We start from the raw sequence: 137,029 nt of genomic DNA on the forward strand, positions 1-137,029 counted from the left end.
TCATCTCATTTCCTTAGAAGTACATGCTCAACCATGTTTATTGCTGCTCAATTTATAATAACTGGGAAATGGAACCAGCCTAGATGTTCCTCAACTGATGAGTGGATAATGAAGTTGTGGCACATTTATACAATGGAGTTCTACTCAGTGGTAAAGAAAAATGAAGTTATGAAATTTGCAGAAAAATGGATGGATCTGGAAAGTGTTATACTAAGTGATGTAACCCAGGCCCAGAAAGCCAAGCACCACATGTCTCTGTCATATATGGATCCTAGCTACAGATGATTGGGCTTCTGCCTGAGAAGGAAAATGCTTAGTAGTAGAGGCCAGTAAGTTAAAAAGGAGATGTAAAGGGAAGGGAAAGGAAGGGAGGAGGGTACTTAATAGGTTGGTATTGTGTATATATAAGTACAATGTTTGAGATGGGGAGGTAATATGATGAAGAATGGAATTTCAAAGGGGAAAGTCTGGTGGGGGGGGAGGTATTACCATGGAATATTTTTTATAATTATGGAAAATGTTAATAAAAATTGTGAAAATAAAAAATAAATAAATAAATAACAATAAATAAATAAAAATTTTGAAAATTGAAAAAAGTTGATAAAAAGATATTCTGATTTAAATTGGTATATCATCTAGAAAATTCTGTCATTAAATTAAGATAGTTGGAACTTTGTCTTTGTGTTGTTTTCGAGGTAGGGTCTCACACTAGCCCAGGCTGACCTGGAATTCCGTCTATAGTCCTAGGCTAGCCTCAAACTCAGCAATCCTACTACCTCTACCTCCCAAGTGCTGCAACTAAAGGAACTTTGTCATTTTTAATGCAAGACACAGCTCTCACTTTAAAGGGAGTAAGAAATAGCTTGTTTTGAACCAAGTATGAGTGACCATGTTCTGGAAACACAGATTCAGTTTGCCCTGGATAATATTTTCTAATATGGAAACGGGTTCATGAAATTTTTATAGTTACAGAAAAAAAGAAAGCCACAAATCAAGGCATTTTCACATATGTTGGTGGGACAGCAGGGAGGTGGGCTACAGCAAAGCAGGGAAGTCCATACTTTGGTCTCAGATGCCATCTGATACCAACCTTAGCTTTGGGGTTGGTGGAAACTAGTGTTCCGTTAATACACATTACAAAATGTCTTATCTTGTAATTGCAAAGATGTTAGGTCAGATTCAGAGGGGACTAAAGATAACTTTGTCTCTTGATGTGTAAAATTCTAACTCTGAGTGATCATGAAGTTCTAATCAGTCAGTCAATCTTGTAGAATCTTTAACATAGATGTGGCTTTTTTCTAGGAACTTCAGCCACATAATTACTTATGTTATAAATTTGGTCAAATTGTTCATGACTTAAAGTAAAAAACTTATTAGAAATTATTCTCAATAACAGTTATATTCCATGATGTACACAGTAGTCATTTGTGTAATAATAATTATTCAGGATTAATTATAATAATAATGAACCAATTGGTCAATCTCTTTATCACTAAACCTGGAAGAACTCAGCCAACCCCTGTCTAGTAAATTCCTCCTTACTAGTTTCCTCTTCTTTCCTTGGATGTTCTCCAGAGTTGTCTGGGTAGGTGGTTTGGGGAAGGATGACTGGAAGTTAAAGGGAGAAAAAACTGAATGGCTAGCATTTTCTTCCTTGTTCACCTGGATAAAGAGCTGCACACACACTTCAGAGACTTGTTTTGTAAGAACCACATGTAGCCATAGGGTAGAGAATAGGTAGTGGCCCTACCTCTAGCTTTCTGGGCGACTCAGCCAGTATTCTGTAGCACCAAGACTACGTACAACCACTCTTCATCAGTATTCAACATTTGTAGGTGATCACAAAAATTAAGCATGTCACTGACTGTTCTCCTGAATATAAAGAAAAGATGAGGCTAGAGAAGCAGCCCAGCAGTTAAGACGCTTGCCTGCAAAGTCTAATGACCCAAGTTCAACTCTCCAGGGCCCATGTAAAGCCAGATGCACAAAGTAGCACATGCACCTGGAGTTGGCTTGCAGCAGCTGGAGGCCCTGGTGCACCAATTCTCTCCCTCCCTCCCCCCCCCCCCATCTCTCTCTCTCATTAAAAAAAAAAAAAAAAAAAAAGGTCAATCTGTTGGGCTTGCCTCAAAAGCCAAAATGATGACAATATTCTTTACCATGGTAGGAGGGAAAAAGTATAGGGCATATAAGATATATAAGTATATATATGTGTATGTGTATGTATTTTGACTCATTTTGTGATTTGAGATGCTATACTTTTTCACATAAAAATCTACTTTTTTTTCAAAATATTTTCCTTTGCACACAATGCTCAGAGATATATACAGATAACAATAACCACCACTAGGTATACCTAAATTAGTTCATTAGAAAGTCAGAGTGTTTTAATAAGCATTTAGAATTTTCATCACAATTAAATGTTTTAAATGCAACTAGTCCATATAATTACATACATGTAGTTATGTTGTGTTTGCTCATGTCACTGATGAGGACTTTGTTATTATTTGATCCTTAATAATTGGACCCACTATAAAGGCAACTAAGGATTTAAAGTGTTCTTTTCATGCCCAAAAAAATACAATGGTTGAAAAATACCCAAGGTAAAACCTTGCTGGTCACAGCAAGAACCTAAAGGTCTATTCCATCTGTCTCTTTACATGAATTTCACCTTACACGCACACATACAGAAGTCTACTTCAAACAAACCACTATCATTAACTCAAACCTGGTCAATAAAGCCAGCAGAAGGCAGCCTTTCTCCACACCATTATAAAGAAAACACACCATCATTATTTAGGCAACCTGGGGAGAGAGAATCTAATTTTTTCTCTTGAAAACAACAAGAAAAGCAGATAGAAATATTTTAGATCCTGTGAATGTGGCAATGTGGTTAGAATTTATTATACAAGATCTTCATAAAACCATTGTGCTACTTTAAATTTAATTTTAGAGCTTTTTAATCTGATGGTAGAAATAATTAAATGCATACAATATGAAACAGTAAATTTGCCTCTGCTGGCTGATAGACTTCAATGTTGAAATCACAGGACCATTTCCCTTCTCATCCAGAGAATCAGTGGTTATTTCCCCAGGATCTGGAACAAGAGTGGGTGGTTTTTATATGAAGGAATCAGGGTGGACGTCAACCATCATCCTTTGGTGCAGCTGAAACTCCTTGAATCAAGGTTCGCAGGGCCAGGTTCCTGCCCTGGCTTCCTACTGAAATGTGTGCTGGGGCCAAAGGAACAGACTACACAGTGAGGAACACCATCCCTTGGCATTCTTTCCTTAATGAATTGTGTATTAAGTGTCTTCTTAGAGAGGAAAGTTTAGATATACATCCTAAACAGTCCCAATCTTAGGTGCCTGTTATTTAAGGGAAGTCTGTCTCAGATGTCACAGCTTCCAGAACTTGAAAATTTTGGAAGCCCTTGGACGTATGGGACCCTGAATCTGAGACTTGTTTCTGCCAGGCCACCTAGAGAGAGGCTTCAGAATTGAGTCGTACACTAGGTAACTGTGTATGATCCCACAACATATAGCACTATAGTCATGTTACTGTAGTGGGGAATTGGGGTTCTGGGGTGCTTAATGAAACCCCAAGCCCTGAGTTCATATCTGCAAACTAACCAAAGAATTGGCAATTCCAGATTCAAGAGAATGAATTTTTAAATACCACATTTTATTCAGATTTTACAAAGGAGTGGGGAAAAAAGGAAGTTTGACAGGTAAGGAGAAATAAAGTGGGGAAAGGACAAATCCATGTGGGCTACATATAGCTCAGGAGTCCATGTGATCAGAAACAGATCTTAGAAAAAAAATGTGAGAGGAAATTTTAAAAATAATGTTCACTTTCTAGAAGGATCAAAAGTGAAGATAGTAATAAAAGAAAAAACATGTTTCTTCTTTCCCCTTCCCCTCCCATTCCCCTGTATGCCAGGGTGGGAAAGAACACTTACCCATCCAAAGATGGGGAAAATGTTGCTGCCAGCTCTGGAGAGAGAGGAAAAAATGGGCCCCTCTCTCTGTGGATCTAGGGGGATATAGGATTTGTGTCATTCCCACCTGGGCACATCTACACCAGGTGTCCCAACCAATCCATCTGGGCTTAGAGTAGAAGTCCACCCATACCTGGATAGGGTGCACACTTAAGAGGGATCTAATTGGGTGGAATGGATAAACACTAAATCCCAGGATTGGTGCAGGTGGGGCAAGCTGAGATAGGTGTGGCATCCTAAGGCCCCTCCCTTTAAGTGCCACCCTGATCCTGCCTAATTAATCTAACTGCCTATTCTGGCACCCCACATTACATATACAAGTATATGCTGTGTGATTTCATCATTTAAATTTAATCAAATTTGTTTGTACATGCTTTTTCAGGTATACTAATAACTATGGCCTAAAATATGTGAGTGAAAACTATTAATATGCTTTTCAAAAATTTCATACAGAAATTGAAAACATTGGTCCCACCAAACATTTAAGAGAGGTAATCAGGGGCTGGAGGGATGGCTTAGCAGTTAAGGTATTTGCCTGCAAAGCCAAAGGACCCAGGTTTGATTCCTCAGGACCCAAGTTAACCAGATACACAAGAGGACGCATGGGTCTGGAGTTCATTTGCAGTGGCTGGAGGCCCTGGTGTTCCCATTCTCTCTCTCTCTCTCTCTCTCTCTCTCTCTCTCTCTCTCTCTCTCTCTTCCTCTCTCTCTCCCTCTTTCTCTGTCAAATAAATAAATGAAAAAATATAAAATATTTTTTTAAAAAAAGAGGTAATCAGAAGTTCTAATCACAGTCTTGCTTGCCAACAAAACTGTTAAGATGAAAAATTCATTCATGACCACTGGGGCACTTCCTAGTGTGGAACTGCTCAAAACAACTTGAGTGCTTTGGTGGTCTTCCTCCTCCTCCTCTTCTTCCTCCTCCTTTTTTTATTTTTATTTTTTGAGATAAAGTCTAATAGTCTTGCTATATAGTTCAACATTGGCTTTGAACTCACGGTCCTCCTGCCTCAGCCTCAGTGCTGAGATTACCAGTGTACCACCACACCCAGCTTTCCTTAATTTTATAGCTTTGCCATCACTGTAGCTGGAAATCACACAGTGGTCCTGGCTTTCCCCTTCAGCCATTACCCCATCAATCACCAAATGCTTCTTAGTCTCCATTCACTTCCTCTCCAGCCCCTGCGGCTGCCTTTGTTCATACCCATTTCCCTACCTGGGCTATCTTGTAGGCTGCCCTGGGGTGGAGGAGGTTCCCCTGGGGCTCACCTGTTTCCCATGGTCATCAGCATCATCTTTCACTTACTTACCAAATACTCTTGATTTCTTTTGAAGAGTAAATTGATGAGTGACTTAATGAAGACACAAAATGAATAAGATAACTAGACACTTCCTCCACTCCCACAGATAACACAATCGAAAACGAATACTCCATTTTGTCAGTCACCTACCTGAAATTGTTCAGTAGTTGCCCCTAGCCTGTAGGATGAAATCTAAACTTATGGACATAGAACAACTTGCTGTTTTCATACTAATGGGGTCTGACCCCATCCAAATCACTCTGATTCATCGCCATTCTACCACATATGCCCAGATGGCAGCCATTCCAGCTACCTGTTCCCCCTTCCAAGACTCGTGCAAACCATGTCCTGACCTAGAACATCCTCTCTATAGTAAATGCTTAGCAAACAGCAGCTTAAGCAAGTGCACAGAATCTAATGTGGACGTGCTAACTGCCAGGCCAGCAATTTCCATCAGCATAACAAATGTGTGTACAACATCTGCCACATGCCAGTGCTGAGAGCTCTTACATGATCTAATTCATTATTTCTCACAAGAATGAGGCAGGTATCCCCATTTTGCAGATGAATGAACTGGGCCTCAGTAAAGTCAAGTTAACTTGCTCAGGCTGCCATCAAAGAAATGGTAGAGCCAAGAGGCTCCAGGACCCACTTTAGCCAGATGCACAAGGGGGCGCACACGTCTGGAGTTCGTCTGCAGTGGCTGGAAGCCCTGGTGCGCCTATTCTTTCTATTTCTCTCTGCTTCTCTCCCTCTCCCTCTCTCTCTCTCTCTCTCTCTCTCTCTCTCTCTCTCTCTCTTTCTCTCTCTCTCTCAAATAAATTTTTTTAAATAAATTTATTTCTGCAAATGAACTCCAGAGCATGCGTCTGGAATAGAATAGTCTTAACTGCCTACACTTTTAGTGATGTTTTGGCCACTGCTAGCTCATTTTGCCATGAAGTTGTGCCAGCTCCCCACCCAGTGCCATCCCTTGACAACCCCAACTCTACACTGCAAGGGAAAGCTTTTGTTTAGATGTATAGCCAGCCTGGGCCACTCTGCCTTGCAGAGCCAGAGTTTGAACCTAGCTGTAAAGTTAGTATTTTATCACCACTGTATTACTATTTTACTAAAGAATGATTTCAGGAAAATATCAAATTTTATCCTAAGGTGAAGAATGCATAGAAGCCAAAGAAAAAGGAAACAAAGCTGGAATACTACAATAAAATCTTACCACAGATACCTTAATCACTCTACTTGTTAGCTACATGAGTAAAGATTCTGAACTTCTGGGTATCTATGAAGCACCAAACACTTCACTAGCTGTCTTACGTATAAGGGAGAAAACTACTGAATTATTTTCAAGGTCATTTTTCTAGCTGGGAATTTCTATAGCATTAAATAATATTTAAGCTTGAAGTTCAGGCACTAATAAAAAAATGCATGTAGGGCTGGAGAGATGGCTCTGCAGTTTAGGTGCTTGCCAGATTCAATTCCCCAGGACTCAAGTAAGCCAGATGCACAAGGTGGAGCATGCGTCTGGAGTTCATTTGCAGCAGTTCAAAGCCCTGGCACACCCATTCTCTTTCTCTCTTTCGTGCACATACATGCTTGCAAATAAATTTGAAAAAAGAAAAATGAGCCAGGCATGGTGGCACATGACTTTAGTCCCAGCACTCAGGAGGCTCTCCATAGGAGCATCATGAGGACCATGAGTTCAAGACCACCCTGAGAATAGATAGTGAATTCCAAGTCAGCCTGGATCAACGAGACCCTAATTTGAAAAAACAAAAAAAGAAAGAAAGAAAAAGGAAAATGCATGTTCATGGATACATAGTGTGCACACACACCTACTTTGCTTTTTCCCATCTGTAATTTTTTTTTTTTTTTCTTTTTGAGGTAGGGTTTCACTCTAACCCAGGCTGACCTGGAATTCACTACGAAGTCTCAGGGTGGCCTTGAACTCACAGCGATCCTCATACCTCTGCCTCCCAAGTGCTGGGATTAAAGGTGTGTGCCACCACACCCAGCTCCATCTGTAAATTTTTCACATCAACTATCATTACGCATAAAGTGAAGCAGTAAAAGAAAAAAATGAAGTAACAGAATAAAAAATTCTTTCTGAAATCAAGACAGCTTCTACACCCCCAGATCTGCTCCGTCACGTGACATACCTAAGACCCCCATAAAAGCAGCACCTAGCCCAGGTATAGAGGAGGCACCAATACACCAATAGTAGCCCAATCTGGTTGGCCAGGGGAGGACCTATAGCCCTCTGGTGGGAAAAGATGGCATTACTACCTTCTTTGCGTCCAGAAGCCTCTAAGCTCTACCCGTTACCCTCAAACATTAAAAACCAGTCCACACTTGTGGATTGTGGATTAACCCTATAAGACAGGCTTGTCTGTGCCTCAGAAATGGTGCTTTTCTCGGGTGTGTGTGTGTGTGTGTGTACATGCGCATGTTCATGTGTTTGAGTGCAGGCATAAATGTGGAGGTCAGAGGACAACCTTTTACCTTATTTGAGGCTGTGTCCCTTGCTCACCTCTGTGTTGGCTAGGCTAGCTGACCCACGCGCTTCCACATGATTCTCCTATCTCCACCTCCCTTCTCACTGTAGGCATGTGGGATTTCACATGCTCAGGCCACAGTGTGGCTCTTTCTACAGGTTCTGGGGATCTGAACTTGTGTACTCCTACTGGTGCACCAAGGCCTTTATCCACTGAGAAATCTCCCCAACTCGGAAATGGTACCTTGACATTTTTGAGGACTATTATTCCTGCAAATTTTAAATCTGAAGCTTCAAAAAACTAAGCTGGATTCCAAACAGAATAGTCTTAACTGCCTACACTTTTAGTGGTGTTTTGGCCACTGCTAGCTCATTTTGCCATGAAGTTGTGCCAGCTCCCCACCCAGTGCCATCCCTTGGCAACCCCAACTCTACACTGCAAGGGAAAGCTTTTGTTTAGATGTATAGCCAGCCTGGGCCACTCTGCCTTGCAGAGTATGGAATGAGAGAGAGAATAAATGCCGGGCTCCTGCCCGGGCAGGTAGGTAGTGCCGAGGGAAGGACCAGGCCTGCTGGTTCCTCCCTAGGGGTTGAGGGGATGATGAGCATCAGAGGACCCAGACCTCTCCTGGCCACCGGAGAAAAACCACACTGAGTCGGGAGTCTTTTCGATGCAGGAAGTCGCAGAAACAACTCACTTTATTACTCTGAGCAGTTGCCTATATCATGTTGGGAACGAAGGTGGGGATTTTAGGATGGGGGAAGAGGTAAGGGCCAATAGTAAACTGTAAGTATTGAAATGGTGATTACAATTGCCACACGGAGGTGGCAGGCCAGAAGCCATTAGGAGTCTTGCTGAGTCCTAGCTGGCCAGAGACAGGTCGCCAAACTTTAGCTAGGCTCAGTGTCGCGAGCACTCTCAAAGATGATTGGTTGAGAGGATTCCGCCCACAAAGGTCAATGATACTCAGACACTGGTATACTTGCAAAGGAGTTTACTGGGATGAAAGTCACACACAAGCAAGTCCAAACTATCACAACTAATATTATAGCTAATATAATATATAACCAAATTATATTCATCACTACTAACACAAGAATATTTCTAACGAGTCTAACATGTATACGACCTGATAATGCGAGACTTGAGTTGCAACGTTTCTGACGCTTTACGACCTGGTAACGTGAGACTTGGGTTGCGACGTCTCTGACGCTTTACGACCTGGCAACGTGGGGTCCGTGCTGCGACTTTTTCTCTCGGTTCACGGTGTTTTCTCGGTTCGCGGTGTTTCAAGCCGAGTCTTGATCGTTCGGACAGCGTGTCGGGCAGATGAATTCGGATCGGTGATGCGTCTCGCGGAGGTCTCGGTCCGGACTGCTGAGCAACCTTTCAGTCAGTCATAGTGTCGGGAAGACTGAGACAATGGTTGCTGAGCAGCTGGGGTTTTTATACCTTCCACTACTTATCTAGAGTTACACACACACACCTGCTAATCTCTACTATGTCACCGCACACAGCTTAGTCTTAGTTTTGCTTACAAGGTTTGACTTTGCATTTTTACTCTCACAAAAAAAAAAAAACTTATTTATCTAAACTGGCCCTGGACCATATGCTGGTCCTTACATGCTCATAACAGCTCAGGAAGTTCCACTAGGCCTCACGCCTGGGCCTTTCAGAGCCCAACAAATAAAGCTTGAGAGTCTTCTCCCAATTCCAAGTTCATTTCCTATTCCAGATTAATGCTAGACCTGAGTATGTCTAAAAACATAACTGAGCATACTATACCCCCACATGGCGCCTTGTCTCTCTTTTTGAACACTAGTTACACTTGGTTTAAATTGTCAAGGTCATAATTCAAGAAACCATTGTAAATCATACTTAGCCAACCAACAAAAGGAAAGAGCTCAGGTGTTTCTTGAGACTTCAGAACTTCTGAACCTGGATCGCATGCACCTTAATATCCAAAGGCATCTATTATATATTATGAATTAATTTATGTACTCTTTGGCAGGTGGAATGGTGCTGGCTATGAAACATCCTTGGGAGAACGGAAAAAAGCACCATATCAGTAATATTACATAGATCTTAATTCTTTTCTAGAAACCCTACTTGAAAAAAGGCTGAAAGGGCGGGGGTTCTGGAGAGACGGCTCAGTAGTTAAGGCGCTTGCCTGCAAAGTCTAACAACCTGGTTACATTTCACAGCACCCATATAAAGCCACATACACAGAGTGGAACATACATCTGGATCCTTTGCAGAAGCTGGAGGCCCTGATGCACCCATTCTCTCTATCTGTCTGTCTCCTATCTATCTCTGCTTGCAAAAAAGTAAAATTTTAAACAAAGGCTAGCCCAAGCAGAGGCTAGACAAACCTGTCTAGATTTTTTTTAGAAATCACATAGATTATTACATTCACATAAGCATTACCAAAAAGTAGTGAGGTGGGCTTGAGAGATGACCTAGTGGTTAAGGATCTTGCCTACAAAACCAAAGGACCCAAGTTCAATTCCCCAGAACCCACATAAGCCAGATACACAAGATGGTGCATGCATCTGGAGCTCATTTGAAGTGGCTGAAGGATCTGGTGTGTCCATTCTCTCCCTCTCTTTATCTCTCCTCCTCTCTCACCACTTCTTTCTCTCTCTCAAATAAATAAATAATAAAAACATGGCTTTAAAAAATAGTGAGGTGGGGGCTGGAGAGATGGATTAGCAGTTAAACACTTGCCTGTGAAGCCTAAGGACCCCAGTTCGAGGCTCAATTCCCCAAGACCCACTTTAGCCAGATGCACAAGGGGATACACGCATCTGGAATTCATCTGTAGTGACTGGAGGCCCTAGCACACCCATTCTCTCCCTCTCTCTCTCTCTCTCTCTCTCTCTCAATCTCTCTCTCCCTCCCTCCCAATCTCTCTCTCTCTCTCTCTCTCTCTCTCTCTCTTTCTCTCTGTCTGTCACTCTCAAATAAATAAATTTTAAAATAAAAATTTTTAAGTAGTGAGGTGGAGCCAGGCGTGGTGGCACATGCCTTTAATCCCAGCACTCAGGAGGCAGAGGTAAAAGGATCACCATAAGGTCGAGGCCACCCTGAGACTACATAGTGAGTTCCAGGTCAGCCTGAGCTAGCATGAAACCCTACCTTGAAAAACCAAAAAAAAAGTAGCGAGGTGGGGCGGGAGAGATGGTTCAGTGGTTAAGCTGAAGCCTAACCACCTGGATTCCATTACCCAGTTCCCACATAAAGCCAGATTCACAAAGTGGTGCATGCATCTGGAGTTCATTTGCAACAGCTGGAGGTCCTGGCACACTCATTCCGCCCTTCCCCTGGGCTTGCAATTTTTTTTTGTTGTTTTGTTTTTGTTTTTGTTTTTGTTTTTGTTTTTGTTTTTCAAGGTAGGGTCTCACTCTAGTCCAGGCTGACCTGGAATTCACTATGTAGTTTCAGGGTGGCCTCAAACTCCCAGTGATCCTCCTACTTCTGCCAACTGAGTACTGGGATTAAAGGTGTGCGCCACCACCCCCAGCTAAATAATTTTTTTTTAATGTAGTGAGGGGCTGGAGGAATAGTTTAGCAGTTAAGGCACTTACGTGCAAAGCCAAAGGACCCAGGTTCAATTCCCCAGGACACACATTAGCCAGATGCACAAGGGGGTGCACACATCTGGAGTTCATTTGCAGTGGCTGAAGGCCCTGGCATGCCCATTTTCTCTCTCTCTCTCAACCTCTTTCTCTGTCAAATAAATAGATAAATATTTTTAATTTTTTTTAAATGTAGTGAGGTGGGCTGGAGAGATGGCTTAGTGATTAATATTAATAGTTATTAAGGCTCTGTCTCTCTCCATTCTCTCACTTTTTCTCTCTTCCTGCTTCTTTTCCCCTCTCTCAAATAAATAAATAGAACTAAAATATTAAAAATAAAAATAGAGACGTCCAGTCAAGATGGCGACCACCTAGCTGCACTTCAGACAACAAGGAAAAAAAAAGCAAGTACTCAAGGGAATTTAGAAACTTTTTGCAAGAGGGAGGGCACAGATTGGGGTTAAAGAGGAAAACACACACCCCCGCCACCCACCGGGACCCACTGCATTGGGCGCAGCCCGGCGCCCCACGCCTGGGCGCCCCGGCGTCCCCGCGCGCCCCAAAACAACCATGCCCCACACCTGCACACCACCCCCATCCCACCCCACGCGCCCCTCCAACCCCCTGAGCGTCCCACGCTCCCTATCCACACGCAGCAGGCGTGCCCCGAGCGCCCCGTGGCGTCCCGCACCCCGGGCGCCCAGGCGTGCCCCACGCCCCCGCGCCCCACCCCCGCGCACCTCGAGCCCCCCCCCCCCGCGCCGCGCCCCCCCCCCCCCCCCCCGCGCGCCACACGCTCCCTAACCACACGTGGCAGGCGCGCCCTGCAGCATCCTGCACCCCGGGAGCCCAGGCGTGGTCCGCACCCCCGCGCCCCACCCCCACACGCCTCAAGCCCCCACCCCCGCACGCCAGGCCCCCCCCCCACGCATCCAGAGCGCCCGCGCCCTGTCTTACCTCAGCGTGCTCCACACACCCCCCCCCGCGACCCGCAAGCCCCTCCCCCGCGTGACCCGCCCCTGCCCCCCCCCCCCCCCCCCCGCGAGTCCAGACCACCCCGTGGTGTCCGCAGTGCCCCACGCCCCCCCCCCGCGCCCACCCAAGCGCCCCGCCCCCCCCCCGCGCACCCCGTGCTCCTAGCCGCCCAATGGCACGCCGCCCAACCATGCGCCCCGTGCCCCCACCCCACGGGCCCCAAACTCCGTGGGCCCCGCAGCACCCCCTGCGCCCCCGTGCCCCACCCTGGCGCATCCTGCCCCCCCCACTCTGCACGCCCCTCGTCCCCTGCCGCACATGGCCTGCGCCCCCCCCCCCGCGTGCCCCACGACACACGCCACACCCCTGCGCGCCTCGCGCCCCCCCCGCATCCAGCGCCCCAGCTTGCCTCAGCGTGCCCCGCCCCCCTCCACACCCCACACCCCCCACACGACCCCCGCGACCCCCCCCCGTGCGCCCCACCTCCCCCCCCCGTGCGTCTAGAGCACCCCGTAGCATCCTGTGGCCTCCTGCACCCTGGTGTGCCCCACGCCCCCTCCCCCCGCACACCCCGCGCCCCCCGCGCCCCTAGCCCCCGCGCACCACGGCATTCCATGCGTCCCACACCTCTCGCACACTCCCCCGCGCCCCCCTGCACGCCCCGTGCCTCCCCCGCGTGCCCCATGACCAGCCCGCACCCCCCAGGCACCTGGCGCACACCCGCGCCCCGCACAACCCCCTGAGCACGCGCCCCCCGCGCCTACGGCGCACCCCTCGCTCCCCCAGACCGACCAGAGCGCCCCACACCCCCTGCCCCTCCAGGACACCCCAACCCGCGCCCCCTGAGCCCTGCTGCCTCCCGCACGCCCCACCCAGATTGCCCGGTGCCCAGGCGCATCCCGCGTCTCCTCCCCCACCGCGTGCCCCACTCACTCCATACACCCCGTCACATCCCACGCCCCCCGTCAACCCACCCGCCCACGCACCCTCTGCACGTCCTGCATGGCTGTGCTCTGATCGGGCACCCACCAGTCACACCTGCCAGCCTGCTGCACTGAAGCTGAGACCTCCTACCTCGCCCTTGTTTTCTGATCCTGCGAGTAGACCAGCCACGTGTTGCTCAGTTTGCAGGCCTGTGGGGGCCACCCTGCCGTGAATAGGTGGCTGCCAGATCCCTTGCTGCTGTGCTCACATCACTTGCCGCTGGTCAGCCTCTGCTGTGTCTGATTCCGTACCCGCATCATCTGCCTCTGCACTACAATTGCACGTGCAGCAGGCCCACTCCCATAGCAAGAGACACACAAGTCCACACTGAGTCACTAGTGTCAGCGCAGGTGCCATCCCCTACCTGTACATCGCCACCCATCCCCCACTCCCCTGAGGCGGGAGAGCACAGACTGTTTACAGACCCCAGTGTACCCAGCCAGTCTGGGCACCTTCAGGGCTTGCTACCTCAGTCCCCTTTCAAGCTCAAAGGCAGGCAGCTTAGGTGCATTACTGGGTGAGAATTTAGGCAACTTTGGTGCCCCTGTCAGGCTATAGATAGGCGGCTTTGGCAAGAGTGAGCAAAAACGCAGGCTGCTTACAAGTGCCAGGCTGCCTTGGATTCGCATTAAGCTAGATCCCAGGCTGCTCCACCCACCTACCTGCCCATACACTGACATGGGTAGACCACAGCACAAAAGAAATAACACGAAAAACAAAATGGAAGAAAATCCAGACAGATCACCCAGTCCAACAAGGATCACAACTAACCAAAACATAGAAGAGTGTTTAGGATCAGAACATCAAGTGGAAGCAATGAACAATGCAACCCTGACCAAACTACTGCTAGAACTGATAGGAAAGCTACAAAGGATAGATAATCGTATGGATGCTACCATCACGAAGCTAGAGCAATATGATAAGACACTGGAAGGAATTCAAAGAGAGCTAAGAGAGTTGAGAGAGAGTGAAAAAAAAAAAGGACCTTAAAAATCAGCTGGCCACACTAAATGAAAATATAAAGAAATGCAAGGATGATTTCCAAGAATCATCAAGAAAATCAGAAAATGAGACAAAAAGGGAGCTGGACAAAGTGATGGAAGTGATACATAGGAAAGTAGTAGAAAATGCAAACTTGGGCTGGAGAGATGGCTTAGTGGTTAAGCACTTGCCTGTGAAGCCTAAGGACCCCGGTTCGAGGCTCAGTTCCCCAGGTCCCGCGTTAGCCAGATGCACAAGGGGGGCGCACGCGTCTGGAGTTCGTTTGCAGAGGCTGGAAGCCCTGGCGCGCCCACTCTCTCTCTCCCCCTCTATCTGTCTTTCTCTCTGTGTCTGTTGCTCTCAAATAAATAAAAATATTTAAAAAAAAAAAAAAAAAAAAGAAAATGCAAACTTAATTGAACAAGTCCAAAACTCACTAGAGGCTCTCAAGAATAGAGTCAGTGAAGTGGAAGATAGAAATTCTGATCTGGAAGACAGGATGGAAGAAACAGTTCGAGAGTACAAAAATTTCAGTAAGTTCAAAAGTTCCTGTGAACAGAACATGAGAGAACTGTGGGATACACTTAAACGTCCTAATATCAGAATCATTGGAATACCAGAAGGAGAAAAATTTCAGACCAAAGGCATGAAGAACTTATTTAACACAATAATTGAAGAAAACTTCCCCCATCTCTTAAAAGAAAGGCCCATCAAGATTCAAGAAGCAAACAGAACTCCTAACCGACTAGACCAAAGGAGAAACTCCCCAAGACATATTATCATTAAGACTCTAAACATTGACACCAAGGAAAAAATCCTAAAAGCAGCTAGGGAAAAACAGCACACCACTTTCAAAGGAAACCCCATCAGAATTACTTCAGACTTCTCAATGGAAACCCTGAAAGCTAGAAGGGCCTGGAATGAAACTCTCCAAAGTCTAAGAAACTATGGCTTCCAACCCAAACTACTTTACCCAGCAAAAGTCTCCCTGATAATAGATGGTGAAAGGAAAACTTTCCATGACAAAAGTCAGCTTTACAACTATATGAACACAAAACCAAACATACAGAAAGTACTCCAGGATATTCTCCATAGAGAAGAAACAAATAACCAAACACAAAGGCCTACAAGAAGCAGATCACAGCAACCAAACCCAGAGTAGATAGAAAAAAAAAAAATTAAATTCCATGGAAATGCCAACACACCTCTACCACCACACATAACAGGGATCAAATCAAATCTCACAGTCCTCACCCTAAACATTAATGGCCTTAATTCACCCATCAAGAGACACAGGCTAACAGGGTGGATCAAAAAATTAGACCCCTCAATCTGCTGCCTTCAAGAAACCCACCGTACCACTAAAGACAGAAACCTCCTCAGGGTGAAAGGGTGGAAAACAATATTCCAGGCAAATGGGAATAATAAACAAGCAGGTGTAGCTATATTAATATCAAATAAAGTTGACTTCAAACCAAAACAATCAAAAAAGACAAAGAAGGCTACTTCCTACTTATAAAGGGAACAATCAATCAAGAGGATATTACAATCATAAATCTGTATGCACCAAACACAGGGGCACCACAGTTCATAAAACAAAACCTACTTGACAATAAAATAGAAATAACCACCAACACCATCATAGCTGGGGACTTTAAAACATATTATCAGTAATAGACAGATCATCCAAACAGAAGCTCAACAGGGAAGTAAGAGAGCTCAACAAAACCATAGAGCACTTAGACCTAACAGACATCTACAGAACTTTCCATCCCAAGTCCACAGACTACACATTCTTCTCAGCAGCCCATGGAACATTCTCTAAAATAGACCATATACTGGGTCACAAAGATAGCCTCCATATATTTAGGAAAATCGACATAATTCCGTGCATGATATCAGATCATAAAGCTATATTCCTAGAAATCAACAACAAAAAAACCAACAAGAACCCCAACAGCAACTGGAAACTGAATAGCACACTCTTAAACAATAAATGGATAGTGGATGAAATAAAAAAGGAAATTGCAAAATTCCTGGAATTGAATGACAATGAGAACACATCATACCAAAACTTATGGGACACAATGAAGGCAGTCCTCAGGGGAAAATTCATAGCACTCAATGCCTTCATAAAAAAGACAGAAAGATCCCAAATCAATAGCCTAACCATCCACCTAAAGGCATTGGAAAAGCAAGAAAAATTCAACCCAAAGAGCTCCAGAAGGAAAGAAATAATTAAAATCAGAGCAGAAATTAATGAATTGGAAACCAAGGAAACAATTAAGGCAATTGACAAAACAAAGATCTGGTTCTTTGAAAAAATAAACAAGATTGACAAACCTCTGGCCAATTTGATCAAGCAAAAAAAAAGAGAGACTCCAAAGTAACAAAATTCAAAATGAAAAAGGAGAGATCACAACAGACATCAGTGAAATCGGTAGAATCATCAGGACTTATTTCAAAAACCTCTACTCCACAAAACTGGAAAATGTGGAGGAGATGGATAAATTCCTGGATGCATATCATCTACCAAAGCTAAACTCAGAGCAGATCAACCACCTCAATGAACCCATCACACTCATGGAGATAGAAAAAGTAATAAAAAACCTCCCAAAAAAGAAGAGTCCAGGACCAGATGGATTCCCAGCCGAATTTTATCAAACCTTCATGGAAGAACTCAAACCAATGTTCCTAAAACTGTGCCACACAATTGAAGAACAGGGAAAACTACCCAACGCCTTCTATGAAGCTAGTATCACCCTAATCCCAAAACCAGGCAGAGATGCCACAAGAAAAGAAAACTATCGGCCTATTTCCCTAATGAACATAGACGCAAAGATCCTCAACAAAATTCTCGCAAACCGAATCCAACAACACATCAAAAGCATTATCCACCTTGACCAAGTGGGATTTATCCCAGGAACACAAGGGTGGTTCAACATACGAAAATCTGTCAATGTAATACACCACATAAACAAGCTTAAACATAAAAATCACATGATCATTTCGATAGATGCAGAAAAGGCCTTTGACAAGATACAACATCACTTCATGATCAAAACATTGGAGAGAATCGGCATGGCCGGTTCACATCTTACCATAATAAAGGCAATATACAAAGCTCCAAAGGCCCAAATAATACTTAATGGAGAGAGACTGGAGGAATTCCCATTGAGATCAGGAACAAGACAGGGATGTCCTCTCTCACCTCTGCTTTTCAATATAGTTCTGGAAGTCCTAGCCCAAGCAATAAGGCAGGAGAAGGAAATAAAAGGGATACAATTTGGAAAGGAAGAAGTTAAGTTAGCTCTATTCGCTGATGACATGATTGTATATGTAAGAGACCTGAGAGACTCCATCCCAAAACTCCTGAAGGTGATTAACTCCTATAGCAAAGTAGCAGGATACAAAATCAATGCACAAAAATCAGTAGCATTTCTGTATGCAAATGTCAAAGACACAGAAAAAGAAATAAAGGACATAGTCCCATTTTCAATAGCAACAAAAAAAAATAAAATACCTTGGAATAACGTTAACCAAGGAAGTAAAAGATCTATACAATGAAAATATAAAAACTCTCAAAAAAGAAATTGAGGAGGACTTGAAAAGATGGAAAGACCTCCCATGCTCCTGGATAGGCAGAATTAACATTGTGAAGATGGCAATCCTACCAAAGGCAATATATAGATTTAACGCAATTCCAATTAAAATCCCTACAGTGTTCTTCACAGAGATAGAAAAAATGATCTCAAATTTCATATGGAAAGGCAGAAGGCCTTGTATATCCAAACATATACTCAGCAAAAGAAATACCTCTGGTGGTATCACCATACCCGATATAAAGCTATATTACAAAGCCATAGTAATAAAAACAGCATGGTACTGCATTAAAACAGGAGGATAGACCAATGGAATAGACTTGAGGACCCAGATTTTGGGCCAAGCAACTATAGCTACTTGATATTCGACAAAGGCCCAAACAATATAGACTGGAAAAAAGATAGCATCTTCAACAAATGGTGCTGGACAAACTGGATAACCACATGCAGGAAACTAAAACTTGATCCACACATTTCACCATGCACAACACTCAAATCCAAATGGATCAAAGACCTCAACATAAGACCAGAAACTCGAAAACTACTGGAAGAAAATTTAGGAAGTACTTTCCATGATATAGAAATGGAAAAAGACTTCCTGAATAAAACCCCAATGGCTGAAGTTCTTAAACAGTCACTCAACCATTGGGATCATATGTAGCTGAAGAGTTTCTTTACAGACAAGCATATAATAAGTAAAGCCAATAGAATACCCACAGAATGGGAGAAAATATTTGCAGGTTATCCAACTGATAGAGGCCTTATCTCTAGAATTTACAAAGAACTCAAAAGTCTAAACAATAAGAAGACAAATACCCCACTCACAAAATGGGGCACAGAGTTAAACAGGCAATTCACAGAGGAAGAGATACAAATGGCAAACACACACCTAAGAAAATGTTCATCATCCCTAATCATCAGAGAAATGCAAATTAAAACAACTATGAGATTCCACCTTACCCCAATAAGGATAGCCAACATCAAAAGGTCAAATGAAAATAAATGCTGCTGAGGATGTGGAGAAGCAGGGACACTCATTCACTGTTGGTGGGAGTGCAGGATGATACAACCACTTTAGAAAGCAATATGGAGACTCCTGAAAAAGCTGACTATAGAAATACCAACAGACCCAGTTATACCATTACTGGGCATCTACCCTAAATCCTTCAAACCAAAAGCCAGAGAGATTTGCTCAGCCATGTTTGTAGCAGCTCAATTCGTAATAGCTAAAAGCTGGAATCAACCCAGATGTCCATCATTAGAAGAAAGGATAACAAAGATGTGGTATATCTACACAATGGAATTCTATACAGCAGTAAGAAAACAACGACATAAAGAAATTTGAGGAAAAATGGTTGAACCTGGAACAGATCATTCTCAGCAAACTTACCCAATCACAGAAAAAAAATCGACACATAGTCTCACACATCTGCAACACCTAACCTGAATCTGCCCAAGATGCCTTACATACCCAGCAAGCACCTCATGGACTAGACAATAAGATGGATGGGAGGGCGGGGAGGGAATCAAAGGGTGGAAAACAGTAATCCGGACCCAAACGGCAATGGTACCATAAAATTCTACTTCCTAAAAGACAGACCAAATGGCTGAACCTTCACTAGACCCTTACAGGAAACACCTGAACCACAAGACACTGGAGAGGGTAGGATCAAAACTGACCTAAATCTCCTACATCTTCCCTCCCTCCCTCTCCCCCTCTCCCCTCTATCTCTCTCCTCTCAAACTCTTGTATATTAGTTATCTTTTTCCTCAAGTTCTTAGTGGACACTGACCTGTAACCCCCACTTCCAGCTTGGGCCTACCATCCACAATGAGCTTTTGATCAGAGAAACCTGCAAGGTTTCCCAAAACAATGACAGACTTCTGTCAGAGTACTTGATGACCCACCAAAGGCAAGTGGTAAGACCCTATTGCTGAAGACTCCATACACAGCTGACGCGTAAAATGGAATGACATGGCTGGAACCCAGGAGAGAGTCAGTCCCCAGACAGTCAGCGTGTCTAGTGCCAGAAGGCGCTACATAGGCAACTGGGGGAAATGACCAAGATCAGTCCAAGCAACACATTGTTTAATCTAATTAGCAACAAATAACCGGATGTGATGCCCACACAAGTGCAATAGTGGTACACAGCCATGGTGAGGAATCAATTGCTCTTGATTTGGCTAACTGATCCACTCAGTGGTACTAGACCCATAGCTGGAACTGGGAAACAAGTCAGAACCATACCCAAACACAAGCCCACTCTACAATATCAAGCTACCATCAATCACGGGGTATAAGAGGGCCTAAACCTACCATACTGTCTATCAAAAAAGTAAATGTTATCTCAATTTTCCGGGTGCTAACTTACTCTCCATTGGAGAATCTGCTTCTCTTTTCCAGATAGATGCAGATCCTAAGAAGAGAGCTGCCCCAACATACCTCAAAAGGGGCCCAACTGAAACTAAGGACAACTGGCGAAATAAGCAAGGGTGATGTTTTCCTGTGAACCGGATACCAGCATAAAGGGGAAGGAGATCAACGCAGAGAAAAATCAACTCCTACCAAATCAGAGAGCCAGAGCCTCAGAGGCCCCCAACACCTCAGCACTGAAGCAGACCAAAAATGAACCCAACATGGCTCAGGGAAATTTTGTGGAAGAGGGGGTGGAAAGAATGTCAGAGTCACATGTTGGGTCATGATATGCAGAGACATTTATCATACCAATAACTGGGGGCTAACTCGACAATGCACGACCCATTTTCATTAACAAGGAGGGTCTAATGTGAGGGGGTAGATCACAGATGAGCCTAAATAATGGTACCAAACTGCCTGTATTTACTGAAAAGAAAACTAATAAATTAAATTTAAAAATAATAATAATAAAAATAAATAAAAATAAAAATAAACCAGAGCATGGTAAAACATGCCTTTAATCCCAGACTTGAAAATCCAAAAAATAAAAATAAATAAATATGTAGTGAGGTGTTTATTTAAGGATGTGAGCTTTTTTGTTGTTGTTGTTTGGTTTGGTTGTTTGTTTGTTTGTTTGTTTGTTTGTTTGTTTGTTTGTTTTTTTGAGGTAGGGTCTTGCTTTAGGCCAGGCTGACCTGGAATTCACTATGAACTCTCAAAATGGCCTCAAACTCACATGATCCTCCTACCTCAGCCTCCCAAGTGCTGGGATTAAAGATGTGTACCACAACACCGAGCAGGATATGAGTTTTAAAACTTGTAAATGCTACTAGGCAGCTAGATGAGCTCCAAGAAGTCCATACCAACATCTTCAGATGGCCTCCAACCTTCTTTGTATATATGACAGACCCAGGAGATACTTAGTTTTTAATAAGGTAACCTTGACCCATTTAACTAACCAAATCCATAAAAAAAAATTTTTTGAGATAGGGTCTCACTCTGCCCAGGCTGACCTAGAATTAACTATGTAGTCTCAGGGTTGCCTCGAACTCACGGTGATCCTCCTTCCTCTGCCTCCTGAGTGCTGGGATTAAAGCCATGCGCTGCCACCACGCCTGGCTTTAAAAAAATCCATTAAATTTTAACCAAAGAAATTAAACCTATTTGATGTGAGGATGCCTGCCTTTTCAGGATACATTTTTTCCAACACATCTCCACATGAAAGCATCTCTTCCTTCTTCCACCCTCACAGACCCCCTACCCAGCCCACTGCAGGCAGGGAGGTGAGACATACGGGGGTGCAGAGAAACTGTTTATCAGAAGTGACTAACTTCCACGGGATTAGGAACAACAGAAGCACTGAGGGAAAATTCCTATTGTGTGCTCAGGGGCCCCAAAATCCTGCCAATGCAGCAAGGTTGAGCATCCTTGTGACAGAAAAGCAATGAAAGAGTAGAAAAGAGGTGTGGATGAATCTCACTTACTTTAGCACTTTTTTGGCAGTTGTTTTCTAGATGTTTCATTGATGTGTCCTGCTTCCTTAACTGGATTGTAAATTTGCCAAGTGCAAGAACAAAGTTTATGCTGTAAATCTCCTATGGTATTTAGCATAGGGCTTCTCCTACAAATGCTTAATCAGCATACTGTTGATTAATTAGAGTCTGCTTTGGAGGAAAGCACAAAGACTTGAAAACAATTACACTGTAAAGTATAGTCTGTATAGTGTAAAATTTTAAAAAATTAATATTGTACACCACAGGCCAAGAATGTTCCTCATGTCACCTCACTCACTGTATGTCATGGGGGCTGCCTAACCTGAGAGCTGGTCAGTGATAGGATTCTGAGCAAGGAGACTCCTCATCCTGGAATAAAGTCTGCTTCTCCTGAAGATCCCAGTCTCTTATCTAAATCTCCAGGAATAGTAGGCAAGCCAGAAATTGTGAGTAAAATGGGTCTCCCATCTCCCTTCCACTCTTCCTCCCCAAAATCTAAGGCTTCTCTCATGTGCCCTGACTGCTGAGCTCTAGTATTAACTCAGTGCAGCTACTCTTGGTTAACAGTCAGCTTGCACCGCCAAGCCCCGGAATTTGTACCTCAGCCTGAAGAGCATGTCTAGCAGGGTCCTGCTTCTCTGTGGTCTTGGAGCCTGGGAGAGCTGACTGCTGGTTTCAGGTTTGGCCTCATACAGTCAGATCCCTGACAGGACTCAGTCAGCCAGCAGTTAGTCACTATCTTGGGGAGAGTTTGGTACTGGAAACTGGCTCTGACAACCCAAACTCACACAAAAATGACTTAATCTCAAAAACCAAGGAATTGAGTTTCCATGGGAATATGCCCCTCCAATGACAAAAAAAGTTGCTGTCCATATGCCTGGAGTAATAATAATTTTTTTTTTAAGTACACAGTAAGTCAGGCGTGGTGGCGCATGCCTTTAATTCCAGCACTTGGGAGGCAGAGGTAGGAGAACCACAGTGAGTTCAAGGCCACCCTGAGAATACAGAATGAATTCCAGGTCAGCCTGGGCTAGAGTGAGACCCTACTTCAGAAAAAATAAAGCACACAGTAAATGTGGAATCAGAAGACAGGGTAGTGACTGTTTCTAAAGGAACCTCAGCTGGTTAGGAGGGCAAGACCCTGAGCACTCTTGGCCAGCCCACCCTCACTTGTTCTGACAGAATTTATAAGGCAGAATGCACCCAACCTCCTAAGAAGACATGGAAATGCAAACCAGTTGAGCTCACCCTTTTCCCTCCTAGAATAGGACAGTCATACAATGCTTGACTCAGAAATCTGAGTGTCCCCCAGGGTATAAAACCCAAAATCGGGCTGGAGAGATGGCTTAGCGGTTAAGCGCTTGCCTGTGAAGCCTATGGACCCGGTTCAAGGCTCGGTTCCCCAGGTCCCACGTTAGCCAGATGCACAAGGGGGCGCATGTGTCTGGAGTTCGTTTGCAGAGGCTGGAAGCCCTGGCACGCCCATTCTCTCTCTCCCTCTATCTGTCTTTCTCTCTGTGTCTGTCGCTCTCAAATAAATAAATAAATAAATAAAATTAAAAACCCAAAATCTAGTGCTTTGGGGGTCTCTCAGCTATATCACAAAGTGAGGTTCACATAGGCAAGACTCCATAGGCTGAGTTGAGCAGTTCCTGAGCCTTGGGCCACCAGTTCACCATGAATCCTAGATTGCTAATTCCTCTCTCTCTCCCTCTCTCTCCCTCTCTCTCCCTCTCCCTTTTTCCCTCCCTCCCTCTCTCTCTCTCTCTCATGTGTGTGCATGTGTTCGTGTGTGTTGCAGGCAGGTTTGCATTGCTGGTAGAAGTCACACTACCAAGAGCACCTTGTGGGAAAAAGAGGTTTATTTTGGCTTACAGGCTCAAGGAGAAGCTCCACAATGGCAGGGGGAAATGATGGCATGAGCAGAGGGTAGACATCACCTCCTGGCCAACATAAGATGGACAATAGCAACAGGAGAGTGTGCCAAACACTGGCAGTGGGAAACTGGCTATAACACCCATAAGTGCTCCCAACAATACACTGCCTCCAGGAGACGTTAATTCCCAAATCTCCATCAGCTGGGAACCTAGCATTCAGAACACCTATGTTTATGGGGGACACCTGAATCAAACCACCACTCTGTGTGTGTGTGTGTGTGTGTGTGTGTGTGTGGTCATGTATGGGTGTACATGTGCCATGGTACACATGTGGAGGCCAGAGGATAACTATCGGGGTCAGTCCTAGTCTTCCATATTTCAGGCAGGGTCTCTCACTGTTCCATTGTTCACCATTCCATTTAGGAGGCCCATGAGCTTTGAGGAAATTCTCCTCTCTCCACCTCCCATCTTGCTGTATGATGCTGGGTTACAGAAGCCAGCCATAGCTCAAAGCTTTTACATGTTGTCCAGGGATCCAAACTCGGGTACTCAAGCTTGTACTGCAAGTACTTTGTTGAGCCATCTCCCCAGCCCCTGCTACTGATTCTTGCGGGCTGACTATGAATAAGACAGTTGCTTTGCCCCACTTTCTATCAGTATTGTCTCACCAAGCTCATACTCTGGCAGGCAGGTGTGTGCCTAGGAATCTTGGTGAAAACTGGCACCATGTTTAGCATTGTCCCCTAAATAATAGTTAGACAGAGTTCCTGTCCAGGGTTGAAATCCATACACGGTATTCTGCTTAACAAAAAATAGTGCTGGGCTGAAGAGATGGCTTATCAGGTAAGGTGCTTGCCTGCAAAGCCTAAGAACCCATCTTCAACTCTCCAGGTCCCACATAAGCCAGCTGCACAAGGTGATGCAAGAGTGTAAGATCGCACATGTACACAAAGTGGTGCACATATCAGGAGTTCGATTGCAGTGGCTGGAGGTTTATGTCTCTCTTTATCTCTCTCTCTCTCTCAAAAAAATTACAAAATAATATATATGCAATCAGTTCTTCTCTCTTTTGTTGTTTTGGTTTTTTGAGGTAGGGTCTCACTCTAGCCCAGGCTGACCTGGAATTCACTATGAGGTCTCAGGGTGGCCTTGAACTCACAGTGATCCTCCTATCTCTGCCTCCCAAGTGCTGGGATTAAAGGCATGTGCCACCATGCCCAGCTTCACCAAATATATATATAGTTGGTGCTAATGAATGTCCAGTCCCCACCTTGCAACACCCAGGGCCATCAGGGTCTATCATGTCTGTAAGAGACCATACTCTTCCTGAAGACAGTAACAGAAACCCTCTAGATTCCTAAATCAGCTAACTTTAGTTCAATTACATGAGCTTAGGATTCCTTCCTTTTTTCTAAACTTTTTCATCAGATTTTCAGCATATTTTTGTTCTTTTCTATTATGAAAACAATGTCATGTCATGTGCTGACAAATAAGGACTTTCAGTTGACACTCATGATAACAGAGCTCTCAAGGCCTTCCTGAGAAGATGGGAAAATGGATGTCCTGCCTTTCCCTGTGTCTTGCCTCCCAGATGTCACCTCCACGCTTGGCCTCCAGTGGATTCTGGCAGCCATCCTGCTCCAGGATCTGCACAGAGATGATTGGGAAGGACTTGCTAGTCTCTTTACTTGGTCTCATTGGTTGCTAGTCAATCTTCAGCATGTCATCATCCCTCCTCTTAGCTACACAGCATTTAGGGCAAAATGCAGAGCAGTTATGAACACTTGGCTCTCCACCAAAGTCAAGCCAAGGGCCCAGGCTCTCAGGTCTATATATCCTGCCTGTAGCCAGTCATTCCTTTGGCTCTGCTGGTAGGCAAACCTCGTCTTCCTGTTTCTGCTAATCTGAAAAAAAAGGGGGGGCAATCAACTATTATCAAGACCTTTGTACCACATTTACCAACTCTGGCAAAGAGAAACCTGGACTTTGAAAGCTATTTGAAAGGTTGACTGCCCAAAGAAGTTCAAAGACCAACCTATCTAATTATGTCAAAGGTAATGGTGTTCTTTAAACTCTTGGCTAACACATTGTGTTCAATATATTTTAAGTCACTATACTCAAATAGGCAATGAGACCTGGAATTTGATCTGTAGTTCCTTTTCCAGAAAACTTTCCAGTTCAATGAACTATATGCAAATTGAAAGACAGTTTAAGGTGGCATAGGGATTGCAATTCTATTCTAACATTTGAAAGTAGCTTTTTGAAAGAAATATTTTAGCTTCACAATAAGAAATTCAAATTAAATGACAGCCCAACACACACAGCTGAAACAAAAGAATTTTAAAACAACATTGTCTTAATACATGTGAAAGTGACTTATTAGGAAATACTCCCAGAATAAAAGGCTGGAGTGAAGAAATAGGAACAAAGGGGGTTCAATGCAGAGCATAATATCAAGCCAATTCCCATAGAAGGTAATTTGACTACAGGTATGAGTAGCCTTATCTCATACCTCAAGGTCAACCCAAGCAGAAAGCACAGAGAGCTGGATATAGGTACCCCACTCCCAGCAGTCAAGGGAGGGCTGAGGAGATAGGAAATACATAATCCCCAGGTTCCTCTGGCTCTTCTGCACCTATCAAAAGCATGCTGGATTTAAGGGAAACAACTGGTATGCCAGAGACATAAGCAGAACATGGGCAGTTCCTGCCACAAGCACCAACCCATGGATGATGTTTCCTATTCTGACCTTTTTACACTGCTGGCCATGAATTCTAATGTCAGCCCAGGCACTTAGAGCTGTCATGTAACCTGCTTGAGACTTTTTCTTCATTTCTAAAGTGGAATAAAGGTATCAATTTTGCTCATTGTGATGAAAATTAGAAATGACATAGATATTTCTGGAGTAGTTGCTTACTTTGTAGCTATGTGATATTAATAAAAAGTACTCTCAAACATCACAGTGGGCTGGAGAGATGGCTAAGCAGTTTAGGCATTTGCCTGCACAGCCAAAGGACCCAGGTTTGATTCCCCAGGACCCATGTAAGCCAGATGCACAAGGTAGCACATGCATCTGGAGTTCATTTGAAGTGGCTGAAGGCCCTGGAATACCCATTCTCTCTCTCTCTCCCTCCCTCTCTCTCTCCCTCTCTCTCTTTCTCTCTCTCTCTCTCTCTGTCCCATAAATAAAGAAAAAATTTTAACAAGAACATCACACTAAGCCAGGTGTGGTGACATACACCTTTAATCCTAGCATTTGGGAGGCAGAGATAAGAAGATCACTGTGAGTCTGAGGCCAGCATGGGACTACAAAATAAGTGCCAGGTCAGCTTGGGCTAGAGTGAGACCCTGCCTTGAAAAAAATCACAGCAGAGGGGATGCAGCTCAATTGGTAGGGTTCTTCTATAACATTCATAGGCCCTGGGTTCAAGTCCCAGCATTGCATAAACTTAGCATGGTGGCATATATCTATGATTCCATCTCTCAGGAAGTTAGAGGCAGGAGAATACCCACTTCATGATCATCCTTGCATATGCATTCAAGTCCAGCCAGGGCTACATAAGACCTAACCTTGTCTCAAAAAAAGTAATGCAAAGACATATGTTTCCTCTTAACTGTGCTCACAACATGGCCACACAAACCTAAGAGCTGGAGTATAGTATCATCATCAGAAATGAAACATAATCTACACAGTGCTCACCTCTGCCTCCCTGTCTTGGCTTTTGGTCCCCTTTGCCTAAGACTGTTCATATTAAATGCCTTTTTTCTATGAAGCTTTTCCACACTACCCTAGGTTAAAAAAAAAAAAAAAAACACTCTCAGCTCTGAATTGCTGTGCCCTTTTATCTTTCTTTATGGCAATTCTACCAGTTTCTTATTTCCTCTTAACAATCTTTATTGAAATATGGACTTGGAAACATACAGGCAAGGCAATGGAATGAAAGATCTTCCAGAAATAGACTCAAATATATCTGGAAAGCAGGGATGGTGGAGTGCTCAAACAATGCCCAGAAAACTGGCTAACCATTTGGGGGAAACCAAACTATATGTTTATTTCCACATGAGAACAAATAAATATCATACAGGCCAAAGTTAGGAGAGGTGTGTGTGTGTGTAATAGTCTTGCTCTGTAGCCCAGGTTGGCCTCAAACTCTTCCAACTAAGGGCTGGAATTACAAGTGTGTGCTACACATTAACAAGTTTTAAACACAGTGTTTACACACACACATATGGGATAACTATAGGAAAATCTTAGAGTAAGAAAGGCCTTCAAAAAAATGACACAAAACTCAGAAGACATAAAAAAGTAATAAAACAGTCTGGAGAGATGGCTTAGTGGTTAAGGCACTTGCCTGCAAAGCCAAAGGACCTTGGTTCAACCCCCCAGCACCTACGTAAGTCAGATGAACAAGGTGGCGCCCGCATCTGGAGTTTATTTGCAGTGGCTGGATGCCCTGGTGCACCCATTCTCTCTCTCTCTCAAGTAAATAAATAAGTAAGATATATTTTTTAAAAGTAATAAAAAAATTGTACATGTCATAAAAAGGACATAAATTCAAAAGTCAAATTGAAAAACATTTGCAACACATGATAATTAAATGGTCAATTTTCTTTATAAAGACTGTATAAGAATAAATAACAGGGCTGGAGATGGTTAAGATGCTTCCCTGCAGAGCCAAAGGACCCAGGTTTGATTGCTTAGGACCCAAATAAGCCCAATACACAAGGTGGCATATGCATCTGGAGTTTGTTTGCAGCAGCTGAAGGCCCTGGCATGACCATTCTCTCTCCCTCTCTCTCTCTCTTTCTCTCTCTCTCTTAAATAAATAAATAAATATTTTTTAAAAGGGAAATAGCAAATAAGCCAGGCATAGAAGGTCACACTTACAGTCCCCACTACTTGGAAAGATAAGGCAGAGGATGGCTTATAGTTTGATGTCTACCTGGACAATATAATGAGATCTTGTGTGAAAAAGAGAACAGACAACAACTAAATGAAAATGGACAAAGAACATGAATAGACAGTTTGTTAATAAAATAGTCAGGGGCTGGAAAGATGGCTTTGCTATTAAGGTGCTTGCCTGCAAAGCTGAAGGACCCAAGTTCAATTCCCCAAGACCCACCTAAGCCAGATGCACAAGGGGCACACACATCTGGAGTTCCTTTGCAGTGGCTGGAGGCACTGATGTGCCCATTCTCTCCCTCCCTCTCTCTCTCTCTCTCTCTCTCTCTCTCTCTCTCTCTCTCTCTTTCTCTCCCTCTCTCTCTCTCTCTCATAACTAAGAATAAAAAAATTTTGATTGAGCTAGAGAGATATCTCAGTTGTTAAGGAGCTTGCTTGCACAGCCAAGTGACCTGAGTTCAGTCCCCCATATCCACATAAAGCCAGATACACAAAGTGGCACATACATCTGGAATTTGTTTGCAGTGGCTAGATGCCCTGGCACACCCATTCTTTCTATGTGTGTCTGTCTCTGCCTTTTTCTGCTTGTAAATAAATAAAGTTTTAAAAATAAATTAAATGATAAAAGAAATAGCTAGCCATGGTGCACACACCTTTAATCCCAGCACTGGAGAGGCAGAGGTAGGAGAATTCCCATGAGTTCAAGGCCAGCCTGAGACTACATAGTGAATTCCAGGTCAGCCTAGGCCAGAGTGAAACCCTACCTTTAAAAAAGTATGAATCAAAATTTTTTTCTACACAAATTGTTAAAAATCAAAATGCTTGATGAAATTATGTGTCATGAGGGGGTAAAGAAGCAGACACCATCATTGAATTGTCCTCCAGAAAGGTTTCCTGGGTCTGGAGACATGGACAGCTTTTATGGAAGGCAGGTGGCAGTTTGTGAGAAAGTGTCAAAGACATATGCCTTTTGCCCTTGCTTTTCAACTGCTTATCTGAGCTAAAGCCTAGTTCCCCTAGATAAGTGCACAAGAATGGTGTTACAACATCACAAGTATTAGAGAATACAACTAAAGTGGATTTCAATAGGGCACTGAAAAGTAATTGGTCATCCAGCACATTAAAAAAGGAAGTAATTGTATATGACAGGATAGTCAGAGATGTCAAAGACACACCAACAAAAAGCACATACACACTGACACAAACAAGTATAGATAAAAGTGAAAAGTAAGGACTTCTGGTTAAGATGGCAGAATAGGGACCACACAAAAGCAGCCTAGAGGAGAAATGCCAAAAATAAACCCAGCAAAATATGCTCTTCTACCAAAAAGTGAGGAGTATAAGAAATTATCAACTGCATCAGAGAAGTCAGAAGCAGAGGGAACATCTAGAGTCCTCAGAAGCAGGCAGAAGCAGCTCCAGCAGCAGAGGAACCAGTTCAGCATGGCCACAGCCACGAGGCTGGCCTGACCTGCAGGAAAAGCCAGGTGAGAGGATTCTCCACTCACACCGGAGCTCATCACAAATTCAAGAAACATGAAGGAAGGACAGCAGGGACCAAAGGAGGAGCACCTCATGAGGAACTGTATGTGAGGACCAACAGGTGAACTCCAGCCACCATGCACAGCCCTCCCTTCCCCACTGCCAGCATAAGCACCAGAAAGCTGGGGAAGGGAGCTCACCTACACAACATGCAGCACAGGCGATCAGGGCAGCGGTCCAGCGACCCCGCCAGCCTCCCTGAGCCCACAGCGCAGCAAAGAGGGACCCAGGCAGGAGTGCAGCATAACTGAGACCAAAACCACCCCAAAAGGGAACTGGAATAACACCAGGTCAGTACCCACCAAATAAGCCAGGTATATAGGCTTGAATTGGAAGTGCTAATTGCACTTTCTATGTCAGGATAAATTACATGTTAAATCTGATGGATGGTCAGATTTGCCATTCTTAAATAAGCTATATTTTGGGCTTGTCATTTGTTGCTTCCTGGTTTATAGTGCCTTTGTTTCCTCTTCTGTCATTCATTAGGGAAGGGTCTCACTTGATCACAAGATGACTGGGAACCCTCAACAGACCAGAAATCGTAGCCTCCTAGTTGACAGGTTAAGGATGTTGGGTGGGACTTCTGGCTAAGATGGCAGTGTAGGAACCACACCAAAGAAGCCTAGGGGAGAAAAAGCCAAAGAAAAACCAGCAAAATACACACCTTTACTAAAAAGTGAGGTGCATAAGAAATTAAAACAGCAGCAGAGAAGTAGGAGAGATCCAGAGCCCACACAGGCAGGCCAAAGCAGCCCCGGCAGAGGCGGCTCCAGCTCTGGCAGCAGCAGCAACAGTGGAAGCAGCGGCTCCGGCTCCATCTCCGGCAGTGGTAGCACCGGCAGCGACAGCAGTGGTTCCAGCAGTGGCGGATCCAGCAGCAGCGGTGCCAGGTCTGTGGGGCCACAGCTGCCAGGCTTGGTTTGCCCCACAGGAAAAACCAGTGCCCAGCTCCAGAAAACATAACAGCTGTCCGGCAACCCAGCCAGTCTACTTGAATCCACAGGGCACCAAAGAGGGATGCATAACTGAGACCAAAATCATCCAGAAAGGTAACTGGGATTGCACCAGGGAAGGATCTCACTTGGTCACAAGCTGACTTGGAACCCTCAGCAAACCAGAAATCTTAACCTCTTTGTTGATAGAGGATCTGGTTGTTATAATACCTACTCTTGCATAAATACTCGGTACTGTTTTTCATTGAATGTGTACATTGTTTAGTTAAATTTTAGAATCTATCTGTATTTTGTTCCACTCAGCCTACTTGAATACTCCCATAGCAGGCAAACCCAACCCTTAGAAACACCTTTGTAGATACTCTGAGAGTGTTGAGCCACACCTAACATCTTAATCTCCTACACTGAAGATATAAAACACCAGATCGGTTGATACTGCTAAGAATACCCAGCTAACTAGAAAATCCAAGCATTAACTTAATCCAAGATACAAAAATATATACATTATAACACAAGGATGTGGGGCAACACACATCCTAAGGGACTGTGACTTTGTTAGAGGATACGGTTGTCATAATACCTACAATTGCATAAATACTCTGTGCTGTTTTTCATTGAATGTGTGCATTTTTTAGTTTAATTTTAGAATCTGCTTGTATTTTGTTCCACTCAGTCTACTTGAATACTCTCATAACAGGCAAACCCAACATCTAGGGTCACTTTTGTAGTTACTGTAAGAGTCATAAGTGCCATACCTAGCACCTTCAGCTCCTATCCTGAATATATATAATAACAGATTAATTGATATATCTAATAATACTGCAGATAATTAGAAAATATAAGCATTAAATTAATCCAAGATGCAAAAATATGTACATTAAACACAAGAAACACAAAACAAAAATCAAGACAATATAAATCCACCAAAACCTATTAATGCATCAGAAATGACCTCCAGTGAGACTGATTTAGAGGAAATGCCTGAGAAAGATTTCAAAAGAATAATTATAAAGAAATCAAAGAGGAAATCAAAGGATTGAAAGAGGAAATCAGAGGAATCAAGGAAGACACAGGAAACCAATTCAATGAAATAAGGAGGTCAATAAAATACATAACTCAGGAAATAGAAACAATAAAGACAAACCAGCCAGAATTACTAACAATGAAGAACACAGTCAATGAAATAAAGAACTGTAGAAAATCTCACCAGTAGAATGGATGAAGGAGAGGACAGAATATCTAAACTAGAAGACCAGGTGGCTGATCTAATACAATCCAACAAAGAGAAAGACAAACTAGCCGGGAGTGGTGGCGCACGCCTTTAATCCCAGCACTCGGGAGGCAGAGGTAGGAGGACTGCCATGAGTTCGAGGCCACCCTGAGACTCCATAGTGAATTCCAGGTCAACCTGGGCTACAGTGAGACCCTACCTCAAAAAAACAAAAAAAAAAAAAAGAGAAAGACAAACTAATAGAAAAGTAAGAATGGGAATTTCAAGATATTCAGGACAGTATGAAAAGATCAAACATAAGAATCCAGGGTATAACCAAATAAAAGAGAGACTGATTGAGATGGGGAAGGGATATGATAGAGAATGGAGTTTCAAAGGGGAAAGTAGGGGGAAGTAGGGTATTACCATGGGATATATTTTATAATCATGGAAGTTATTAATAAAAAAAAATGGAACAAAAAGAATTCAGGGTATAGTAGAAGGAGAAGAATTTCACTCCAAAGGCATAGTAGGCATTTTCAACAAAATCATAGAATAACATTTCCCCCAAATTGGGAAAGAGGTGCCAATACAGATACAGGACTCCTTTAGAACACCAGACAACCTGGAAAGAACCTCTCCACACCATATTATAATTAAACTACCAAACACCCATACCAAAGAAAATATATTGAAGGCAGTTAGACAGAAAAATCAAGTCACATACAAAGGCAGGCCCTTCAGGATCACAGCAGATTGCTCAGCACAAACTTTAAAAGCCATAAGAGGGCTGAAGAGATGGCTTAGTGGTTAAGCACTTGCCTATGAAGTCTAAGGACCCTGGTTCAAGGCTTGATTCCCCAGGACCCACATTAGCCAGATGCATGAGGGGGCACACTTGTCTGGAATTAGTTTGCAGTGGCTGGAGGCCCTGGCATGCCCATTCTCTCTCTCTCTCCCCCATCGCTCTCAAGTAAATAAATAAAAGTAACAAAAAAAATTTTTTTTAAGCCAGAAGGACTTGGAATGATGTATTCCAAGTTCTGAATGATAACAACTGTCAACCAAGGTTATATTATAGACAGTACACACACACACACACACACACACACACACACACACACACACACACGGCAGGTTAAAGGAATATTTGAAGACAAAACCAGCTCTATAGAAAATACAGGACAGGATCCTCCATGCTGAAGAGAAAGGAAAACACATATATAAGGAGCCTGGGGGGTGGGGGGGAACATACTCAAATGCTAGTTAATACAAGAAAGCAAAGGTAAAACTAGAAGAATTACAAAACAAGAAAAATGGCAAAAATTAATACACACCTTTCAATAATAACTCTTAATATCAATGGCCTCAATGCCCCAACCAAAAGACATAGGTTTGCAGACTGGGTTAAAAAGAAAGATCCTTCAATTCATTGCCTCTAAGAAACTCACCTTTCTACAAGGTATGGAAACTATCTTAGCATGAAAGGTTGGAAAATAGTATTTCAAGTAAATGGGCCTAGAAAACAAGCAGGGATTATTATCCTAATATCTGACAAGGTAGACTTCAGTCCAACATTAGTTAGGAATGATAATGAAAGTCATTGTATATTGATTAAAGGCACATTCGATCAGGAGGACATTATAATCTTAAACATATATGCACCTAACATGGGGGCTCTCAACTTCATCAAGGAAATGCTATTAGAACTAAGGTCACAGGTAACACCAAACACAGTTGTAGTGGGTGACTTCAATGTCGCACTCTCATCAATTGACAGGTCATCCCAGAAAAAAAAATAAACAGAGATGTGTCTGGATTAAATGAGGCCATAGAACAAATGAACCTAACAGATATCTATAGAATATTTCATACAAATGCTGAAGGATACACTTTCTTTTCAGCAGCACATGGAACATTCTCTAAAATAGACCATATATTAGAACATAAAAACTGAGCAACAAAAATAGGGCTGGTGGTAACACCATACCTGATTTTAACCTATACTACAGAGCCATAGTAACAAAAACAGCATGGTACTGGCGCAAAAGCAGACATGTAGATCAATGGAACAGAATAGAGGACCCAGATGTAAGTCCAGGTAGCTATAGCCACCTGATATTCAACAAAAATGCCAAAAATAGTCATTGGAGAAAAGACAGCCTCTTCAGCAAATGGTGCTAGAAAAACTAGATATGTATCCGTAGAAGGATGAATTAAGTCCAAATGGATCAAAGACCTTAACATCAGACCTGAAACTCAAACTGCTAGAGGAAAATGTAGGGGAAACCCTTCAACATATTGGTCTTGGCAAAGACTTTCTGAATATAACCCCAATTGCTCAGGCAATAAAACCACAGATTAACCCCTGGGACCTACAAAATTACAAAGCTTTTGTACAGCAGAAGACACTATGAATAGCGCAAAGAACCAACCTACAAAATGGGCAAGTGCAAGGTATCACATGTCAATTAGGTGGTGCAAGCATCTGGAGTTCAATTTCAGTAACTGAGGCCCTGGGCTACCAATTCTCTCTCTGTGTGTCTGTCTGTCTGTTTCTCTCTCTCTCTAAAAAAAAATGAAAAACAATAAATAAGGTCAATAATATGTTAAGTTTCAGAGCTCTGTACCCTTTAACCTCTCCTACCTCCCAATTAATCATAACTGAGACTTCAAAGGCCTCACTTCCTACAGAAGGGGAAGTATTGCAGTCACCTTCTCATTGCTGGGACAAAGTACCCAACCAAAAGCAGCTGATGGGAGGAAAGTTTTAATTTTGGCTTACAGTTTCAAGGGGAAGCTTCATGGTGGCAGGGGAAAACATGATATGAGCAGAGGCTGGACATCATCTCTGCCACAGTAGGAGGAAACCAGCAGCATGAGAGTAAACCAAAATAATATTGTCAAGCTAGGGCTAATAAGCCTCAAGGTCCACCCCACCAACACACCTCCCCCAGCAAAGCTTCACCTCCCAAATTGCTACAAGCTAGGGACAAAACCTCCAGAACACATGAGTTTGTAGGGACATTTGATTCAAACCACCACATTCTGCACCTGGCCCCCATAAACTCAAAACCATCCATGATGTAAAATGCAATGCAGTCAATCCAACTTTAAAAGTTCCCATAGTTTTTCAATCCTAGTATTATTCAAATACCCCAATAGTCCAAGATCTCTTAACTGTGATCATGTAAAACCAAAAACACATAATGGCACAGAGTAAACATTCAACTGCAAACGATGGCATTGGACATAGCAAGGAAAGATTGAAACAATGCAAGATCTGAAATAGACCAAACATCAAGTTCCATAGCTTCACATCTGATATCTATAACCACTGACAAAGTCTCTGGGGTTCCAATTCTGCTCCTCTAACTGGGATACCCACAGGACAGGGAAAATTCCATCCTGAGCCAGCAGCTCTCCTTGACAGCCATCTCATAGTCCTGACATCTCAACAATCTTTGGGTCTCCACTGCAGCCCACAGTTTATCCTCATGACTCCATGAGGTCTCAATGCAGGGACTCCAACAACCTTGCTTCACACTGACCAGTGAGCATCACCAACCAAACCACATTGCACATCCAGTGACCTCTTCTTTCCTGCATTTGTTATGCTTCCAAAGTACCAGGTTAATCCGGGAATAAAGCTAACTTTGATGAGCAGAAAAACTCCTTCAGCATTTTGGACCCCTACTTTCAAGTGTCAAAATTCTTCTTGCTGTCTCAATGCAGAACAGCTGGGGCCAATCTCAATGGTGGTAAACTCTCAAACAATTGCAGCTGAACTGAGTCTCTATCCCAAAAATGTCATTTCTTTCTGTGCCATATCCATCTGCTCACACCAATAAGTCTCTTCTCAAGTTCCCATGGCATGGGCAGAACACAGCGAGCCTCTCACACAAACTACCTCCACCCCAGTCTAGACAAAGCTTTTTCTTATCCTCATAAGTCAGACCTTCACAGTCCATAGTTCCTACATTGACTACATTACCACTCTCAAACTCAGAATGGTCCATCAAACTCTGCTTACAGTGCTGCAAGGCATCTCTCAGTCCAAAGTTTCAATGTATTTCCACATTCTTCCCACAAATCAGTTCCAAATGATCAAAGCCACACAGTACAGTTTCTAGCAGCATAATGCTCCCACTCCACTGGTACCAATTTTTTGGTTGTAGTTACCTTCTCATTGCTGGGAAAACACCCAATCAGAAGTAGCTCATGGGAGGAAAGATTTTTTTTCAGGCTTAGTTTCCAGGGGAAGTTTCATCACATTGGAAGAAGCTGGTTCACTTCATCACACATCTACAGCACCGAGAGAAAACAGCGGATACCAGCAAGCACAAGTGGACTCTGAATACACTGGGCTGGACTCCACCCCAAGGTCCATCCCTGGTGATACACTTTCTCCAGCAGGGCTCCACCTTCCAAATGTTCTACTAGGTGGGAACTAAGTAGAAGACTTAATTACAAACATCAGAAGCTATGAGGACATTATTTTCAAAATCACAAGGGCAGGGCAGCTGGAGAAATGGCTTAGCAGTTAAGGCACTTGCCTACAAAGCTAAAGGACCTAGATTCAATTCCCCCAGGACCCATATAAGCTAGATGCACAAAGGGGCACATGCAACTGGAATTTGCCTGCAGCAGCTAGAGGCCCTGATGCACCCATTCTTTCTATCTACCTATCTGCATCTTTGTATCCCTCCCAAATAAATAAATAAAAATAAAATTCTAGATGCATTAAAACACACACACACACACACACACAAGGGGAAGTTAGCTAGACCTCACCTGAATACCAGCCCATACTTCCACAAATCTCCCAAGACCCTTCCCTTGCAAGGTTGTTCCCTCTCCCCAAAAGGAGGCATATAGAAGACTTCCTGGGGTGCCCCTCCCTCTTTTTCCTCTGCCTATTCTCCATCTAAAGTACATGTCCCGCCAGGCATTGTGGTGCATGCCTTTAATCCCAGCACTTGGGAGGCAGAGGTAGGAGAATCACCATGAGTTCAAGGCCACCCTGAGACTACATAGTGAGTGCCAGGTCAGCCTGGGCTACAGTGAGACCCTACCTCAAAAAATAAATAAATAAATAAAGTGCATATCCCATCCCTCTCTGCCACTCCCTCTGTCTGTCTCTGCTTTCAACTACATAATTTTTCAATATTTTATCTATTTACTTATTTATTTATTTGAGAGAGGAAAAGAGGCACATAGAGAAAGATAGAGAGAGAGAATGGGCATGCCATGGCCTCTAGACACTACAAATGAACTAAAGACACATGCACCACCATGTGCATCTGGCTTATGTGGGTTCTGGGAAGTCAAATTTGGGTCCTTAGGCTTTGCAGGCAAGCACCTTAGCTTCTAATCCATCTCTCCAGCCCATCAAATAAATGTTTTAACTAGACAATAAGACGCAAGAATTTGACTTGCCCAACAGAGACTGCAGAAGCAGGCAGCTTTGTCCTCTGGAAAGGCTTATGTCTGCCTTATTTACTTATACCATGGGCTTCTTTTCTTGTTCCAAAAACAAAAGATGGGAACTGAACATTCTTTGCATAATAATGTCAAATATGGACTTTACCCTCTTCTGCCTTCTTATGGACAGGAACTCTTTATATCTTCTTTTTCCTTCTCTTAATCTAATAAAATATCTCTAAACTTAAATAATAATACTATCAAATGACCTCAAGAGACGCTAAGCTGGCCACCTCTAGGGAAATAGTTCTTTAAAAAAAATACAATGGGCTGAAGAGATGACTTAATGGTTAAGGTGCTTGCCTGCAAAGCTTAAGGACCTAGGCTTAATTCCTTAGTACCCACATAAGCCAGATGCACAAGGTGGCGCATGTATCTGGAGTTTGTTTGCAGCAGCCAAAGGCCCTGGCATTCCCATTCTCAATCTCTCTCTCCCTCTCTCTCTCTCTCTCTCTCTCTCTCTCTCTCCCTCTCCCTCTTTCTCTCTCAAATAAATAAATAAAATACTTTTAAAAATGTTTATTTCTTTGAAATGGGAACCAGGGAGAGAGAGGGAGAGGGAGTAGGGAATGGACATGCCAGGACCAGGGCCTCCTGCCACTACAAACAAACTCCAGATGTATGTGCCACTTTGTACATTTGGCTTTATGTGGCTTCTGGGGAATCAAATTCAGGCTTGCAGCTTTGAAAGCAAGCACTTTTAGCTGCTGAGCTATCTCCTCAGCCTGATTTTCATTTTTAAAAACATTCTTACTTCTTTATTTTACATAAAGAGAGAGAGAACACCTGGGCCTCTTGCCATTGCAAATTAACTCCATACACATGTACCACTTTGTGCATCTGGCTTTAAGTGGCCACTGGGGAACTGAACAAGACCAGATTTTGGAAGACAGCACCTTTAACAGATGAACCATCTCCCTAGCCCCTGCTTTATTTTAACATGAATTTAGATGGTATTGTCCCTGAAAGTTGCTGTTAGTTCTTGAAAGGGTGAGGTGCATTGGGCCTAGAAACTCTTTGCAGGACAAATGGACTGTCTCTGAAAAAGTGAAGGGAACATCTTCTCACTTCATACCTGAAGAGAGATCTGAAAACACCCATGGCACTCCAGAACCAGACTTGCACTGTGCCAGCCACAGACTGCCAAAGCCCACCCCCCCACTCTCCACTGAATTCTCTCCCTGAAGACCCCCGCATTCAGGAGCTATAGTAACAGGATTCTTGCTTCAGAGTGCCCTTAAGCTCTGATTCAGGGATAGCACAGCTCCCCTGGGGCCCCCACCCTGTGGTGTTAGGCCTGGGACTCTGCACTGTAAAACTTGTGAAGAAGACATGAATGCCCAGCAGATCAGACACCTGGATCCAAAGTGTTTATTTAACCCTGGTGAGAGGAAAAGGGAAGACCGGGTTGGAGAAGTGTTAGGCACACTATGTACATCTAATGTCAGGCCCCCAGGGGCCTCCAAAGTAAATGGTGGCCTTTAGAAGAGCCAGTGTTAGGTAAAAATTCAAGGTCTCTGTAACACCACCCTGTATAGTGACTTATGAGGGCCACCAGAGAAGAGTGTGACCTCTCTTCAAAAGTTGAAGTGACAATGATTGAGATGAGGAGGGGATATGATGGAGAATGGAATTTCAAAGGAGAAAGTGCGGGGGGGAGGGTATTACCATGGGATGTTTTTTTTTCAACTGCTTGGAACCATGGGATATTTTTTATAATCATGGAAAATGTTAATAAAAATTGAGAATAAATAAATAAATAAATAAATAAAATCTAAAAAAAAAAAGTTGAAGTGGCCAGGCATGATGTTGCACGCCTTTAATCCCAGCACTTGAGAGGTAGAAGGATTGCCTTGAGTTTGAAGCCACCCTGAAACTACATAGTGACTTCCAGGTCAGCCTGAGCTAGAGTGAAACTCTACATCAAAAAAAAGAAAAAAGGTACCATAGTGCTGAGAAGTGACAGAGGAGTACTCAACACTAAAACATCTCCTATCACACCTCCCATGGTTCATGGTCCATTGTGGAAGACATGGCAGAAAGAATGTAAAAGCCCAAGGAAGGGTAGAAGTCCTTACAACGTGCTCTTCCAGACACAAAATGGTCTGGAGATCCATGATTTTCAGTGCCTGACACTACCTACACCAGACCATCATAATAGGAGGAAAAGATCATGATATCAAAATAAAAGACAGACTGATTGAGAGGGGGAGGGTATATGATGGAGAGTGAAGTTTTAAAGAGGAAAGTGGGAGAGGGAGGGAACTACCATAGGATATTTTTTATAATTATGGAAGTTGTCAATAAAAATATTTTTAGAAATAAATTAATTTTTAAAAGAGAGACTTATGGAGAGAGGGAGGGGTTATGATGGAGTAGAGTTGTGAAGGGGAAAGTGAGGGGAGGGAATTATTATGGTTTACTATCTATAATTATGGAAGTTGTCAATAAGAATTTTTAAATAAACAAATAAAAATGAAAAGTCCATGTGATCCACCAGTCCCCATGGGCACTGAGACCTGGAACATGTTGCTATTTATCACTGAACTTAAGCCATCAGCCAAAGCATAAAAATGAGTAGGACAATAGGTAAATTCACCTTAGAAAAGTAAGTGCAAAGCTAGGCGTGGTGATGCACACTTTAATCCCAGCACTTGAAAACTGAGGTAAGAGGATTGCCATGAGTTTGAGGCCACCCTGTGCTACACAGTAAGACCCTGCTTCAAAAACAGAAAAAGGAAGGGAGGGCTGGAGAGATGGTTCAGCAGTTAAGATGCTTGCCTGCAAAGCCCAAAGGACCCAGGTTCAATTCCCCAGGACCCACATAAACCAGATGAACAAAGTGGTGAACATGCCTGGAGTTTGTTTGCAAGTGACTGGAAACCCTGGTGCACCCATTCTCTCTCTATCTCTCTACCTGCCTCTCTCTCTCTCTCTCTCTCTCTCTCTCTCTCTCTCTTCCTCAAATAAATAAAAATAAATTTAAAAAAAAAAGAGCCGGTGAAAAAAGCAAAGAGGCAACCTACAGAATGGGAAAAAATCTTCGCCAGATATATATCTGATAAAGGATTAATATCTAGGATATACAAAGAACTCAAAAAGTTAAATAATAAGGAATCAAACAAGCCAATCAAAAAATGGGCTATGGAGCTAAATAGAGCATTCTCAAAGGAAGAAATACAAATGGCATATAAGCATCTAAAAAAATGTTCTACGTCACTAGTCATCAGGGAAATGCAGATTAAAACTACATTGAGATTCCATCTCACTCCTGTCAGATTGGCCACCATCATGAAAACAAAGGATCATAAATGTTGGCGGGGATGTGGAAAAAAAGGAACCCTTCTACACTGCTGGTGGGAATGCAATCTGGTCCAGCCATTATGGAAAACAGTGTGGAGGTTCCTAAAACAGCTAAAGATTGATCTACCATATGACCCAGCTATAACACTCCTAGGCGTATATCCAAAGGACTCATCTCATTTCCTTAGAAGTACGTGCTCAACCATGTTTATTGCTGCTCAATTTATAATAGCTGGGAAATGGAACCAGCCTAGATGTCCCTCAACTGATGAGTGGATAATAAAGATGTGGCACATTTATACAATGGAGTTCTACTCAGTGGTAAAGAAAAATGAAGTTATGAAATTTGCAGAAAAGTGGATGGACCTGGAAAGGATAATACTAAGTGAGGTAACCCAGGCCCAGAAAGCCAAGCGCCACATGTTCTCTCTCATATGTGGATCCTAGCTACAGATGATTGGGCTTCTACATGAGAAGGAAAATACTTAGTAGCAGAGGCCAGTAAGTTAAAAAGGAGACATAAAGGGAAGAGAAAGGAAGGGAGGAGGATACTTAATAGGTTGATCTTGTATATATGTAATTACAATGATTGTAATGGGGAGGTAATATGATGGAGAATGGAATTTCAAATGGGAAAGTGTGGGGGTAGGGAGGGAGGGAATTACCATGGGATATATTTTATAATCATGGAAAATGTTAATAAAAATTTAAAAAATAAATTAATTTTAAAAAAAAAAAGAGCCGGGCATGGTGGCACATGCCTTTAATCCCAGCACTCGAGAGGCAGAGGTAAGAGGATCTCTGTGAGTTCAAGGCCACCCTGAGACTACAGAGTGATTCCAGGTCAGCCTAGGCTAGAGTGAAACCCTACCTCAAAAAACCAAAAAAGAAAGAAAGAAAAGAAAAAGAAGTCCATCAAAACTGGTTGAATCTTTTTGAAGGTATTTTGACTTCTGACCATAGCTATAGCTTTAAAACATCTGCCCCATGTTGCCAGACTGAGAGACTGGGCTCTAGATGAGCTTAGAACTTCCCAAGCCAGTCTCAATTTCTGAAAGAACTGAAATAAGCAGACATAAATAAGGGTAAGTTATGAATGATTTATTTTTTTAATAATTGTTAAAATAGGGCTGGAGAGACGGCTTAGCAGTTAAGGCATTTGCCTACAAAGCCAGAGGATCCCAGTTTGACTCTCCAGGACCCACATAAGCCAGATGCACAAGGGGGCACATACATCTGGAGCTCGTTTGTAGTGGCTGGAGGCCCTGGCATGCCCATTCTCTCTCTCTCTCTCTCTCTCTTTCTCTCTCTCTCTCTCCCCCTCCTTCTCTCTCTCTCAAATAAATAAATATTTTTAAAATATTTATTAAAATATTTTTATATATTCATGTGCAAGCAGAGAGAGAGAGAGATGCAAGTAGAAAGAATGGGTCCACCAGAGCCTCTAGCCACTGCAAACAAACTCAAGGTGCATGCACCACTTTGTCCATCTGGCTTTACATGAGTACTGGGAAATTGAATTTGGGTCCTTAGACTTTGCAGGCAAGTGCCTTAACCTCTGAGCCAGCCCCCATGAAATATTTATTTTGAGAGAGAGTAATACAGGAAAGAAGAAAAGCTCCCAAGCTAAGAGGGGATCACCCTTCCAGCAAGGAAGAGTCCCAACAGGAAAAGACCCAGATGCAAATTCACATGGCAACTTGGAACAGGTCTTTTTATAAATTATGCGTCCAATGGGAATGAGTCTCATTGCCAAGTTCAAGTGTATATGAAGGACCTTGATTGGTTTATGGGCAGAGGAGGACAGCACAGACTCAGAAAGGGCCAGCCCTGGGCTGGAGGGATGGCTTGGCCGTTAAGGTATTTGTCTGTAAAGCCAAAAAGACCCAGGTTCGATTCCCAGGACTCACATTAGCCAAATGCACAAGGGGGCACACGCACCTGGAGTTCATTTGCATTGGCTGGAGGCCCTGGTGCTCCCATTCTCTCTCCCCCTCAAAAAAAGAAAAAGGAGGGAAGGAAGGAAGGGCCAGTCCTGGGGGCAGGAGGGCAGGGTAAGGAGCATGCCAAACAAAAAGTAAGGACAAGACTCAGTAACCTTCTATTTATTATCATCTTGAGTCACACTGAAAGAGACTGGAGCACTAGTCTCTTCAGGGCAGGGAAGCATCCAGATTCTTTTAGGCCTGAGTCCTTAGCTATCTACATGCCAAAGAAAGCTATCTTATTTCTAACCCACATCACTAGGGCACAAATGTATTTTCACAGAACAGAAAATGAATGTATATCTAAGGTTGTTCACTGTAGCATTGTTTGAAATAGAAAAACACTGAAAGCCACAGAAATGTTCCTCGGTAGGAGATTGGCTAAATATTCCATTGTACAAAAGATACACTCAATGGGAGGCTGTACAGATGCTTTTAAAGGATACAGAATAAGGTAGGTCTGTTATATTCCACTCACATCATTCCCCAAGAATGTATGTGAAGAAGCAAAAGAAACAAAAGGAGAAGAAAAGAAAAGAAGCCGGACATGGTGGCGCATGCCTTTAATCCCAGCACTCGGGGAGCAGAGGTAGGAGGATCGCTGTGAGTTCGAGACCACCCTGAGAATACATAGTTAATTCCAGGTCAGCCTGGACCAGAGTGAGACCCTACCTTGAAAAACCAAAGAAGAAAAGAAAAGAGAAGAAGCAAGCAATTTGAAGGACAGTATTGTAGTGTCATCCCACTTGTAAGAGATATTTTTAATATTTTTGTTTTGTTTTATGAGGTAGGGTCTCACTCTATCCCAGGCTGACCTGGAATTCACTATGTAGTCTCAGGGTGGCCTCAAACTCACAGTGATCCTCCTACCTCTGCCTCCCAAGTGCTGGGATTAAAGGCATGTACCACCATGCCCAGCTTAATTTTTAATCTTTTTAATTTATTTATTTGCAAGCAGAGAGAGACAGAGAATGGGCACGCCAGGGCCTCCAGCCTCTACAAATGAACTCCCGACACATGTGCCACTATGTGCATCTGGGTAAGAATGATTTTTTTTTTTTTTTGGTTTTTCGATTTTTAAGGAAAAACAAGATGCATATAAATATGCAGGAAATTTCTAGGACATACAAGCCCAAAACCAATATGGGAAGCAATTAAAACAATCATAGGAGGGAGCAACTTTTCACACAATTTTCTTAAAGCATGAATATTTTAATTATTAAAACAAAAACATGGACCTGGAGAGATTGCTTAGTGGTTAAGGCACTTGCCTGTGAAGCCTGGGAACCTGGGTTTGATTCCCCAGGACCCATATAAACCAATGTGGCTCATGCACCTGGAGTTCATTTGGAGTGGCTGAAGGCCCTAGCATGCCCATTCTCTCTCTATCTGCCTCTTTCTCTCTTTCAAATAAATGAATGCATTAGATATTTTAAAAAAAATGTTCTATAAATGTAGCTCAGTTGTAACCAGGCATGGTGGCGCATGCCTTTGATCCCAGCACTCAGGAGGCAGAGGTAGGAGGATCACCATGAGTTCAAGGCTACCCTAAGACTTCATAGTGAATTCCAGGTCAGCCTGGGCTAGAGTGAGACCCTACCTCGAAAAAATATATATATAGCTCAGTTGTAGTGTGCTTGCCTAGTATGCACAAGACTCTGGCTTTGATCCTGAACCCCACAAGAAAAAATAATAATAAAACACAATAGTTCTAAAATAAAATTCCAATTCAAAAAATTAATTTTATCTGGAACCCAGCAATTCTGAAAATGTGAGATGTACAACATTGACAGGGGGCAGGATGTCATAACTAACAGGCTGTTTCACATATGAGAATATAAATGCCTGCCTTATTACATTAGAAATATTCAGTAAAAATTTATTAAATGCACCCAAAACATATGCATTTAGTAAGTCCTCAATAAGTAGTGATGTTAACATTCTTATTACCTTCCTTGCTTAGTAGTTGTCCCAATCCTACACCAGCCCTTCCCCATAGCCTAGTCCTGAGTGGGTCGATTAGGCATGACTCAACAGTCAATCTAAGGTGCCTACTGTAAAATGCAAGCCCATCCCATGTGCAATCTCTTCTGTACCCCAATCTGTCTTTGAAAATGATGGGAGTGTAGGCCTCAATCACAGAGGCACTTCCTCAAAATAGACAGATGGGAAAACCTCCCTACAACAACCCCATTACCTGTTAAAGTTCCCATTTCAAAGAGATACCACTATACATGCATGTATTTCTCCTGAAGATGTCCTACTCCATCTGCCACAAACCAGCTTGATGAGAAGCAGAGGCTAGAGACCCCACACCTCTTGCCTTCCTTCTATCCTTTCCTGTTCACAGATCTCCTCCCTAACATCCCCTGGCCTCTTCCAAAATAAATGGTCCTAGCTGGGCGTGGTGGCTCACGCCTTTAATCCCAGCACTCGGGAGGCAGAGGTAGGAGGATTGCCATGAGTTCAAGGCCACCCTGAGATGACAGAGTTAATTCCAGGTCAGCCTGGACCAGAGTGAGACCCTACCTCGAAAAACCAAACCAAAAGAAACAAACAAAATAAATGGTCCTGACATACAAATTTTGACCCTGCCCATATAGGCCTTTGATGTTCACTGAGTTCCTAAGATATGACTCTCTTTTCCCAACATCTTTTGCTCTTTGAAGTGTCTTCCTCATCCACCCACCCATTGCTCACCATCATCCTCAGGCCAGATATGTCCTGTGGGCCTAAGCCTCTAAGCCAAGCTTTTAGAACCCCTGCCACAGTCCTCTTCACATCCTAGCCCAGCCCCACACCCAGATAGGGAGCTAGAAAGGGTTCCCACAATGTATTAGTTCCAGTGAAGGAAGAAAAAGAGTGTGGTCCTCGTCAGCCTTTATCAATAATTCATGAGGCTCAGACTGAGGGGCACCAGGCAGGGTCATGTTTCTTTCCACAACCCAAGCAAAATTGGACTCAAGCTATCTCATCTCATCAAGATGTGCTGAGTATCACAGCTGCAACTTCCTAGTTAAGAAATAAGCCATAAATCCAGTGCCTGCCTGTTATGCCACTTGCTATCTACACACCCCACTTGAATACTGAAATCCTGCTTTAGCTGCTCCTCTAACCTACACAAAGGACCTTTAGTGACTATGAATGCTATTAAACAGTGAACCAGAACTGTTTTCCACCAACAAGGTTTTCTCTCCCTTGCTTAAGGTTAACAAACTGGTGATTTCATCAACTAACAGGAATTTTTCTAAACCTACCTACCCATCTGATTTCATCATCTTTTCTGAAAGAAAAGACTAACATCAAAAAAAAAAAAAAAAAAAACAGTGGCTCTTGTACAGATCCACTGCATTGGTGAAGTCAAGAGACCGAGCTTAAGCCCAAATTAAAAGCTCCTTGCCCTTGCATACATGTTTGGTTCTCCTTGGTGGTCACTGGGGGTGCCCAGAACTGGGCATGACATTTGGGGGCTCTCCAGGATCTCCTCAATGACTGCTGAGGACCACCAACACATGGAGCTCAGGTTGCTGACTGATAAGTGTGCTTCTGTGTTGTGCTTCTGTGTTTTGTCTTTCCTGAAAACCTGTCCTTCGTTCTTCCGTTCATTAGAAAATTGTGGTTGGGCCAGATGCGCCCCTGGAGGCCACTCTGTTTGGAAGGCAGGTCCTGGGTGCCCCAGGCCTTCCAGGAGGGGATTCCATCCCCCTGTCTGTAGACACAACGTGGGTCGCTACTGCGGAATGGCGAGATGCCGTGGTCTCATTCAGTTTTGTAGTAGCTGGCCACTCTGTTCAAATGGGTCCTGAGTGCCCCAGGCCCGCTCTGAGGGGATTTCATTCCCCTATCTGTAGAGATAACGGGAGAGGCTGTTGTCTCAGTTTGTAGTCGCTGGCCAGCTGAACTTTTTTTGCTGTCTCTTTCCTTTTCTTTGTTGGAATTACTATTTGTGTGCTTGGACAGATGGGACAGGCGCAGACTACCCCACTTTCTTTACTGACGGACAACTTTCAGGACGTTAAAATTAGGGCCCCTCGGAGTCATAGTATTCCCTCCTCGGGTTATGGGGCCCCAGACCAAGTTGGTAATCAACTTGGGATTGTCAACAATTGCTACAGATTCTCTTCACTACAGAGGAAAGAGAGAAGCCAGACTAAAGCCCGGAAATTGATTCCAGGCACTGATGGGAATCCCACCAATAATCAGACTATCACTGATATGTTCTCCCCTTTGACTAGAGCAGACTGGGATTTCAACAAGGCAGCAGGTAAGGAGGGAGGCGTTCCACTTTCTCCCGGGACTGTCTTTCTCTCTGCACACGCTCACCCACCCCAGTTGCCTGGACGCCTTCAGGGTGAACCACGGCCCCCGAGCAAAAATCCAAAAACCCACAGCTGGAGCCTGAACAGGGACCTTATGAGAGGGACAGGGTGGGTGAGTGCTCTCTCAGAGGGACTGGGAGACACCGGCCCATGTGGCCTTGCCTCCATGTTTTGAGGGCTGGCAGGTTTCTCTTTCTCCTCCTTTATTTTCAGTTCACGCCATCGCGTGGGACCAGACACGACGAACTGGCAACTGATGTCTCTTGGCCAAGGCCACTCTTCAGTATTGACTGTCCTCTGCCTGGACCCCAGCAGCCCATTGGGTGTTGGCAAAAACCCTCTATTTCTCTCTGACAAAAAAAATACCAATAACACAATGACCTCTTAAAAGCCTGTAGGGCAGGTCGCTGGCCTCTTAAATTTGTGGTCAGGCTCATGCCCGGTGCTTTGGGGAATCCTCCATGTGCTAATCAGCCCTCTGGAACGTTGCTCTCTGGTCTTGGCATTTCTAATCTTTCTCTGTCGTGGGTAACATTGCCTCCTGCCAATATATAGGTAGGTAGGTAGGTAGGTAGGTAGATACATACATACATACATACATACATACATACATACATACATACATACATAGATATCTCAGATCCATGGAATAAGAACTCTTCTGAAAGTTAAGGGAATTAGCTCTCCCAGAGGGAGGTAGGCTCCAGGTCATTTCTGGATTTCTGGGCATCCACATGGACCTGCACAGCTCATCTGGCTAGGAAATAAAAAGCTCAGGAAGGAAATTTCCCCTCACTTCCTTTAAGCAGCAAAACTACAAGCCAGCTTTGCAAGTGCTCCAAAGCGGCTTGGGTCAGAGTTGGGTGGCAGACAGACAATGGCGCCTCTGCCCACGCAGGAGTCATGTCTCTGCCTCCTCTCCCGGTGGCCTCTGAGCAGACCCACTCCTTCTTCAGCAGCCTCCCAGTGGGCCACCTTCTTCAGAGGCCTCCTGGCAGTCCTGTCCCCCCTTTCCCCTTCAGGTAGTCAGAATCCTTGGCCTCCCGGCAGTCTTCTTGACCATTACCTCCACGTGTACTAGATGGACCCCCGGGGAATGCCAGGAGTAAGGCAGGGCTGATCTAAGGTGATACAAGCCCTGCCCAGCTGCAACAGCGCACCAAAAAGCAGCAAGAAAGAAAAAAAAAAGGTCACATTTAACTACAACCTATAAAGAACTAGTTTTACATAAAAAATGTGTCAACTTTGTTACATGATCTCATAACTATAATTACTGAATGCATGTTCTAGGTCAACTTTAACTTTCATAGAGGATTATTAAAACCAACAGAATTCTAGAATTCAAGAGTCTATCACCTTGTGTTTTACAAATGGGTAAATTTTCTATGTAAAAGCAAATAACCTCAGAATAGGATAAGGAATGTCAGGATGCTTATCTCCCTGCTCTGTAATTTCATTTTGCTCTTGCTTTCCAAAATATGCTATTTAAATTCATGGAAAGCTGGACTCTGTAAAAATGGATGGAGTCAAGGTATTTGATCAGGTTACAAACTCCTTACATAAGATAAGCATCAGACTTACCTAATGTGTATATCAGGGAAAGGGCCCCTTCACTGAAACATTTAATTGGATTAAATCTAATGTTTACCTGATGCCAAGGTTTTAATCAGTAGAGAAATTGAGTCTTATAATAAGGCTTCACTCATTAACAGGTCACTGATGCTAATTTGTTATGATTTAAGGGTTATAAAACTGGCTTTAAGACTCTTTCAGTAAACTAAATTAGGTTCCTCTTTCCATCAAGGTTTTAACTATTCTTAAGATAAAGGCTTATATAGAAATGGTTAATTTCCAAAGGTAAAGTACTCATACCTAAAGATATTGTGACTTTAAAGATAGCTTCTGTCTTATTTATGCTAATTCTATTGAATGGTCATAACTAGGTTTAATCACTCAGGTTTAAGTGATTTAATTCCAGTAATGATAACTTTCATCTTCCTGGGATTTGTTGGGATAGCTTGCTTAAGCTTTATCAAATTTAAGTCATGGGTAAAACATAAAATTGTTTTATGTTAATAAAAATTTCTGTGGTACATAAAATCAATAGCTACCAAGTTTAAGCCAAAATCATTGGTTGTCAAATGTTTTTTTTTTTCTTTCAAAAAGATTTATCAAGGGTTATATTAAAATTTAGTTAGCTGTTTTTGTTTAAAAAAAAATTCAAGCTCTGTAGTTCTGTTTCCAATGTTCTCTGGGTAGTTTGTACCCACACAGGTATCAGAACTAATCAAAGATGTTTTCAAACAGATACTAAGACTTTATACTGTCTTTCTTGTCCTTTTCTGACCATTTCTAGGTTAAATTAGTTAGTCTGTAAATCAATTGGTACTGTTTTCAAGACTGGTAGCAGGTTCTGCCTATATTTACAAATGTCAGATATTTAAAATATGAGATGTGCCTACTTTCTATGCCTCATATATAAGGCTTATGCTGCCACAGTACAACTAAAATTTTAAAGATAGGACAAAATGATTTTAGAAGCCTTGTGCCATTCTTTAACTAAGTCTATTTCAGTAATCAAATGTGCTCTATATGTACATACATCCAGGCTGGTGTAACTTCCTTTCTAAGTGTGTTAATTACCTATGTAGAAGCCAAAGCCAATTGGAAATTCAGAGCAAGAGGCGCCAATATTTTGGCCTGTGCTCCCAGGTCATGAGGCCACTGGAGATGATGGGACACTTCTACACTGACCCCCCTGCTAAGTCACCTGTCTTCCTGGATATGGAGACCCAAACAAAATTGGTATACAGTCTGAAACAGGAGAGTCACAATTGAGGAGCAATCAGTCCTCCTGACTTCCCAAAGAAGGAAAAACTACTTGGCTAGCATGGCCCTGACTCATCCTAACAGGCAAAAGACACCAGTAAGCTATGGGGCTACTCCTGTGTCCCTAAAGTCTCTTTGGAGAGCCATTAGTGACCTCCAAAACTAATCCTTAATTAAATGTGGCTATCTGCATGTTCTAAACACTCAGAAAGAAATGTATAACCAAAGATAAAAAATACCTTACAGGGCTGGAGAGATGGCTTAGCAGTTAAGCACTTGCTGTGAAGCCTAAGGACCCCGGTTCGAGGCTCGGTTCCCCAGGTCCCACGTTAGCCAGATGCACAAGGGGGCACACGCGGCTGGAGTTCGTTTGCAGAGGCTGGAAGCCCTGGCGCGCCCATTCTCTCTCTCCCTCTATCTGTCTTTCTCTCTGTGTCTGTCGCTCTCAAATAAATAAATAAATTTTAAAAAAATACCTTACATATATTAATGGCCTATTAAGTAACACAAGAGCTTTCCAAGAGGGGAAATAAACATTAAGACATCTTTTCCCCATAGTTTTAATTCTATAATAAAGAAAAACAAATAGAGATGTTCAAAGGGTTATTTTCAAATCCAAAATATGTAAAATATGTAAATAATCTGGGAGATTGGATGTCTCCATCACTGCGAGACACTGGAACCCCACTAGAAGGGACCCTACGTCATCATCCTGACCACACCTACCGCTGTGAAGGTGGACGGAATTGCCATTTGGATTCATCACACCCACATCCAACCAGTAGATCCACTGGCTGAACCTGAGGACTATCAGCCACAATGGAAATGCAGCACTCCACTCAAGCTTCAACTCAAACACTCCTGATCCTGACTGTGCTCCTAACTGTACATGTTGTATAAATTATAAATTACAGTATTGTAATTTATAATCTAACCTGGATAATAACCAACGTTACCACAGGAGAAATTCTTGCCCCATGGGGAACCTAGTTTCCTGACTTGATCTTCAAACTCCATCCACTAGAGGGTGACTCATGGGACTCTGTGGAATCAGGAAATTTCTTATTTCTATGTATGCCCTGGGCACTTAGGGAAAGCAAGAATCAAAGGGGGTGGGGGGGACCAGAAGCCTTCTACTGTGCTGGCTGGCAATGTGTGCCTACCAGAAGGGTATATTGGAACCCACCTACTAAGGGGGACCTTATCACCATGACACGGAACCAGACCAGGGACCAAAATGGACCATGTTACCACCCTCCCTTGAAAGGAAATGAGACCTGTAATTTTGTTTCTCTCAAGTTTACAGAAAAAAAAGGAGATAGGTGTCCTGGGATAATGGAAAGACCTGGGGAATAAGACTGGATGTTACTGGGTATGATCCCGGTGCCTTATTTACTGTCCAGTCGATGACAACATTTCCCAATGCAGGCCTGGCAGGGGTAAGAACAGGCATTGCAGCACTCACCCTTCCAGGAAAACATCAAGTATAGGCTTAGACATTCAGAGGCTGGAAGCGTCCATTACTCACTTAGAGAAAAATGTAGATTCCCTAGCTGAGGTTGTATTACAGAATAGACGGGGATTGAACTTATTATTCCTCCAGCAAGGGGGACTATGTGTGGCCTTAAGGGAAGAATGTTATTTTTATGTCAACCATTCAGGTATAATTAGAGACTCAATGGTGAAGGTACAAGAGAATTTAGAAAAAGGAAAGAAAGAAAGAAAAGCTGATAGAGGATGGTTTGAGTTATGGTTCAGTCGTTCCCCATGGTTAACAACTCTGCTGTCTGCTTTAGCAGAGCCATTACTTTTATTTTTGTTACTAATCACAATAGGACCTTGCATTATTAATAGATTATTTGCTTTTGTTAGGGAATGCATTAATACAGTACAGCTTATGGTTTTAAGATCATAGTATATACCACTAGACTCCACTCAGTAATTCAATTGAGATCCAAAATTGGCTCCTCATGGTATAAAGAGACAGGGGAATGAAGGACTCAGGAACCAGATGGACGCCATGACAGGCTTCAGAGTCCTCAGTAGGCCTGAGTTTCTCAGATGGACGCCATGACAGGCTTCAGAGTCCTCAGTAGGCCTAAGTTTCTCAGATGGACGCCATGACAGGCTTCAGAGTCCTCAGTAGGTCTGAGTTTCTCAGATGGATGCCATGACAGGCTTCAGAGTCCTCAATAGGCCTGAGTTTCTCAGATGGACGCCATGACAGGCTTCAGAGTCCTCAGTAGGCCTAAGTTTCTCAGATAGACATCATGACAGGCTTCAGAGTCCTCAGTAGGCCTAAGTTTCTCAGATGGACGCCATGACAGGCTTCAGAGTCCTCAATAGGCCTAAGTTTCTCAGATGGACATCATGACAGGCTTCAGAGTCCTCAGTAGGCCTGAGTTTCTCAGATGGATGCCATGACAGGCTTCAGAGTCCTCAATAGGCCTAAGTTTCTCAGATGGACGCCATGACAGGCTTCAGAGTCCTCAGTAGGCCTAAGTTTCTCAGATGGACGCCATGACAGGCTTCAGAGTCCTCAATAGGCCTAAGTTTCTCAGATGGCTGCCATGACAGGCTTCAGAGTCCTCAGTAGGCCTGAGTTTCTCAGATGGATGCCATAACAGGCTTCAGAGTCCTTAGTAGGCCTGAGTTTCTCAGATGGACATCATGACAGGCTTCAGAGTCCTTAGTAGGCCTAAGTTTCTCAGATGGACACCATGACAGGCTTCAGAGTCCTTAGTAGGCCTGACTTTCTCAGATGGATGCCATAACAGGCTTCAGAGTCCTCAGTAGGCCTAAGTTTCTGTTTCCCGTCAAGATCTAAGGGTGGGTTTAACAGTTACTGGAAACTGATTATGCCATAAGATAAGTTCAATTCCCCTAGCTCCAGCCCACCGACCTTGCCATAAGGGTAGGCTTAACAGTTAAACTGATTATCCCATACATTCCTGAAGTCATGAGACATTCCCGTAGTCATAGATGAGCTCAATTCCCCTAGCTCCAGCCAGCCAACTTTGCCCGCCAAAATCCTAAACCAACCAGAAGAGTAGACTGTTTAAATCAACCAATCATGTACCCATCCCTTTTTTCTATGTTCAAATCCCTATAAAGACCCTACTCTCCCACTACTCGGGGCTCTTATATGGACCCACCGCATTGGTGAAGTCAAGAGACCGAGCTTAAACCTGAATTAAAAGCTCCTTGCCCTTGAAATAATAAAAGAAAGAAAGAAAAGAACAATGGAGCACTGGAGAGATGGCTTAGCTGTGAAGGTGTTTGCCTGCAAAGCCAAAGGATCCCAGTTCAACTTGGACCTGCGTAAGCCAGATGCACAAGGGGTCGCATGCATCTGGAATTCGTTTGCAATGGCTAGAGGCCCTAGCATGCCCCTTCTCTCCCACTCTCCCCTCTCTCCAATAAATCAATCAAAAATAAAATATTTTCTTTTAAAAAGGTCAAGGGGCTGGGGAGATGGCTCAGCTATTAAAAGTGTTTGCTTGTAAAGATTGCCAGCTGGAGTTTGATTCCCCTGTGCCCATGTAAAGCCAGATGCATAAAGTGACACATTTGTTGGAAGTTTGTCTGCAGCTGCAAGAAGCTCTGGTGTACCCATACTTTCCAATTCTCCCTCCCCTCTTTGCACACACATACCTATTTCTATTTAAGTATTTAAAATATCTAAATATTTTAAAAAGAAAAGGCACAGTTCAGAATAACTATGTTACTTATTTATTCTAAATATTTCAGCAACTATTTGTTAAGTTAGCGTTACAAAACTTGCCATATTTTTTTTTTCTCATTTTGTTTCAAAGTATTGAAAGTGTTGCCAAGGGCCAGCACTGCTTCTCTGCCTGGCATTTGGAGTCCACTGGATTAAACCGATTCAGACACTTGCACATGGATCTACTGTGGCCTTTTTATAGTATACTACAAGCCATCCGGATTTATTGATTCTTCCAGAAACCCGGGGGGGGGGGCGATCATTTCAGCCCACTTGGCAGAAATGGAGGCTGAAATCTTGGACTCAGAATTTATAGTTGGTGAGGATTTTATTCATCATCTACTCCACACTCTGGGTTCATAGCTGCAGAGACTGGCCTGTAGCAGCAATAATAATTACTATGTGGTACAAGAATTACTGTGTGTTTAGTAGCTTACAGTTCACCAGGACCTGAAGGAAATATTTATTTATGAAGGGTAGGACCTGGGGACATAGTGATTAGGGAGAAATTGAACACTCTACAGTTCTTCCTATTTCCACCTCTGACTGGGGGACCCTTACCACTGGGTACCACAGTGATCATCACCCTTCAGAAGCTGGGAAGATGGGGCAGACCTTGAGTCAGAAGGAAGCGCATTAGCTTGGCTTAGACGTTTGTCTCCTGGGTTCCTCTTCCCTCAAGAGACAGACTTTGTAAAGACCTTAGCTCTCACCTCCATAAGCAGTCAAAACATTTACGCCCTTGTGGACTCCAAATGCCAGACTTTCTTGAAGATAGAATTGCGTTCCAAGTTCGCGCCCCCTGGACAACGCGCCCGCCGCAGGGCGCCAGCAGGGGGCGGCGCAGCCACAGCGGCTCCAAGTTGCTCCGGGCCCTCGCGGAGCCTGCCCTGGAAGGGAGGAACGGCGAGCCGTGGGGGCGGCTCCCGGCTCGTCCGGCCCCTCGTCCTTCAGGGCAGTCTCCTCCCCTAGCAGAGTTGAACCCAGCACCGCAGGCCCAAGCCATGCAGAAGGCGAGACCGCTGCTAGGCCGCTGTGCGCTCGCGTGGAAGTCGGTGAGGATGGCCAGCTCCGGGGTAACCCGCCAGAGCCCCCTAGCCAACAAGGTGGCCCTGGTGACGGCCTCGACCGACGGGTGAGTGTCGGGACCAAAGCCTCTAAGGCCCTAGCTGTCTGAGAACAGGAATTCTTTCCTGCTGGTTCTCTGTCCTCAAGGCCTCACATGCGGCCAAAGTCGTGCTCCCCGGGAGGAGGGGAGAGGGGGACCCACGTGGTCCGCCTGAAATTCCCCGATCCAGCCCCTCCACCGCCAGTCCGTTTATCGCCGCCTCCTCTGGCAGTGTGACACCTAGGTGCCGACCAGTAGACCCAGGCCCCCAATGCTCCGGGCCGCCCCAATCAACAGCTCCACCTAGAGTCTGGGAAGACCAGAGTCCAAAGTTCAAAGCTCATTTTCTACTCTATCCTCTAGGAAACACACTCCATATTGCAGACGTCCCATCTCAGTACCTGGCAAGTCTTCCAGACTTACACCTCACTTGCCCCTTTCCTAGAAGAGACACAAGATCCTTGTGTCTAGATTTTTGTTTCTGTCAACACAGTTTGGCCCAGACTGTGTCCCACCCACCACTCATTTATCCTGCTTCTCCTCCCACAGGACTTGGCTAGATACCAGCTCCTCACAAATCTAAAATGCAGATGTCTGTGAAATGCTAATTGCTGGCAGTTGTACAGTTGTATTCAGAGCCTTACATGGACTTTTGGTGGTGATAGTGGTAGTTGGACTGGTCTGGGTGATATATATGTGTGTGTGTGTGTGTGTGTGTGTGTGTGTATAATTTACTTAAGAGAGAGAATGAGCATACCAGGGCCTCTAGCCACTGCAAATGAACTCCAGATGCATGCGCCACCTTGTGCAGCTGGCTTATGTGTATACTGGGGAATCAAACCTGGGTCCTTAGGCTTTGCAGGCAAATGCCTTAACTGCTAAGCCATCTCTCCAGCCCTGATCTGGATTTGTGATGCAAGGTGTCACTCTGTAGCCCAGACCGGTCTTGAACTTGTGATGACTTCCCTGTTTCAGCCTCCTGAGTGCTAGGATTACAGGTGTGAGACCACACCCAGCTAGGTTGTCTCTGAATCTGACAACACCCCAAGCAAGGCAAGGTTTGTTCTCCCTGTTTATAGAGGCCTTTTGCATTTTTAACCATTCTTCCTGTACATCCCCCAAGTGAAGCAAGGATAGGATTTTGAGAATGGTGTAGTCTGGTAATAACGATATTTAGGAATATGGGCTTGGTCCAAGGATACTCAAGCCACTGACACGGTTGCTGCTGCACACCTATGGGGCCTGTCATCAGGAAGTTGGCCTGTAGGAGGTCCAGAGAACTGAGGCTCTGGGACAAGATCATAATATATTTTCTGAGCATGTAATATGCATAGTTATATCTGTATCATTGGGCCTACTTTATATACCTAATAGAGACATATGGAAGTCAGAGAGGGACAGAAGAAGAGCTAGAATCCAAGGCCAACACTGTGACTCCAGAGACCAGGCCTTCAGTCTCCCCCTACCCCCACCACGCCCCACACCGCCCCTCTACAGGCCTTGACAGTCTGTCTTTCTCTGCACTGGCAGGATTGGCTTTGCCATAGCCCGACGTCTGGCTGAGGATGGGGCCCATGTGGTCATCAGCAGCCGGAAGCAGCAGAACGTGGACCGTGCTGTGGCCACTCTGAAGGGGGAGGGTCTGAGTGTGACAGGCACTGTGTGTCACGTGGGTAAAGCCGAGGATCGGGAACGGCTGGTGACCATGGTGAGTAGCAGGGATTTGGGCACTGGGCCAGGAGCTGGCAGAAGGGAGCCATTTGAGTATCTCTGATTTTCCTAGACCGCTCTGATGAGGTCCAACCAAGCACTGTCACATAGCAGTGACTTCCCATACCCACACCAGCACCAGACTGCTGGCACCTACTTATTGTGCACCTTTTTCTATAACATCCACATCCTCAAGTTGGAGCCTCCATCTCATCCTATTGAATCAAAAACCACTCTAATGCTTTAACTGTACATGATACCTGAGGGGTGATGTCCTGGTTCTATAGTAGCTCCCTTTGTGATCAGGCAGATAAGAAGGGTAAAACACAAAATAGAAAAAAATAGATACTCCCACCCATGAGGTAATAAAGGATATCCTCTTCTTCAGCTTATAAAGTACCCAGGAGCTATAGTATAGGAGGGAGTCCACCATGGTTCAGTCACCCAGTATTTTCATTTTTTGTGTGCAGAGCCTTACATGGGATTTTTTGTTGGTGTTGGTGGTAGTTGTGTGGGTGGGTTTTTGAGTCAGTGCCTCACTCTGTAGACTGGCCTTGAAGTTGTGATGATTTCCCTGTTTTAGCCTCCTGAGAGCTAGGATTATAGGTGAGAGCTGCCATACCCAGATAGGTTGTCTCTAAATGTGACAGCACCCCAAGAAAAGCAAGGTTTATTTTCCCTGTGTATAGACTGGTTCAGATCACTACGGCTACTTCCCAAGACACAGCCAGTACGGAAAGAACTGTGGTTCGACCCCAACCTATCAGGCTCCCTTCCTGTTTTGAATGTCTGTAAGGCTACCAGACACTTCCCTATTAGCATAGGACTAGGCTTTAGGTGCCAAATGAACTTTAGTCTCAGTATGTCTAAGCCAGTCTCACCAGCCATCCAGCTACACAAGACAATATGAACTGTCTGGCTGAGGATACCCCTCTCCCTCAAGACTCAGGGTACACACTGTTCCCCAGTGTGCCTGGGCACACAAATAAAGCACAGAGCTGTGCTAACACAACAGAGGGTTGGCACAAACACTTTGGGTGATCTTAGAAGTTAAGGACTTTAAACAGAGCAGACAGAGGTGTAGGTGGACAGAATAAGATAATCTGATTTTTAAGGAATCACTGACAAATGCTCAAATGTGCATTGCAAAGAGCCATGTGTGAATCCAAGAAGGTCACGTTGCCTGGCATAGGCTGCTGGACAGAGCCTGGGATTGGGGCCTTGATCGTAAGGATGGAGTGGGCACTTTAGGAGCATGGGCCAATTAGTGCTAGTTATTCGAAATGAACAGTGCAATCTGTTGAGGGGGTCGGTTCCCCAGGGCCTCACGTTATTTAATGTCAAAATCCTACTAGGAAAACATCCTCTAGCCCCCTGCAGGTCCACTTAGTAGACCTGTAGCTTTAGCCTAGAAATGGGGTTTGAGGTAGACCTTGAGCAAGGAGTGGGAATGGAGAAATACAGTGACTATGAGGCTCTAGTGACCCTGAAAAAAGACCAAACAACCTAGGAGGAACTGAAAAGAAGAGGGGACCTCTGTCAGTCCACAGCAGGGAGCACAGACACACTGTAGGAGGTGTGCTGCATGGGAAGAGCAGGCATAGGGACTCCCACAGCTCCCAAAGGAGTTTCGATGACTGTGGAGGAAACAAGAAGTCATGTGAGGCTTTGAGCAAGATGAAAATGGTTTTAAGAAAGGCTAATCTGGCCATGGGAAGAAGGATGAATGTAGAAGACCCTGAGCCATAAACATCAGGGAGGACACCGCTGCTGTCATCCAGGTTGGGCAAATGGCCTGGGACCACGATGGATTGCCCAAGAGACAGTTAGTGGGAACCAATGAAGAGGCTTTCAACTACGTGTTAAAAAATGAGAAATAGGCTGGGTATGGTGGTGCACACCTTTAATCCCAGCACTCAAGAGGCAGAAGTAGGAGGATCGCCATGAGTTCAAGGTTACCCTGAGACTACATAGTGGATTCCAGGTCAGCCTGAGCTAGAGTGAAACCCTACTTCAAACAAACAAACAAAAAACCCTCTCAGGGAGAGAATGTAAAGGAACAAAGTCAGGGTGAGGAATGTTTAAGTTGTTGTGCCTTCTGGCAGCTGTTAGCCTGCAGTGAGAAAAGCTGTTGCCCTGAGGGTGGTCACTGCTCTTGGCCTCTGAATCTATACCACTGCAAAGCTTCTTGAGAATGGTTCACTGAGAGGAAACCAAGTTAAGCACTTCCTCACTTGATTATACTTTTTCTAAAATAAATGTCAGTATACAGCCAAGTCCCAAACACTTGTAGTGCTCATACAATTTAGAGCAAGATTTAGAAGACACCAGGGTAGTCCTGGGTACCTTTCTCATGTTCCTTTTAAATATTTTTTTTATTATTTATTGATTGTTTTAATAAAATGGTTGTACTCTTAAACCTCCTTAACCCCACCCCACTTCTGCTTAGGGCTTTCATTGGTGGGTTATTGGTATTCATTGTGGGGACCAAGAGGCCTCAGTCTCTGCAGGAGGGAGGGGGAATAGCCTTAAGCTATTCCCATCCACCCTGAAGCTCTTACAGTCTTTTTGTCCCTCTTCCACAATATTACCTGAGCCTTGGTGGGCAAGATAGAGGTCTGATTTAGTGTTGCTTTCTCTGTAGCCTCTGGATCTCTGTTTTGATGAGGTTTGAGTGACCACAGTGTCTGTTGCCATCTCCCTGGAACTGATTTTCAGGCTAGCTGTGACCAGCTTCCTCTAAAGTGACTTCTAGGCCTGGGAAAATGAGGTGGAGGTGACCCATCTCATGGTAGACAGTTGGCTCTCTCTTCTTGTATTGATGTATCCTGGTTCTCTCCAGTATTTTTTTTTTAATTTTTATGTATTTATTTGAGAGAGTGTGTGAGAGAAAGCAGCATATAGAGAGAAAGAGAGAAAATGGGTACACCAGGGCCTCTAACCATGCAAACAAACTCCAGACACACATGCCACCTTCTGTATCTGGCTTTATGTGGGCCCTAGGGAATCAAACTTGGGTCCTTTGGCTTTGCTGGCAAGCAGCTTAACCACTGAGTCATCTCTCCAGCTCCTCCCATGTGTGCTGGGTGGAAATTGGCATCTACCCACCCCACATACCTTTTTTCTTTTTTGGAGACAGTTATGCTATGTAGCCCAGACCAATTTAAACCCTGTGATCCTCCTTCTTTAGCCTCCCCAGTGCTGAGATTGCAAACATTGGCCACCATGCCCCATTTCTCATTCATATGGCTTTGTGTTGCTCAATCCAACCCCAAGCCTTCTGTACTGGCAGGCTTGGAAGGAGAGGGAGATGGGTGGCCCAGAAGACAGCAAACACACTCTCTTTCTTCCAGGTACTTCCGGTGCAGTCCACCACCCTCTCCCCACCCCAAACACACACAGAGCATGACAAACACCACTTACCAATTTAACCTGTTCTTGACAGTCACAAGTCATCAGGGTGCTTGCATAGAGCCAAGGCAAGTGACTGGGACCTTGTGCCACACTATCAAAATTTAAAAAGCACAAGAAAGGATTGACACTGGTTGTAAAAGACTGTGTGACTTTAAGCTTTGTTAAATGAACATGTTGACAGACCAGGCATTTCTTTAGCAATGGAGAAACAACTGAGCTTAGCCCCTAGTTAGCAAGAATAATTAGTTAAAAGGAGAAGCAAGCAGATGGTGTGCATTGTTAATAGCACCCTTTGTGTGCCAAATCAGAGGCAAAAAAGTAGATTGAGGGCCCATTACATGGTACTTGCCCAAGGCATCAAAATTGCCATTGCAAGCAAGTACAAAGCCAGGGTTTAGAGTGGCTTGCTAGTGAAAACAACTGTTGGCATGTTCTCCTTGGCCACTGTTACTTCAGCCCAGAGCTTTATTACCTCCTTCACTAAGGAGGTGAGGTATCTCTTTTCTTGGCTTTCCCAGCTTAAGCCTTAGTTTCTGCCTTACAGCTTCCATGCTTCTGAGACAAAAAAGAGAGAGAGAGAGAGAGAGAGAGAGAGAGAGAATGCCATCGAAGCTGAGTTTGGAACTGCTTCAAAGCCAGGCTTGTGTCTTCACCACCATAGTTCTCCTGAGCACCAGTTTTATAATGATCCCAACTCACTTTCAGGGGGTTCACAGGAACCATCTTTATGCTGCAAAGTAGGAGAGTCATCTCAGTTCTATCACCACTAACTAGTTTTGTACTCGAGAAAAATTTCTTTACCTCACCCCAACACAGATAGAACAGGCCTTTCTGTGTTAGCCAAACTTAATGTTATTGCTGAGTTATATGTGCCTGAAAGATAAACTTCCTAGACCTTAATGTCATCACCTCCACCATAAGGATATTGGGTTAGGTGATCAAGGCCCATCCCAGTGGTAACTTTCCAGTCCATTCAGGTAAGTGTGGGCAGGTTGACTTAGAGGTCGTGGTAAGTCATTCAAGGAGAATGGACATAAGCACTTGAGAAAATGGGACTGGAACTCGGAGTGAACCGGGGAGGGAGTTAGAAATAGACTTTGAAGTGAAAGCTGAAGGCATGAGAATGAAGGAACTCTTTAAAGAGAAAGTGGAAAGAAAAGAACGAAAAGTCAGAGGCAAGTTGGCAAGATTACAAAAGAAGTAAGAACCTCAAATGGTTGAAAACAGAGCACAGGGTAACTTGAGAGAGACAATGTTAAAAGGAAGACATCCAGACAACTACCCCTAAGAAGAAACTCCTTCCCTCCCCTGCAGTCCTGATCCAGGCCCTCTTCCCTGCAGGCTGTGAACCTTCATGGAGGTATTGACATCCTGGTCTCCAATGCTGCTGTCAACCCTTTCTTTGGAAACTTAATGGATGTCACTGAGGAGGTATGGGACAAGGTAAGTGGTGTTTAAAGCGTGCCTCAAGAAACATTCAGCAAAACTTGGGCTGCTTCATCACATGTGTGCAAATGCCATAAGCCATGCCTGTTGTGGACCTGGTATGGTGCAGGCGGGGTGGCTTCCTCTGTCCTGCTCTTCCCAGTCATCACTGCCTCTCCCTGGTTCTGTCTTCTGCCACTTGCACTGTGCCAGCCACCTCTGGATCCTTTCCCCAGGCTGCTCACCCACACTCTTTGTTTATTTCTAGCAGCGACATGACAGCTAATAGGCCAACAAATGGTACATTTAAATTTACACAACTATCCATCCCTTTTTCCGCTGCCAAAAATGAATGCTTTTTCATTAGTTCGGAAACATTAATAGCAGCTGGTTAAGTGAAATACCAATTTTGGTGAAATTACAAAAGGTGCTGCTTTATAACATCCAGCCTTTGGACAACCTGTCCTCTTTTTTTTTTTTTTTTTTTTTTTTTCTTTTTTCGTTTTTCGAGGTAGGGTCTCACTCTAGCCCAGGCTGACCTGGAATTCACTATGTAGTCTCAGGGTGGCCTCGAACTCATGTGAGTGCTGGGATTAAAGGCATGTGCCACCATGCCCGGCCAGTCCTCTTTTCTTAATGGCAGTATTAAGAGAATCTGAGATCCAGATGCCAACATCTAGTGCTAGGATATTGATTTTTATATGAATTTACCTATTACATCATATTCAAATATAGTTTACCCATCTACACCCTTTAATTATAAAGCTTTAATTAAAGTATTTGTTTTCTAATATTAATATTCCCACATGATTTGGAAATGTTAGATTTCTTATAATCTCCCATGGATTTGTCAGCACTAAAAAGTTTAAAGATAGTAAAATACTGTCATTTTTTTTTTCATCAGTGTCTTACACACATAATGACCAAAGTGTTCTTCAGTGATCCAGTTCTGGATTTTGATATTCCTTCAAGTAAAGAAACATCTTCATCTGGGTGTGGTGGTGCACACCTTTAATCCCAGCACTTGGGAGGCAGAGATAGGAAGATTGCTGTGAGTTCGAGGCCACCCTGAGACTACATAGTTAATTCCAGGTCAGGCTGAGCGAGAGTGAGACCCTACCTAGAAAAAAAAAGAAAAAGAAAAGAAAGAAAGAAACATTTTAATGCACGTGTGGTGGTGCACACTCAGGAGGCAGAGGTAGGAGGATCTCCATGAGTTTCAAGACCACCTGAGATTACATAATGAGTTCCAGGTTAGCCTGGGCTAGTGTGAGACCCTACCTCAAAAAACCAAACAAGGGGAGGAAAAAAAAAAAGAAACATCTTTCAGGAATGGCCTAAAGACCATGGGAAAATCAGTTCTTAGGCAAGTAATTTTTCTTTTTATTCTGTATTTTCTTTAATGTCACAGTACATCAAACCTAAATGCAATATATGATCCTTGATTGTACACTGGATTTTTTTTTTAAGCAGGAACAAGCTGAGTAGCCCTTGAACTTGCTGGTCTTGAACTAGTAATCCTTCTGCCTTGACCTCCTGAGTGCTAGAATTATTGTTATATGCCATCAAACCTAGCTCTGGAATTTTTAAGGCTAACCAGGTATGATAGCACATGCTTATAATCCCAACACTTTAGGAAGTTGAGGCAGGAGGATTGTTGTAAGTTTGAAGCCAGCCAGGCTACATAGTGATTCAAGGCTAATGTGAGCTACATAGTAAAACCCTGGCTCAACAAAACATCAAGGAAATAGAAAGAGGAACAGAGAAAGGAAGGAAGGAAGGAAGAATGGAGAGAGGGAAGAAGAGAGAATGAGTTGCAATTGTGAAAGGGAATATTCTTATTCTTTGAAAATGTATATTAACATATTTAGGAATAAAACATTGTCAGTGCCTGCAATGGTCCATTAAAACAGAAAGCTAAAGCTGAGCATTGTGGTGCATGCCTGTTATCCCAGCACTAGAAAGGTTGAGGCAGGAGAATTTCCATGAGTTCCAAGGTTAGCCTGGGACATATACTGAGTTCCACGTTAGCCTGGGCTATAGAGTAAGACCCTGTCTCTCAACTCCTTCACCATCTCAAAAAAATAAACAAATAAAGGGCTGGAGAGATGACTTAGTGGTTAAGTGCTGGCCTGTGAAGCCTAAGGATCCCGATTCGAGGCTTGATTCCCCAGGACCCATGTTAGCCAGATGCACAAGGAGGTACATGTGTCTGGAGTTTGTTTGCAGTGGCTGGAGGCCCTGGCCCACCCATTCTCTCTCTCTCTCTCTCTCTCTCTCTCTTTCTCTCTCTCTCTCTCTCGCCCCCTCCCTCTTTCTCTCTCTGTCGCTCTCAAATAAATAAATAAAAATAAACCAAAAATAAAATAAAATAAAACAGAACCCTATACAGATATATGGAGAAAGTTAATGGGGAAAAAAAAAATGAACCACTTGAATTTAGCCAAGGGATGTGAATGTTCATTATACTTATCAAAATTTTGTAAGATTTAAACTTTTTTAAGAATAAAGCCAAATGTGGTGGCTCAAACTCATACTCCCAACACTCAGGAGGCTGAAGTAGGCAGACGTCCATTAGTTCAAGTCCAGCCTGGTCTACATATTGAGTTTATGACAGCCTGGACTATAAAGTGAAACTATCTCAAAAAAATATTAGAATAAAAAGTTGGCATGTGGACATAAAAGGGCAATATTGCAGCAATATTCAGAACACTGTAACAAAGCCATACGTTTGTTTTAAATTTAGGACATGGAGAATTTGATTATAGCCTACACCCCAGAAAGTACCTTCACCAGAAAGTACCTGCTCATGAGTCCACTTTTGATAAATGTCCAGCCAGACAGTCCTTCCTGGATGGCCAAACGCATCTCACTCCATAAGCTCAGAAGCCAGAGAAGTAACAGATGCCCAGGTCAGGTTACATCTTCCTGTGAAGCTCAGCCCTCCAAGTGGTGACCCTATCCCAGGCTCCCCTATTTGTGAGAAATACATAAAATTCAGCTCAAACCCAAAGCATTCTGCACAGAGAGATAAACTGGCCTCCATTCTCTCACCTAAACCAGATGTGTCTTCATCTAGCTGAATAAGCTGGTGAGAGGTACCCACCCTCCATGATCCCTGGGTCCTCCCACCCCTCCATGATCCCCTGATTGTTCCCTTGCTGGGTCCAGGTAAGTTATCTCCAAAGTCTCTGTCAGCTCTAACAGATCCTGGAAACCTACTATAATTCCTTGTCACTGCGTCGACCCAATGCCCTTCTCATGCTGTTTCCCTTCTCTCTCGGCTTCAGGTTCTGCACATTAATGTGAAAGCCACAGCCATGCTGACAAAGGCAGTGGTGCCCGAGATGGAGAAACGAGGGTACTGAGACCAAAAGGGAGCCTGGGTGGGATGGGACCCAAATTGGGTAGTGGTCTCTATGAGGAAGAAGATCAGCTCTCTTTCCTTTGCAGAGGCGGCTCAGTGGTGATTGTGGCCTCCATAGGAGCCTTCACTCCACTTCCAGTAAGAAGCCCTAAGTCTGCCACTTCCATCCCATCCTCCATCCAATATCAGCCACCCCTCCATTACCTAGAGCTGTATGTGCCCCTTTAGCATCCCTCATTCCACCAAGTCCCTTCCCACAAAAGAGATGCCTTAGCCTCTATCAACCCTAATCTAGGAAAGAAAATAAGACAATGTCATGACAGTGCCTTTCCCTTATAGGCCATGCCTTGTTGGCCCCTGTCCCTCGTGTCCAATAAGACCAAAATTGAGCTGGGAGTGTTGGCGCACGCCTTTTATCCTAGCACTTGGGAGGCAGAAGTAGCAGGATCACTGTGAGTTCAAGGCCACCCTGGAACTACACAGTGAATTCCAGGTCAGCCTGGGCTAGTGCAAAACCCTACGTCAAAAAAGAGAAAGAAACCAGGCATAGTGGCCCACGCCTTTAATCCCAGCACGTGAGAGGCAGAGGTAGGAGAATTGCCATGAGTTCAAAGCCACCCGGAGACTACATAGTGAATTCCAGGTCAGCCTGGGCTAGAGCAAGATCTTACCTTGAAAAGCAAAAAAGAAAAGAAAGGAAGGAAGACAAATGGAAGGAAGGGAAGGAGGGAGGGAAGAAGAAAGAGAGGTAAGAAGGAAGAAAGGGAAGGAGGGAGGGAGGAAGAGTGAGCTGGAGAGATGGCTTAGCAGTTAAGACATTTGCCTGCAAAGCCAAAGGACCTGAGTTCGATTCCCCAGGGCCCACGTAAGCCAGATGCACAAGGTGGCACATGCATCTGGAGTTTATTTGCAGTGGTTGGAGGCCCTGGTATGCACATTATCTCTCTGTGTCTGCCTCTTTCTCTCACTCTCTCAAGTTAATAAATAAATTAATTTAAAAAAGGAAAAAATTAAAAAGAAAAAAAACAAAAATAAATAAAGATAAACTGACCCAGAAACTAAGAGATGAACTAATTCTCTTCTTTCTCCAGGGTCTGGGCCCTTACAATGTCAGTAAAACAGCTTTATTGGGCCTTACCAAGAACTTGGCCTTAGAACTGGCCTCAAAAAACATTAGAGTAAACTGTTTGGCACCTGGACTCATCCGGACTCGTTTCAGCAGTATGGTGAGGAGGGGTGTCCTGCATCCCCTGGGGGCCCCTTAAAGGGATCCATCTTTTGGGATAGGGAAGCCCAGTACCTGAGTCCTAAGCTCCCATCCACTCCCATCCCCATTGCATGAGTTTTTCCACATGCCCTTTCCAAACCAGCTGCCCTTCCCAGACCAGATTGCCATATACTCCTTTTCTGAGGTGTAGGGTAGAGCCAGGAATTCATACTATTCTCACTGTGTTATGTCTCCTGAAATGAGTGAAACTTGGGGAGGCCCAGCAAGATGAAATAAGGAATGAATGAATGAATGAAGAATGAAATAAGGAAATGGATGAATGGGAAGCCAGTAGAGAGAGTAGGGCATCCAGAAGCAACAGAAAGGGGTGGTCTCTCCATCCTTCCTCTCAGTTGATGGAGGACAGATTCCCATGGCTTTCTCTTCTTACACTAAAAGAGATTCCCTCCTCTCTGTAGCTGTGGATGGACAAAGCACGAGAGGACAGCATAAAAGAAATGATGCACATTAGAAGGTAAGTGGTTGCAGGAAGAATCAGGATGGATAAAGATAAAAAGGTCTCAGCATACCCCCACAGCTGGCTGGGTGTCCCACAGATGAACACAATCATGCTCCCCTCTGCCACCCAGACTTCACAGGTTCATAAACACTGTCAGTGAAGTAACCTTTCCAAGGATTAAGAGACCAAGGACACGGCAAAATCAGGTGTCAAGGTTGAAGCAGAGCTCCTCTTTGCTCTCTGCCTCTACCTCTGACTCTTGGGTACCAGGACCCAAACCCCCTTTAATGAGTAGTCATGTTTCCAAAGCTCAGGTTGGTGTTCTTACAATCCAAACAAAAAGAATGAACAGTTTTCTGAAGCCCCAAACTCCTTTGGAAGAAAAAAATTGCTCTTTTCCTCAACGGCTGGTTGAGCTACTCTTATAACTTTGCCAGGTCCCCTTTCCTTGAAGTTGGTTGGCTCTCCTACCTTCTGGTTTCTGGGCACTATCATCTTCAGTTTTTCCATCTTGAGCCCTCAAGGATAAATAACTATGTCTTTACTGGTCCAAGCATCCTACACTTCCTCAAGTTCTCCCACAGTCATGCTGACGCAAGAATGAGCTGCAAGCCTAGTTCACAACTCGTTCATAAGTCAGGATGTTGCCTTCCTAGGTGAATGACCAAACCCAATCTAGGGGAGCTTTGTAAACTGCAGTTGCTTGGGCCCTGTTCCCAAAAGCTATTCTTTAATTGGCCCATGATGAAACCTGCCTTTTCATTTTTCCTTCTTTGTTTGATTTTTTTTCCCCTTTTTGTTAACCTCCCAGATAACTGCAGTGTTCAGCTAGGTTGGAAAACCTCTAACCCAGGCCTTCTAGTTAGTTACTCTGTCACCTCTAGAGCCTTATATAGCAGTTTAAGTGTTCCCTAACTGCAGAATCATAATACAATGAGATGTAGCACATTGAAACTTGATTAGGCTGGGCATGGTGGTGCATGCTTTTAATCTCAGCACTGAGGAGACTGAGGTAGGAGGATCACTGTTCAAAGCCAGCCTGAATTATGGAGTAAGTTCCAGGTCAGCCTGGGTTACAGACCCTGCTTCAAAAATATATATATAAACTTGGGACTTCTGGAACAAAAATAGATTCCTGAAAAGGTTATCTGTTGACTGAACCTGTTTAGATGGAATAACATGTCATTTAGTACCGCACAGATTCCCTGGCACTTGAATTGTATGGATATATGTTCAAATTCTTTTCTGTTGTTGTTGGTGGTGGTGGTTTTGGTTTTTCAAGGTAGGGTCTCGCTCTGGTCCAGGCTGACCTGGAATTCACTATGTAGTCTCAGGCTGGCCTCAAACTCATGGCAATCCTCCTTCCTCTGCCTCCTGAGTGCTGGTATTAAAGGCGTGCACCACCACACCTGGCTTACAAATTCTTCTGAAGCACGAAATAATTGCTTACCATTTTACCCTTCTAACTTTGCATTCTGGTATCCTGAGCTCTCTGTCTATATTTGAATACAATGTTGTATTGTTGATTTTATCTTCTCAGAATTTATGCTTATACAAGTTACAAGTACTTATTATCATCATGGTCCACCTATTTAATAACATGTACGCTGGCCCTGAAAAATCAACTGATGATTTTTTTTGTTTTTTTTTGTTTTGCTTTGTTTTTGTTTTCGAGGTAGGGTTTCACTGTAATCCAGGCTGACCTGGAATTCACTATGTAGACTCAGGGTGGCCTTGAACTCAACGGTGACCCTCCTACCTCTGCCTCCCAAGTGCTAGAATTAAAGGCGTGCGCCACCATGCCCGGCTCAACTGATGATTCTTGATTAAACAAATTTTATTCCCTGTGGGCTAGATGAGAGGACCTCACCCGTTTGACTTTTATTCCCTTCCTTGTTTCCCCTGTTCCCTAGGATAGGCAAACCAGAGGAGTGTGCCGGTATCGTTTCTTTCATGTGTTCTGAAGATGCCAGCTACATCACTGGAGAGACAGTAGTGGTGGGGGGAGGAACCCCTTCGCGCCTGTGACGACCTGAAGACAGCCCACAGTCCAGACAGTCCAGCTGTCCTCTACTTCTTTTCCTACGTACCTATCATGTTTGTTCACCCCCACAAAATCAGTTCTACCCTGTAAGTTCCAGCCTTCCCTATGGTCAAGGTGTGGTCTGATGAACATTCCCGCCATTCATTGCTATGGCCTGCAGAAAAGCTTCCGGGGGAGATGGGTTAAGCCTGCTGAGAAGGCTGCCTCTAACCTTGGCAAAGACCAACAAGTATTTTTCCCCCGGGTCTCTCTGGAGAATTTGAGGGCGGGGTGGCAGAGACGGAACCTGTGTGGAAGGAACAGGGATGGCAACTAACAAATGAGGTGTAAATAAAATGAAGACGATTGGTTGGTTGCTTTGAGTCAGCATGTTCATTTCCCGGGTAGGGTGTTTAGGAATGGTATCTGAGCAGAAGTGTGGATCTCTGGGTCCTCCCAGCCCTCCCGGTTTCCAGGACCTGAGCGTGATGCTCAAGGGTGGAGGTGTCCGCAGAGCTGCCAGCTAGGAAGAGGTGGCTGGGGAACTCCTAGGTGCTACTCTTAGCTTCACACCCTCAGGGATGGTGCCAAGGACGCCAGGGGGATCCCCGAGGCGGGGCTGGCGAGTAAGAAAGAACTAACTCCAGCACCGCCGGCCAGGTCCCCGGGCGCCATCGCCCTTGGTGCGGAGTTCCGTCCGCGGTCAGCAAGGACGAGCTGGCTCGGTCCAGAGCGGGCGGGGTGGGGAAGCGAGGGAGCGTGGAAGGAGGGCGGGGAGGGGTACCTAGGCCCATAAACAAAAAATTGGAAGTCGCGTTTATGGGTGGCCGAGGGGTGGGCTGCACCGAAAGCAGACCGCTGCACCCCTCCCCGCTGCCCCCTCCCGTTTGCCCGGATACCCGGCGACGCGCCCAGGGCTTCTCCACGGGCAGGGTCGGCGCGAGAGCGCGCGGGGTCTCACGCGGCGCGGCCGCGCAGCGCGCATGCTCCGTCGGTCACCTCTCCGGGCGGGGCGGGAGACCCGGCGCTCGGAGGCGAGGTGCGGGCGGGGGAGGAGCGCTCGCGCAGCCGCCCCTGACGGGAGCGGGCTCCGCCGCTACTGCAGCGCTCAGCGCCCGGGCCCTGCCGGAGCCGGGACTAGCATGTGCCGCGGCTCTCCAGCGGCGGCGGCGGCAGCTTCGCAGCAGCAGCAGCAGCAGCAGCGGCGGCCGCCATGGCCAAGGCCGGCGTGGAGCTCACCCGCGAGCTGCAAGGTAGGAGGTTGCCTCGATGCCGGGACGCCCAGTCCCGGAGCATCCTCATCCAGTGCTTTCCTGCGGTACACTCCCAGCCCAGCGCCCCTCGACCCCTCATGCATCTTCGCTCCAGGGCAGACCCTTCCCTGGCATCTCAGCTCCGGCATCTCTGTCCGTGGAGAACCCTCCTCTGCCAGACTCTCGTCACCCTATCAGGACCTGCCTGTCCCGGAGCCGCTCGGCTCTTCGGTGACAGATGCAACCCTTTGCGCTCCATGGGGCTGACTCTCTGTTCCTGACCCACCCCACCGCGAGGCGTCCGGTCTTCCCTCCAAAGGGAAGGGACCGGGCGGGGCCAGGTCCGCCCAGCCAGGAGCTGCCCCTGGTCCTGACTGCTGCTTATCTAAACACCCTTCCTCCTCTGGGCCCCGCCCCGGAACTAGTCCTGGAATGGCCCTGTAGGAGCCAGGCAGCGCCCTGGCCAGTGGGGCAGGAAACGTACTCAGGAGTCCTGGACTGAAGCTAAAACCAAGAGCAGTCCCTGCGGCTCACCTCCCAGACACCTTGTCCCAGCCTGCCCCTTCCTCCCTACCCACCTTACACACCTCAAGGACTCTCGATACCCGATTCTCAGATTCAGTCAGCTCCCTCCCCAACACCACCACAACCCAGACCACCCGAGGCAGGAGCACAGGTTAGCCCACGCAGAGAACAGGCTGCTCAAGGATACTCACGGCGGTGCTGCACTCTTTGGATCTCCCACGCCTACATACGCACGGGAGCACAATGATGAGATGTGTACACACATCTTTACAGAAACTGCACCCACCACACACAGCCACACACGCGCACTCTGGTATAACTGGGTGGTTCTGTCAGCATATGGGTATGGGTCTCATTGAAACACTAAATCCTACCCTTGAGGCCCCCTCCACAGAAGAACTGTCTGGCACTGTGCCTCTTTCACAGCTGCAAGCCAGCATTCATTCACACTTCTGTGTCTCCACAAATGCCATACTCAGGTTCCCTGGCATCAGAAGGCATGCACACACCAGTTGTAAAGGCAGACTCACACCCAGACCACCTAGGATACAGTCAAGGGGCACCCACACGCCCACACACACTGACTCACTGTGTATGTGTTGATAGCTGCTGTAGTACATGGGTTGGAAAAATTCTCCACACCCTCAGAATTGTAAGACACATGCTCCCACAGACAGTGTCGTTCTGTAACTGTCCCCTAACTTGGGGACATGAGGAGCTGGCGTTTTCTCTGACGGTCCTCTAATAGGAAAGTCACCACGAAGGAAAAGTCTGTGCCCCAAACCTGTTTGTCCCTGTTTCTACCCTCTCATCTGACCCTTCCTCTGTCTGGAGAACTCCTGGTGGGGGCGGGGGCAGGCTAAGGAGAGCTCTGAGCTGACCCTACCCACCTGCAGACAGTATCCGGAGGTGCCTGAGCCAAGGGGCTGTGTTCCAACAACATCGTGTGAAGCTGGAAACAAAACCCAAGAAGTTTGAGGACAGAGTGCTGGTGAGGGCATTGGTCTTGGGAGAAGGGAGGAGGAGCAAGGGCAGCTGTAAGAAGGGAGGCAGGGGAGAAATGGAGAAGGACTGGGAGGACAGAGTCTAGGGGAAGGGGCAGAGCTGGGCTGCGTTGATGACCCAGCTGAGAGCAGAGCAGAGCAGGAGAGAGGAACTCTCAGAGCAAAGCTTAGGTAGCTCAAGGAAGACAAGGGCACCATGGCCCAGGAGGCTGCCATGAGCTGCTGATACTCTTCTCTGTAGGCCCTGACCTCCTGGCGCCTACATCTCTTCCCCCTTAAAGTTCCTGCCAAGGTGAGTTGGTCTAAGTAGTGGGAGAATAAATGGTGTGTTTCTTTCAAGCCTACCACTAGGCCCTTACCAGGAGCTGAGACTCCCTTTCCTTCCAGGTGGAGAGTTCCTTTAATGTCCTTGAGATCCGTGCCTTTAACACTCTCAGCCAGAACCAGGTGAGCACCCGGACTCTGGCCACTATTGGGCCAACGGGAAGAGGGAGTCTGTATCAGAGATTTTGTCTCTCCCTTCCCCCTAGATCCTGGTAGAGACTGAGCGTGGCATGGTGAGCATGCGGCTGCCCTCGGCTGAGAGTGTGGACCAGGTGACACGACATGTGAGCTCTGCCCTCTCCAAGGTCTGCCCTGGCCCTGGGTGAGTAGCAAATAAGAGGTCTCCCAAAGGACTGGACAACAGGGAGACCTCTCCTTCCCATGGACTTGGGCTCCCAGAATGCTCAAAGAGTGCTCATGTCCCCCTTCTGCCCTTTTTAGGAGACCCATAAGCTGTAATAGGGGAGAAATGAGAGGCTCTTTCCACTCCTCTCTGGGATGATTTGTTCATTTTCTAGGTGTTTGATCCGGCGTGGAAATGCAGACACCCCAGAGGGTCCTCGAGACACATCTCCCAACTCTGAAACTTCTACATCTACCACTCACAGTGTGTGTGGTAAGCAGGGCAAACACGAGGAATGTGGGATTGAAGCATCCTGTTCCATGTCCAGAACTCTTTGTGCATGGGGTTTTGCCTAAGGGACCATTGCTAAAGACTCCAGGCTCCTGGACCTCAGGAGGTTCATGGTATAACAGGAACTTCATATAATACCACATACAGTGACCTTGACCATTTCTTGAAGCCCAAACCTATTCCCATCCCCTTTACCCACTATGAACCAACCTATCCTGCCCTACAGGTGGCTTCTCTGAGACCTATGCTGCCCTGTGTGACTACAATGGGCTACACTGCCGTGAGGAGGTGCAATGGGTGCGTTGGGCAGGGATTCAGCAGGGAGCAGGTGGGATCCATAGGGAGGGGGCAGAAAAGGGGGTTTGGAGTAGGTGTGAGCCATTCCACCTCTCCAAGGATGTGGATACCATCTATCATGCTGAGGATAACCGCGAGTTCAATCTTTTGGATTTCAGCCACTTGGAGAGCCGGTAAGCAAAAATCAACTTTCCAATTCCCAGACTCAGCCCAACCTTTGCCCTTCTCTGGGGTCCCCCTTCTGGAACAGTCCCTCCATTATCTCTCGAACTCACCCACCTCGCTGACATCATCGAACTTTCCCCAGCCCAACAACCTAATCCCTGGCCTCCTCTTTCTACTTCAGTCACTTCTTATCCCCTTCAATATCCCTACAGAGATTTGGCTCTAATGGTGGCAGCCCTGGCCTATAACCAGTGGTTCACCAAACTCTACTGCAAAGACTTGAGACTGGTAAGAACTAGGAGGGGCAAGGGAGGACAAGGTAGTGTCCTTCTTGCATCCTGATTGCATGACCCATCTGTCTTCAGGGCTCAGAAGTACTAGAACAGGTGCTACATACCCTCAGCAAGTCGGGGAGCCTTGAAGAGCTGGTTCTGGACAATGCTGGACTTAAGACGTGAGGCCAGTCTCCTCTGCAGGCATTGGTGCTCCTTTCATGCAGTCTTAGAGTCCTAGAACCTTGGAGCATGTTGAGGGTTCCTGGACTACCTCAGCCATCTCCTCCCTTTACAAAAGAGCCAGGGATTCAGACAGGCACAAAGCAACCAGTGTTCAACTGGAACTCTGACCTCAGCCCCTGATGCTCCAGCTCCTGGCCTTTCCTCAGTGCATTTCATGTCCCATCTTCTCTTCATCCACTACCAAGCAGGGTGGGCTGTTCCAGTCTGGGCTTTGTCTCAACACATCTTCCTAAGGTGTGGAACACCCTAGATATTCACAAGAGGTGACAAGCTCCCTAATAGGACCAAGCTGCTTCCCATGGGGGTCTCTAACCATTACAACCCAGCCAGCCAGGTAGAGGAGTAGGGGAATCCAGGGGCTGGGATCTCAGGCTCAGCTGAGGAAAATCCTTCCTTCCCTTCCCTGAAGGGACTTTGTCCAGAAGCTGGCTGGAGTGTTCGGGGAGAATGGGAGCTGTGTACTGCATGCCCTCACTCTGTCCCACAACCCCATCGAGGACAAGGGTGAGCCCTGGCCTTCAATTCTATCCCAACTGTAATGCACATGCATGTCCAAGCCCAGAGCTCAACCAGGTCTGAGGAGGGGCTTTCCAGCCTGAGGGCAGCCACAGCCCAAGCACCTCCGTCCTTGACCCTAAGCCTATACCTCTCTCGAGCCCCACCTGACTGCACCACTTGCACACATTTGCAGCCTCTCACCAGGCCCCTCTCTCTCCATTCCCAGGTTTTCTCAGTCTAAGCCAGCAGCTCCTCTGCTTCCCCACTGGCCTCACCAAGCTGTGCCTGGCCAAAACTGCCATTTCCCCTCGAGGTACACACCAGGACCCCTGACTTCTGAACCTCCCTCCATTCTGTCTGTGATGTTGAGTTCCAGAGGTGTATCCACACACTCATGCATCATGCTAGGGATCTGGGGGAGGAAAAGAAACCATATTTGGGGTATAGGGAAGTGAGAGGATTGGGGTATAGGGAAGTGAGAGGAAGAGGTGGGTATGGGAGCCAACCCAGCCCAGTGCCCGCTGTGCTCAGGGCTCCAGGCACTGGGCCAGACCTTTGGGGCCAACCCAGCCTTTGCCAGCTCCCTTCGATACCTGGACCTGAGCAAGAACCCTGGACTGCTTGCCACAGACGACGCCAATGTGAGTCCATGGAACATAACCTCGTGCTCATGGTCTAGGGCCTGTGAGTCTTCTGCCCTGTGACCCCTAAATGTGGACAGATGTCACTCCTTCCCCTTCCTCTGTCATTTCTCCCTCAGGTCCTCTATAGTTTCCTGGCCCAGCCCAATGCCCTGGTACACCTGGATCTGTCAGGGACTGACTGCACCATCGACTTGGTGAGGGCTTGCTGATGATGGGAGTCAGACAGAGGTGACTTGAAGAGGCCAGAGGGGGCTTCTGTCTCACTTTTCCTCCTTGAGTACAGAGGTGGACAGAGCTGGCAGATTTAGCAGTAGCACATACCTGTGTGTACTTTATCCAGATCATAAGTCCATGCTGGCTTTGCCTAAAATCAGGCCTTGTCTCCATTCCCCAGCTGTGCACCCTCTAGCTTGAGTAAAGGCATCTTTGGATGCCAGCAGTTGCCCTGCTTTATACATCCACTGCCTGTAAGCCTCCACACCCCTTCAGCCAGGCAGGACATAGCCCGACCTTCCACTGAGGAGCCAACCAAGGCCTTAAGAGGCTGAGGGGGCATCTACAGTGGACTCTCAGAGAGGGAAGTGCCAGGACCTTAATGGATAGGGGGAGGGAGTCTGTACTCCCAGTCTCTCTGAGACCCACCCTGTCTCTCCCACAGCTTCTGGGAGCCCTGCTTCATGGCTGCTGCTCCCATCTCACCTACCTCAACCTGGCTCGCAACAGCTGCTCCCACAGGTGGGACAGGACGGGCAGGGAAGAATGGGCAAGCTATAGCCATCACCCTCCCTGCTGACCCTGGGGGTCTCCACAGGAAGGGCCGAGAAGCACCACCAGCCTTCAAGCAGTTCTTCAGCAGCGCCTACACCTTGAGCCATGTCAGCCTGTCAACCACAAGGCTGCCACTGGAGGCCCTCAGGTCGGGTGGGTGAAGGGTTGGGGTTGGGAGTGCTGAAGGGTGTCACAAGGGAAGGGTAAAGGTGGGCCTACTGCCCTTTCTACTACAGGGCACTGCTTCAGGGCCTCTCCCTCAACAGTCACCTCAGTGATCTGCACCTGGACCTCAGCAGCTGTGAGGTGAGCCCCAACCCCATCCCTGACCCTCAGCCACCATCCCAGTATTCACTTCTCCTTTGGACAAGACCTATCTTCCCCCCAGCTCTGTGCCACCCTGTTCCCCCACCACACACACACACACACACACACACACACACACACACACACACAGCAAGCCCACTGGACTTGACCACATCTCTCCTTCCCTCTCAGACTATGGCATTCACGTTCAGACTCTATCTCTGGGTGGTAGATACCAGACTTTCCCCACAGAGGGCAGGAGCAAGCTGTCTGAGAAGTAGCAGCCTTTTACTGATGAAGGGAAGAGAGCCCTGGGGAAGGACGCAATGTGAGGAGAGGGCCTCCCTGATTTTATGTCCAAGACATGATATGACCTTGAATTCTTGAGTGACTACTCCTATCTAAGGATTAAAGGTGCCTATTCCCTACCCCATCCTTCCACCCCCACCATGCCTTCCACCTCCCTCCCAATTTTCCCTGCAGCTCCGCTCAGCAGGAGCCCAGGCTTTGCAGGAGCAGCTGGGGGCTGTCACTTGTATAGGCAGCCTAGATCTCTCAGACAATGGTAAGTAGGGTCACTCATTGAGCATGGAGAAGGCCTGAGGAGACTCCTGTAAGACTCAGGCCTCAGGGCCAGTATTCTCCCATCTACTGACCAGGGTTTGACTCGGATCTCCTGACACTGGTGCCTGCACTTGGCAAGAACAAGTCCCTCAAGCACTTGTTCCTGGGCAAGAACTTCAATGTCAAGGCCAAGTGAGGCCCCTTCCCACACCCACAGACCCTTGTCCCATCATCCACCCACACTCTTGGCTCAGTGTGTCACCTCTGGCCACCTCACTCCTCCTGTAGTATCATCCCAGCCCTCTCCCTTCCTACTATGAGCCCCACTTCCCGCAGGACTCTGGAGGAGATCCTTCACAAGCTGGTGCAACTGATCCAGGAAGAGGACTGTGTGAGTGACCAGGCTCAGTAGGGGACTTCAAGGGTAGGTGGCTGCAGAGACCAGACCCAAGCCCCATCTGTCCACGCAGTCCCTGCAGTCACTGTCAGTGGCGGACTCCCGGCTGAAGCTTCGCACCAGCATCCTCATCAATGCGCTGGGCAGCAACACTTGCCTGGCCAAGGTGGACCTCAGCGGCAATGGCATGGAGGACATCGGGGCCAAGATGCTGTCCAAGGCCCTGCAGATCAATTCCTCCCTTAGGTGAAGCCCACCCTCAGCCCTCTGAACTGATCTCAGCCCCCCCCCCCCATACACACACACATACACTCCCTCTGGCCTCCATACTTGTACCCCAGCTTTTGGAAAATCTTCAGTTCCAGAGCTATCTGTGAGTCAGCCTCATTACCCAGAAAGGAGGGAGGTCCCCAGGAAAATTATACCTCTGACCCTTAATGGGGATCCACAGAGAATGGTGAAAGTGGTGTGCACCCTTCCCACAGAACTATCCTATGGGATCGAAACAATACATCGGCCCTGGGCTTCCTGGACATCGCAAGGGCCCTGGAGAGGTGAGATACCAAGGCCCGGGCCCCCTAACCTCCCTCTGCCAGTACCAGACCTGAACTATCCCAGTCCTACCCCAGTGCCTTAGAAGGGCTATGACCGAGGGAAATGATGAGCAAGGGGTAGATGGATGGCAGGGAACAAAGGTCTCCCTTCTGTACTTGTCCCTCACCTAGCTCTGCTACATCCCACAGCAACCACACACTGCGCTTCATGTCCTTCCCTGTGAGTGACATCTCTCAAGCCTACCGCAGCGCCCCTGAGCGCACAGAGGATGTTTGGCAGAAGGTGAAGGACACTCTGTTCTAAGCAGGGTGAGACAACAAGGGGCATGGGGAAACCCACAGCCCAACCTGACCCATCTACTCCATCACCTCTAGATCCAGTGGTGCCTAGTGAGGAACAACCACTCCCAGACATGTCCACAGGAGCAGGCCTTCAGACTACAGCAGGGCCTGGTGACCAGCAGCGCCGAGCAAGTAAACATTTCCCTCTGGGACACATGGGGCATGCAGGGTACAGGTGTGATATGGTGAAGGCCATAGAATGGCATAAAGGGGCATCATAAGGTGCTTATAACTGGACTGAGCTAAAAGCCATTGCAACTATGGGCCCCAACATATGCAAGCAAATAGCAGGTGGCCCCAGAAAAGGGATTCCCAGGACTCTGGTCGCTTGACTGGGAATTCAGAAAGGGCATCCCAAGGCAAGAGCCCAGACCTTCTAGATATATCACCACCACCACTGTCAATGTTGGCAGCATGGCCCAAAGGGACTGACCCAGGACCCCTGATACTCCTGTGCTCCAGATGCTGCAGCGACTGTGTGGACGAGTGCAAGAGGAAGTACGGGCCCTGAGGCTGTGTCCCTTGGAGCCTGTGCAAGATGAGCTGCTCTATGCTCGGGACCTCATCAAGGATGCCAAGAACTCCCGGGCGGTAAGCCCTCTGCAGCCCCGCCTTTCTCTGGCAGTCTGGAAAGCCAAGAAGGCTATCCTTGCTAAACCAGGAGTACCCAGGCTGTTCTATGCACCTGTCCTCCTAGACCAAGGACCCAAGAGGGCCTGATTCTGGCTTCTGAAGATAGCTCCTTCTTTCCTCAGCTATTTCCCAGTCTATATGAGCTGGGCCATGTCCTGGCCAATGATGGGCCTGTGCGGCAAAGGCTGGAGTCGGTAGCCAGTGAGGTCTCCAAGGCTGTGGACAAGGAGCTGCAGGTAAGTCCTAGTAGAAGGAGAAGGCTATTGATGGAAGCCCAAAGGTGAAGTCAGGGAGGAAGATTGGAGGGCAAGAAGGAGATCCTGAGTTGAGGTCCCTCACAGTCCCCACATCCAAGGCTGGGACAATACAGATGGAAATTGGTTTTCTTTCTGCTAGTTTCAACCTGGATCCTGACCTCCAAACCCTCCCTCACCCAGACCCCTGATCCTTGGGTTGACTCCCCTATGTGTATGGTAGGGTAGGAGGGGCACTGACCAGGAAGTAAGACAGTCTGAACCTAAGGCCTTAACACTTCACAGCCATGTGACCTTGGACAAGTCCCTCCATGGAGCTAGATAGACAGGCTAAAGACTCTTCCACTGTGGTGTCGGCCCTGACCCTGCACCCTCTCTGGGGACTCTGGCCCTCTCCTCATGCTAGGTGATCTTGGAATCCATGGTCAGCTTAACCCAGGAGTTATGCCCCGTGGCCATGAGGGTGGCAGAGGGGCACAACAAGATGCTGAGCAATGTGGCGGAGCGTGTCACTGTGCCCCGAAACTTCATCCGAGGAGCGCTGCTGGAGCAGGCGGGACAGGACATTCAGAACAAGCTGGAGTGAGAGGCAGAGGACGTGGCTGGGGCAAAACCGGATTTGGCCCAGAGCACTTGGGGAGTTGGGAGCTATCAGCAGTGAATAATGAATGGATAATCTCCATTATGAGGGATAAATCTTTAACCATTGCAGCCCTGCTATTTAGGGTCGGACTGATCTTTGCTCTAGAAACTTGAATGCTAAACTGAGGTAGAGGGGCCAGGGTGGGATACAGATGGGTACACATACACATGCTCCGAGAAGCAAAACAGTCTCTTAGAGACATGGGTGAGGAGGAGCTGTACAAGTGAGGTGCATGAGTATGCTCTCTTCTTCCCAATCTTCATGGCCCCAGAGTGCTTTCATCCTGGGGATAGATACCACCACTTACCAAAGTGAAGGAACAGCCAGGCCACGGCTTACTCAATGTCTCAGTTTGCTTAGTTCTGTTCCACTGGGGCGCCTAGCCTGGAGCCTCCCTAAGCCTCCTCTTCCTTCAGTTCCTCGTTGCCCATACATACCTGGGCTGGGGAGATCAGTGGCTGGGACTGGACATGTGTTTATGGAGACATTAGTGTACTGGACCTTAGGTGGCCTCTACAGCAGCTTTGCTTCTCATGGACAGCCAGGCCAGCTGGCTCATTCTCGGGAATCTGGGGAAGAAAGGGGTGGAGGACCAAGGGCTAGGCAGGGGGTGGCTGAGCAACCCCACCTATGCCCACAGTGAGGTGAAGCTCTCGGTTGTCACCTACTTGACGAATTCCATAGTGGATGAGATTCTGCAAGAGCTGTACCACTCCCACAAGAGCCTGGTAAGGCTTCTAAATGCAGACAGGCTCAGGTATGCCCTCCACCCTGCATCTTCCTAGGCCCTGGGAGGTGGGTAGGTTCTCAGTGTCCTACTTGCACCTGTCCTTCCTAGGCCCGACACCTGACTCAGCTAAGGACACTATCAGATCCACAAGGGGGCACAGGCCAGGGGCACGATCTGTCGTCCCGAGGCCGAGGCCGGAACCATGACCATGATGAGACTACGGATGATGAACTTGGGACCAACATTGTGAGCCACCCTCCTACCCCATTTCCTTCTTTATCCTGGGTCCTTCCATCAAACCTGCCCAACTCTGTCCCCTCCCATTTCTCTGAACTGCACTCTACCTCACCAAACCTGGCCTCTCCCAAGCTTCATCTCAATTCTTCAGTTCCATGAGGAGAGGAAGGCAGGATGGACTCCTCTAAAGGAAAGACATTGTGTGGGGCAGGAGGGCCCAGGTAAGGGTTTATCCCCAACCTCTATTTCCATTTCTGTAGGACACAATGGCCATCAAAAAGCAGAAACGCTGCCGCAAGATCCGGCCAGTGTCTGCCTTCATCAGTGAGTCTGAAGCCTCAGTTTTAATGTTCCCCAGACTCCCACCCTTTCCCTAAGGCCCTTGTTCCCTTTCTTTTCTCTGTCTCTCCATCCTGATTTGTCCTGTTCTTCCTGCTAGTCCCTCTCATACTACTGTGCACACAGGTGGCAGCCCTCAGGACATGGAAAGCCAACTGGGGAGCTTGGGGATTCCCCCTGGCTGGTTTTCAGGACTTGGGAGCAACCAGCCCACAGCGAGTGGCTCCTGGGAAGGTCTATCCGATCTGCCTACTCATGGCTATAAACTAAGGCATCAAACACAAGGGAGGCCCCGGCCCCCCAGGACCACCCCACCAGGACCTGGTCGGCCCAGTGTGAGTCCCAAGGACCTTACAAGAGGACCAATTTTCCTTAGCAACGCTAGAACCAGGGCTCCTAGCTTTAAGACCCATATAACAGAGACAGTAGCTTTGGGGGACTGGCAACAGCCATCAGATACTTGATCAGAAATCTTTGTCCAATGAGGTGTGATGTTTCATACCTACAGTCTCGGGTATGTGGGAGGCTGAGGGAGGAGGATCCCTTGAGCCCACAAATCCAAGACCAGCCAAGGAAACATAATAGACATCCCTCTCCATCCAAAAGAGAAAGGATAGAAGGGGAGGGGAGAGGAGGAGATAGGAGACAAGGATGACTGCCCAACAGTGGCAATGGCATTCTTATTTTACTAGATAAAGCCAAGAACCTCTAAGCTTTAAAAATGCCCTGCTGAACTGAAGTCTAAATTTTCACGGGGCCAGGTCCAAAATGGAAAGCTCTGAGAAGATCTCAGAGAATGGGGGTGGGGGTTTTGAGCCAGATTAAATACCCATAGAACTTTCCTCCCAGCAGGTATCAGTCCCCGGGACTCGTCAGGAGAACGGCATGGCTACCCGCCTGGACGAGGGACTAGAAGACTTCTTCAGTCGAAGGGTCATGGATGAGAGCTCCAGGTGTGAAGCCTAAACCCTCCCATCTTCAGCAGCCCTGTGTCCTCCAAGCTTCTGGGGAAGTATCTCCAACAAGTGTCCCCAGCCAATCTCTCTGAGACATTGCCCCATATTCTCATCCTTCCTTACTCATCCTTCAGCTCACATGGCCTCTGAATCTCCTCAGAGTAGCTGGAAAAGATGAAGTCAGCATGAACCATCAGAGGGATGCTGGGAACAGGACAAGGGTGACAGGACCTGGGATTGGATGTCCTTTGGTGGTACCAGACCCTGAGTGGTGTCTGTCACTGTCTTGCAGACTCCCCAAAGTCTATCCAGGAGAAGCCAGGTCACTTAGAGAAGCTGAGAAAAGTAGCTGGATGAAGGAGTCCTGTGGGGATAGAGTTGATTTAGGGGAAAGAGGTCACTGGAGGTTTGTGACAGGTCCCCCAACCCCCATGAGAACCAAGTGAAACAGGCCACAGTGAGACAAGAGAAACTAGATGTGAGGTGAGAGACTACTAGATGAGAGATGAGAAACTAGATGAGAGAGGGAAATGGGATGCTTGTTATACTCAGAATGAACCAGCAGTAGCATAACAAACCCTGCATCTGGCTCTTGTCACTAACCCACCCCAACTCTGCCTAGCTACCCCCGGACTCTGAGGACCATGCGGCCAGGCCTCTCAGAGCCACCATTGCCTCCACTCCAGAAGAAAAGGCGCCGAGGCCTGTTTCACTTCCGCCGGCCCCGGAGCTTCAAAGGGGACAGAGGTCCCGGGTCCCCCACTGCTGGACTCCTCCTCCCTCCACCCCCACCCCCACCTCCAACTCAGGAGAGCCCTCCCAGCCCAGACCCCCCAAGCCTTGGCAATAACTCCTCTCCCTGTTGGAGCCCAGAGGAAGACAACAGCCTCCTTCCTGGATTTGGGGGGGGCCGGGGGCCTTCCTTCCACAGGAAGATGGTAAGTGGGGTTATGCTGCATCCTCCCCTTCCCCTGTCCCACACATGGGAGAATGCTAAGGCCCAGAGTTCTGAGGAGCACTGATCATTCCAATTCCCCTCTCCTTGAGCATGGACTAAGACCTAGTGGTCCAAAGCATGCTGTAAATACTGTATGCATATGAGGACATTGGAATGATTTCTGGGGTCTGGTTAGGATGTCCCCAAGGCTGGTGTCTCATTAGGCCCCACTGTGAAGTCACTTTTCCATCCAGAATTGTCTGTACACAAGAGACCTTGTTCCAGGGCACTGAGGGGTCAGAGCCAGGGGAAGGAGGCCCAGCCCCTGGGACAGCACAGCAGCCAAGAGTACATGGTGTTGCTCTTCCTGGCTTGGGAAAAGCCAAAGGTTGGAGTTTCGATGGTAAACGAGAGGTAAGTGGAGTCTGGGGTGACAATCTAGGGTCTTGTGCATTCCGATCCAGCATCCACTTCATGCTTCCTTTGGATAAGAAAGCAGATGCTTTGGCATCTGAAGATGTTAGCTGCAGTTCTGCCCCATCACATGGTTGCTATGGAGCCCATGACTCATAACTTACCGTATTGGAGCTTTTAAAATATGAGTAGAGCGGTCATAAAAATACTTTATTGCTGTCTCCCAAACTTTGGCGACTTAATTACAGCCTTAATGATTGATTTTTTACCTTATCCATGTACCACCTTAATTATATAATTTCCATATTTTTATTTAAATCAAGTCATCTTTTAAAAATTAGTCTGGACCTAAGTATTGCCATCTTGAAAAAAACAGGCTTTTTTTTTTTTTTTTTTTTTTTGGTTTTTCAAGATAGGGTCTCGGGCTGGAGAGATGGCTTAGCGGTTAAGCGCTTGCCTGTGAAGCCTAAGGACCCCGGTTTGAGGCTCGGTTCCCCAGGTCCCACATTAGCCAGATGCACAAGGGGGCGCACGCGTCTGGAGTTTGTTTGCAGAGGCTGGAAGCCCTGGCGCGCCCATTCTCTCTCTCTCTCCCTCTATCTGTCTTTCTCTCTGTGTCTATTGCTCTCAAATAAATTAATTAATTAATTTTTTAAAAAAAGAGATAATTTTCTAAAAAAAAAGATAGGGTCTCACTCTCTAGTTCAGGCTGACCTGGAATTCACTAAGTAGTCTCTAACTCTCAGAGATCCTTCTACCTCTGCCTCCCAAGTGCTGGAATTAAAGGCGTGGCCACCATGCCTAGCTCAATAACAGGCTTTTTGTAAGTCATTTTTTTCTACAGCACCTAAAATTAATGCATAACTGTTAGGATAGTAAGGTGTTCATTTGGAAAACTGTCTCTTATGCTCCCAGAGTGATACAGATACAACCCTTTGGAAACATGGTGCCAGGATCTAGGAACCAGTAGCATGTGAATGGCATGAGGTGCTAGAGCAGAAACTCTTTGTCAGCTCTAGTCCCCAATGGAGGGGACTCTTCTTAACAGTCTGACTCAGCTGTTCTTTCAGGGAACAGGCCCAGACCTGGAGGACAGCACCCAGGCTTGGCAAAAACGGCGCTCTTCAGACGATGCAGGTGAGATTGGTCGTGTCCACTCCCTATTTTAGAACTTCTCTCAGGGAACCCTTGAATTTGCCTGTTTCTTCCCCCTTCACGGCACATCTCCTCCTTCCACTCCAGGGCCTGGAGCCTGGAAGCCCCCACCACCACCTCAAAGCACCAAGCCAAGCTTTAGCGCCATGCGCCGAGCAGAGGCCACCTGGCATATAGGTATGGGAGCCCTTTCAGTCAGCAGCATTGAAGGCTCAAGATGTGTCCAAAGAGACAGAAGCCATGGCCCCTACATTGAGAAATTTACAGCCAAGGTCAAAGGGCAGGGGTAGTGAGAAATCAACACTGAAAATGTCCAACGATTTTCACAAAAGTGCATCCAAAACAAGATAAGCAACTTAACCCAAAGAAAGGCTCTGCAGAGCAAAAGTGGCTTTATTGAGGCTGGCACACATGAGTAATGGTTCGTAGATGGTTCCATGTAATTCTCTAAGGCAGCTGTCACCTCTGGCCACTGTCAGCATGCTGACATCTCTGTGGAGGGGACCTCATTCCACACCTTAGCTGAAGAAAGGGCCGGGCATATCCAACTGCCAGAAAGTACCAGCTGTGACAGGCCACTTCAAACATTCCAGTCTCCTGCTAGTCAGCCTCTCATCAGGTTTCCCAAAAAAAAAGTGCCCCAAAGAAGCAAGAGCTCTGCGTTGGAGGTCAGAGCCCTGGGTTTTAGTCCCACTCAGCCATACGTGACCTCAAGCAGATCACTTACCTTCTGGCTTCATGACGAGAGTGTGGAAAGGGAGGGAGGCTATCCCAGGTATGACACTTCTCTCCTGGGTTCAGGGGTCCTTCATCTAAAGGAACCATGAAAGAAAAGCCAGACAGCTGAGCATCAACTTAAGTTCCAGAAGGCCTACAATATGACCCCTGGCAGTAATACCACAGACAAAATCTTCCTAGAGTCACAGACACCCCTTACACTCCTTCATTTCTACCTCTTGGATAGAGCATAGGACCAGAACGAGCTAAGAGATGAGCAGAAATGTTTGACTTGAGCCATCTACTCCCCTCCATTCTACCTGTATCCCTCACTCCCCTGAGGTGCTGGCCTGAGGCTTGTAAGTACCTGTGTGCCTCCCCACCTTCCAAGACGAAGCGTCGTTGGGGCCAGCTTTACTGGCTTCACCCTTCATTTAGGAAATCACAAGAGCCAGGCACACTGCGCACACAAAAGACAAACACAGTTACCACCTCATAGGTGTTCTGCCCTCATGTTCGTGTAACATAAAGCCACAGGGGCAGGGTGTGGGGCATGATACAGCACCTCTCCTAGATGTTCCCACTGTCTAAATCAGATCTGCAGACAGTGCTAGTAATGCCAGGCTGCAGCTTTGGCAGGGCCCTGGGGCACTGCAGCCCTGGATGGGCAGCCATGCCTGCAAACTCATGAGACCTTGCATCCTGGCTTCACCCCAGAAGGAAAGGGCCTGGGCCCTGCTCTGTAAGAAGGATGACCAGGACAGAGGCATCTGCAGAGATGATGGCCTCCAAGAGATCCTGGGAGCCAAGGCCAGAACGTGTGAGAGTAGAAGAGGATGTGAAAGGCAGAAGAAATGGTGCCGATGGGCTTGGGAGAGGGGTGCAATTCCTGGCCTGCAGGGCTTCATAGAAGTTTATCTTGTAGCATCTCCTGTTTCCCATTCCCCAGCTGAGGAGAGTGCCCCCAACCACCGCTGCCAGAGCCCTAGCCCAGCCTCCCAAGATGAAGAGGAAGAAAAGAAAGGGGCCTTATTCCCAGAGAGGACAGTTCCAGCTAGGAATGCCAAGGTGAAGGCTAGTAAGGTGAGTGGGGAGGGTATTTTGAAGGGGAAAAGAGACTAACCCATCATGTTCCTTCCTCTGTCAGCTGCAGGATCCTCCTTTAGCTCCACGGCCCCCCAAGCCAGTGGCCGTGCCCAGGGGCCGCCTGCCCCCACAGGTTCCAGGAGGCCGAGAAGAAGAGGCAGGAGGTGCAGCTCCAGCTGTCAACAAGCCCCGGCTGAGGCTGGCCTCACAGCAAAACCAAGATGAGCTAGAAGTCCAAGGTCTGCCATCCTGGATGAATGGGGAGCTGAGGGAACCTCTGGGACCTTAGTGCCCATATCAGGTCTCTTCCAAGGCATGGGATAAGCAACAACTAGGAGTCACAGCCTGGATGAGAACCCAGGCCATGAGCCTCTCACTTGCCAGGCTTGTTATGACTCATTTCAGGACCTGCTGATGGCGGCCGCCGGACAGCGCCCCTGAAGCCCAAGAGAACACGGCGAGCTCAGTCCTGTGACAAACTGGAGCCTGATAGAAGACGGCCCCCGGACCCCACAGGTGCTGGTGGTGAGAAGGCGGGTCCCCTTTCCGACTGACCTGTTGAAAAGGCATCCTCTCAAGGCCCAACACTGGTTGGCTGGCATTCCCTACCAACCCAGGAAACAGGGTTCCCTGCATTTGTCCTCAACAGGAACCAGTGAGCCAGGAACAGACTGACAGCTACTGAACACCCTCCCCAGCCTTCCTCGACATGTGCCTCAAAAAGGACTCAGACCCCATCCACCCTTGCTCGCCTAACCCCTGCCAGCCCCTGCCCTGTGTCCTATGGAGCAGCAGGGCAGGACTAGGCATAGGAGAGCAGGAGCAGGACTGGGAGGGAGGGGAAAACCTGAAGAGAGGGAGGCCTTCAAGCCTACCTCTAGCAGCCTCTGCCTCTGGCAGAAAGCTTCGGGCAGAGGCTGTCAACTCCTCTGGGAGGGAGGATCTCTGCCTCTCTAAACCCAGGGGCTCTCTCCCCACTTGTATAAAATAAAATTTTAAAAAAATTCACTGTTTGTCTCAAGTCTCTGCTGGCTAACCTACACAGTATTCCCACCCCACCCCCTTCCCACAGCCACCAGGGCTCAGCCACCATTGGAAAAAATGAGCACCGCACCACAGGGATGGGGTGGGGACTTCAAAGGGGAAGGCAAAGAAGAGAGAACTGACAGAAGCAGACTAACAAGTCTCCAAGTTAGGGTGGAGGTTATGTGCAAAGCTAGGGCTGCAGACAGGACCAAAGTGATAGAACCAACAGTGTGTGTCTGGCTTTGGGGGCAGTGATGGGATTGGAAGAGCCCAATTGGTATATCAGGGAGATACTGGGAAGTGTATGTGGTGGGGGGATGTGGTGTGCCTGTGCTCACACACATGCTCAGTAACAGTATTACATGTGTCAACTTGTGGGTACTCTCAGTGATCAAAATTCTCAACGTATAGTGGCTTCTAGGTGAACAGGTCTCTGCAACGTGAAAAGAAAATGCTTAAATAAATCATCTCCAGTGGTGACCTAGCAAATACTACGTTGGCATTCAAGAACCACTGCTAACCCCCACATACAGAGCCCTTTCCTCTGTGACATCCTTCCTTATACCTTTCCCACTCATTCAGATTGAATTTTTCCTGATTGTTCCTTCAGTGCAACCTGAGTATCATTTCGTATGTCATACTAAATTGCATTTCATATTGGCTTACCATCTCCGCCTGTGGACCTCTCTATTCCACATGTACCTGCTCCCACAGGGCAGGGGCTGTATTTTAGTCATCTGAGTAGGCACCAGTGCCTGGTACAGAGTCTGGCACCCAGGAAATGTATAATGACTTGTTTCTTCCTTAATAAATGACTATCCTAAGGGGTGAGGGTGAAGGTGTCCTGATGAATGTTCTTGTGTACTCATCCCAGGCCACCCCGTGCCAAATGTCTTCCAGGATGGCTTGTAGTCCCCAAGACATTGCTCATTTCTCTTGACCTCGCTAAGAATGACGAATGTCTGTTTTCTTAAGATCTGTGCCTTGCCCAGCCCCTCCCACAAGGTTGTGGCCATATGGCTTGAATCTGGGGAGGGGGTGTTGGGTCCATTGTGGCACCAGGAAGATGATTTAGGAGTTAGTCCTTCAACACATGGCCCTACTGTACAAACATGTCCTCCAGGATTCTGTGAGTAGGATGCAAGTCTGTATGTACATATCCTATATTCCCCTACCAAAAGGGCAGTTAGGAAACTGAACGTCATTTCCAAAGCCATGACATTCAGTGTGCTATGTGATGATTTTTAAGGAGTTTGTGGAAATCAGTATTCTGTTATATTCCCAGTTGGTGAGAGTGGGTGTATGTGTGTATGTGCAAGTACAGCCCAGTGTTCTTTTATATGTGGCTGCAAATATCCTTAAGCGTAATGCTGTTTAAAGTGCTGTGAGACTGAGTGTGTTTCCCACTGTTATCAGTGAGGCTGTAACTGTCATGGTGTCATGGTGAGTTTAAGCACTAGTATGTGTGTGTGTGTAAAGATATGTGTGAGTCTGTGAGTCGTGGGTGCATGTGTCACTATCATTCCTCTGTGTGGATGTGTGTGTGCATGCACCATCGCGATGTGTGCATCTCTGTGAGGCTGGTGTAGGTATGGTGTGAGGGAGAAGATGTATGTCACTATGTCTGTAAGGTCCTGCCTTGGATCTACCCCCAGCCCACCCTCCTCCCCCAGTTCTGTGGCTCCCTCCTAGGCAGTGGCCCTGCCTCTCCCCTCTTCTCCCTCCCAACCAGTCTGTGCGGGGGGAGCTGGTGCTGCAGGCCCCCCCCCCTCCTCACCCAGGCCCCATAAATAGCAGCAGAGCCGGAGCCGGAGCCAGAGCTGGCGCCAGCGGCTGGAGCAGCAAAGGAGTCAGGGCTGGAGAGCGGAAAAGAGGATCCCCCCACCACAACTAAAGGCAAAGGTGAGCCTACCCTTTCTCCTTAACCCAGCCCCAGTCCTGCCCACCCTGGCCCAGTCTCCATAACAACATATCCTCTAGCCCCCAAAGAAGTTCTTATCCCTGCCTGATCCCCTCACGATTTCATGCCCCCTGCCTACATCAGGGGACTCACGGAAACTGAGAAATTTGTGGCTGGAAGGCACAGAGCCCTAGCTCAGACCCTCCCTCATATATCCAGAAAGATATACATCATCGGGAAGCCAATACCCAGCCAGGGAATGGTTCCAATCTGACTGAGGTACCAGAGCTGTCACACCCTCCTGAAGATGGACACAGGACAGAGGGGGACAACAGAGGGTGGGGCACTCAGACACACCAGTGGACATTCACTCAGAAAGCATGGTATAGGATCAGATAGCCTCACCCTAAGAGCTGGACAAACATAGGTAGATGAACTGACCAGCCATGAATTCAGACCAGCTTGCTGCTGCCCGAAGCTTGGTACCTCAGCTGAGGGAGGGTGGCACGCATGCATCCCACAAGCAGCATGGAGGGGGCCATGGCTCCTCCAAAACCCTGTCGCTAAGAGACAATGCCAGTGTTGCCAAGAAGAGTGAGAACAAGGGAGGTAGGGAGGAAGGCAGGCTTGCCATAGTGGGAGCCCCTGCCAGGTGCCTGGTGGAGCTTGCAGCAGAACCCTGGTCCTGACTCTCACTCCCCAAGCCCACCACTCCTCCTTTACCATCAGAAAGCTTGAAAGTGAGTGGGGGTAGGGAAAGAATAGAGACAGCCCAGCAAGGTATTTTCCAACCTGCCTCCTCCTGCCCACTTCAGACTCTTTTCCTAAAGCCTGACTTCTTCAGACCTCCAGGGGCCTCTCTACCCTCTTGCCCCAGCCCTTTGCCCCAGTTTAGTTTCCTTCCCTAGCGCCAAAACTGAGTGCAGTGCTGGCTCAAACACCAGTCGGGAAATAGCAGAAGATGCTGAGACAGCAGAAAGCATGGATCAATTGATGGTCTAGGAGCCAAGACTGCCAAGAATCCCAACCCTCCGGCTTTGTCCGGCCCCATCCATGAATGCCTAGGCAGGAAGGGGTTATAGAAGCCCAGGGTTCATGCACAGAGTGTGGGGCTCATGACCCCTGTCCTCTCCTTCTCAGAGTTCTAAAGAAGCCAAGAAGAGATCAGAGGAAGCAGTTTATCCATGGGATCCCAAGACCTCAGGACGGAGGGCAAGGGGTGGGGCCAGGGTCCCCCAAAGACACATCCCTCCTCTCTTTCCAGTGTCCAGGACGTCTGCTCTGTTCCCACAGTGACATGTCAGACCCTGAAATGGGATGGATGCCTGAGCCCCCAGCCATGACGCTGGGGGCCTCCCGGGTGGAGCTGCGCGTGTCCTGCCATGGCCTCTTGGACCGAGACACACTTGCAAAGCCCCATCCTTGCGTGCTGCTCAAGCTGTATTCTGATGAGCAGTGGGTGGAGGTAAGGGCAGCTCAGTGGAGGCGGGGGTCCCTTAACTAACCTGAGAAGGAAGGAAGGACTGCAAGTGAGGGGACAGGAGCCTCATAGGGGAATGTGAGGACTCCAGGGGGTCATTTCTAGGCCATGTGGGTAACTCTGAAGACAATACAGCATCATTACATACCCAAACTATGCTACAATTGAAAGCTCACAGGATTCCAAGAAGAGCCCCAAGGGGCTGGTGGCCCAGGGTCCAGCAAACATGGAGATCAGCCTAGAAAGAACATAATTAGTTTTGAGTGTGGAAGTGCCCAAGGGAAGCACTTAGCAGGCACTCCAACACTGAGCTACACCCCCACACCCTGCCTCTCCCTTGAGTTCAACCCTAGCCCAGTCAAAAGCCAGCCCTATGGATACTCTGAGTGACAAGGGCAGTCTAGGGCAGGGGAAAGTAGCCCCAATTCCAAGCCCTCACCTCTCCTGCCACAGGTGGCGCGTACAGAGGTACTTCGTTCCTCCTCTAACCCTGTCTTCTCCCGAGTGCTGGCTCTCGAGTACTTTTTTGAGGAGAAGCAGCCTTTGCAATTCCATGTGTTTGATGCTGAAGATGGAGCTACCAGCCCCAGTAATGACACCTTCCTTGGCTCTACGGAGTGCACCTTGGGCCAGGTCTGCATTCCCACTTGCTTCCCACATCCCCTGTCCCCACCCTAGTCAGTTTCTGCCTCTGGAAGCCAAGATCAGAGAGCATGAGCTCTGAAGCTCCTCCATTCTGGATTCGGATCCCATCTCCGCCGTTCCTGAGCTGTATGGCCTTGAACAAGACACTTATTTTTCCCAACTGAAATATGGGGTCGGGTGCCTATAGTGCCCCATTTATTTATTTTGCACTTGGGCTTGATACTAGGGATTGGCCTCTGACACTTTTAATTCTGGACATCCCCAGTGAGCAAGTCCTGATGGTCTCCCAAAGAGTCTCCAAGATGGCTGTACCACAGGGACATCCTCTCTATACTGTAGATGTGCTCAGCAGGCACTCTAACACTGAGCCACACCCCCGCCCCTTTGTACCTCCCTCTTACAGCAGCTACAGAATTGAGTCCAACCCTAGCCCAGTCAAAAGACCAACCTGTGGACAAATAAACATTTATCTACCCCTTCATGCCTCAACAAAAGCAAGTGAGTGTTACTGCAGGGTCTCCCTCCACTTCTTTCTCTAGATCGTATCTCAGACCAAGGTCACTAAGTCCTTACTGCTAAAGAACGGGAAGACTGCAGGCAAGTCTACAATTACGGTAAGCAAGGTCACTGGACTCACCCTTGTGCCAGGCACTCAATGTATCTGCATGGACATCCATAATGACATCATACATAAGACCACCTCCACCTATGGGAGGCATATAATAGGGCCCTTCTGGTGGTTGTCCTTCCACTGTGTCTCATTTGCAGATCGTAGCTGAGGAGGTATCAGGTACCAACGACTATGTGCAGCTTACCTTCAGAGCCCACAAGCTGGACAACAAGGTTGGAATCCCAGAGTCCAGATCCATGTGTTTCCAGTTACAGTGCCATAAGCCTGCTATTGGAGACAGACCCAGAGGCCCAAGCCAATTCCCTTCAGTGTTAACCAACCCTCCCCCGCCCTCCTTGTAAAGGTCACCAGACTCATGAGCACTTTCTCCTGAATCTCCAGGATCTGTTCAGCAAGTCTGACCCTTTCATGGAGATCTACAAGACCAATGGGGACCAGAATGACCAGTTGGTTTGGAGGACTGAGGTTGGTGACTGAGGCTATGGAATGGAGGTACAGGTGAAATACAGTAGGGGAATCTAGACAGGAGTTAACCAGGTCCCTTGTGCCTCTCCAAGGTAGTAAAAAACAACTTGAACCCCAGCTGGGAACCATTCCGCCTGTCTCTGCACTCTCTATGCAGCTGTGATGTCCACCGACCTCTCAAGGTAAAGCCCCTGCCAAGCAAGTGCAGCCCCCTCTGGAGCATCAGGCCTGCTGTCTGAGCCCTTCCCCACTGAGCGTGGCAGTCCTCCTCCCTCTCCCTTGTGTGATAAGCATTTGTCACTGTGGGATAAATAACAGCTCACAGCTCAATGTTAAGCTTCCCACGTGTGTGCCTTTCATTAGAGCTCAAAGTCCCTGCCAGATTGAGCTAAAGAATAAGTTCAGCATGTGGCTTCTCTGGGCAGGTTAAGGATCTCTATTTGGGCCCAGTTGTGAGGTCCCTACCATGGTAAGTGGGTCACCCACCCTAATCCTGGCACCACCTCTTCCCTGCCTTCCTAGTTCCTAGTGTATGACTACGACTCCAGTGGGAAGCATGACTTCATCGGCGAGTTCACCAGCACATTCCAGGAGATGCAGGAAGGGACAGCAGACCCTGGGCAGGAGGTGCCACAGAGCCCCACCCTACCTTACCAGATCGCTGGGAAAACCCTGAGGGTGGGGCTCAAGACACAACTGTAGGCGACAGGAGGTGAAGAGGATAGAAAAGACACAGGCCAGGCAAAGGACGGGGCCATGGAAGTCTTACTCTGGGAAGATCTACAGGAAGGGGCAAGAGGGGTCACCTGATGGACTTGTGACCCTGTATTGTTGGGTGGGTCTAGATGCAGTGGGACTGTATCAACCCCAAGTATCGGGACAAGAAGAAGAATTACAAGAGCTCAGGGACAGTAGTGCTGGCCCAGTGCACGGTAACTAAATCTCAATTCTCAACTCAAGCCTCTCTTGCCCTTGCCTCTACCACAGTCTCAGATTTAAAAAGATTCTTTGTTCCTGGGAACTGAGGACCCTTTCTCCTATCCCATCCCCATCTGTAGCCTCAAAAATTCTAACCCCTCTACTTTGCCCAGTATTCCTCCTGAAAGACCCATCTTATTCCTTTTTCCCCATTACTTCTACCTCTGTCAGGTGGAAAAAGTGCACACCTTCCTGGATTACATCATGGGTGGCTGCCAAATCAGCTTCACGGTAAAGGCCCCTGGGGTGAGGGCACACACAGAGGGAGGGGCTAAATCCATGGTGAATGGAAAGAGGCTAGAATCCCACTGTCCTTACTTAAGATTTTCATATGCACGGTCAGCTTGCACCCAACACTCTGGGGATGCTTGTGGGCTCCCCCAGACACATCTTAGTCCTCCTTATATACCTTAGCTCTGACCCAGACTGTCATTGATTCCCATGGCACCAGAACTTCCTTTCCCTACTCTCACCCATATCAGGTAGCCATCGATTTTACTGCCTCCAATGGGGACCCAAGAAGCAGCCAGTCCCTTCACTGCCTCAGCCCCCGGCAGCCCAACCACTACCTGCAGGCCCTGCGCACAGTGGGAGGCATCTGCCAGGACTATGATAGGTAGGTGGGGACCGGGTGATAGGTCAGGAAGGGAGGTCTTGCTTCCTGATCCCTACTGCAGCCTTTTCTTCTCTCCAGTGATAAGCGGTTCCCAGCTTTTGGCTTTGGAGCTCGAATCCCCCCCAACTTTGAGGTAGGCTGGGCGAAAGGGACAAGAGAGGATACAGGGGCCCACAGGAAGGACACATCCCTTCATTGCCCTCATCTTCCTCTCACAGGTGTCCCATGACTTTGCTATCAACTTTGACCCAGAAAATCCAGAATGTGAAGGTAAGCTGGCAGAGTCCCACCAGCCCTGAGCGCCACAGGCAGACTCTTGCTGCACACATCCCTACATCCCATACAGGAGCACAGATTCCATTCCTATGGGCCCAGCTCCCTGGCCCTTCTACCCATTCAAGGCCTGTCTTCGTTTGGCAAGACTTTTAGCCCCATGACTCAGCAACTGCCCACCCTGTTCTCAATGCTCCAGGGACCATCTCTGCTTAGTGAGAAAGACATACAGCTCAATTCAGCCTTAAGTGTCAAGAAGGGCTTCCTACTAATTTCTGCCAGCTTCATCTCTTCTCTTTGCTCACAGAGATCTCAGGGGTCATCGCCTCCTACCGTCGTTGCCTGCCCCAGATCCAGCTCTATGGCCCCACCAACGTGGCCCCCATCATCAACCGCGTGGCTGAGCCAGCGCAGCGGGAACAGAGCACTGGCCAAGCCACGGTGAGGAGGCTCAACAGCCTGCACGTTGTGCGCCGGGCCGGAACTGGACTCTGGAGGGGCGCCGATGCTCTTGCGCACATAAGCGACCCTTCCTCCCCTCCGCTTGTCCTCAGAAGTACTCGGTGCTGCTGGTGCTCACGGACGGCGTCGTGAGCGACATGGCTGAGACCCGCACGGCCATCGTGCGAGCCTCACGTCTGCCCATGTCCATCATTATCGTGGGCGTGGGCAACGCTGACTTCTCTGACATGCGGCTACTGGACGGCGATGACGGTCCCTTGCGCTGCCCCCGAGGGGTACCCGCAGCCCGTGACATCGTCCAATTTGTGCCCTTCCGGGACTTCAAGGATGTGAGTGTTCCGTGCTGCCCCCCCCCCCAGCTACAAGACTCCTCAGCAATTGCCCCTAAATCCGCATCTCTCATCTGCTTGATGTCCCACCAAGACACCCTGAAGCCACCCCCTCACTACCACCACCACCCCGCTCCGCTTCATTTCACCCAACCTATCCTTACCCAGTATCTTTCCTTCTCCCAGGCGGCCCCCTCTGCGCTTGCTAAGTGTGTCCTGGCGGAGGTGCCCCGGCAGGTGGTGGAATACTATGCTAGCCAGGGCATCAGCCCCGGGGCTCCCAGACTCTCCACGCCAGCCATGACCCCCAGTCCTAGCCCATGAATGCCTCTCAACAGACCAACACTCCTCAGTCTCTCAGTGAGTTGTAGGAGAGGGTGGACACAAAAGGGGTGCAAAGTGAGGTTTCTGAGCACCCCACCTTGGCTGGGTATAGTGTAGTAGAGGGTGATTATGACTATATGAATATCCCACCCCTCCTAGGTGCCTGTCCTGACCCGTGTGACTCCAGTGATCAGTGCCTCTGCCTCTTGGACCAGCTGTGCCCCTTGGGTCCTGGAAGTGAATGGTGGGTTCTGCCCTCATCTCTTCAAGCCCCATATTCCTCAATTCTGTGTACCCTCAATGACTTCCTTCAGTGATCATGACTTTATGGTTGTTAATAAAGGGAACTATCCCAGCACACCAGTCTCTACCCATGATACCTCAGATGCCTATGGGGCAGTACACACACACACACCATAAGAAATGAGGGCTAACATCTTTCATAAACTGAGCCAGAGTTCCCCAGGCAGGCTGCTATTTCTGCAGTCTTACCCTAACATTATGCCAATGGGATCTAAGGAGCCCCCCCCCACACACACACACACCTTTCAAGCCCAGGGGTCTAAATCTCATAGGATTAATTACAGAAGATGAGAAGTGGGTAATGAGGGGTTGTCAAGAGGGCAGGCTGATGTCTTCTACATAGTTATCTCCAGAGAGACCCCACTGAGTACCCCAGGAGCTGAACTCCAGGCCCCACACAGCTGTGAGGCAAGCCAAGAGTAGTAAGGGATTGGAGGAAAATGGTAAGTCTGTTAATTAGGAAAATGGAAGGGACAACCAAGGTCTGCAAAGCCTGATTTTTCTGAATGTTCAAGCACCACATCCTTGACCCTCCATGAATGTGGTCTCAGTGGCTCAGGAAGTCTAGCTGTTCACTCTAAATGACTACAACAGCAAGGATTTGCTTCTTTGAATGTATGCAATGTGATAGTAACAGAACTTTCCTCCATTTTTTTGACAAAACAATGGAGGCTTAACTTTAACTCAATAAAGTCAGAGAAGAAGTGGTAGAACTGGATCTTGAGCCCATCTAACTACAGCACCTACATTCTTCACTATTACTACAGTGTGCAACTTCTGTTTGAAGGCTACCATGTGACCCAGTGCATCATGTTGAGACTCAAGTTGTGCACAGTGTAGCTTGCTTGTGTGTATAAGTCTCTTTTCCCTTGTGTGTCACACAAGTAAGAACAGTGTGCAAGAGAAGCAGTGGGTCTGGATTGCAACTCCAGGGAGCAGGCAAGGACTCACATGAAATTCAGAGTAAGAGAAGAATGGGTATGGTGGCACCTGCCTGTAATCCCAGCACTCAAGAGTGGAAGCAGGAGGATCCTGAGCTTGAAGCCAGCCTGCACACTGAGACACTGTCAGGAGGAGTAAGGGGAAGAAGAGCTAACTCCTCCTAGAGAAACCACCTCCATCCCAGCCCCTCACTTTAACAATGAGTGTGAAAGAGAAATATGTTGTAAATTCTCATAGAGGGGAGACACAGCCAGAGATGATGGCCATTGATTGAAAGGGGGAAAGATAGAGAAGAAAGCTCAAGGAAAACGAAGGTATGGACTACTGTGATAGGGTTTTAACTGTAGGAAGGATGAGCTGGACTAGAAGAGAGAACAAGAACAGTGATGGGAAGAGAAAAGACAGCTGAGCAGGGGGTGGAGAGCGGGGGCAGAAAGGAAGAAAGACATATGGGAACCACTTCTCCCACACCCAACTGCTTCTCCCATTTATTATGCCCCTTCAAGTACAGATGACAGTGGCTGGTGAGGTGGCCACTCCCAGCTCAAAGCTCCTGTGGGCCCAGTGGCCCTCCCCTTATGCTGCTGAACTGCAGGGCTGGGTCACCATGGCAACTGTGAGGCCTGCAGGACAACCTCAGACGTGCCTAGCCTGGGCCACTGCTGCTACTGGGCTTTGGTGGTGGTACTACTGATGATGGTGGTTGTGGGTGGATGAGGTTCCATCTGGACTACTCCCCACACCCCTTTTCCCCTTGTCATTGGCCTTCCAGAGCTGAGGTGTGCACTGCTCAACTCCAGATGGTATGTATCTTTCTTTCTCTCTCTCTCTCTCTCCTCTCCTCTCCTGTTCTCTCTTCTCCATTCTCTTCTCCTCATATTCTCTCCCTCTCTCCCCCACCCCACGAGAAGATGCACAAAACAGTAGCCTGAAGCAGTGATAGAGAATGAACACTTTAAATTGCATAAACACTTAGCAAATAGCATTAGAGTTCTGCCTGGGCTTCAAGTTTAGTTCACAAAAGCTGCACTCTCTCAACTCCTTGTCTTCCTGTGTAGTCTCACTTCACCTCTCAGGGAGGCAGGCAGGAAGTAGCAGCAGTAGGAGGTTTGGAGGCTGAGGCAGCCTGGAGGGAGCAAGAGAGGATCGGTACAAGTGAGGGCTCCTAGAGAAGCCATGAGCTTCTCCACCAGGGCTCCTGCCTAAGCATCCAGGAAGCTGAAGTGATGTGGTTATCTTGGGGCTTCTGGTGAGACCACTGGGACTTAGTCACTGGGGTGGTAACAGAACAGTATGAGAAGCTGTCCAATACAAAGGATGAAGTAACTGAGACCAGAAAGCAATTGATTTGCTCAGGGTGACAGAGGAATCCCTGTGATAGAGCTGAGACTACTTCCTCAGAGATCCAGGCTCCTTCTCAGGGCTCTCTCCCAGCCCCACCAACCACCCTCAGGGCTCACCCCTCTAGCCTGCTCTGGGCTCTGAAGGACACTGGGTTGGGCAAGGAAAGCATCTTGGGTAGAGTTCCTAGTCTGCTTGTTGTTGGTTGGGATTTGAAATCTTGAAAATAAGGTTCACAAGAGTCAGTGAACAGTCTCACTGTAAGCCTTAATGCACTACATGTTGAAAACCTTTCATTAAGAACTAAACTGACGGACATGGTGGTGGGACGCCTTTAATCCCAGCACTAGGGAGGCAGATATAGGAGGATTGCCTTGAGCTTGAGGCCACTCTGAGACTATGTAGTGAATTCCAGGTCAGCCTGGGCTACAGCAAACCCTACCTCAGGGGGAAAAAAAAGAATAAGAACTAAACTGAGGGGGTTGCTGTACCACCACCACCACCACCACCACCACCCCGCCTCCCTTCACCATGCTATCCTTCCTCTACCGTCAGGGCCTGGCGCTGGCCCCTGCAGAGGGAAGGGGGCCCATGTCCTAGAAAGTATCAGCATCTAACCCCCGGCGTGCCTTAAGAATCAGAAGTTTGGGCATGTGTGTGTGGTCAGACAGGAAGTGTACGGGGCTGGAAGGCTCCGAGAGGAGATTTAGCGAGAGGGCAGCCCTTCTCCGGAGCGAGCGATCCCATCCACTGGGCCACCTCCGTAGGGCACCCCGCCCCCGCCCCAGGCTCAGAGGAAGAGGTGGGTGTGGTCCCCGGCCCCGGGGCCCCCGGAGGCCAACCGATCACAGCGCGCCTTGTAGAGGTCGCGCTCGCGGGCCACGCGGGCCACCTCTGCGCGCAGGGCGTCGAGCTGCGCGGCCAGGCGGGCGCGCTCGGCCTCCAGCCCGCGCCGCTGCTGCAGCCGCTTGGAGCGACAGGCCTGCGCGTAGCCGCGGTTCTTGAGCGTGCGGCGCCTCTGCTTCAGCCGCAGCGCCTCGTCGCGCCCGCAGCCCCGCAGCTGCCGGTTCAGCTCGCGCACGGACATGGACACCAGCGCTGCGTCCGAAAACCTCTCGGCCAGCTGCGGAGGAAGAGCGCGGGGACCAGGCTCGAGCCGGCCCCACCCTGCTCTACCCTGGGCCCTGGCTCTGGCTTCCACCCGGACCTGGATAGCTCGCTCCTCTACGGAAGCACTGTTCCGAGGCCCGGGGCCCCATCACCACCCGCCACCCGCCCCGCGCCTCTGACTTAGGCGCGTCTGCGCCACTCGCGGTCCTCAGGATCCCCCTCCTGGCGGGGGGTGGGGTGCCTGGACCAGACAGACCCTGCCCTTGCCATACGCGGTTTCCCTGTCTTGAAGGCCACCACCCTGACCCTCGAAGGATTAGGATTACACCCTAATGCCTTCAACACCCCCATCTGTGTCTATAATTAATAGGATGAGTCCCAATCCTTCCTGAGAAGGTTGGACACTGGGGAAGCACCAAGTCTCGTAAAAGCCAGCATCAACCACCGCCTTCACCCTGCTCAATTCCAGACTTCGTGTATCGTGTATCTATTTACTTCCCCATAATTGCTCGTTCTCCAACGCTGTTTAATTCCAGCCGTTTCCCTTTGAGCCTTTTCTAATCTTCTGAGTTCCTCATGATTCCACCTAATCATGTCTCTGTTTTCTCCATGTGATTTCATCCTTTCTTTTGCCCTGGGTCTTTCCAGGTCATAACCCTCTCCAGAAACTCTCCTCTCTTGACTGGCCTCCTCCCTCAGCCTGTCTCCCCTCAGATCACCCCACCGACCACTCACCTGGGCGTGCTGGGCTCCTGTCTCTTCTGGGCTCCCTGGGTAGTAGCTGTGGGGCCCCTCAACAGGGACTGGACCCTGACCCTGCAGCAACTCCATGGCTTCATCAGGATTCAGCCCCAGCACATCCCCAGTCCCCAGCTGCTGCTGCAGGGTGGCCAACCAATACAGCTCCTCCAGGCCTGGCCTGGTGCCCTCGCTGCCCCCCACCATGTCTGTGTCACTGAAAGTGGGTGAAGGAGGTACTGAGCTGTAAGGTGTGGAACCCAGAGAGGCTGTGGGGGGACCAGATCGCCCTTCAGAAGGCTCCCGCTTTACCTCAAACTTCATCAGGTCAAAGTCATTAACGTATGCCATGGCCAGGGGGCTAGGGGGCAGTGCCATTTTGGGATTGGTCTGGGTGAGGTGCACCTACAAGAAAGATGAAATTTCTGGAGCACAGAGAGGTTGGCAGCATTCCTTTCCCCACATCCCTCTTTTCCCAAAGCCCAGGTGCCCTGGAGCCATAATTCTGGAAATCCAGGGTGACACAGCAGCCCTCTTCACTGCACAGCACCTCCAGGCAGCTCCTGACAGGCTATAAGCAGCTGGCAGCCTGAAGGACAAAATGGACAGCACAACTCTTATCCCAGTGGTGCCTGTGAGGTCTATGAAAAACAAAAGTGCTGAGGATGTAGCTCAGTGGGCAGAGTGCTTGCCTAACATGCTCAGAGCCCCAGACTTGATCCCCAGCACTGCATAACCGAGGCTTGGTAGTGCATGTCTGTAATCCCAGGAGATGGAGGCAGGAGGCAGAAGTTCAAGGTCATTCTAGCTACATAGCAAGTTCAAGGCCAAGGTATAGTTGAGACCTTGTCTCTAAATAAATAAAAGGGTTAAAAACAAGCTCAACATTACAATGTTTCCAACTCTAGTGTCAGGATATGCTGACAAGGCCCAGTCATCTCCACAAGCACCGCTCTATTTACAAGCAATTCAAGCAAGTGCTTAATTAACTGTGACTGAGTATGTGTGTATCTTAGGACAGTATAAAGACATTATGTTGTGAATTTTAAGATATAACCATACCATACAGTTATAGCTATCTCTAAAAGCCCTCAGGCTAGCAGTATTTTACATACAGAAGATCCTCAGTTACACATTGTTCTGTGGATTAATTAATCGATGAATTCTTTTTTTATAGGAGTGAGAGACTTTCTAAGGAAAAAAGAAAGGTCTTAGAACTGTTGTAGAAGGATAGGGAAAGACTGGGCACCATTTCTCCTCAAGGCCAATCTCTCCAAAGACAACCATGGACACTAATTTTCCTCCTTTAATCCAGAACCTGTCATGCTGTGTGAACCTGAGCCAATCGCCTTCACCTTGCTGACCCTTCTGTTCACTGGGGGTAGTTAGACTAGGTAACTCTCCCAAAGAGTGTTCTGTGGAATACTAATTCTGAGAAGTAACCAAGAAGCCTGTGCTCAGATATTTTTTTGAAAGGCCTAGCCTTACCTCTTACAGATTCACAAAGCACAAAAGCATGTCAATCTATGAATCCCCAGAGCAAACCATCTATTCAATTCCAACAGCATGTCCTAAACTTATGACACTAAGGAACTCATTGTTACCTACCATGAAGCATATGTTCCACTCTGGCAAGATGGCCTCAGAGATACTTCCCAGCCTGAGAGTTCCAGCTCCAGCCTGGTTCCCAATTCCAACAGCCACACCCCCATCCCCAGAAAGAGCAAGGCAGAGGCTTGTTCCCAGTGCTTAAACTATGGCTCTCTTTTGATTCCCTCTTTTCAGCCACATCCTAAGCACCCAGGCTCAGACCAGAGAGATGGGAGGCAGATAAGGCTTCTGTCTGCCCGACCTGGGGTGGGGGACTTGCTGTCCTCTCTGTGGAGCTCATCATTCCTGAGAGGACAGAGTGAGGAGAAGTTCTTGGTTTTTGGCAGACACTGAAAGAGCTGTCCAGGGTGAATGGAAGGAGCAGAACAGAAGGAAGTGAGGAAGGTTGCTTATCTTTCAGCCAAAATGGGAATGGGGCAGGGACGCAGAAGTGTGAGAGGTCTAGAAGAGAGCTAACAGAGCAGGCCGCAGGTATGAGAAGGGGTTCTATGAGACAGGCCTGCCATGCAGGTAAGGCATACTCACTTTAGGAATGACAGCGACAATGCATTCAGTGTCAGAGCCAAACAGGCACAGCTTTCCCAAAGGCTGGAGACCCCATGGAGTAGGGTCGGGTGCCCCTATGTGCAGAGCAAGGGGGCTGTGGGCACAGAGCCCAAAGGGCCCTCTTAAGAAACCAGTTCTCTGAGATCATCTGTGGTCCTCAGGCCTCAGCCAATGAGAGAACAGGGTCATTTGCATATCTCATTGGCCCTGGGGGTTGGGAAGACAACTATGCCTGTTTTCAAAATAGGAAAGGGAATGTCTTCCCTAAGAAAGCTTCTTGCTGATGATCCAACCCCTATGTGCTTGGGTCCCCAGTATAGAGAACCACATTGGTCCCAAGTACCACCCCTCCATGCGAACACAACCCTCGGTAGCTCAAAACCTGGGGCTGGGAAAGAGGGTCAGACAAGCTCCCAGAATCAGTGTTTGTGGGAAGTATGTTTTCCCAAACCCATTATCATCTAGATGGTTGGGGCTTCTTCCTCTTTTCAATAATTCTCATATTTCTGGCCCTACTCTACCTTGACCTTGACTGGCCTTATAACCCTCAGAGTGATTATAACAGAAAAATAAGCAACTTTCTCTATGCGGAATCTCACTCTTAATGTAGCCCCAGACAAGCAGCCCAGCTTAGGAGAAAGAGCAGAAAAAGAAGAACTCTGCTTCTTCCTTCCTGGCCATCAAAGGACACTGAAATCTTATCACCAGTCTATCAGACATTTTTTTGTAACTGCCTTCATAAGCCCTCTGCTTCCTCTCACCTTTTCCCTATATGTGTCTCTGTCCCGACTCCCCTCGCTCACTCATCATGGTTCCCAGATGGCTTGGGTATGACCTACATTTTCAGTCTAATCTTCTAACACCTCTTAGAGCTATCATCCCCCAATAGGAGTTGGAACAGGGATACTAGGAATTAGCCAGGAAGATGTTTAAACCTGTCCGAAGCTGTTTAAATAGGCCTGTACTAGAATAGAACTACAGGAGTTAAAGGCTACTACCTACCTTTCTAAGGACACTCAGACATTTGAGTTGGGTTAATAGGTTCTGTTTCCCGGCTCAGAGAGAGACTTGGGATTCTATCAGCCCCAAGTGTCCCCAGTTACTTTAAAAAAAAAATCACCTGCTTCCAGCCTTATGTGTTAGGGAAGAGCTGGTAGACACAAATTGTTTAAGACTCTGGTTTTCAAAGTATGGTCCCTAAATAGGCAGCATCAGCATCACCTGGAAGCTTAACTTCACCTCAAACTCGCACAATCAGAAATTTACGAAGGCAGGACAAATACATCAGTGTCAAAACAAGCCCTTCTGGCAATTCTCACACAAACTAAAGACTGAGAACCTAGTCTGCAGATACCTACACTCAAACTTTCTTCTCTTTGTGTGTGTGTATGTGTGTGTGCGCGCGCGCCCACGCCCATGCTGTGTCCGTGTTAGTCAGCTTTCCTTTACTGTTATGGTTTGGCTCACATGTTGAAGGTTTGTTTCCCAGCTTGGGGCACTATTGAGAGGTGATTGGATCATGAGAATGATAAACTCATCCATGGGTTAATCAAGTGATGAGTTCATACTGAATGAGCTATTAGGATATGGGGTATAGTTGGAGGAAGTAGATTACTGGGAGTATGACTTTGAATGGGTATATTCTCTCCCTACTCTCTCTTCCTCTTTCCTTCCCTCCCTTCTTGCTTCCCTTCCTTCCACTTTCTCTCCTGGCTGCCATGAGATGAACATGATATTGCTCTATCTTATGTTATGTACCATGATATTTAGCTTTGTCTTGGGCCCAACTCAATGAATGCAATGGCACCATTCAACCATAGACTGAAACTTTGAAACCATCAGTCAAAATAAATCTCTCCTCCTTTAAGTCAACAAAAACTGACTAACACAGCTATTCCAATAAACATCAGAGGTAAGCTGAGCATGGTGCCACACGCCTTTAATCCCAGCACTCGGGGGGCAAAGGTAGGAGGATCGCTGTGAATTCAAGGCCACCCTAAGACTACATAGTGAATTCCAGGTCAGCCTGAACTAGAGTAAAATCCTACCTCGAAAAAAAGAGAAGAGGTTTATTTTGGCTTGTAGTTTTTAAGGTTTCAGTCCATAACCAGTAGATCCTGTTGTTTTGGGGTCTGTGGTGAGACAGCACATCATGGCAGGGAGAAATCATAGAATAAAGCTGTTCACTTTATCACCTTATGGCAAGGACAAGAAAAGATGGGAAGGGGCTGTAATCCCACACTTCCTTTAAGAGTACACCCAATGACCAAAAGACTTCCCAGTAGGCCCAACCTCTTAAAGTTTTCACCACCCTCCAATAGTGAGAAACTGGAGACTAAGCCTTTAACATGTGGATCTTTGGAAGAAACTAAGATTCAAGCTACACATGCTTTCTCCAGATGTATTAGAAGACCTAGATCAGATGCTATGACTTTCCCCATACTGAGGTCTCTATTTATGGAGTAGAAAATGTTGTCACTATTCAAGTAGAAATACTACACTTCACCTTGATCTGGTGCTGTTTTCTTAGAAGAAGCAAAAAAATAATTTAAGGCCAAGAACAAGCCACAAAAGGGGAACAGGAGTCATGATGACGAGTAGCTCCGTGCACATGCCCATGGAATGTGACTGTAAGTGGACGGCCAGGAAAGAGAGCCCACAACTTCCCTGAAGGACAAAGGAATAGGAAGTGCTAGGTGCAGTCCCTTTGTCACGCCTGCTCTGGCCTGGACAGACACTTGCCCCCACTAGGCAGCTGTCTGATCACCTCTGATCCTCTTGTTTACTGGACAGCTCAAAGGAGAGGTGGGAGGGCTAAGCTGCTAAGGGGCTAAGGGCGTCAGACTAAACAAGCTCAGGCAAGTTGAGCCTCTCCAGGCTCAGACCTCGCACCACTAACTGGAGAAAAGAGGTGGAGAGTAAGGGCTGGGTTCAAACTGAACCAGAGGAAAGCACCAGGAACACAAAAAGAAGAGGCTGGGGCTCGGTGTGGTGGTGCACGCCTTTAATCCCGGCACTCAGGAGACAGAGGTAGAAGGATCATTGTGAATTCAAGGCCACCCTGAGACCACATAGTGAATTTCAGGTTAGCCTAGACTAGAATGAAACCCTACCTCAAAAAAAAAAAAAAAGAAGGGCTGGAGAGATGGCTTAGCGGTTAAGCGCTTGCCTGTGAAGCCTAAGGACCCTGGTTCGAGGCTCGGTTCCCCAGGTCCCACATTAGCCAGATGCACAAGGAGGGCGCACGCGTCTGGAGTTCGTTTGCAGAGGCTGGAAGCCCTGGCGCGCCCATTCTCTCTCTCTCCCTCTATCTGTCTTTCTCTCTGTGTCTGTCACTCTCAAATAAATAAATAAATAATTAAAAAAAAAAAAATATATATATATATATATATATATATATAGAAGAAGAAGAAGCCTGTGCCAGCCAGTGGGGACCCAGAAGGCAGATCACATCCAAAGCATAGAGGATAGAGGATGAAAGTTGCCTTTCTCCACATCACCACATTCTGGTGATTTTATCCCTGAGGATTCCAAGTGAAATTCAACTTTGAACCTGTCCTTCTAGACCACCATACAGTATATATTTGTCAAGACAGAATAATAAAATACATTTTGTTTAATAATTTATTACCTTGAGGGGCTGGAGAGATGGCTTAGCAGTTAAGGCACTTGCCTGTGAAGCCTAAGAACCCAAGTTTGAATCGCCAGTACCCACATAAATCAGATGCACAAGGGGGCACAGGTGTCTGGAGTTCTAGAGTTCATTTCCAGTGGCTAGAGGCCCTGGGGTGCCCTTTCTTTCTCTCTCTCTATGTCTCTAATAAATAAATAAATAAAATATTTATTTTTTAAAAAATAATAATTTATTACCTTGAGATATGTACACACATGTGCGCGCGCGTGCACACACACACTCGGGACTGAACCTAAGACCTTAATGCATGTTAGGCAACTGCTCTGAGCTATTCCTCAACTCTGTTTTACTTTTTATTTTAAGACAAGGTTTCTCTTAAGTGGTCTAAGCTGGACTTGAACTTTCAATTCTTCTACTCAGCTTCTCAAGTAGCTGTGACTACAGGCTTGTGCCACTGGGTTAAACCCAAGGCTTGTGGCCTTCCATTTGTACTTTTACCCAGGCCTTACATATGTTAAAGCTACTCCTACATTAAAAATATATATGGGGGGGCTGGAGAGATTGCTTAGCAGTTAAGCACTTGCCTGTGAAGCCTAAGAACCCTGGTTCAAGGCTCAATTCCCCAGGACCCACATTAGCCAGATGTACAGGGGGGCACACGTGTCTGGAGTTCGTTTGCAGTGGCTGGAGGCCCTGGTGCACCCATTCTCTCTCTCTCTCTCTCTCTCTCTCTCTCTCTCTCTCTCTCTCTCTCTCTTTGCTTCTTTCTCTCTCTGTCTGTAGCTTTCAAATAAATAAAAATTTAAAACATTAAAGATTATTTATTTAAAAAATATATGGGGAGATGGTATTGCATATATGTAAATAGACAGATTACTGGAGGGGGGATGGAATGGCCTACATGAGGTCAGGGGAAGAGATTGAGTAAAGGAAGGCTGGGGGAGGGTTAATCAAAATTTAAGAGGATATGAATAATTCATAAGGAAACCTACTTTTTTGGTCAACAGAATACCCAGAAGCCCCCAAAATAGACTATTGCCAAGGCTCTTGGTTTCCCACCAGGAATAGATGGTAAGACCCTATTGCTGAAGACTTCACATGCTTGGGCTGCAAGGTCACTGAGAAATCAAGATGGAGCTGAGTTGAAAACCTCCTCCCTGTAGACCAGCTGACAGAAAGCTGGAAAAAAGTTATGCTGCATTCCGCCCTATTGGAGAGAGAAGTCATCTGTGAAGATAAGCAATAGTGGACACTGCAAGACTTAAGTTTGGCCAGCCAGGGTGATGAGCCAATGAGTACAATTGTGGCCTGTTATTGGGGAATCCAGCCACTTACTAATCGGACTGGGGGCCTGCTCCATAGGAGGGAATACATGCCTGGTACTGAAAACCTATGATGGCTAAATGCATATATTATGCTCATCAAACTGCCCAGTAAGCACTTCTCTTAATGTTCATACTCATGTATTAATACTACTCTCACTTTTGGGTTAGAGAAGCTTCTTTTTTCAGATGGCAATGACCTCTGGAATGATGCAAAAGGCACCACAGTACTGAGATGTGACAGAGGAGTATTCAGCTCTGAAACCTCTCTCTCACACCCTCCACAGCTCAGGGTCCATGGAGGAAGAGGTGTCAGAAAGATTCCTGTGGTCATCTATGGTCCACAAGGATGAAATGGTAAATTTCAGAAACAAATAAGGGGGGGTTGTTATTTTCTCCATTTTTGTTTTTCAAAGTAGGGTCTCGCTCTAGCCTAGGCTGACCTGGAATTCACTAGTAGTCTCAGGCTGGCCTCAAATTCACAGCGATCCTCCCACTTCTGACTCCTGAGTGCTGGGATTAAAGGTGTGCTCCATCACACCAAGCTATTACTATTTCTTATTCTGCCTAATGTGAAAATAAAATTTTAGTGTGTGTGTGTGTGTGTGTGTGTGTATTTGTTTCAGGGATGCAGTGAGGGTTTGGGAAAACATCCTCCTGAGATAAATGGGGATTGTTCTCAACTCTAGCCAATACTTAGCTGCTGAGGTGAGCACCACAATCCTAAACAGGGATTCAGAACAATGTATCAGGTCCAAGGTATGGACCAGGGCTGGAGAGTTGGCTCAGCGATTAGAGGCACCTGCTTCCAAGGGATGGACCCAGAAAGTCTCTAAGGGGGGGGGGGAAACCACCTACAGGACCCAGCTAGTCAGCTAGTCACACCCTGCCCCCTGGTGGCACTCCTTAGACACTGTGTCAACTGACAGACCAAAATGGGGTAGAAAAAAATTTTTTTTGAAGACTGGTTCAAATAATAGGGAATCGGCAATTCGAGGAAATTCTAAAGTGAGCTCCCTGATGGATCTCCTGATGGATCTCCCTAAAGCTAAGTAAGGAGGATGGACATGGTGGGAAAGAAGGGTTCAGATCCATGATACTTATTCATTCTTCTTCCATTCAATCAACATTTATTAACTGAGTATCACAGTCCAGACACTAGTGGGAGACAGAATAAAAATAAGACAAGGCACATCTTGGGCCTAAAACATAGCCAAGGGGCAAGCTGTTTACAGCAAGGTGGATGTGGACAGTTTGGATTCAGGTACTGCTTAGGGAGATGTCTAAATAAAGTGCCAACTGCAGCCTGACTGGGAAGCACTGGGAACTAACTGCAGCCCACCTCTAGAGGTCAATTCTCCTACGCCACTAAGTCCCAGCACAAAACTGAAAATTTTTCTGAACAGGGGAGTAGGCTCATTGGTTAAAGGCACTTGATGGCAAAGCCTCTGGCCAGGGTTCAATTCTCCAGTGCCCACACAAAGCCAGATGCAGATGCACAAAGTGACACGTGTATCTAGAATCTGTTTGCAGCAACAAGGGGTCCTGGCACACCCATACACTCTCTCTCTCTCTCTCTCTCTCTCTCTCTCTCTTATAAATAAAAATAAAATTTTATTTCTGGTACAAGTAGCAGAAACCTCACTTAAGATTAGCTTGAACAAAAGAATAAACATTAATTCTTGTAATTTTAAAAAAACATTCAGCACTCAGGAGACAGAGGTAGGAGGATCCTTGTGATATTGAGGCCACCTGGAGAATACAGAGTAAATTCCAGGCCAGCCAGAGCTAGAGTGAGAGCCTACTTTGAAAAACCTATTTTTTTTATTATTTTTATTTATTTATTAGAGAGAGAATGGGTAGTTGCACCAAAACCTCCAGCCAGTGCAAATGAACTCCAGCCACATGCACCACCTTCTGCATCTGACACTAAGCTATCTCTCCAGCCCAATTCTTATAATTTAAATCAGGAATCCATTGCTCTCTGTTCCTCTGGTCTCCTGCTAAGCTGGCTGCTGTCTCAGGCATGTTCATGTTTTGCACCAAGCTGACACCCAGCAGTATTCTACCAGCTCGTATTCTACCAGCTCAGCGATCAGCAGAAAAAGAACCCCAAGTCTAGAGGAAAAACTTCAGAAAGGGATCTCATGCCCATTCCAGAGCATTCTGGATTGCTGTGCCAGACTAGGGGAACACACAAATTGGCCCTAAGGAGAGCAGGGCTAGACCCACATGACCATACAGACTGAAGAGATGGTTCCCCAAAGGAAAGTCAAGGTGCTGCCACCAGAAATGCGAGAGGATGCTGAGCAGATGTCCACCACAGGCATGTTAAGTTTGCTGTCTTTTGGCATTTGGGAGATATAAATCTAATGGTCTCAAATAAGAGATGAGACAAAAGGACTTTATGATAGTGGGGAGATGAGTTCTTCAAGGTAATGTAGAAAGAACAGCCTGATCAGAGGACCAAGGAAGAATCCCTGGAGTGTAGCTACTCCCCTCTATTTCACGGAAGGGGAGAAAGAAAGGCCCCTAAAGTGATATTTTATGAGTTGTGGGCTAAAAGGACGTTACTATTGGAAGCTTGGAAAACATAAAAGGTCTGAAGTTAGGAGTGACGAGCTCTCAGAGACAAATGGGAAGGCAAAGCCCTACCCCTCAGCTTCTAGACTGCTCCCGCCCCACCTTTCTCTCCCGCAGCAAGAGTCCTCAAAGTTACATCAGGAGCAGTGCAGCGTGGTGGGGCGAGGGCGGAGCCTCGAGCTGGGCGGGACCCCAGGCCTCCAATGGGGAGAGTAGGCTTGGAGGATGCCGAAGGATTGGGGCGGTGCCCATTGGGGGGCATTGGCCGGGTTGAGAACCAGCTGGCTCCGCCCCTGCCCGCCTCCTTTTTCATCGCCTCGGGCCCAGCCTCAGCTTGGCCACGCTCCCTCCTCCTTCTCCACCTTTCTGGTCTCCCCGACTGCGCGGGGCCCCTGAGCCCAGGTGCCATGGCTGCTGTGTACCGCCCGGGCCTGCGGTGAGTGACCCCCAGCCCGGGGCCCACCTGCTCTCTCCGCCTCCCTCCAGGCTCGCCCATCCTAGGGGACCGGCCAGTTGGTCTCACGGGCAGTGCGAGTCATCTCACCTCCTGCCTGCTTGCATGCCTGCCACTCAGCTTCCTCCCCCTTCCCGCCAGACCTCGCCTTGCCTTGCTGTGGCTCTGCAAATGTCCTTTCCTTCCACATGGAACTCTTTCAGACCCCGTAGGGGTTGTCAGTCCGCGCCCCTGAGTGCCGTGAGGAGCAAGGCCCTGAGACCAAAGGGTATGAGTCTCCTGGAGCCTGAGCTCAGAACTTCCCAAAGAAGGGAGAAAGTAAACAGACATCCGTTCCTCGCCTTCCCCAGCCCCCATTGGAATCTGGCTGGCAGATTTAGTGCAGCGGGAGGCAGGGCTCCAGATGGGAGAGGGGCCCAAATTGTCTGCATATCCATCCATGTGGTTAGCTTCTTCGCCTATTCAGACCTGAAACTGCCAGGTTTGTCCCGCCTGGCTATTTTCCCCTAATAGGACCTCACCTCTCCAGAACACAGGAACCAGGCCTGGAACTAGGTCTCAGGAACCCTCCTTCCCTGCCCCGACTACACTACGCATCCAGCCTGTTCTGCTAGAAACCACCCTAGCCTAGCCCAGCCTCCCACATCCGTGATCTGTTTTCTTCTTTCCTTCTGCAGCCTCTGATCTGAGCTTCCGGCAGTCTCACGTTCCACCCTACCCACCAACCCCTAAAGCTCTCTAGACGTGGTTGCTAGGAAAGAAAGCTAAGGAGCACACAGGTTCATGCCATTGTGGTGTGCTATGGGTTTCTTGTGAGCATGGTCTTGTATATGAGGACAACTAACCCCTCTTGGCCTTTATTCCCTCTGGGACACTCCATTTTGGGTAATCTTGGGCAATCAGAGCATACCCTGCTGTCTTCCAGAGATAGGACAAAACAAACAGTACAGGCACCTTGCCTTCCTGGGAATGGAGGCATAGCCCCCAGCCAGTCACTAATTCCCTATGATCAATGTCTTTCACTTAGTTCAAAAATATCTTTTGCAATCATTGTTGACCAAGGTGGGTAGTTGCAGATCTAGTAGCTGGAACCCCAATATCAGGTTTCCAATCTCTGCAAGAATCCTAGTCTGGGGCTGGAGGGATAGCTTAGTGGTTAAGACATTTGCCTGCAAAGCTAAAGGACTGAGGTTCAATTCCCCAGGACCCACTTTAGCCAGATGTACAAGGGGGCTCATGCGTGTGAAGTTTGTTTGCAGTGGCTGGAGGCCCTGGCGCACCCATTCTCTCTCTTTCTCTGTCAAATAAATAAATAATAAACAGAATCATTAATCTAAAAACCTAGCACTGAAAGAAGCTACTGGGAAACCTGCACCACCTCACAGGGTAGGTCCTTTGGGACACTCAGATCAAGAGGAAAAAAATATTAAATAGGCTGGGCATGGTGGCGCATGCCTTTTAATCCCAACATGCTGGAGGCAGAGGTAGGAAGATCATCGTGAGTTTAAGACCATCCTGAGACTACATAGTGAATTCCAAGTCAGCCTGGGCTAGAGTGAGACTCTACCTTGAAAAACCAAAAGTGTGTGTATGTGTATGTATGTGTGTGTATATATGTATGTATGTATATGTATGTATGTATGTATATGTGTGTATATTAAGTAGCTGCCATTTCAACATATAAAAATGATATCTGTGGATGGAAAGAAGATGGATGAGGCTTTAAACATCAGATACATGATGCTCCCACCTGGGCAGTTTCTTGACTCATTTCTAAATTTCTAAAGGGCATAAGCTATATATACAATAATATTAGAATGCCTATGTACATATTTCCACAGGCAGGTGTGTGCCTTTATGTTCCTTTAGGCATATCTGTCCCTCCCTGACAAGGAGAGACACATACCTCATAAAGGCCACAAGATGCAGGTGGTCTGAACCCATCCAGCATACCAACTCCAATCTGCTCTTGGTGGCATCTGTACCCAGACATGCTTTAGTGTGCTCTCCAGAGTCACAGACTTCTGTCCTCCGTCCCCAATAGTTGTCTCATCCATGATAGCAGCTGTCTTGTTGCCTCTGTTTCTTCTCTTTCAGGCTCAGTTGGCATGGGCTAAGCCCCTGGTGCTGGTCACAACACTGTAGCATGCAGACCCTGCGTGTTGTCAGTGGAGATCTAGGCCAGCTGCCTACTAAAGTTAGAGACTTTGTAGAGCACAGCGCCCACTTATGCCAACCAGAGGACGTCCACATCTGTGATGGGTCTGAGGCCGAGAACACTGCCACACTGGCCCTGCTGGAACAGCAGGGTCTTATCCGAAAACTCTCCAAGTATAATAACTGGTAAGCTCTGAAATTAGCAACCCCTGAGATGAGGGCTAGTGCTTAAGCTAAGGTCACTTGGAGTTCACAAGTACAAGGTTAAATATATCTAGAACCATACCAATGGAATAAGCAAAAATGGGCACTGAGGAGAAATGGGTTAGGAACGGGGCTTGGTTGATATTTGCATATTTAATGAAGAGGTTTGTGGTTGGTTGAACTAGGTGTTCCCCATAAACTCATGTGTTCTGAATGCTTAGTTCCCAGCTCATGGCAAGGGAGGTGGAGCTTTGTTGGAGATGTGTCCTCCCACAAGCTGTTTTTGGTAAGGTATTTTGTGCCAGCAATGCAAAGGTAACTGCAACAGGTTGATTAAAAAAAATTTTTTTTTAATTTTTTTTTTTTAATTTTTTCTCCTCATCAGTTCAGGGAGTATTTGCCATAAGGTTCAGCTCTTAAATTGTACAAATTCTGGAGGGACTAAAATGCAATAAGATAAGAAAAAATATGGCAAACAGGAGAACTGGAGTCAAAGTTGGACTTGAAAAGTAGGTCTGGGCATAAAGAAACCTACTGGACACCATCTTCTGACAGTCCTCTCTCCTTCAGCTGGCTAGCCCGCACAGACCCCAAGGACGTGGCACGAGTAGAAAGTAAGACGGTGATTGTAACTCCCTTCCAGCGAGACACAGTGCCCCTCCTGGCTGGTGGGGCCCGTGGGCAGCTGGGCAACTGGATGTCCCCAGCTGAGTTCCAGCAAGCTGTGGACGAGAGATTTCCGGGCTGCATGCAGGGTAACCAGGGCAGGGGCGCAGAGGCGGGGCAGTGTAGATCAGGACCGTGTTTGGAACCTTTCATCTAAGTGACACTTTCTGCCACAGGCCGCACCATGTACGTGCTTCCATTCAGCATGGGTCCTGTGGGCTCCCCAATGTCCCGTATTGGGGTACAGCTCACAGATTCAGCTTATGTGGTTGCAAGCATGCGCATTATGACCCGACTAGGGACGCCTGTCCTTCAGGCCCTGGGAGATGGTGACTTTATCAAATGCCTGCACTCTGTTGGCAAACCCCTGACTGGGCAAGGTGAGTACCTGCCCTGCCCTGCCCTGCCCTGCTCTGCCCTGCCCAGGGGAGGACACAGAGGCCTCACTCTGTACACTCAGAGGAAGCCCAAAATTCACCCAACCACAGACTATGGAGGCTGTCCTCTGTGAAAGTATAACTTCCCAAGACTCCGGGAAGCATCTGGGCAGGGCTGAGACAGTGTTCAGAAAACAGTTTACTCAAGATTCAGGGTCTCCATGCCATGTCCAATCAAGGCATGGAGAGCTGGTGGGTACCAAGGAAGGGGTTTTAGCCACCTGTAAGTACTGTCACTGTTCCCAAGTATCTTTCCTGCCAATTCTTGAACCCTCTAGCCCCTAACACCCCAGTTCTTGATGACACTGCCAGCAGTCTTATGACCCCATTGTCTCCAGGGGATCCGGTGAGCCACTGGCCATGCAACCCAGAAAAAACCCTGATTGGCCATGTGCCAGACCTACGGGAGATTGTCTCCTTCGGCAGTGGCTATGGTGGTAACTCCTTGCTGGGCAAGAAGTGCTTTGCCCTGCGTATCGCCTCTCGCCTGGCCAGGGATGAGGGCTGGCTGGCGGAGCACATGCTGGTAAGGGCCTGATGAGGGACTGAGCAGCTGTGGGGGTGGAGCTGGAGCGGGCCCTGAACAACCTGCCTCAGCCTTGCCTCCTTCCTGCCAGGTGCCAGGCTGGTGAGCAGGAACTCTGCCTGAAAGCCTGAAGCTTTGGCCCCAAGCTGTTGAATTAAAGCTGCTAGGCCTGGCAGTGGGGCAGTGCACTTGTTTAGTGAATAAACATGGGTGTTGCCCTGTTATCTCCTAGCTATCCTTCCCCATGCAGACATGCCCTGACTGTTGGTGACTTCCTCTTGTTCCCTCTCTTCAACACACAGATCCTGGGCATCACCAGCCCTGCAGGGAAAAAGCACTATGTGGCAGCAGCCTTCCCCAGTGCCTGTGGCAAGACCAATCTGGCTATGATGCGGCCCTCACTGCCAGGCTGGAAAGTGGAGTGTGTGGGGGATGACATCGCATGGATGAGGTTTGACAGTGAAGGTGAGGAGCCCTTTTTCTGAACAGTCAACCCAGCCACATACCTCAGTTAGCCTAGCCATCTCAGAAACACAAAGCCCTTCTCTGTAAGACTTAGGGTCCATACCTAGAATCCAAAGGTAGAGCAGGACCTTCTTCAGCTGCACATCTCAGCTGTTCCTGGTTGGTCTTTCCTTTCTTCTCCTAACAGGTCAACTCCGGGCCATCAACCCTGAAAACGGCTTCTTTGGGGTGGCCCCTGGCACCTCTGCCATCACTAATCCCAATGGCATGGCCACCATCCAGAGTAATACTCTTTTTACCAACGTGGCTGAAACCAGTGACGGCGGCGTATACTGGGAGGGCATTGACCAGCCTCTTCCACCCGGTATCACCGTAACCTCCTGGCTGGGCAAACCCTGGAAACCTGGTATGTGGGGTGGGAAATCTGTGACAGACCTCAGAGCTCAGCACCCTGATTATGGAAAAAGTCTTCTGTCTCTTTTTTTAATATTTAATTTTATTTATTTGTCAGAGAGAGAGAATGAGCACACCAAGGCCTCTAGCCACTGCAAACAAGCTCTAGGCCCGTGTACCATCTTATGCATCTGGCTTACATGGGTACTGGAGAATTGAACCTGGGTCCTTAGACTTCCCAGGCAAGCATCTTAACCACTGAGCCATCTCTCCAGCCTGGAAAAAGTCTTCTCTATAAGCCAGTCCATTGTAGTTTCCAGCCCCGGGCAGGATCTCAGTGTCCACAATCATTATTTCAGGGATCTGCATCATTACTTAACTTCTTGTCAGTTTCCCCTACCTGTTGAATAGACGTCATAACAGGATCATAGTACTCATCACATATGATTATAGGAGGATTAAATATTACATGAGAGGGGTTTAGGACAGTGTTGAATACAAAGAAAATTCTGAACAAATACAGGCTTGGACTGAAAAGGAGGGTGTATAGCACACAGCCTCATGTTGCTGGGATGACTCCCAAACCAGGCACAGTTAGGGAGGAAGGGATATTTATTGAAGCTTACAGGTCCAGGGGCCATTCCATAATGGCAGAATAAGCTGGCCTGCCTTCACAGGTCCAAGCAGAGAGCGAGAGAAAGCCATAAGCCACCACCATAGGCAAGCACACTCCTCCAACTCCAGGCCAAGCTCAAGTACTTCTCATGTCTTTAGACTGGAATTCCAGATCCACTTCACACCTTAGGGTTGGACCCAGGATCCCCCCACAGTGACACCTCCTTCCGCCAGGTGGCTGCAGATCTAAATTACAAACTTTAGGGCTGGAGAGATGGCTTAGCAGTTAAGGAACTTGCCTATGAAGTCTAAGGACCATGTTCGACTCCGTAGATCCCACGTAAGCAAGATGGCACATGCATTTGGAGTTTGAGTACAGTGGCCGGAGGTCCTGGCATGCTAATTTTCTCGCTCTCACTCTCGCTTTCTCTCTCAAAAAAAAAAAAAAAAGCTAGTTTTTTGGGCTTGCCTCAAAAAAATTAAATTACAGATTTTAATAAAATCCTGAATATAAGCCATGTGTGGTAGGGCACGCTTTTAATCCCAGCACTTGGGAGGCAGAGATAGAAGGGTCACCATGAGTTTGAGGCCACTCTGAGAGACTCATAGTGAATTCCAGGTCAGCCTGAGCTACAGTAAGACTCTACCTTAACAAAAAAAGAAAAAGAAAGAAAGAAAGAAAGATCCTGAATATATTGGGGGCCATCCATTTAAACTACTACATTCTACCCCTGGCCCCCAATAGATTTATAACCATCTCACGTTATATATTGTCAAATTTGAAGTTCCCCATGGTCTTGACCAACTTAAGATAGTTCTAAAGTCCTAAGTCTCACCTGAGATTTAAGATGGGCTCTTAACTATAAGTCCTATAAAATCAAAACAAGTTATATATTTTCAATATATAAAGGCACAGAGTAAACATTTTTCAACTGGTATAAGTCATAGCAAGGAGACACTAGACCAATGTAAACTCAATAACCATCAAGCAAACATCTGCAGTTCAACTCTGATATAACCAGTTACCAGTGAGGATTTTCCAATTCCACCCTACAGCTGGGCTGAATAGCCAGGGAAAACTTCTATCCCTAGCCAGCAGACTCCATGGTAGCCCTTACACAGTCTTAGTATATCCAAAACATTTTCAGATATCCATGCAAACTACTGTTCATCTTTCAGTAGTTTTGCCAGCCTATCAGGGTTATGCCCTGCCTCATGCCACATCTCAGGAGTGGCTCCTGGAACTGTGCACTTCATCCACTCCATGCGTGTTTTTTTTTTTTTTTTTTCAAGGTAGGGTTTCACTCTAGCCCAGGCTGACCTGGAATATTCACTATGGAGTCTTAGGGTGGCCTCGAACTCACAGCGATTCTCCTACCTCTGCCTCCCGAGTGCTGGGATTAAAGGCGTGTACCACCACATATTCTTAATTTAGGAACAGAATGAATCATAACCTTGAAAAGCAGGTTCCTTCTCCAGTCAACTCTGCAGAAGACTTTATATGTCTATCATAGTCTTTCCTCAAGCATCCTTTCCATTGTTTTTTTTTAATTTTTTTTAAATCTATTTATTTATTTGAGAGCAACAGACACAGAGAGAAAGACAGATAGAGGGAGAGAGAGAGAATGGGCGTGCCAGGGCTTCCAGCCTCTGCAAACGAACTCCAGATGCGTGCGCCCCCTTGTGCATCTGGCTAACGTGGGACCTGGGGAACCGAGCCTCAAACCAGGGTCCTTAGGCTTCACAGGCAAGCGCTTAACCGCTAAGCCATCTCTCCAGCCCCTTTCCATTGTTTTAATGTAAAGCAGTTGGGCCATCTTCCTTAAGATTGCTAATGTGTTTGACAATAGCAGCTTTGGTAACCTAAAACCAGTTTCCATGCCAGGAAATTTTAAACTTGTTTGAATTTTTCCAACTTAAAATTCTAAATCTCTCAGTTCCATATTTTTAGCCAAGCACATCAGGCCATTACAAGCTAACCTTGATCAAATTCTCTGGGCCTGAGCCAGGGCATGGTGGCGCACTCCTTTAATCCTAGCACTCGGGCAGCAGATGTAGGAGGATTGCCCTGAGTTCAAAGCCACCCTGAGACTACATAGTGAATTCCAGATCAGTCTGAGGTAGATCAAGACCTTACCTCAAAAAAAAATAAATAAATAAATAGCCGGGCATGGTGGCACACACCTTTAATCCCAGCACTAGGGAGGCAGAGGTAGGAGGGTTGTCATGAGTTCAAGGCCACCCTGAGACTCCATAGTGAATTCCATGTCAGCCTGGGTTAGCGTGAGACCCTACCTCAAAAAAACATTCTCTAAGCCTGGGCAGCAGAATGCAGCCAGCTCTTATGCCAGTAGCCCAGTTACAGCAAAGTCCTCTGCAGTCTTTCCTTCCCTTTAGAAAATTCATAAGCCAAGCCTCCAAATTCAATTCTCTCTACACTGAGCATTTTCACATTCTCCAGACAGCATCTTCAGTTGCAAGTACCAAGTCCATGCCATTCCTCCAAAACAAAAGTTCCAATCATATCTATCTCAGTCACACCTCACTCCTGGTACCAATTCTGTAGCAGTCAGCCTCAGGTCACTGAGATGAACTTCCAAATAAGTCACAGTTATGGAGGAAGGGATATTTATTAAAGCTTACAGATCCAGGGAGTGTTCCATGACAGAAGAAGCTTGCTTGCTTTCACAAGTCCAAAAAGAGAGAAAAAGCCACAAGTCACCACTGGAAGCAAGCACAGTCCTCAGACTCCAGATAGAACTCAGGTACTTTGCATGTCTTTAGACTGGAATTCCAAATCCACCCCCACACCTTAGGGCTGAAACCTAGGGTCCACCCACAGTGACACCTCCTCCAACCATATGGCTGCAGATCTAAATTACAAACTTTAATAAAATCCTAATTATGTTGGGAGCCATCCATTCAAACTACCACAGGGGTCTAAGGATGTGGCTTGGTTGGTAGTGTTTGCCTATTGTACAAAGTCCTGAGTTTGAACACTGCATTAAACCACATGTAAATTCTAACACTTGGTAGGTGGAGACAGGAAGATCGAGAGTTAAAGGTCATCCCTGGCTATATACTAAGATTGAGGCCAGAGAATACATGAGACCCTGTCTGAGAGAGAGACTGTTTACAGTAGGAATTGGGTCCATAACACATAATATTTGGCCCATTAAGAAAAAAGGAACCTTTCCTCCTCTTCTGCCAACACTCCTCTTGTCACTTGGTTCCCACTGTTCCTTTGTATAACAGCCGTTGTCTAAAGAGCAGCATTATTATCCCACCCTTGTCCTACCCTTCCAGCACCTTGATACCCTAATCCCAAATGAAATCAATTTAGCACTTCAGGTAACTATTTACAGATAGTCACTGCTAAAGGCTGCCTGCTTTCTGAGTTCTGACTCGAAAGTGTAACTTCCTTTTCCCCATTCTATCTCTTTACGTATCAGCCAAAACCCTAACCACACTTGCCCTAACACTGAGCTTTCTCAACTGTTTTCTCTGAGGCATTCCCCCACCCCCATAGACCTCCATAGCTAAGCTCCAACTGAAAAGACTTTCTGTTCCTCATCTCACTTCTCTGGCAGATGCTGAGCTTCATGACCTGCTTGCCCTGCTGTTTTTCTCTCAAGCTTCCTTCTGAGTCCATTTTTAAATTCCTATAGCAACAAGACTGATTGCCCAGTAACAATGGGGATATATGAGGTCCTGTCTCAAAGTATCAATCAATCAAATTAGCATTTTAGTCCTTCTTAGAGGCTTGTTTCTTAACCCTGTCATTACCAAGGTACCTTAGAATCCCTCCCTTCCCCTGGTGCCACACTCTGCACCATCAGCTTTCCACAGCCTTCTGCAGTTGCAGTCAGAGCCCAGGAACCAGAGGTAGGAGCACACTAGGGGAGGGTGGCTTTGTGGTTACTGAAACCCATATTTGAGTTTGCTGGACTGGCCTAGAAGTCACTGTTCTCATCTAATCACCCTTCATTTCCTCTGACACCATCACTAAGCTCCCCTCAGCCTTCCCATCTGACTAAGAAATCCAAGAAATTCGAATCTTTCCCACAGGCTAATACCCCTACCCTTTCATCAGCTCTGAATTCAGGGGTATAACCAGGGCATCATATGCCCAACTTCAGCTCCCAGAACCATAAATACCCTATGCTAAAATCCTAACCTGGGTGCTAATGCAGATGGCTCTTCTCTGAAAAGGCCAACAGAAACTGAGGGCAAGCAGTGTTGGCTCAATGGCTCCTTGCCCTTCCTGTACCCCCATTCTGTGCAGCAGCCTTTAGTGGAGAAGGTACTCTGCCTGTTCAGAGTGTTCCCAGTGTGCCTCACACATGTATCACTGACTTGGTCCCAACCTGCACCCCTTAAGGTGTCACATGCCCTGGGCTGCTCCTCACTTTACACTGCCCAAACCTCAGTCCCTCCCGCTCTTTTCTCTAGAAACACCATTATGGATAAGTAGCTTTTATCTTTGGAGAGAGCTGTCTTGGCTCAGTTCCCCCTGTTCCTTACCACATACCAAAAGAAATAGTGCAAGAGACTTGCTAGTCAGTTTAATCACCAATAAAAGAAAAAAGAAAAGAGAACATGTAATTATTTATGTATATGTGTGTTGGAGGTAGACGTGACCTTGGAAGTGATGATATATTTCCTCTGCCAGGTGACAAGGAACCCTGTGCACATCCCAACTCTCGCTTTTGTGTTCCGGCTCACCAGTGTCCCATCATGGACCCAGCCTGGGAAGCCCCAGAGGGTGTCCCTATTGATGCCATAATCTTTGGAGGCCGTAGACCCAAAGGTATACAGCACACAGGATCTGTGCTTTCTCTGTAAAAGATCTACATTTGTGGTTGGGCCTACTGCCCCCCTGCACTGTCTCTTTCCCCTTTTTCCTGGTGAATGCAGAATTTGAGTGAGGCATAGGTTTTGAAAATGGGATAGCTGGGGTCCTAGGGAAAGAGAAACTGAGGGTCAAAAGGATGGAGTGAAGTTCCAAAACAAAGACCTGCCTATGACCCTGTCCATTGGTACCTTAGGGGTACCCCTGGTGTTTGAAGCTTTCAACTGGCGTCATGGGGTGTTTCTGGGTAGCGCCATGCGCTCCGAGTCCACTGCAGCAGCTGAACACAAAGGTGAGTATACCCCCAATGCGCCCTCTCCTCCGTGTGCCCACATCACCTCTGCTATCCCTTTCTGAACTACACCTTCTTTTTTTCCTTTTCTTTTTTTTTTTGTTTTTATTTTATTTTTCTCAATTTTTATTAACATTTTCCATGATTATAAAAAATATCCCATGGTAATACCTTCCCTCCCCCCCCCCACTTTCCCCTTTGAAATTCCATTCTCCATCATATCCCCTCCCCATCTCAATCAGTCTCTCTTTTATTTTGATGTCATGATCTTTTCCTCCTCTTATGATGGTCTTGTATAGGTAGTGTCAGGCATGGTGAGGTCATGGATATGCAGGCCATTTTGTGTCTGGAAGAGCATGTTGTAAGGAGTCCTACCCTTCCTTTGGTTCTTACATTTATACCTTATTTTTTTTTTTAATTTTTTATTTATTTATTTGAGAGCAACAGACACAGAGAGAAAGACAGATAGAGGAAGAGAGAGAGAATGGGCGCGCCAGGGCTTCCAGCCTCTGCAAACGAACTCCAGACGCGTGCGCCCCCTTGTGCATCTGGCTAACGTGGGACCTGGGGAACCGAGCCTCGAACTGGGGTCCTTAGGCTTCACAGGCAAGCACTTAACCGCTAAGCCATCTCTCCAGTCCTACACCTTCTTTTTTTAAATATATTTTATTTATTTATCTGAGAGAGAAAGAAGTAGAGAGAGAATGGGCGTGCCAGGGCCTCCATCCACTGCAAGTGAACTCCAGATGTGTATGTCCCCTTGTGTATCTGGCTTACATGGGTCCTGGAGAATCAAACCAGGATCATTTGGCTTTGCAGGCAAATGCCTTAAGCACTAAGCCATACCTCCAGCCCTGAACTACGCCTTCTTGCCCACCACCCCTGGAGTCTTTAATGGCCCTACCTCTCCTCACTTCTCCCTGTACCCCCCCCCCCAATTCCATTCCTTCTCTTCATTTTCTCTGAAGAAATTCTAAAACTGTGAACCTTCCCCAGGTTCTCCGGCTGGATACAGGGTGCTTGTTCCTTCCCTAGGAAGAAATAAGATTCCTTACTTACCTTCTTCCCTACCCTAGGAAAGATCATTATGCACGACCCATTTGCCATGCGGCCCTTTTTTGGGTACAACTTTGGGCACTACCTGGAGCACTGGCTGAGCATGGAGGGACTAGAGGGAGCACAGCTACCCCGCATCTTCCATGTCAACTGGTTCCGACGTGATGAGGCAGGCCACTTCCTATGGCCAGGCTTTGGGGAGAACGCTCGCGTGCTAGACTGGATCTGCCGGCGATTACAGGGGGAAGACAGTGCCCAAGAGACACCCATCGGGCTGGTGCCAAAGGAAGGAGCCCTGGATCTTAGTGGCCTTGGAGCCATAGACACCACTCAGCTGTTCTCACTCCCCAAGGATTTCTGGGAGCAGGAGGTTCGTGACATTCAGAGCTACCTGACAGAGCAGGTCAACCAGGATCTGCCCAAAGAGGTGTTGGCTGAGCTAGAGGCCCTGGAGGGACGTGTGCGCAGAATGTGACCCGAGGCTCCAGACTAGCAAGAACACAACACTCCTGTATGGGAATTGGGAACCGCAGGCTTGCATAAAATATGAGCAATTTAAGCCAGGCATGGTCGTGCACAACTTTAATCCCAGCAATTGGGAGGCAGAGATAGGAGGATCTCCATGAGTTCGAGGCTACCCTGAGACTACATAGTGAATTCTAGGTCAGCCTAAGCTGCAGTGAAACCCTACCTCAAAAAAAAAAAAACCAAAAAAAAAAAGCCGGAATTGGTGGTGCATAACTTTAATCCCAGCACTCGGGAGGCAGAGGTAGGATGATTGCCTGAGTTTGAGGCCACCCTGAGACTCCATAGTGAATTCCAGGTCAGCCTAGGCTAGAATGAGACCCTACCTCCAAAAAAAAAAGCAACTTGATATTAACTAGCACATAAGACCAGGCCACAAACCTTCCCTCACACTGTCCAGTAAGAGATGCTCATTGGTCTTATGCAACATTTGTGCTGTTTTCATTTCCCACCTGTCTTCACAGGCTTCCCTCTAATATCAGGAGCCACTGGATGAAGGCATTACGTTTCTATATTGGGTAGTCTTTAAAAAGATGGGCGTGGGCTGGAGAGATGGTTTAACTGTTAAGGTGTTTGCCTGCAAAGCCAAAGAACTTCGTTTTGACTCCCCAAGACCCATGTAAGCCCTATGCACAAGGTGGTGCATGTGTCTGGAGTTTGTTTGCAGTGGCTGGAGGCTCTGGTGTGCCTACCCTCTCCCTTTCTTTCTCTCTCTGCCTCTCTGTCTCTCACTCTCTTAAATTAATTAATTTAGAAATTATTTTTTTTAAAAAACTAAAAGATGGGAGCTTCAGGGATAGAGAGATGGCTTAGTGGTTAAGGAGCTTGTCTGTGAAGCCTAAGGACCCAGGTTCAATTCCCCAGTACTCACATAGCCAGATATGCAAGGTGGAGCATGTGTCTGGAGTTCATTTGCAATAGTTGGAGGCCCTGGCATGCCCATTCTCTATTGGCCTCCTCCACCCCCCCCAACAAATAAATAAATAAAACATTTTTTGTTTGTTTGTTTCTAAATTTTTTGTTTATTTGTTTGAGAGCGACAGACAAAGAAAGAGGCAGAGAGAGAGAAAATGGGCACACCAGGGCCTCCAGCCACTTCAAACAAACTCCAGATGCATGCACCACCTTGTGCATCTGGCTTATGTGGGTCCTGGGGAATGGAGCCTCAAACCAGGGTCCTTAGGCTTCACAGCAGGCGCTTAACTGCTAAGCCATCTCTCCAGCCCCTGTTTGGTTTTGGTTTTGATTTTGTGTTTTTGAGATAGGGTCTCACTGTAGCTCAGGCTGACCTGGAATTCACTATGTAGTCTTAGGGTGGCCTCAAACTCATGGCAATCCTCCTACCTATGCCTCCTGAGTGCTGGGATTAAAGGTGTGAGCCACCCCATCTAACCTTAAAATATATATATATTTTTTTTTAAGATTTAAAAAAAAAAAAAAAAGATGGGAGCTTCAGCAAGCTGTGCATTTACACTGACCAGAGTAAAGATTCTCCATCTTCCAACTGCTAGGATAGGCATGTGCCACCAAACCCAGCTAGATAGCTAACATAGCTATAGTGCCTTGTGTGTGCCAGTCACTGTTCTAAGTATATTATACCAAAAAAAAAAAAAAAAAACCTGAGCCAGGTGTGGTGGTACACGCCTTTAATCCTAGCACTCGGGAGGCAGAGGTAGGAGGATCACTGAGTTAGAGGCCAGCCTGAGACTAGTGAATTCCAAGTCAACCTGGGCTACTGTGAAACCCTACCTCAAAAACAGGAAAAAAGAAAAAGCCAAAGGGGGGGAAAAAAAAGAAAGAAAGAAAGTGCAGGGGGTAGTGGTTGGAAATGAAGAGTATAACCCTGTGGTAGGTTCCATTACCAGTACTGCCAAAAGATAAAAGGGACATACCAATCAAGGGCTGAGGAAATGGCTCAGTGGATAAGGCACGTGCTGTGTAAGTGTAAATACCTGAGTTAGGATTCTCAGCAGCCACATGAAGCATCTGTAACTAGTGTGCCAACAGGGAGAAGGGAGGCAGACAGGATTCCCCAGAAGTACATGGGCCAGCCAGCTTGGCAAATGCATCAAGCAAGGCGGGAGGTAAGGACTGGCACTGGAAGCTTTCCTCTAACCACTACATGTGTACACCTGCACTCACAAATGTGAACATACAACACAAAGTAGAAAAATCAAGTAGTTAAAGGCACTTGCTTGCAAAGTCTGAAGGCCTGGATTTGATTTAGTACCCATGAAAAGCCAGATTTACAAAATGGTACATGTGCCTGGTGTTTGTTTGCAGTGGCTAGAGGCCTGGACACGCCCATACTCACTGTCTGCTTCTTTGTCTCTCTCAAATAATTTTTTTTTCAAGAAAGTCATATGTAAGGAGCTGGGGTGATGACTCAGTGGTTAAAGGCACCTGCTTGCAAAGCCTGCCTGCCTGCGGTTCAATTCTCAAGCCAGATGTGAAAAGAAGCATAAGTTTCTGGCATTCGTTTGCAGTAGCAAGAGACCTTGACATCACAAACACACATACACATGTGTAAATAAATTATTTTTAAAGCCCATGTGAATTACCTGGGAAATTTGCTATCATGCAATCTCACTCAGAAAGTTTAGATATCCTGGAGGGTGTTTGTGTTAAGAGCTCCTGGTGATACAGATGCTACTGGCCTGCAGGCCAGAGTTCAAGTTTCAAGACCTCAGCCTAAACTCTGACATCAATTTAGGAGAGCAATAGCAAACTAAGAATAGAATGACCTCACATGAATCAGGGGCATCCATTTAGGATAACTTCCCCTGCTTGGAGTCAAAGCGAGTGTATAAACTCAGTAAGAGGACGAACTTCAACAAATAAATTACTGGGAAATCCCTCAAAAGAAACAAATGGAGGAAACAGCAAGTGTTCTCAGAAAATGCCAATGACTGGCTACAATGTGTCAAAGAAAAAAAAAAACTGAAAATGGTCAGGATGGACTATATGCTAGAATGCAATTAGTAATGTAATACATGTAATCAAAAACACCTGCCAGTAAGTTAAAAAGGAGACATAAAGAGAAAGGAAGGAAGGAGGGTACTTAATAGGTTGATATTGTATATATGTAAGTACAATGATTGTGATGGGGAGGTAATATGATGGAGAATGGAATTTCAAAGGGGAAAGTGGGGAGTGGGGAGGGAGGGAATTACTATGGGATTTTTTTTTTTTATAATCATGGAAAATGCTAATAAAAATTTTTAAAAAAACTCCTTAAAATTTACAGGGTACAAGTATTTTAAAAATAAAGGCATTCCCTTCAACAACAAAAAAAAAAACACCTGAGCCAAGCGTGGTGGTGCACACCTTTAATCCCAGCACTCAGGAGGCAGAGGTAGGAGGATCACCATGAGTTCAAAGCCACCCTGAGAGTATGTAGTGAATTCCAGGTCAGCCTGGGGTAGAGTGAGACTCTGCCTTGAAAAAGGAAAAAAAAAAATCAAAACAGCTGAACTGGACATGGTGGCACACATCTTTAATCCCAGCACTTGGGAGGCAAAGGTAGGAGGATCACTGTGAGTTCGAGGCCAGCCTGAGACTACATAGTGAATTCCAGGTCAGCCTGGACTAGAACAAGGCCCTACCTCCAAAAAAAAAACAAAAACAAAAACAGCCGAGTCAGGCATTGGTGGTACCTGCCCTAAATCCCAGCTCTTGGAAGAAGACAGAGGTAGGAAGATCACTGAGGTTTGAGGCCAGCTTGGAGCTACAGAGTTTGTTCTAGGCCACCCTGCACTAAAGTGAGACTCTACCTGGAAAAACACACACATACACAACAGAGCTGATGGGAAAGGCACTATGGTATAGTAATTTCTGGTTTGATACTTACTACACAGGTAACTATGATAACAAGAATGCACTGTTACATTTAAAAAGAGCTGAATGAAAAAAAAAAGATTTAAAAAAATTGCTGAATGACTTTGAATTTTCTCCATGAAGAAATTATGTAGCTGAGCATGGTGGTACATGCCTTTAATCCCAGCACTTGGGAGGCAGAGGTAGGAGAGGTGCTGTGAGTTCAAGGCCAGCCTGGGCTAGAGTGAGACCCTACTTCAAAAAAAAAAAATTATAAGCTGGGCATGGTGGCACACACCTTTAATCCCAGCAGTCAGGAGGCATAGGTAGGAGGACCGCCAGCAGTTCAAGGCCACCCTGAGACTACATAGTGAATTCTAGGTCAGCCTGGGCTACAGTGAGACCCTACCTTGAAAAACCAAAATAAAAAAAATTATGTTTGAGTGGATGTTTATCTGATTTGAACATTACACAGTATATCCATGTATCTAAATATTACATGATACTCCATAAATATGCACTTTTTGTTTTGGTTTTATTTATTTGTTATTTATTTATTTATTTTGGTTTTTTGAGGTAGGATCTCACTGTAGCCCAGGATGACCTGGAATACACTATGTAGTCTCATGGTGGCCTTGAACTCACTGCAATGCTCCTACCTCTGCTTCCCGAATACTGGGATTAAAGGCCTGTGTCACGATGCCCGGACTTTTTGCTTGTTTTGGGTTTTGTTGTTGTTGTTGTTGTTTTGGTAAATATGCACTTTTATATATCAAAAATTTTTAAATTTTTTTCTAGGTAGAATCTTTTTTTTTTCTTTTTTTTTTTTTTTTCTTAAGGTAAGGTCTTCCTCTATCCCAGGCTGACCTGGAATTCACTATGTAGTTTCAGGGTAGCCTCGAACTCACAGTGATCCACTTACCTCTGCCTCCCGAGTGCTGAGATTAAAGTTGTGCACCACCATGCCCAGCTTAATTTTTTTAAATATTTTATTTATTTATTTGGGGGGGGAGAAGCAGAGGGAGAGAGAATGGGCACACTAGGGCCTCCAGCCACTGCAAATGAACTCCAGACACATGCACCCCTTGTACATCTGGTTTACATGCACCAGGGTCCTTAGGCTTTGCAGGCAAATGCCTTAACCACTAAGCCATTTCTCCAGCCCTTAATTTTTTTTTTTTTATTTATTCTTGAGACTGACAGAGAGAAAGAGAGAGAGAGAATGGGCATGCCAGGGCCTCCAACCACTGCAAATAAACTCCAGACACATGCTCCACCTTGTGTATTTGGCTTACATGGGACCTGGAGAATCGAACCTGGGTCCTTAGGCTTTGCAGGCAAGCTACTTAACCACTAAACCATCTCTCCAGTGCTTAATTTTTAAATATTAGTAAGCACATAGCCAATTCACAATTTAATGAAAAGCAAATGGTAACTGAAGCACCTTTAGGGGCAGGCTCTGTAGCCACAAGGGCTTCTATTTCTTCATCTGTAAAACAGGAATGTTGAGAAACTGAATGGAGGGCAGTACTTAGAACTGGCAGGAAAAAAAAAAAAAAAAAACCAGCCAGGCGTGGTGGCACACGTCTTTAATCCCACCACTCGAGAGGCAGAAGTAGGAGGATTGACAGGAGTTCAAGACCACCCTGAGACTACATAGTTAATTCCAGGAGGAGGTCAGCCCAGACTAGAGTGAAACCCTACCTCAAAAAAAAAATAAATAAATAAATAAATAAAGCAAAAAATAAAGAACATGATGTAAGTTAGCTGTCAGCACCTCTCCATCTATAATGATTACAGTAAGCCCTAAAGGGGCTTCAGTATTCAGTATGTATTCAGTATGTGGCTGACTACTGTTAAAAAGGGAAATGAACAATGTAAATAAAATTTAGATGGGAAGAAATAGATTTGGAAACAGGCCTTCTAGGAAAGAGCCAGGAACTGGTATTCCAGATACCTCTTGTAGGATCTAATACATGGGAACAAGGTGTTAGCCTTAAAAAATTAATTTTGTGGATGGACCTGGAAAGGATTTTACTAAGTGAGGTAACCCAGGCCCAGAAAGCCAAGCGCTTCATGTTCTCTCTCATATGTGGATCCTAGCTACAGATGATTGGGCTTCTGCATGAGAAGGAAAATACCTAGTAGCAGAGGCCAGTAAGTTAAAAAGGAGATATAAAGGGGAGAGCAAGGAAGGGAGGAGGGTACTTTTATTAATAGGTTGATATTGTATATATGTAAGTACAATGATTGAGATGGGGAGGTAATATGATGGAGAATGGAATTTCAAAGGGGAAAGTGGGGGGAGGGAATTACCATGGGATATTTTTTATAATCATGGAAAATGTTAATAAAAATTTTTTTAAATTAATTTTGTCAGTTAAAGTTGTACCACCTGTCCGTTAGCTTCAGATAAATCATAGGGTGTGATTAACACACACACACACACATACATATATGTGTGTATATTTTGTTTTTTCAAGATAGGGTTTGACTCTACTCAGGCTGACCTGAATTCACTATGGAATCTCAGGCTGGCCTCAAGCTCATAGTGATCCTCCTACCTCTGTCTCCCAAGTGCTGGGGTTAAAAGCATACACGATCATGCCCAGCTGTTTTATTATTTTTTTGTGGTGGTTTACTTTGGTTTGGGTTTTTTTTTAGTATTTTTTTATACTTTATTTATTTATTTGAGAGAGAAAGAGACAATGGGCACTCCAGGGCCTCTTGCTCTCCAGATGTATGTGCCAACTTGTGCATCTGGCTTATGGGGGTGCTAGAAAGTCAAAGCTGGTTCCCTTTATTTGTTTTATTTATTTATTTATTTATTTATTTATTTATTTATTTATTTATTTTGGAGGGGTATTTTCAAGGTAGGGTCTCACTCGAGCCCAGACTGACCTGGTATTCACTATGTAATATCAGGGTAGCCTCGAACTCAAGGCAATCCTCCTACCTCTGCCTCCCAAGTGCTAGGATTGAAGGTGTGTGCCACCACACCTGGAAAACCTGAGTTCTTAGGCTTCACAGGCAAGCACTTTAACCACAAAGGCATCTCTCCAAAAAGGTTTAGTTTATTGAGACAAAGTATCACGTTGTGCAGACTACTTTCAATCCCACTGTGTAACACAGGCTGGTCTTGAATTCCTAATCCTTCTGCCTCCATCTCCCAAATGCTCCACCACATCTGGCCTTGATTTTTATTTAATCTTCTTTTTCTGCTTTCTGTTGGTTTGGTTTTTGATTTGTTTGTGTTGGGGTTCTGTTGTTGTTTATTGTTTTGAAGCACTGGGGATTTAACCTAGGACCTCAGAGATGCTAGGAGATGCTCTGCCATTGAACTATATCCCTAGTGGTGGTGGTGTTGTGGTGGTGGTTGTTCTTGATTTTGTTTTTCAAGGCTGTGTCTCACTCTAGTCCAAGCTGACCTGGAATTCATTATGTAATCTCAAGGTGGCCTCACTGTGTGATTCCCCTACATCTGTATACTGAGCACTGGGAATAAAGGCTATTTTACTTTTATTGACAACTTCCATAATTGTAAACAATATCCCATGGTAATTCCCACCCTCTCCCCCCCACTTTCCCCTTTGAAACTCCACTCTTCATCATATCCCCTCCCCCTCTCAATCAGTCTTTTATTTTGATGTCATGATCTTTTTTTCCTATTGTGATGGTCTTGTGTAGGTAGTGTCAGGCACTATGAGGTCATGGATATCCAGACCATTTTGTGTCTGGAGGAGCACATTGTAAGGAGTCCTACCCTTCCTTTGGCTCTTACATTCTTCCTGCCACCTCTTCCGCAATGGACTCTGAGCCTTGAAAGGTGTGAGAGACATATTTCAGTGCTGAGCATTCCCCTGTCACTTCTCAGCACCATAGTGCCTTCTGAGTCATTCCAAGGTCACTGCCATCTGAAAAGAGAAGCTTCTCTAACCAAAAGTGAGAGTAGCATTAATATATGGGTATGAACATTAAGAGAAGTGCTTACTGGGCAGTTTGGTGAGCACAGTGTGTGTGTATATATATATATATATATATATATACACACATACACACACATTTAGCCAGACACCAGCAGACGTTATACCCCTAGAGCTCCTGACTACCCCTGCTGTAGGTTTTCAGTATCAGGGATGTATTCCCTCCCATGAATCGGGCCTCCAGTCCAATTAGAGAGTGGTTGGTTTCCCCCATAACAGAAGTGCCACTATTGCACCCATTGGTTCATTTGGCCTCGCTGGCCAAATATAAGGCTTGAAGTATCCACTGCTGAGTACCTTCACTGGTCATCTCTCTCTTTCCCATTGAACTGCATGCAGCATGGCTTTTTCAAGTTTCTGTCAACTGGTCTACATGAAGGAAGTTTTCAGCTCAGCTCCAGCAGGATTTCTCAGCGACCTTGCAGCCCAAGTATGTAGAGTCTTCAGCAATAGGGTCTTACCATCTATTCCTGGTGGGAAACCAAGGGCCTCAGCAATGGCCTATAATGTTTTGGAGGCATCAGGAACCTCCCTGGCCACTAAGTCACTGGAAGTTATCCAGTCCTGGCACTGAAATTTTTCTAGTAACAATCTATGGCTCCTGAGTGTTCCATTGTCTAAAAAAGTAAGATTCCATATGACTTATTTATATCCTCGTAGATTTTTATTAGCCCTCCTTCCACCTTTCCTTTATATAATTCTCCCCCTGACCTCACTTAGGCCTTTTCACATCCATTAACCTGTTCTTGTACTTACATATATACACTGCCATCCTATTAAGTCCCCCCTCCCTCCCTCCCTTTCTGTTCCCTGTATGTCTCCTTTCTAGCTTACTGAGTTATCTTCCTACTCACATAGAAGTCCAATCATTTGTAGCAAGGATACACATATGAGAGACAACATGTGATGTTTGGCTTTCTGGGCCTTGGTTATCTCACTTAGAATAATACTTTCCAGACCCATCCATTTTCCTGCAATTTTCATAACTTCATTATTCTTTACTGCTGAGTAGAACTCCATTGTGTAAATGTGCCACATCTTTGTTATCCACTCATCAGGTAAGGGACATCTAGGCTGGTTCCATTTCCTAGCTATTGTGAATAGAATCGCAATAAATGTGATTGAGCAAGTATCTATAAGGTAGCGAGACAAGTCCTTAGGATGTATGCCTAGAAGTGCTATAACTGAATCATATGGTAGATCTGTTTTTAGCTGACTCAGGAACCTCCACACTGATTTCCACAATGACTGGACCAGACTGCATTCCCACCAACAGTGTAGAAGGTTGCTTCTTTTTCCACATCCTCGCGAACATTTATGGACATTTGTTTTCATGATGGTAGCCAATCTGACAGGAGTGAGATGAAATCACAATGTAGTTTTAATCTGCATTTCTCTGATGACTAGAGATGTAGAACTTTTTTTTATATGTTTATATGCCATCTGTATTTCTTCTTTTGAGAACTCTATTTAGTTCCTTAGCCCATTTTTTAATTTGATTGTTTGTTTGTTTGTTTTCCAAGGTATGGTTTCACTCTAGCTCAGGCTGACCTGGAATTCAGAATGTAGTCTCAGGGTGGCCTCAAACTCATGGTGATCCTCCTACCTCTGACTCCTGAGTGCTGGGATTAAGGTGTGCACCAACATGCCTGGCTTTATTATTTTTTGAGTTCATTGTATATCCTAGATATTAATCCTCTATCAGATGTATAGCTGGCAAAGATTTTCTCCCATTCTGTAGGTTGCCTCTTTGCTTTATTCACTGTCCTTTGCTGTACAAAAGCTTTGTAATTTCATGAGGTCCCAGCAGTTGATCTGTGGTTTTATTTCCTGAGCAACTGGAGTTATATTCAGAAAGTCTTTGCCAATACCAATATGTTGAATGGTTTCCCCTACTTTTTCCTCTAGAAATTTCAGAGTTTCAGGTCTCATATTAAGGTCTTTGATCCATTTGGACTTAATTCTTGTGTGTGGCAAGAGATAAGGATCTATTTTCATTCTTTTACAGATACATATCCAGTTTTCCCAGCACCATTTGCTGAAGAGGCTGTCTTTTCTCCAATGAGCATTTTTGGCATTTTTGTCTAAGATCAGGTGGCTATGGCTACCTGGACTTACATCTGGGTCCTCTATTCTGTTCCACTGATCTACATGTCTGTTCTATTTTGTTGTTGTTGTTGTTGTTTTACTATGGCTCTGTAATGTAGGTTAAAATCAGGTATAGTGAAACCACCAACCTTATTTTTGCTGCTCAAAATTATTTTAGATATTCAAGGGTTTTTTTGTGCTTCCAAGTGAATTTTTGGATTGTTTTTTCTATTTCCATGAAGAATTCCATTGGTATTTGATGAGGATTGCATTAAATGTGTAGCTTGCTTTTGGTAAGGTTGCCATTTTCACAATATTGATTCTTCTGATTCAAGAACAAGGGATATCTTTCCATTTCCTAGTGTCTTCTGCAATTTCTTGCATAAGTGTTTTAGTTTGCGTTGTAGAGATCCTTCACTTCCTTGGTTAGGTTTATTCTAAGGTGCTTCATTTATTTTTTTGATGCAAATATGAATGGGAGAGATTCTTTGATTTCATCCTCTGTGTGTTTGTTGTTAGTATATAGGAAGACTGTTGATTTCTGTGTGTTTATTTTGTATCCTGTTACATGGCTGTGTTTATCAGCTCTAATAGCTTTCTCATAGAGTCTTTAGGGTCCTTTATGTATAAAATAATTTCACTTGCAAATAATGATAACTTGATCTCTTCCTTTCCAGTTTGTATCCCTTTTATGTGTGTCTCTTGCCTTATTGATATGGCTAAGACTTCCAGTACTATATTAAATAAAAGTGGGGACAGTGGACACTCTTGTCTTGTTTCTGATTTCAGTGGAAAAGCTTCAAGTTTCTTTTCCATTTAGTATTATGTTGGCTGTAGGTTTGTCATAAATAGCCTTTATTATGTTGAGATATGTTCCTTCTATTCCCAGTCTCTGTAGGACTTTTCTCATGAAAGGATGTTGGATTTTGCCAAATGATTTTGTTTTTTTAATTTTTTTTGGTTTATTCTTATTTATTTATTTGAGAGCAACAGCCATAGAGAGAAAGAGGGAGAGAGAGAGAGAGAGAGAGAGAGAGGAGAGAGAATGGACACACCAGGGCTTCCAGCCACTGCAAACGAACTCCAGATGCATGCACCCCCTGTGAAACCTAAGGACCCTGGTTCGAAGCTCAATTCCTCAAATGTTTTTTTGCATCAAATGAGATGATCATGTGACTTTTGTCCTTCAGTCCATTTATATAATGTATTACAGTTATCAATTTGCATATGTTGAACCATCCCTCAATTTCTGGGATAAAGCCTGCTTGGTTGGGGTAAATGATCTTCCTGATATATTCTTGTATTCTGTTTTCCAATATTTTGTTGAAAATTTTTGCATCTATGTTCATGAGTGAGATTGGTCTGTAATTTATTTTGATGGTGTTGCTTTGTTTGTTTTTGTTTTTTGTTGTTGTTGTTGTTTTGGTATCAGGGTGATGCTGGCTTCATAGGAGTTTGGTAGGATTCCCTCTTTTTCTATTTTATTTAAAAGTTTAAGAATCTGGGATATATTTTATAATCATGGAAAATGTTAATAAAAATTAAAAAAAAAAAAAGAAGCATTGGTGTTAGTTCTTCCCTGAAGGTCTGGTAAAATTCATTAGTGAACCCATCTGGGCCTGGGCTTTTTTTAGTTGGGAGATTTTTGATGATGATTGTTAGATCTCCATACTTGTTATAGTTTATATGTTGTTAATCTCTTCTTGATTTATTTTATGTACATCATATAAATCAAAGAAATCATCCATTTCTTTCAGATTTTCAAACTTAATGGAGTATATGTTCTTATTGTATGTCCCTATGATTTATTATTATTATTATTATTATTATTATTATTATTATTATTTTGGATTTTGAGGCAGGATCTCACTCTAACTCAGGCTGACCTGGAATTCACTATGTAGTCTCAGGGTGGCCTCAAACTCATGGTGATCCTCCTACCTCTGCCTCCCAAATGGTGGAATTAAAGTCCCTGTGATTTTTTTCTTAATTTCTCTGTATCTGTTGTGATGGTGGCTTTTTCATCTCTAATTTTATACTGATTTTTGGTTTTCCTTGTTCTTTATCCAAAGGTTTAAGGTGAAACATTAAGTTGTTTACTTGTGACCTTTGTAATTTCTTAATATAGGCACTTAAAGCTACAAATTTCCCTCTAAAGGCTGCCTTCATTGTGTCCCAAAGGTTTGGGTAGTTGTGTTCTCATTATCATTTAACTCTATGAATTTTTTGATTTCCTTCTTGATTTCTTCCTTGAGCCATTCACCACTTAGTAGTGTATTGTTTAGTTTCCATGATTTTGTGTATGCTCTATGGCTTTGCTTGCTATTTATTTGTAGTTTGATCCCATTGTGATCAGATAGAGTGCAAGGAATTATTTCAATTTTCCTGTATTTTCTAAGATTTGCTTTATGTCCTAATATATGGTCTATTTTAGAGAATATTCCATGTGCTGCTGAAAAGAATGTATATCCTGCAGCATTTGCATGAAATGTTCTGTAGATATCTGTTAAGCCCATTTGTTCTATGGCCTCATTTAATCCAGACACAACTCTGTTTATTTATTTTTTTTTTTCTGGGATGACCTGTCAATTGATGAGAGTGGGGTGTTAGAGTCATCCATTACAACTGTGTTTGGTGTTATCTGTGACCTTAGTTCTAATAGCATTTCCTTGATGAAGTTGAGAGCCCCCATGTTAGGTGCATATATGTTTAGGATTATAATGTCCTCCTGTTGGAATGTGTCTTTAATCAATATAAAATGACCTTCCTTATCTTTCCTAACTAATGTTGGACTGAAGTCTACCTTGTCAGATATTAGGATAGCAATCCCTGCTTGTTTTCTAGGCCCATTTGCTTGAAACACCATTTTCCAAACTTTCACCCTAAGATGGTGTCCATCCTTTGTAGAAAGGTAAGTTTCTTGGAAGCAACAAGTTGAAGGATCCTGCTTTTTTTTTTTTATCTTAATGTATTTATTTGAGAATGAGAGTGAGAGAGAGGGAGAGACAGAGAGAGGAAGAGGGAGAGAATGGGCGTGCCAGGGTTTCCAGCCACTGCAAATGAACTCCAGACATGTGCGACCCATTGTGTATCTGGCTAACGTGGGTCCTGGGGAATTGAGCCTCGAACCGGGGACCTTAGGCTTCACAGGTAAGTGCTTAACTGCTAAGCCATCTCTCCAGCCCCAATAATAACTCTTAATATCAACAGCCTCAATGTACCAACTAAAAGACAGGTTTGCAGACTGGGTTAAAAAACAGAATCCAGGCTGGAGAGATGGCTTAGCAGTTAAGCGCTTGCCTGTGAAGCCTAAGGACTTGGGTTTGAGGCTCCTTTCCCCAGGACCCACATTAGCCAGATGCACAAGGGGGCGCACACATCTGGAGTTCATTTGCAGTGCCTAGAGGCCCTGGAGCACCCATTCTCTCTCTCTACCTCTTTCTCTGTCTGTCGCTCTCAAATAAATAAATAAAAATGAACAAAAAAAATTTTAAAGAGTTACTATTGAAAAGTATGTATTTGTCTTTAACATTTTTCTTGTTTTGGAATTCTGGTTTTACCTTTGCTTTCTTGTATTAACTAGTATGAATAACTAACTAGTGAATATGGTTTGTTTTTTACAGGTTCCTTATATGTGTGTTTTTCTTTCTCCTCAGCATGAAGGATCCTGTTAAGTATTTTCTGTAAAGCTGATTTTGTCTTCAAATATTCCTTTAACCTGCTTTTGTTGTGGACTGCCCTTATTTTTTCCTTCTATTTGAATGGATAGCTTTGCAGGATAAAGTAACCTTGGTTGACAGTTGTTATTTTTCAGAACTTGGAATACATCATTCCAAGCCCTTCTGGCTTTTAAAGTTGTGTTGGGTAATCTGCTGTGATTCTGAAAGTCTTGCCTTGCTTTTGTATGTGACTGGATTTTTATTTTTCTTTTTAAAATTTTATTATTATTTATTTATTTATTTAGAGAAAGAGGGAGAGAGAGAGAAAGAGAATGGGCATATCAGGGCCTCCAGCCACTGCTAACGTGGGTCCTGAGGAATCAAGCCTGGATCCTTTGGCTTTGCAGGCTAATGTCTTAACCACTAAGCCATCCCTCCCACCCTGACTTGATTTTTCTAACTGCTTTCAATACATTTCCCTTGGTTTGTATGTTTGGTAATTTAATTATAATATGGCAAGGAGAGGTTCTTTCCAGGTTTTGTCTGTTTGGTATTCTAAAGGCTTCCTGTATCTGCATTGGCATCTCTTTCCCAATTTGGGGAGAAGTTTTCTTCTATGATTTTGTTGAAAATGCCTACTATGTCTTTGGAACGAAATTTTGTTCCTTCTACTATACCCTGAATTCTTATGTTCGATCTTTTCATAGTGTCCCAAATATTTTTTCCAAGATAGGGGATTAAACCCATGTACCACCATGCCCAGCTTTTTTTTTTTTTTTTTTTTTTTTTAAGGTTTTTCAAGCTAGGATCTCACTCTAGCTCAGGGTGACCAGGAATTCACTATGTAGTCTCAGGGTGGCCTCAAACTCACAGCAATCCACCTACCTCTGTCTCTCGCATGCTGGGATTAAAGGTATGTGCCACCACGCCCAGCTTTTTTTTTTTTTCTTTTTAAGTTACCTGTTTGAAGAAAAAAAAAGTTACTATTTGGAAGAATCCAGGTGTGGATGTTCAATGTCTGGATCCATTATACACTAGGAATTGAAAAACAATCGTATTTAACTCCTGTTGCAGTAGTTGTAATATTTTTATAAAGTAATGATTCCTTTTGACTTCTATTCATTACCCTGTGATATAATTTATATAGGAAGAGCTGGATTACTGCTTCATTTTTTCCTTTATTTACCATCTTCAAAATAATGATTTAATGATCAGAAGATGGCTTAGTTGATAAAAAAAAAACAAAAAAAAACAAAAAAAAACAAAAAACACTTCACGAGCATGAGGACCTGGGTTCAAACTACCTGTACCCACATAAATGCCAGTGGTGTGGTAGCCTACCTGTAATCCTAGAGCTCAGGAGGTGGAGACAGGATCTCTAGGGAGCCTAGCTAGCTAAACCAGCTCAGCAAACTCTGAGTTCAAGTGAGAGAGTCTGTCTCAATAAATAAGGTAAACAGCCTGCCAGGGAAGAAAAGTCACCACATGTCTAACCAGCAGTGGGCCCTGCAAGCTACACTACTGTCCAGCCAGGCAAAATGTTCCAACTGGTGCATGTCTGTTGTGGGGGAAACAAATGCTCTCTGATTGAATTTGAAGCCTACTCCACTGGAGGGGATTCATACCTGCTGCTGAAAACCTAGTCAAAGCCTACAAATGGGGAGAACATAAGCCCTGGGGGGAAGCTACTACTATTGCTTTGCTAAATGCATATATTATGCTCACCAAATTGCCTTCTAAATATTTGTTTTTGCCCATATATTAATACCACCCTCAACTCCTACCAAATCAGAGAGCCAGAGCCTCAGAGGCCCCCAACACCTCAGCACTGAAGCAGACCAAAAATGAACCCAACATGGCTCAGGGAAATCTTGCGGAAGAGGGGGCGGAAAGAATGTCAGAGTTACATGTTGGGTCATGATTTTCAGAGACATTTATCATACTAATAACTGGGGGCTAACT

At 46.2% G+C, this 137,029-nt stretch overlaps 5 protein-coding genes across 12 annotated transcripts; 4 read left to right on the plus strand and 1 right to left on the minus strand.

Moving 5' to 3' along the window:
* Window positions 1-54,876: 54,876 nt before the first annotated feature.
* Window positions 54,877-69,102, plus strand: LOC101611594 (dehydrogenase/reductase SDR family member 4). 2 transcript variants are annotated; one of them, XM_004661810.3, is made up of 8 exons: window positions 54,878-55,087; window positions 56,591-56,768; window positions 61,526-61,627; window positions 64,900-64,970; window positions 65,063-65,114; window positions 66,068-66,202; window positions 66,663-66,718; window positions 68,617-69,102. In XM_004661810.3, the coding sequence occupies exons 1-8, from the start codon at window positions 54,957-54,959 to the stop codon at window positions 68,729-68,731; spliced, it is 840 nt and encodes a 279-aa protein (XP_004661867.1). In that variant the 5' UTR covers window positions 54,878-54,956; the 3' UTR covers window positions 68,732-69,102. The 2 variants fall into 2 exon arrangements, with proteins under 2 accessions (XP_045011343.1, XP_004661867.1); XM_045155408.1 differs by lacking the exons at window positions 64,900-64,970; window positions 65,063-65,114 and having other exon boundaries at window positions 54,877-55,087.
* Window positions 69,103-69,915: 813 nt separating this feature from the next.
* Window positions 69,916-86,628, plus strand: Carmil3 (capping protein regulator and myosin 1 linker 3). 3 transcript variants are annotated; one of them, XM_045155402.1, is made up of 40 exons: window positions 69,916-69,979; window positions 71,401-71,495; window positions 71,750-71,800; window positions 71,896-71,955; window positions 72,039-72,154; window positions 72,351-72,448; window positions 72,693-72,763; window positions 72,863-72,936; window positions 73,141-73,216; window positions 73,294-73,382; window positions 73,856-73,950; window positions 74,171-74,257; window positions 74,476-74,585; window positions 74,705-74,782; window positions 75,247-75,323; window positions 75,400-75,504; window positions 75,593-75,662; window positions 76,146-76,227; window positions 76,322-76,418; window positions 76,563-76,617; window positions 76,697-76,869; window positions 77,109-77,177; window positions 77,367-77,460; window positions 77,553-77,651; window positions 77,982-78,110; window positions 78,275-78,388; window positions 78,813-78,988; window positions 79,690-79,777; window positions 79,888-80,025; window positions 80,277-80,340; window positions 80,482-80,690; window positions 81,205-81,308; window positions 81,934-82,249; window positions 82,534-82,662; window positions 83,733-83,799; window positions 83,905-83,994; window positions 85,484-85,602; window positions 85,682-85,859; window positions 86,026-86,136; window positions 86,270-86,628. In XM_045155402.1, exons 1-40 carry the CDS (start codon window positions 69,940-69,942, stop codon window positions 86,293-86,295), a joined length of 4,119 nt encoding a protein of 1,372 aa, XP_045011337.1. In that variant the 5' UTR covers window positions 69,916-69,939; the 3' UTR covers window positions 86,296-86,628. The 3 variants fall into 3 exon arrangements, with proteins under 3 accessions (XP_045011337.1, XP_004661869.1, XP_045011338.1); XM_004661812.2 differs by having other exon boundaries at window positions 81,208-81,308; XM_045155403.1 differs by lacking the exons at window positions 69,916-69,979; window positions 71,401-71,495; window positions 71,750-71,800; window positions 71,896-71,955 and having other exon boundaries at window positions 72,037-72,154; window positions 72,922-72,936.
* A 1,367-nt stretch (window positions 86,629-87,995) lies between these two features.
* Window positions 87,996-95,107, plus strand: Cpne6 (copine 6). Of its 4 annotated transcripts, none has more exons than XM_045155404.1 (18): window positions 87,996-88,089; window positions 88,441-88,548; window positions 89,811-90,011; window positions 90,480-90,659; window positions 91,211-91,285; window positions 91,440-91,514; window positions 91,684-91,767; window positions 91,860-91,949; window positions 92,290-92,394; window positions 92,613-92,699; window positions 92,917-92,976; window positions 93,228-93,361; window positions 93,440-93,494; window positions 93,580-93,631; window positions 93,942-94,075; window positions 94,189-94,425; window positions 94,612-94,785; window positions 94,909-95,107. In XM_045155404.1, exons 1-17 carry the CDS (start codon window positions 88,087-88,089, stop codon window positions 94,747-94,749), a joined length of 1,818 nt encoding a protein of 605 aa, XP_045011339.1. In that variant the 5' UTR covers window positions 87,996-88,086; the 3' UTR covers window positions 94,750-94,785; window positions 94,909-95,107. The 4 variants fall into 4 exon arrangements, with proteins under 4 accessions (XP_045011339.1, XP_045011340.1, XP_045011341.1 ...); XM_045155406.1 differs by having other exon boundaries at window positions 88,031-88,089; window positions 88,428-88,548; XM_045155405.1 differs by lacking the exon at window positions 92,613-92,699.
* Window positions 95,108-98,125: 3,018 nt separating this feature from the next.
* Window positions 98,126-109,865, minus strand: Nrl (neural retina leucine zipper). 2 transcript variants are annotated; one of them, XM_004661815.2, is made up of 3 exons: window positions 109,855-109,865; window positions 99,181-99,588; window positions 98,126-98,458 (listed from the first exon to the last, which is right to left on the minus strand). In XM_004661815.2, exons 2-3 carry the CDS (start codon window positions 99,559-99,561, stop codon window positions 98,126-98,128), a joined length of 714 nt encoding a protein of 237 aa, XP_004661872.1. In that variant the 5' UTR covers window positions 99,562-99,588; window positions 109,855-109,865. The 2 variants fall into 2 exon arrangements, with proteins under 2 accessions (XP_004661872.1, XP_045011362.1); XM_045155427.1 differs by lacking the exon at window positions 109,855-109,865 and having other exon boundaries at window positions 99,496-99,561.
* On the plus strand, window positions 109,197-121,670 carry Pck2 (phosphoenolpyruvate carboxykinase 2, mitochondrial). The gene is made up of 10 exons (XM_004661816.3): window positions 109,197-109,315; window positions 111,431-111,676; window positions 112,265-112,449; window positions 112,537-112,740; window positions 113,136-113,323; window positions 113,626-113,788; window positions 113,976-114,194; window positions 119,469-119,606; window positions 119,845-119,940; window positions 121,017-121,670. Exons 1-10 carry the CDS (start codon window positions 109,287-109,289, stop codon window positions 121,469-121,471), a joined length of 1,923 nt encoding a protein of 640 aa, XP_004661873.2. The 5' UTR covers window positions 109,197-109,286; the 3' UTR covers window positions 121,472-121,670.
* Window positions 121,671-137,029: the final 15,359 nt, after the last annotated feature.

This window comes from Jaculus jaculus, chromosome 7 (assembly GCF_020740685.1).
Source record: "Jaculus jaculus isolate mJacJac1 chromosome 7, mJacJac1.mat.Y.cur, whole genome shotgun sequence".
Taxonomy (NCBI): Eukaryota; Metazoa; Chordata; class Mammalia; order Rodentia; family Dipodidae; genus Jaculus; species Jaculus jaculus.

Excerpts from the sequence above, each read along its gene's own strand:
- LOC101611594 (XM_004661810.3), top strand. The coding sequence starts at position 54,957 with ATGCAGAAGGCGAGACCGCTGCTAGGCCGCTGTGCGCTCGCGTGGAAG. Across the intron at positions 61,628-64,899 it reads CTGAGGAGGTATGGGACAAG|GTTCTGCACATTAATGTGAA; the intron begins GTAAGTGGTGTT and ends TCTCGGCTTCAG. Across the intron at positions 64,971-65,062 it reads CCCGAGATGGAGAAACGAGG|AGGCGGCTCAGTGGTGATTG; the intron begins GTACTGAGACCA and ends TTTCCTTTGCAG.
- Carmil3 (XM_045155402.1), top strand. The coding sequence starts at position 69,940 with ATGGCCAAGGCCGGCGTGGAGCTCACCCGCGAGCTGCAAG. Across the intron at positions 78,389-78,812 it reads CTGTGGACAAGGAGCTGCAG|GTGATCTTGGAATCCATGGT; the intron begins GTAAGTCCTAGT and ends TCCTCATGCTAG. Across the intron at positions 81,309-81,933 it reads GTCATGGATGAGAGCTCCAG|CTACCCCCGGACTCTGAGGA; the intron begins GTGTGAAGCCTA and ends AACTCTGCCTAG.
- Cpne6 (XM_045155404.1), top strand. Across the intron at positions 91,286-91,439 it reads CAGGCAAGTCTACAATTACG|ATCGTAGCTGAGGAGGTATC; the intron begins GTAAGCAAGGTC and ends TCTCATTTGCAG. Across the intron at positions 93,632-93,941 it reads AGAAAATCCAGAATGTGAAG|AGATCTCAGGGGTCATCGCC; the intron begins GTAAGCTGGCAG and ends CTTTGCTCACAG.
- Nrl (XM_004661815.2), bottom strand. The coding sequence starts at position 99,561 with ATGGCACTGCCCCCTAGCCCCCTGGCCATGGCATACGTTAATGACTTT. Across the intron at positions 98,459-99,180 it reads CAGGAGCCCAGCACGCCCAG|CTGGCCGAGAGGTTTTCGGA; the intron begins GTGAGTGGTCGG and ends CTTCCTCCGCAG.
- Pck2 (XM_004661816.3), top strand. The coding sequence starts at position 109,287 with ATGGCTGCTGTGTACCGCCCGGGCCTGCG. Across the intron at positions 109,316-111,430 it reads GTGTACCGCCCGGGCCTGCG|GCTCAGTTGGCATGGGCTAA; the intron begins GTGAGTGACCCC and ends CTTCTCTTTCAG. Across the intron at positions 111,677-112,264 it reads CTCTCCAAGTATAATAACTG|CTGGCTAGCCCGCACAGACC; the intron begins GTAAGCTCTGAA and ends TCTCTCCTTCAG.